General features: G+C 42.0%; 12 protein-coding genes across 14 annotated transcripts; 2 read left to right on the top strand and 10 right to left on the bottom strand.

Annotated features, from left to right (window-relative positions):
• Positions 1-3450: 3450 nt before the first annotated feature.
• On the bottom strand, positions 3451-8733 carry copz1 (COPI coat complex subunit zeta 1). The gene is made up of 9 exons (XM_079272823.1): positions 8647-8733; positions 8112-8180; positions 6901-6982; positions 6712-6803; positions 5917-5972; positions 5718-5795; positions 5553-5604; positions 5427-5465; positions 3451-4093 (listed from the first exon to the last, which is right to left on the bottom strand). The coding sequence occupies exons 1-9, from the start codon at positions 8719-8721 to the stop codon at positions 4046-4048; spliced, it is 591 nt and encodes a 196-aa protein (XP_079128949.1). The 5' UTR covers positions 8722-8733; the 3' UTR covers positions 3451-4045.
• A 6523-nt stretch (positions 8734-15256) lies between these two features.
• nfe2 (nuclear factor, erythroid 2) lies at positions 15257-17634 on the top strand. The gene is made up of 3 exons (XM_079274066.1): positions 15257-15501; positions 15594-15731; positions 16305-17634. The coding sequence occupies exons 1-3, from the start codon at positions 15454-15456 to the stop codon at positions 17589-17591; spliced, it is 1473 nt and encodes a 490-aa protein (XP_079130192.1). The 5' UTR covers positions 15257-15453; the 3' UTR covers positions 17592-17634.
• A 115-nt stretch (positions 17635-17749) lies between these two features.
• hnrnpa1b (heterogeneous nuclear ribonucleoprotein A1b) lies at positions 17750-21664 on the bottom strand. Of its 2 annotated transcripts, none has more exons than XM_079274067.1 (12): positions 21550-21664; positions 20909-21025; positions 20670-20816; positions 20367-20577; positions 20203-20286; positions 20051-20101; positions 19884-19964; positions 19598-19759; positions 19358-19510; positions 19156-19279; positions 17927-18985; positions 17750-17847 (listed from the first exon to the last, which is right to left on the bottom strand). In XM_079274067.1, the coding sequence occupies exons 1-10, from the start codon at positions 21559-21561 to the stop codon at positions 19167-19169; spliced, it is 1131 nt and encodes a 376-aa protein (XP_079130193.1). In that variant the 5' UTR covers positions 21562-21664; the 3' UTR covers positions 17750-17847; positions 17927-18985; positions 19156-19166. The 2 variants fall into 2 exon arrangements, with proteins under 2 accessions (XP_079130193.1, XP_079130194.1); XM_079274068.1 differs by having other exon boundaries at positions 17927-17979.
• Positions 21665-22215: 551 nt separating this feature from the next.
• Positions 22216-28290, top strand: cbx5 (chromobox homolog 5 (HP1 alpha homolog, Drosophila)). The gene is made up of 5 exons (XM_079273952.1): positions 22216-22350; positions 22780-22932; positions 23601-23853; positions 24942-25042; positions 26920-28290. Exons 2-5 carry the CDS (start codon positions 22802-22804, stop codon positions 27059-27061), a joined length of 627 nt encoding a protein of 208 aa, XP_079130078.1. The 5' UTR covers positions 22216-22350; positions 22780-22801; the 3' UTR covers positions 27062-28290.
• A 33827-nt stretch (positions 28291-62117) lies between these two features.
• On the bottom strand, positions 62118-67254 carry hoxc1a (homeobox C1a; the record flags this gene model as incomplete). The annotated part of the gene is made up of 2 exons (XM_079273995.1): positions 62118-63207; positions 66714-67254. The coding sequence occupies 2 exons, from the start codon at positions 67252-67254 to the stop codon at positions 62810-62812; spliced, it is 939 nt and encodes a 312-aa protein (XP_079130121.1). The 3' UTR covers positions 62118-62809.
• Positions 67255-80404: 13150 nt separating this feature from the next.
• LOC306781246 (homeobox protein Hox-C10a-like) lies at positions 80405-132771 on the bottom strand. The gene is made up of 3 exons (XM_079274002.1): positions 132057-132771; positions 128960-130265; positions 80405-80542 (listed from the first exon to the last, which is right to left on the bottom strand). The coding sequence occupies exons 1-2, from the start codon at positions 132754-132756 to the stop codon at positions 129988-129990; spliced, it is 978 nt and encodes a 325-aa protein (XP_079130128.1). The 5' UTR covers positions 132757-132771; the 3' UTR covers positions 80405-80542; positions 128960-129987.
• Positions 88328-90511, bottom strand: hoxc4a (homeobox C4a). Its single transcript, XM_079273996.1, has 2 exons — positions 89891-90511; positions 88328-89387 (listed from the first exon to the last, which is right to left on the bottom strand). Exons 1-2 carry the CDS (start codon positions 90324-90326, stop codon positions 89029-89031), a joined length of 795 nt encoding a protein of 264 aa, XP_079130122.1. The 5' UTR covers positions 90327-90511; the 3' UTR covers positions 88328-89028.
• hoxc5a (homeobox C5a) lies at positions 98999-101648 on the bottom strand (the record flags this gene model as incomplete). Its single annotated transcript, XM_079274001.1, has 2 exons — positions 98999-99976; positions 101171-101648. The coding sequence occupies 2 exons, from the start codon at positions 101646-101648 to the stop codon at positions 99768-99770; spliced, it is 687 nt and encodes a 228-aa protein (XP_079130127.1). The 3' UTR covers positions 98999-99767.
• hoxc6a (homeobox C6a) lies at positions 102637-104649 on the bottom strand. 2 transcript variants are annotated; one of them, XM_079273998.1, is made up of 2 exons: positions 104113-104649; positions 102637-103660 (listed from the first exon to the last, which is right to left on the bottom strand). In XM_079273998.1, the coding sequence occupies exons 1-2, from the start codon at positions 104507-104509 to the stop codon at positions 103350-103352; spliced, it is 708 nt and encodes a 235-aa protein (XP_079130124.1). In that variant the 5' UTR covers positions 104510-104649; the 3' UTR covers positions 102637-103349. The 2 variants fall into 2 exon arrangements, with proteins under 2 accessions (XP_079130124.1, XP_079130125.1); XM_079273999.1 differs by having other exon boundaries at positions 102637-103657.
• Positions 113194-116812, bottom strand: hoxc8a (homeobox C8a). The gene is made up of 2 exons (XM_079273997.1): positions 116112-116812; positions 113194-114739 (listed from the first exon to the last, which is right to left on the bottom strand). Exons 1-2 carry the CDS (start codon positions 116545-116547, stop codon positions 114405-114407), a joined length of 771 nt encoding a protein of 256 aa, XP_079130123.1. The 5' UTR covers positions 116548-116812; the 3' UTR covers positions 113194-114404.
• Positions 120330-123202, bottom strand: hoxc9a (homeobox C9a). The gene is made up of 2 exons (XM_079273668.1): positions 122158-123202; positions 120330-121122 (listed from the first exon to the last, which is right to left on the bottom strand). The coding sequence occupies exons 1-2, from the start codon at positions 122699-122701 to the stop codon at positions 120878-120880; spliced, it is 789 nt and encodes a 262-aa protein (XP_079129794.1). The 5' UTR covers positions 122702-123202; the 3' UTR covers positions 120330-120877.
• A 7194-nt stretch (positions 132772-139965) lies between the features above and the next one.
• On the bottom strand, positions 139966-143204 carry hoxc11a (homeobox C11a; the record flags this gene model as incomplete). Its single annotated transcript, XM_079274230.1, is given in 3 exon segments — positions 139966-140977; positions 142351-143068; positions 143070-143204. Coding segments are annotated over 3 exon segments (1086 nt in total). The 3' UTR covers positions 139966-140744.
• Between the last annotated feature and the right edge of the window lie 975 nt (positions 143205-144179).

Below are 144179 nucleotides of genomic sequence, written 5' to 3'. Positions count from 1 at the left end.
AACCAGATGTGCCCCAGTTGTGCAGCTTCAGAGGATGATGGAGTTGCCCCTACGGCAAAGCAACCCTGAGCAACTACACTATGGCCATCGAACCACAAAGCAACACAACATGGTACTGCTGCATCTAACCCCGACCACCTTTGACCACAGAGTATTTTCATATCCACGATCACACTTCTAAAGCATGCGTTCAGTAAAGAGTAACGCACTGCACTGGCACAAGAGAACTGTGTGGGGGGGAAACAGCAGAGGGAAAACACATCAGGTAGAATATTTCCTCGATTAACAATGCCCTTGGTGGTGCGCTTTCATTATCCTATCAAAGTTGAACATTTTCATGGAATAAATCTTACAGGTATCATAAAATAGCTGGTCGTGCAACGGCAATGCTACTCCAAACCAAAGGAAAAAAGCATTCCCTTAACAAAGCCCACACTTTTTTTTTCACCAACCTGTAACGACATCCAATAAACCAGCCACATTTGTGGTGACATTTTTATCTTACATCAACCACAAAAAAACTAAACATTAGCATCAGAATTTACAGTCATCTTATGTCATTACTATGAATACTTCTTTTTTTCTTCGGAAACATAAACAGCGCGTTGAGTTATTGCGAAGGCAGGCAGGAGTGCAATGGTGGAGGTGTTGTTTTTGGCTGGCTTTTCCTGTAGTGGCCATGATTCTCTGTTCATAAACAGACCCAGAGAGGGCAACTGGAGCCATAAACCACGTCAGCCCGCTGAGGTGCTGCTGAGGCAAAGGGGGCAGGACTGGGCTCATACCGCCTCTCTGCATGCACGCACGCACAGACACACACACTCTCACACACACACACACACACACACACACACACACACACACACACACACACACACAATTATATGCGCTTTGAGCAGCCTTTAATCATTATAAACATTTCAAATGTATATAATGATTCTGCGGGTATGAGGGTGGTTGACTTTATTTAGAAAAATGAGAAAATGCAGCTCAACAATAAACAACGAGCGGTCTGATCTGATGTCGTTTCTCCTGACATTATGTTAATATCATTATGTTAAATCTATGCATTATCTACTCGATGGAAATGTGAAAGCAGTAGAAGTAAAATGGCCTTGTTAATTTTAATACACTGGGTCATTAAACATCATGTGGGTCTTGGCCTCTGTCCTGCACGGACAATATAATGACACTTCCTTTAATATGTTTACTGTGCTGCATCCAACATGCTGTCATTGGTTGTCCCCAGTGTAGTTTCTCTTTAGCAGGGCAAGCCATTGGATGGGTGCTGAGGCCCATTGACTATGACATAAAGACTGTAAGCTTACTGATGATGATAATTTATTGACTCTAATGCACACAATCCACTCACACACACACACAAGAGCGAAAGAGAGCGACTCTTTCACTGTATGCATCGATCAATTACAAGGTTCGAGCCCACACGTCTCTGAAAATTTTACTGCATGTTATGTACAGCATGTCAAGCCATGGCGTTTCAAACGGTTATACTCGTGCCTGTATAATTAATATAAATGACCTCGCTGGTTTTTTTTATGGTGGTGCAACTGTAATTAGCGGATGAAAGCAAGTCACTGCGCCCCTGACGGTGCTGCAGGGCTATCGAGATGAAAAGTGAGGGTCTGGACAGCCACCTTGGGTGGGATCTGTTTTAACCCTCTCCCTCTCCCACCGGCCCTCGCTGGGATCTCATCTAATCACATTTATTGCCGTCTGCTTCTGCTAACCTCGTCCTCTTTAACCTTCATGTTTGCCTCTCCCTCACTATAACCACACACTGAGACAGAAGCTCCTCATTATACCAGCAAACTAGTGCGATAACAGTAAACGGGTGTGATAATGGAGTCCATTTAGAATGATTACCATTCCCTTTCTTGCTGCTCTCTCTCCAGTAAAACCCTTTGAAAGTAGCATCAACATGGCCCCCATCCATGCTATCTGTGCAGCAATAAAGAGACACAGATTCAGGGGCTGAATCAAACTGAAGCAAAGCCACGACAATAGGTCCACAGGTCAGAGTCAATAACCGTTTCATTGACTACACTCCCCTCTGTTGTGTGAAAACATCAACACACATGCATGCATCCAGGCGTGAACACACACACTCTGTTGCCTTTTTGGCATCAGCTGTTGTCTGCCAGCAGTTAACTGGTATATTGATATACAACATGCAGGTATTTCATGTGCAGTAATAACTAAATAACTGAAATCAAGTAAGCCATCTGCCCCAGAATAACTACAATGTAATTTCCTCATACAAATTTAAAAAACGGCTCCACAAACCCTCCAGAATGTACAGATTCAATTGCAGTATTTCTGTGCCTCAGACTGGTTTCCTTTGGGCTATTTTCTGCACTACAATGTTTGCCGAATTTTTGTGTGGTGCAATAATTGCAAGATTCAACTGATTATTTGGAAGAGAAATGTCCCAGTCTGGCAGACACACGGGTGAAATGCTCCGATTTACATTCCGCATTCTGAAAATTCCCACTCTGTGTGATCTTTTCCACAAACCGCTCCGGGGCCAAAGACATCTCTACATCAAGAGCTTTCACTCCGTCGGCTTCTCACTTTGATGCCTCGGCCAAGTGAATCATTTAGGTATGGAGAGAAAGAAGCAAGGCAAACTTGCTACAAACAGTATAGCTAAATGACCTTTTACTCAGTCTAACAGACATGTCGCTGCATGCCACTTGCAGTAGATGGTGGTGTCCGATTGTACAGACAAGGAAGGAAGGCGACGTGATCTGTAATACCGACCTAATGTGGTTCAAATTAAGCATGGTTGGATCTGTTGGTTGCACACCCAACACAAATCTCTCGCAGGAAAAATACCTTCAAGTGTTCATCATGAGAGCATATGGAGCTACCTGGCTGGAAGAATGCAGATAGATCATTTCTACTCCTGTAATAGGAATCAGGTACCAAGATGATGTAGTGCCCCGTCTCTCTGTAGTGTACCCTTCATTTGCATTACAATGAGAGTACGGGGTTAGTGTTTGAAGGTGGGTGTGCACACATCGAGGCACACAATTCATGTGGCTCTCCACAGAGCGGAAATTAATCAAGCATGACTCCATAAAACTTATCCGCATGTCACTGCAACATAGTACAGTGTAAGCTCCCGATCACAGCGGCATGAATGAGTCTCCTCCCCACTCTGCTCTCTTTGTCTTCAGTATTTATGTACCTCAGCCTGGCAGTTTGCTGCAGACGCCAGGAGATGGAGCACTTGCTCAAGCGTCTCTGGCTCTTGCGGAGAATCTTTGAAGAACAAAGAGCGCACAGCATGGCAGCTCTGAAAAAAAAAAAAACGCTTAAAAAACTGCTACATTTACAGATATAAAAAGTACGACGCGCTAAATTATAGAGTTCACGTCAATAACGCATTCCTAAAATGTATGGCAATTAATGGACATAACACAGCTGTTCACATTGGTGTCAACAAATATTTATTGTAAGTATCTGATGAATGGAGGATCCCCGGACAACACGTATTCACAACATACATACCGTTGAGATTGTTGGTATGACTACAGTACAAGTTGTACACCTTTTTTTTAAATCACAATATTCATGTAAATCATATAGTGCCTCAATACTTTGTACAGTAAGATGACGGTGCTGTCAAATGGGATACAATTATTGTTCAAGAATACTCGTGGAATGTTGCAACAGGCTATGATGAGGTTTACATGTACGAGCGACTCACTGGTTTAATTAACACCTAGATGCCTTCATGGAAAAACAAACTAACAAAACAGGCAGTACTGGAATGTACACCACATCTTATCCTCATGTTGATTAGGTCAAACAAATGCAAGTCTGTGCAAAAAATAAAGAAAAAGGTTGGAAAATTTAACTTTGTCGAGCAGTAATCCTGGGAGTGTGACTGGGTCAGCCAGTGGTACTCCTCACAGCGTCAATTGAAGGAGTGGAAATCAGAGGAAAAGGAGTATGCGGATCAGTGCCACTAAGGCTGGGCTCGACAGCGGCTCACTGGTGGACTGGTGCAGCGGGGACTTTACCGGAGAAGCGACCACTTGATCTGTTCTTTGGCAGACTGAAGAACCTGTGGATGAAAACCAGGTTTGAACCAAGCAGATCACTCAAATGACAAAACATCAGCAGCGGGAGAGAGGGGCTGTGTGAGAGCAGAGGAGCGCTCACATGCACTAGAAGACATGACCGGCCAGCCCGGCTTTATCAACAAAGCACAGAGAAGCTCAGATTACAACACACAACGATATTGACTTCATGCTCTGCTCAGGTTGACAGTACGCCACCATATCTGTACATAGAAAACAGTTGTTTGCTGCTATATAAATGCTCCGAATCCTGTGCAACCTCTTAATGTCCTGGCCAGTATAAGAATGGCTACAGTAAGAGATAAACCTTTAAGGAAAAAACCATGCGAAACAAGTGGCATCTTATGAAGGAGGCTATTGGGAACAATGGTAAAAACAAACATGCATATAATTGTTAAAATAAACGATCAAAAAGGGTATACGAGTAATGTAAATGCAAGATCTAATTAATCATCTTAATTCACTGAATGATAGGAGAATCATAACCATAAAGTATGGGGACTGGGGACAGCCATTAATCCTGGCTCGATGAGGGATGGTGGAAGCCAGTCTCAGGCCTCTTAAATGACAACATTAATCAAGAGGAGCTCACACACAGACACGACTCCTGTAAGAACTAAAAGATAGGAACCACTGTTGGCTATACCAACACCTTTACAATGGATAACTTTTAGTCATGTACACAGTTACTCATAGAAGATAATGCAATACATGCAAGGGCCTAATTAACTTGGGGGGGGGGGGGGGGGGCACCCAAACTACAGGAGATGGAGGACATAAGAACAAATTGTGATTTTTTTCAGATAATCTATATTAGGTTGTAAATTGAGACGTTATGTTATAAATATTTATTGTGTAATCATGTTGGAAAATCAATATGAATTTGAAAACATTATTTCAGCTGGAACAGCTTTGTATCTAAAAGTTTACCGAAATCCAAGCAATGGGTGAAAAATTACACGATATAAAGTAGGTCTGCAAAGTAGGTTTTATTCTGCACTTTGGGCAGCTGCAATATGGTGATCAATTTGATCACTTTTTGCTGTGTTTTTCTTCATAAAAGATTTTTGATTGATGACCATCCATCATGAAAAGGACATGTCATGTCAAAATTAGGAAAAATTATAGTTGTGTTTTGTTCCGCCCCTGCAGATATGACAGCTTAGACTTGCGTGATAAAGTAGGAGTAGAGGAGAATGATGCTATAACAATGCCCTTGTAGTCATAGTTTCTGAATTAATGAGCTTCAACAGTCAATAAACTAATGGAGCTTTAAAACCTTATAGCAGGGAGAGATACAAGGATTGTTTTCCTCACCTGGGTGACTGTCTGCTCTGTCAAAGGCACATCATCCCCCTACAGGAACAATTATGTTACGTTAATATCAGACATAACAAACATCAAACTGTGGAATATTTATGAAAGGGGAGTAGAGGAGCTTACTCTGAGAGCCACGCGGTGCACAACCTGTTGTGGGTCACTCTCCAGGATCACCCTGCAGTAGGCAGCAAAGAGACAGACCAACAATTATTAATCCCTGAGAAAAACATGCTGTGCTAACATCAGGCTCTTTTTTAATAAGACTTAAACAAGTTTCAAGCCGCTTACCCTCCATCTACAATTTCATCCACAGCCAGGAAGAGCCCCTCCATGTTCTCCAGCAAAGCCCTTCTCTCTACATTCTTCCTACAGAGTAAAACGACAACATACACGTCAAGCTTAACTTTCTAGACATGAGAAAAAGATTTGCACAAAAAAGAAAGTTTTGTTGAAGTTTTGCAGAAAAATAACAGCTGTCAAAACGTACCTCAACATCTGACTGAGCGAATCAAAAAGGCAGTTTAGAACAGCCATCAGCATTAGCTGGTGAGGATAAAAGAATATATTAGATTGTGTTCGTGTCTAATGAGCCCACATCGTCGTTCTATCATCTGGAGGAAATCATTCAGGAAATAACATGTGTGGAATCACTTGTTATGGTTTTTACAATATTTCCTTGGACCTCGAGGCACATCGTTTTCTAGCTAAGACGAACTTGTATCCGTCTGTGCAGACTCAACTGTTGTAGTTATAAATAAGGAACACATCGAGAGTATAAATAACACCCGATTTCATAATGGATGAAGTTAATTTTATTATTTGCAAAACATAGAAGAAATATCTCTTTAGACAGATAGACAAATAGACAGATGAGTTCACATTGACATTATCATTTAGTTTCTATAGCAACATGTACTGTATACCACAGTATTGGTTTCCCAAATAATCCCCAAAATTCTGAGCCAGTTAAGTGAAAACTTCTCTGATCAATTTAATTATGTTGTTGAGAATATTTTCATGAAAATAATCTGTATGATTATTCGATTATTTTATTTATTTATTTATGATACGAACATTTATCTATTGTCTACATAAAACCAATGGCATGCTGAATTGGAGAAAACTAAAAATAAATAAACATGTAGAAGTACCATGTAACAGTACTTCAATTTCAAATAGGTGCAAATGCATCATCACTTCAGACCGCAGACAACACAATCTATTTTAACACCAAGTCAAAATAAATGAAATTACTAAATGTAAAACCTAGAATTAGGCTTACCTCATTTTCATGGGAACTTCCAATCACATAAAAGAAGAGGTCTATGTTGCTCTTGTAGACGACAGTGAGGCCTTCGAGTAAAGCTATCTCACCTACGGACACACAGAAAGCAACCAAAGCGTGTTACGAGACGCACTGAGGCAGGAAAGTGTCTTCAATCTTTAATGTAATGTAGGAAAGATCTCTTACTGTCCGTCCTGTGTGTTTTGTTGAATATGTTCTTCTCAAACGCCTTCTGCTCTTTCGCTGTTGGGTACGTATCATCATAATACTGTCGATGAAAGTGAAGACGTTATTATAGGTTGCCATGTAAACCTATAACCCAATTTAAGTTGTTTGAATTTTGATTCTGGCGGTATTTCATATTTTCTTACAGTCAATCTCTAAATACTTTCCACATTCAGTCTGTGACACTGTGCAATTAAATCTATAACAAACAAACAAACAAAAAAAGTAAAAATGTCTAAATCAACGAGCGCTGTTGCTGCATGTGTCAGTATTTGCAGCGTCAGGACGGTGGATGGGGTGTTGACTGAAAACACACTGCAGTGCCCGTGACATGCTCAAGGTAATTAAAGAACATATCACCACAGTGTGGATCTTTGTGTGTGTAAAGTAGTTTTGAAGTAAAAACTGCGGTAAATGGCACAGAGGAATGCACTACATTAAGTTCTGGCATCAGAGACAGTACTTTACATTTGTTATTGGTTGCAAGTTCAGAGGTAGGGTTGTAAAATTACGGGAATATTCAAATAAATCCATTAATTTGTTCAATACATACAAGAGAAAGATGCCAAGTGGTGAGTCAGCGAGCTAGTAAGTTAACTAATGGGGTACTTTGACATTTTGTGCAGACATTAAATTGTTTTGCAACCAAGAATGAATGGAAATAAGTTGATCAAAAGTGTGATGGGAACATGCACAGCACATGCAGAGGATTGTAATTGTTCTGTATTCTTATTTAATGGGATGTTGGCAAATTATCTACATGTGACGGAAGAGCTCGCTGCTGAATTCACCACATGGTTACAATTCAATTAAATGGTCATACTTTTTAACCAAAGAATAAGCCCAATTTTACATTAAAAAAAAGTGTTTGTGTGCATTTGGGCCCCAACACACACATAAAACATACTGTATATACAACTATTTAGAAGAGCATAGAACACAATAAAATAAAGCTATATATATATATATATATTGTTACTTTATTTTGGTTTAGTGGGAATGAGGGTAGTGCAAAAGGTACTATGGTAATGTAAACCAGGGCTGGTTGTAGTGTGTGATTTGTTGATAAGAAAAATATAAAATATCACCAGGCGGACCCTGGACCAGGGCGATCTGTTGAGAAATGTTTAACTATTAATGGTAACGTCGTTGTACAGTTGTCTCAATCGTACCTTGGCATACAGCCTGTCTCCATCGTTGTCCAGAATCAGAACAGCTTTGACAGTGTACAAGGATGGTTCCTGTTGAGATAGAAGACGTTAAGCACCGACTCAATCTACACGAGTATCATTTAACAAACGTATCGAGAAGTCAACAATCGAAACATTACTGCTAACACATAACATCAAACTTTGGCAGGACGGCGGTGGATGCGCTAACAAGGGATGAATGAAAACACAATCCAATCAGAGTTACAAATATAATATAAATAGTAATAATGATTGCTCGTTCGCCATGACACATGAGACATGACACTTCCACATCACCAACAAACACACAACGTTACACACGACCAAGCTAACGTCTCTGAGGCCAAGTTAGCTGGTTAGCCAACAACCGTTTACTTTAGTTAGCTCCCTGTCGAGTTAACTCCAACTAGATTATGCAGTTTATAGAAACAACCACACATGTCAACGCAAATAAGTTATAATTAAAAGCCTGAATGACACATATACTGTGGCATATTAATTCATGCGCTAACATTACCAGTATTGGAGAATCCATCTTCTTTCTTGTTAGCAAACTAGCTAGCGGACTGCGGCTGCGCAGCGGACACGTCATGCGTACAGTAAATAAGGCTCTTTCCCATTGGCTGATACAGAGCCATGCGTACTGCGGACTAGGTCAAAGCGCTACTACACCGCGCGGAGCCAGGAAATAAAATACATGTATGCCATTCAGACTCACGAGCATCTGTAACACATGTGTCCCTTCCGTGGGGAAAGTTGCAACTTGATAATGTCTCGCAAGTAAAGTCAAACATTGTGTGTTGTACTCCACTAACTGTATCTCTGTGTTTTTTCTGTCTTCTGCGAGCCTACTGTAAATTAACATTACAGCCACCCCCCTAACCCTGTTCCTTCTATCGTGAAAGTAAAACATAAAGGTTATTTGTTCTGTAATTCCCAGATGTAGATCCCCAGCAATGGTGCCTGTATCAACTATTTTCCACATATTCTAATGAACTACAGTATGGGCACTGTAGTTAAACCAAATCATAATCATTATTGACTGAAAACTTTTTCCCATAGGTCTGCATGGTAACAACAAAAACAATCCTCTCATTTACAAGCATTGCTAGCTTGCTTGTACTCATCAACATCTTTTTTCAGGATCCTCCTACATTTAACCAACCCCAATTATCTCCGTTGCCACTTCTGGGAAGCATCTGGAAACACATGCTGATGGGGATTTCCCTGCATCTCACTCCATGAATTACATCACTGTTCGGCCTTACTGTAAGATATTCTTGGACTTGAGTTTGAAATAATACGGGAATTTGAAGGCCTACAGTTTTGAAAGCAAGTGGTGCACAGCTATTATTTAACTGCAAACAGTGTATGGTGAAAAGCTACAAACTATGCTGAGATGCATTCATAACCCCACCACTGCGGACAACCATGAAATGTTGCAATACTGCACTATGTTTACACAATTCAGCCACTAAGATTTCAAAACTTACCCAACCAGAGAGGAAACAGTATGCTGCCTTGAACTTGCTTACACTTATACTATAGATTAAAAGATTCTTAGATGCCATTGTAATGCCAACTCATTTTAAACATCATACACATTCATACCTATATGTGTTTGAAAATCATCCCTGTTACCATTATGCTGTGAGAGATGGTGATGGTGATGAATGAAAGTTGAATGATGAATCAACATTTGTGATAAATTAACATGCAAAATGACTGGCCTACTTCTAATGGTGCTGGCTTGAAAATGGAATTTCCCTAACTTTCTTTTAAATAGGTTGAGTGCACTTCATAGTTAAAGGACCTTGACGACTAAAGCATGAATGAAGCATAAATCCTCAAAGCATGAGGTGAGGAAACTGTTCAAGTGACTAATAATGCAGCTTAAAGTTCAGCAAATATTAACCATCTATTGCTGTATCTGTCAAATGCTCACGAAGATTAAAAAGTAGAAATGAATAGCAGCAATAGATAGAGAAATGAAGTAATGTGCTGCTCCCCTCTTCTCAGCTCTATGCCAGCAACCACAGCAGTTAGCAGTTCCCTTCCGAAGAACCAAGTGCTACTTTTATCAGCATTAAGCAGAGCTTCCGCCAACCAACATCCTCCTTTCCTTACCTTCCCTCTTTGTGTCTGTATTACCCACCAGACTTGACGTTCATTGAACACATTGCCTTATGCAATGACCTATATATACACACACATGCACACAAACAATTTCAATGTTCTTATTCTAATTTTCTTTTCCAACACCAGTAATATAATATGGAAATGGTTTAATAAAAAGCGTAAGGATACAAATAATCATAAAATATTGAAGTACTGTTGTTACAAAACATTATCTTAATCTTAACATCTTGAAATAAGCGCACATCTTATTGAGACATTCAGAAGAATGATGTGGCATCTTCAGGTTCCTCATTTGGTTTCAGGTGGCGATAACTATCATGACAGACGTTTTGAGAAACAACAATGGAAAAGTTATCTCTGATTCCCATCAACATCTATACAGTTGCTCTGATGAATGTGTCCAGTAAATCATTTTGCATCCTGCTCATTTGAAAAAGATGAGAAATGTACAAATTAAAATAAACATCTCAACATTGTCCACAATAGAATTAGGAAAGCACGTGAAATTGGGTATTAGCATCTGCATAGTGTTGGTGGACCGAAGTGAAAAACCCTTTCCAGTTGACTACCACGATAAACAATTGCACATATGACCATTTTTATGTCTTTTATTATTTTCAGTGTTGTTTTTATTGAAGCCGAATATTAACAATAGAAAAAAGTATAGTGTAACTATGTTTTACACTTCAGTAAATAAAGAAATAATACTCCATCTGCCCTCTCTTTTTTTTCCTTTCCCAGAAGCTGACTCCAAAAATATTCCCTCTTTGATACCACAACCCAAGGCACACATTCATGTTTAGTATGTGAGGTGGTTTTCCACTTTATGTCTATTACAGCCTTTTGAATGTTAAAACAAAACCAAAGGTGCCACATTTCTTCATCTTTAATGAACAAATAAGATGCTACCACCAGGACACATAGCGGAGGTGGGGAACAACCAAACGGACAAACATATTTAACCCTTATTCTCTCGTTTAATTTAACACACCCTAGTATAAAACTCAGTGGTCATTAAGAGCTAAGTGAGTCAACTGTGGGCAGTTCCCAGCTAACATATCCGGTCTATTTTTGACGTAGAGTTGTTCGTAGCATCGAGGTGCACAACAAAGAAAAGGCTGACAGCCCTGAGAGGTTCACGCAAGCTGGAAAGCAGAGATGTTAAAGACTAATTGGAGCAAACAAACACAAACAGGGAAAGTAGGCGTAGGTCTGGGAACTGTGTCCAGGTTCTAAACCATTGTGGTCGCAGTAATAACAGGGTGCTCTTTGGCATGCTGTGGCAGTGGTTGAGGCAGGGGCTGGGTGCTAGGAACTTGGGTTGGGAAGTCCCTTCTTTGATTCCTGGTAGACGTTCACCTTTCTTGACTCCGTCAGCCACCTACTTTTTCCATCTTAGAACAATGACAAAGAAAACATTGAGATTTATGTCTTTGTGGGATGTGATATTGTGTCGGGTCAGACAAAACCCTCCATGTTCTCATGGTTTTGTAATATACAGTGCCTTACTGAAACTCCATTTTGTGTTGTCACAAGCTCTATAAGGTACATTTATTCAACAGTAAAAAAGTCAAGTTTTCAGGCCAGTATTCAGAGGAAACATTCTCATCAAGTACCTTACATGTATTTGTCCCCACACACTTTGTGTTCCCGTGGAACAAAAATCCCAAAGTTACTTGAATTACCACTGTAAGTGTCGACAAAGACCTTAAGATCAGCTTTATCTGTCACGAATGCTTCTGTGACTCACAAAGATCAAAAGTGTTTTCATGAACCCACGATAAAAACTCTTCAACCCCCTGTACATTTTCCTTATAGAATACATTTAAACATATCACCTGTGTTATTAATAAAGAGGGTGAACCCTTTCAATTCACTATTTTGTACAAATAATTGATTGAAAATATTGTACATGTAGGAGATTTGTTTTGACTCTTATATTATTTTGTTTTCTGTTTAGCAGTGTAAAAAAGTTATTCACTAACTGCTATTCAAGGAAGAAAGTGATTGCGACATGTTTTCAGCTTTGCATTTCTGAGTAAAAGAAATGATATGCAGTCCGATGCGTATTAACATAAACTGCTTGCATTTGCTGCACACTGCAATTGTTTTACGGACCGGGGATCCCTTGTATATGCAAGTCATTCTACAAACATGCATTTGCATCCGCTTGTTTTACAAAGACAAAATATATACTGTGCAAGGCTGTAGCATATGTTGTAGTCACGCAGTCAGGCAGAATTATAGGACGCATATTTCAGTATGTCAGGTGATTTAATCAACAAATGCTTTTTAAAAATGAAATCTATCCACTATGCTGTACGCATTACACACAGCAGGGGGTATTTTACAAAGCATGGAATGTCTTGAATATTTTATGTGAAAAAAATCCTCATTGTCGCTGTGAGACAGGCTGCTGTCTATCACTGTGCATAAAGAAAAATTGCTCTATATGGAGCAATAACTACAGTAACATCTCCACTGTCAGTCATTGTGTGAAAGCTGTTGCACAATAGAGTACATAACACATAGTCTTTGTGAGTTCACTGCTCACAGCGCTTCAGATCTGGGCAATGAGGGGATTTTTTCGTGAGGGATTTTAATGGTCACTTGCTATGTAAGACACGCTCCCCTCCATTCTGCCCCTGCTCCTCTCTCTCCCTTGGCGGTTGCTCAGCCAGATAGAGGAACAATGTAGTCTTTCTTACCTGTCGGAGGGTGTACATTCCATCTCTGCTAAACTAAGTCTCAATCCTGCCTCCAACCCACTCCTGCTTGAACAGGGCCCTCACTGCAATGCCAGCTCCAGGTGCTCCACATCACACTCCTCATACCTTTCGTTTTGGAGGCTTTGAAAGGACACAGCTCCTGTACGGTTTGGCCTGGACAGAGACAACCATCCGGCTACTTTTTAATCACGTTCAGTTTTTTTTTTAAATCTGACTGTTTAATATGTATAGTCATTATATAATTTAAATCAAAATTGCATACAGTTTTTTTTTATTGTTTTTTGTAAACATCTGCCTACCTCAGTGTCGACAGACAATGATTGTCAGACTGTTGGTTTGTGGTTTGTCATGTGGGCAAAAGGGAAATTTGGAGGTTGGGGTGTAAGTGTGCTATTAAGGATACAAGAGTAGAAAAAAAAATGTGGTGTGGGTGCTTTACAGGAAGATTGCGTTTGTCTGCACAGAGCCATCCCATTTATGCCGGTGGCTGTATGAGTAGCTGAACAGAGAGAGAGACAGACAGACAGTTGAAGAAGAGAAAGAGCAGAAGGCCTTATTTGTTTTACTTTAGAAGTCAGAAACACCACATCTGTGAAAAAGAACAGATTCTCTTTTTGTTCATTTTTTCATTTTCTTACCACCAGGATTGTGCTTCACATCTGAAGCTTTTTTTTTGTTTTACCTCATCACCTGTTGAAGAAGCAGAGAATGTTGGCCAGGTATGTTCATTCACATCTTCCTTCTTCTGATTTGTCAGATCTGTTCTGTTGCAAAGCTACTGCATACTAAGAGATTACAATGTTCTGCACTTAAATTAAATCTGTATAGCGGTATAGTTAAGTCGATGTATCACTTCAGTGATGTGATATTACACATAATCATATAACAAAGTGAGCTGTTGAACGATGTAATTACATTGTGTCTGAAGCTTCCAAGCATTGCAGTTGTAAAAAATAGAGTTGAAGTAATAACACAAAGAAACATTTCATTTGAAGTTGTATCCTGCTGACTTAATTTAACTTGATTTTAGCAACTTCTTTTTAACTGACAGTGAAATTTGAGTGGTGATTATGATTCCTTACAGTAAAGGAAACGGCCATAAGAAACGTACCACAAACACAACGCAGGATATAATAGTTATGTTTCAGAACCTTTAAAAACTAGAAAATAATTCACACACGACAGATGATAGCAAATAGCCGTACAGGCGGATGCCATTGAAATAATACGCAATATTACAAATTGTACGCAGTTTGTTTTGAAGGTCAACAGGAAATTTGAAATCTTTGATTAAAAAAGATAAAACACATATTTGCGGATTCCACCATTACCAAGTAGAAATAATTACTTGTAAAATACATGTCTTAGACAGAAATATACCCCATTTTACAATAGTTTAACTCATTGAACCAGGTCTGTGATCTGTGACACCTCAGTGTGACAGCCTGTTGTGTGATATTCCACTACAATTAGCCTGACTTTGACGACTCATTTTTAATCAGCTTTTGAATTCTAGATAATTCTATCTTCAAAGGTACCTTCGACTGTGTCATAACCACAAAGCAGTTACGGCGTTATTGTCAGTGGAGAAGCTTAAGGCTGCCACCTGGGAGCTCCCAGCTATTGGAGAGAAGACTCCTGTTTGTTCAAACATATTGATTGGCTCAACTCAAAATAGGGAAAGCAATACAACAGGTACATAGCTGAAGCTAATTTGCAGCCCCATCCTTGGTTTCTCTTTGAAATGTAATTAATTCCATATAAACAAGCAGATTCAGGATAAAAAGCAACAAAATACATACAACTAAATGTGTGTGTGTGTGTGTGTGTGTATTGTGTATTTTAAAGTGCATCAATTCAAAAGTGAGTCAGTGTCCGCTTCTCTGTTGGTGTTTAGGCAGCTGTTTCAATTGTGTGTTGAACACTTTAAATTCTCATCGTGTTTTTAACTCAAGTGGAATATTTCCAAAATTCTGAAAATCAATGGAGATGCTAACACTTTAAACTACTACCAGGCTAGTTTAAAGATGACTGCTAACATGCAAGCCATACACCAAATGTCTCAAAGAGCAGCCATCAGGCCGCAGTGTGTCTTCAAGAGAGCGCTGTTTTCCCGCAGATTGTGTTATCAGGGGTCGGCATAGCTGCGCCCGGGACAGCTGTTGGGAGGAGTTAAATCAACTGAACCCTTCATGTGCTCCAAAGAACCTACAGAACACCCATTCTCATTTATGGGTCATTTATTGAGCAGCAGCGGGTCTACTCATATGTAATGTGCTGTATGGATTAGTAAAGTGTGTTTGAACGTATGATGTGATTTAGCGGCTCGCAGATACTACATTTTTGTTTTTTCTTTCTTCCTTCTGGTGTGTTAGAGTTTAGACGCTGGGTAGGGAATAATAACTGGTTTGTGTGTCTTTGCCAGGTTGATCTTTTGCAACAAAAGCTTGTCCTGAATGTGTTCCACGGCCAACTATGTTCTCCCTCTGAGGAGAACCTGTGAGGTAGGTTTGTCTATGAGCTGGGAAGACAGAAAAATAATCTGGATTCAAATAGATTTATGAATGAGGTTATAATTTGTCTTTTCTTACACAAGGTATTAGCCACTCCAGGCAGGCTGTGTGGGGGAGTGTCCATGTCAAATCCTTACCCTGGAGCCAGGTCTCATGGAGCTCCTCAGGACGCAGAGATGGATGTGGCTTGGCAGGAGCTGATGGCCATCACAGAGCTGCAGGTAACTCTTCAGCACTGACACACTGGAAACATTCATTTTTATTTATTGTGTCTGTTCCCTGAAAAATGCCAATGTTATCACAATATCTCATGCTGCGTTATCATGGAGGCAGCTTATTTTGTATTAAACAAATGACTAAATCCAACATGTTTCATTCTAGTGGAATAAATACTTCCTCTTTTCACGTGTTGCTAACTGTTGAAAAACTAATACGTAGCTGAGGAAGGCAACAATGGCCCATTTGAATGATGGCAGGATGAAGAGGTTGTGAGCGGAGGCAAGTGCTGCATGTTGCTCGCGGCCCCCTGCACCGCACAATAGCCATCTGTTTCCAGGTGAAACCTGATCACATCTATGAGAGCCCTTCATAGGCCATGGGTGGCATGCTGAAGTGGGGGCAAACTGTGTTCGTGAGCGAGATGAAATGTGGAAAATACACAGTTCCACTAATTAATTCAGAGTTCTTGCAAATTTGATTATTGCCGTCAATCTTTTTATTGCCATTAGTGTGACATGTACACCGATGTACCGGTCATTCATAACTGGCCGAGCCTCATTTCGTTTTTGTTGCAGGAGTTTGAAGACTCCAGTGCAGGCTCCTATCAAACGGCACAGTACCAAAACATGGAGCCCATGGTCCCGATGGGAGGATACGAGATGGCTCAGTCCCATTCCGAGACTCCACCTGCTGCCTGTGAGCTCAGCACTGGTGCTACTTACGATGGATGTTACTCTGAAGAGGTGCCCGTCTGTCATCGTCCAAGCAGCAACGCAGAGGCACTGTACGGACACCCTGATGGTCAGCACAATCAAAGAATGCTGCCCATGTCTTCTCACACACAGCCCTCACACATGGCTCTTAGGGAACAAACGAACATGTCCGGTACCAGCCAAGGGCACAGGAGGGCCAACGCTTGTCTTGCTCAGGATCTACGTCGGCACACACTGTGGACTACACACAGACAAAGTTCACACGCTCGCCCAGGTGATGATCTAGAGTCGGACTCTGGTCTGTCCCTGGGTTCCAGTCCACCTTTGGCCTCCCCAGATAATCCTGTTGGTGGTGCACCAGGTTACCAGAGTGTAGACATAGGCATGACTTATAGTGATGGAGAACCAGACAACATGGCTGAACACGCCAGAAGAGCACACGTCCATTACTCAATGGACTACCAGAGTCAGTCTCACTCAGGTGCACAGCCATGTTATTTTTCAACACAGACTTTATCTCATACTGAACCCAATGCTCTGACTCAATCAGTGAAACAGCAGGGTCAGACCTCTGCTCTGGGCAACCTACACATTGACTCTGGAGCGTCCAGCAGAGGGAGCTCACAATACAACATGTATGCAAAAGCACACGGAAGTAGCTCCACTCCAGGTCTACTAAGCAGAGATGAGCGGCGGGCCGTGTCTTTGAAGATCCCCTTCCCAATGCAGAAGATGATCAATCTACCTGTGGATGACTTCAATGAGCTCCTGACACAGTATACTCTGACAGAGACTCAACTAGCACTGGTGCGGGACATTAGACGGCGAGGGAAGAACAAGGTGGCAGCTCAGAACTGCAGGAAAAGGAAGCTTGAGAGCATATTTCATCTCGAAAGAGAGCTGAACCAGCTGCATGCCAAAAGAGAGCACCTGGCACAGGAAAGAGTCGAGTTCCAGCACAGCTTGGCTTTTATGAAATGTCGCCTTACAGACCTTTATTCAGAAGTATTTTCTCACTTGCGAGATGAGGATGGACAACCATACTCAATAGATGAATATGCCCTGCAACAAACACCCGATGGTAAAGTTTATTTGGTACCTCACGCAACTATGCAAGAGAGAGCAACGCTGATTAACGGAAGCTCATGATTTCACTCCTTCAGAATGAGGCATACTGCTGGATTGTGCCAATCGACAGTAGATTGACTGAAAGTTATTCAATGTTGTTATGACCCCCATGTCAAACTTGCCACACACGTCTCATTGGACACCTTCCCCCATCCTACAATTGACTGAAACCACACCAGTTACTTATAAAAATCACTTTATTAAAAAAATATATATAAATAGGACACTGCACAGCAGTCTTTAGATAAAAAAGCACCAGCATGATTGTTCAGGAAACCTGTAAAGACAAAAAAAGGAAAAAAAAAGTCAAATAAATGAAAACTTTGACCAAAATGTGAAGGTTTTAATGAATGTACCTGATTTAGCCAGTCACTGAAATGAAGTCAGGTTTTGAAGGCCAGGGAGTTTCCTGAAAAGCAGAAACACAAATTGAGTAAAGTAGTTCTTCCACAAAAACATCATTTTTTTCACAGCATGCAATATGTTATAGGGCCTCTATGCACAATTAGGAGGCCAATTTTACCAGTGAACATCAGTGTAAGTCATAATAAAACTTGTTTGCACAAATATGTCATGTCATTACTGGGCTACACGACTTACTACCAGCTACATGAAAAAGCAAGACATACTATCAGTAGTTGAGAAGTCTGGTCTTACCTACAGAAAGCATTTAAGCCTTTTGGAAGCTGCTGCCTGCTAGCCTCAGGCTTCTGTTCTCACTCTCCCCTGCTTCAATGATCCTGGCGACGGTTTTGCTACTTCTCTCCCTCAGCTGGCTTCCATGACTAGCCTCAAAGACTTTGCATGTAAGCTAGCATCCTCCAGTTGATCTTTGCAGAACTCAGGGCAGTCTGTACCAAGTGGTGGGCTCTTTATGGTGGAAGTATTTGTGCACCACTTCTCATTCCTCAACCAGCATTGTAAATGCACTTACTCATGATGTATATGGTGAATAGCGCAGGGCTTCTCACACATCACATGGATTCTTTGGCCGCTTGCATTATGTGAAATATTTCCCTCATCCCACAATGTGCAGCACCTGATAGTGAACCCTCCCTTTCCCAAACCACTCAAGAGGCTAACAACACTTTTGTAAAAAAACTGAAAGATCCTTTATTTCAGCTTGGATGCAGTTACAAATAAAAACCAGACTTTAAAGAAAAACAATCTACATAAAACCTCATTGGAATGCTTTCTTTCCCAAAAAACACATTCGATGAAAAAACACAACGTTTAAATGAAGACCCTCCATGATTTATCTACTGTACATCTCTTCTTGCAGCAGCTGTAACCTGCCACAACTGTTTGGCTGAGCAGATTTAGGAGGTAAACCTGCAGCTGCCCTGTCAATTCGCTTGCTCTCCTCTCCTTGCTCTCCTCTCCTCTCCTTGCTCTCCTCTCCTAAGTACTCAGTCCTGTTGAACAATACGGAACAACATTGTTAACTGTGTGCACTGACTTCATATGACCTGACATCCAGAGTGATTTGAAAAAATGTGTTATCTACACTTAACGAGTCCCTGCAACTACAAACTCTGGTTTTATGAAAAGATTAAAAAGGTCAGACGTGCCAGTGAACACTTACCACTTCACATTTCAAAAGCGTCCTGAACGGCCATATCCACCACCATTGTTTGAGCCCCCTCCATAGCCGCCGCCACCACCGCCGCTGCTGCTGCTGCTGCCGCCGCCGCCACCACCACTACCACCTGGGAACAAAGGAAAACTTAGCTTACAGAAACTATGCTAAATGTAAGCATCCTTGCATTGCCCTTCCGCCATCTTACCGAAGTTCCTGCCAACTCCGCTACCACCACCAAAGTTGTTCTTCATTGGGCCAAAGTTGGAGGCCTGGGGGTCGTAGTGGCCCATGTTGTTGTAGTTATTTCCACCGCCACCACCGCCGCTGCTCCCTCCTCCTCCACCACCACCACAGTTACCTGTGAGAATTTGCAAGCAGACCAACAGCTTTAATAAATCACATCTTGACCACAGAAACGTTCGTTACGGGGCGCTAAAGCACTTACCATAGCCGTTGCTGTCATAGCCATTTCCTCCATAGCCGCCGCCGCTGCCGCCACCTCCTCCACCACCACCACCACCACCACCACCCTGGTTGTAACCTTGGCTATATCCTCGGTTGCCACCATTGTTATATCCCCCAGGACCGCCGGGACCTCCTCCATAGCCTAAGACACAAATATTATTTTAGTGCTTTGCCATGCAGCAACTGTTGAAATAATTCAACCCACGCAGACAAGACTGCCAAAATTGTCAGGGGGAAGTGTGAGAAACTCAAAACTGCCTACTTACCACCACCACTGCCTCCGCCTCCATTACCACCATCACCTCCATTGCAATTGTAAGGACCGTCTCCATATCTACCCCTGCCCCCTGAAAGAGTAAATACCAAAGTTAGGCTTCAGACACATACATGTATAATGGAATAGTATGTGGCCCCATCAGAAAAGAAGTCTTACCCTGATTGAAGCCTCGGTCATATTCGTAGGGCCTTCCGCCGCTGCTGCGGCCTAAACCATAACACAATCATTACTTCTGGAATAGTGTCAAACTGCCAGGGTTTTAAAAACCACTGCCGAGAATATTGCATAAAAGAGTTAACTGCTCATACCCATTCCTGTAGTCTGCATCTCCTGCCTTGTAAGAGCCTTCCTCACCTCACAGTTGTGAGAGTTGATTGTGTGGTATTTCTGGACTGTGGGACGAAGAGACGGTTAGTGGCCAGTCGAGACAGGATGGTCAACCTGCAGGAGAACAGCGAGCATTTGTACTTACTGACAATCCTGTCGACTGAATCGTGATCATCAAAGGTCACGAAGGCAAAGCCCCTCTTCTTCCCAGTGTTACGGTCAGTCATGATATCAATGACCTCGATTTTGCCAAATTGTGAGAAGTAATCTCGCAAGTGGGACTCCTCGGTATCTTCCTTGATGCCCCCGACGAAGATCTTTTTCACGGTCACGTGGGCACCTGGCCGGTTTGAGTCCTGTGAGCGTAGATTTTTGTTACTACACACGCCTTTCCTTTACAAACGCATACTCAATATGGGTCAAATCAAAAATATTAAAGCCAACATACCTCTCTGGAAACTGCTCGTTTGGGTTCAACCACTCTTCCATCAACCTTGTGGGGGCGGGCAGACATGGCAGCATCAACTTCATCCACCGATGAGTATGTCACAAAGCCAAAGCCCCTTGATCTCTTTGTGTTGGGATCCCTCATGACCTGAAGGAGGAGAATTCAGTTATTCCCAGTGTTACCCACTAGCATGCCACAGTGTGTAACCGGGTCACGGGCGATTGTGAAACCCCACTTACCACACAGTCTGTAAGGCTCCCCCATTGCTCAAAATGAGCCCGCAGGCTTTCGTCGGTGGTCTCGAAGCTCAGACCTCCGATGAACAGCTTGCGGAGCTGCTCCGGTTCACGTGGGACCTGACGGGGCACAATGGACAGTGACATTAGAGTACAATCACCAGCACTGGCCGGAGCGCCGCGTGCCAAGTCGTGCACGACTACGTTAACAATGAACCGCTTCAGAACGAACAACGCGGTAACGTGAGGCCTAATCGTTTACGAAGCCAGTCTTGCGTCACATAGCAAAAAATCGGGACGTCGCCGCCATTACCGTCAGCGGGGCGGCCTGGTGCCAAGTAGCGCTTTTAGCAACAGCTAGACACAAACACGTAATGCATGAGTGTTAAATGTAGTGTATTTGCATTTAGAATAGTATTACTTAAGACAAGCATGGAGTGAAACGCCTGCATTTCGTACGTAGCTGGAGAGCAAGAACAAAGGGGCCACGAGGCCCAGCTGCTGTAAAATGGCGGATTTCCCAGGCTTGATATACAACACAATACAACGCCTCGCCTATTCGCAATGGCTTCAAATTAACGCATTTTGTATGCGCACAGTGTGCAGGGTAATGGCCTGAACCGGTTTCCAAATGCGATACTCACATCTTTCGACATATTTGCGGGCGAATCCTTGAAGACTCCTTATGGACTGACCGGAGAAAAGCGATCTGCGTCAGACGAGCCTGGATCCCAACAGTAGAACTAACAGCAAAGGAACCACCTCTTTCGCACAGCAATTGGCCCAGTTGTTCCCGCTGCAGTCTGTCGTCTGCACTGGTTGAATCTGGATTGGTCCAAATTCAATCAATCACTACCAACCACCAGTGACGTGGCGGTAGGCGGTGCTTTCCACAACCACGACGATGTAAGATGGATGTTGTTTGAAGCCTGAAGGGATCGGAAGACAAATGTGTGAGATTTCGAATGTTCTATGTGATGCAATACGAATGTACAGAGCAAAAGCCCCCAAAATCATCAAATCTTAAATTATTCAGATGTTTGACTTGTGGTTGCAGGTGTAGCTGCGCCTTTCTCCATAAAACAACGTCAACACACCTTTCACTGCTAAATACGTGTGTCTTACGTTAAGTTGATATCGTGACACACACATTTATATTACAATAAACACGTTCCAAACTATGTAAGAGTGAAGTTATACTCGTTGTAGGAGTATATTCGCTCGGTATATAAGTGGGTCATCAGCTGACCTAGGGGCGGGTACCTTCATTGTGCGTCTTTACCGCGCGCTTTTTACGCACAGGCAAGCGCGAAGCACCTTTATGTGATCCAGCAGGCTATATGCTAAAGTAGCTCCAGCGTTGGCCTCAAACACCGCAGTTCCACAAAAGACACGCGGTATCGACGAAGTTAACCGGTCTGACCGACGATCTACGCGTCCAAAGGGTAGGCATTCTCAACACAATGCGAAACGCTCCATGCTGCTGCATGTTGTCGTTCAACAATTTCCATTCTGTGTCACTGTTAGCTGGTAGCTAGTAGCCGCTGAGGCGTTAGCTTGCAGGCTAACGTAACATGCTTAAGCAAGTTTGCCCATTGGTTTGGTAGTTGCTCAGCAAACAACCTCAGTTCTTCATTTCTATGTGCACGTATTAACGTTTTCTGACAACGTTGTCTCATTTGAGCGAGTGGACAACCACGGAGATGTATTTATCCAGCCTGTTAGTTTAGCATGCCTGTTGCAGATTGGAGTAACGACAATGAAATGATGTTCGTTAACGTTAGCTAGCTAGAGCCCGATTCGTCTGTGTCGTCTGGAACATATCATCCATTATTCTCTTCAACGTTCGCTTCTCCATCGTTTTCCTTGTACAGGAAAGTGCCAACAAACTTTGCTATGGGCAAAAAGTCTCGCGAAGAAGACTCCTCATCATCTGATGAGGAAGAGTATGTTGTGGAGAAGGTGCTGGACAGGAGAGTGGTGAAAGGCAGGGTGGAGTTCTTCCTCAAGTGGAAAGGATATTCAGAGTAAGTTGTTTTCTTTGCCAGTATGCGACGCAGTCTTGCACTTACACCGCCACAGATTTTAAGCTTACGTTAACTAAACGCCATCAACGAGGTACTGGGAAGTAGTTGAAATTGTATATCACAATTATTTAATATGTTTGGAGTGTATATGTGTGCTTAATATCTGTTATTAATGTGGATATAATTAGCCAAGCCTGCAGGGCCAAATTCAACATTCACCCAGTAAATTACATCCGTTTACTCTAATGCTGCCCCGAAGTCTCGGACACAATAGATACTGAAGATTAAAAGATACACGACAGTGTCATGGACATTATGGCTTCTGTCATGATATAGGTCCTTTCATATCTTGACGACGATATATATCACAATATAGGATGTTTCTGGTAGTTTAATAAATAAAACGTCTGTGACATAACCACATGGTAAAGCCTATGTACAGAACAGTTTCAACTGAAATTATAGAGAAACAATACATACTTCCAGCCATATACTGACTTCATACATGCACCCAAATACAGAGTAATCAGATTAAGATAACCGTTTCAGTGTGCTTGTTATGATCAACAACGTGTATCCCGATATATGATTCAATCACCATACGATTCCATTGAAAGATGATGATGATATGTCAAGTATGTTACTAAAAATGATGTGATCCTCTTCAGAAAACACAACACCTGGGAGCCAGAGAAGAATCTGGGCTGTCCTGAACTTATTTCAGAATTCATGAAGACTTATAAGAAGAGCAGCAGCAGTGGTGGTGGAAGCTCCACGCCCAGCAAATCAGTCACAGGCTCCCCAGGTCGCACCAAAGACTCCAGTAGCTCGAAGAAGAGAAGCTCTGATGATGATGAGGATGAGGAAGATGAGGAGGAGGTGGAGGGTGGAAGTAAGCCCAAAAAGAAGAAGAAGAAGGAGGTATGTAATGTGTTGGTGCAGTAGTTTTATCATTGCAACACAAGTCTGCAGTGGATGGGGTATAATTTAGTTTTTATAGATACTTTGCACATGTGAAGTTGACTTAAAAAGTAGCTTTCCACTCTTGGAAGAAACAATAGCTTAGCTCTTGATTTAAAACCTCATTAAGACCCCTGTCACAGCTGATGGGGGTCTTATCTTAGAAGAGAGAGGAACACTTCAGCAGCTTGTCATTGATTCACCAAAGCCTCTGCTAGCAGACATGCAGCACACATCAGTGGGTTAGGAAGTGAGGGGACATTTCATATTTTCTCTGTTGAGCGATTCATTTTTAATGTAGCTTCAAAACCAGCACTTGTGTCATATAACAAAATGTAAGACCATTTCTAGTCTCATATCATGCTGTCGATATATCCCAAAGCCCTTCAATATTTACTATTTTAACAAAGATTTAAAAAAGTGTAACTCAGACACCTTTTTGTATTATATACAATTCAAATCGGTTGAACCCAAAGTGTTGCATGCCAGGGTAGAGGACGGTTGTCACCCTTTTTTGCGCTAATACTATAACAAATAAATTAGTTTTTCAGTCCAGAAAAGCGTAAGTGACCCTCGGTCATTATTGAACCAAAACGGTCTCTGCATTCGGGCTCTAAATATTGAGTTAGTCTGTTCTTTGGGCCAGTCCATAGTATAGATGAGCTGGTGTTCATATACTGCTAACTGTCTGTTTCTTCTGTCTGTTTCTGTCTGTTTGCTTGGGGGGGATCGTTGTCTCTTTCTTGTCAGTCTGGTTGAACCGTGTACAAAACACAACTGTTTTTTTGGCGAACTCCTCATCCAGAATAGCATCTCTTTGTGTGGGGGACTTTCTGCAACCTAAAAGCATGAAAGACAATTCAAAGACAAAGAGCAGTCCTTTCAGCCACCTGACTGTAACAAATTAAGGTTTTGTGGCCGGCGAGCCCAAACTTTTGAACGTCAATGTGTCTCAACGCAAGTAGTCTACAATCGAACGATTCTTTGTAACATACTCCAGTATTTTTGCATGCTGTATGAAATGTTTTTCTCTCTTTCTTGTCCTGCAGGAGGACATTCTAGTTGCACGTGGCTTCGAGAGAGGACTGGAGCCAGAGAAGATCATTGGAGCAACTGACTCATGTGGAGACCTAATGTTTCTTATGAAGTGGTAGGTTTCCTTTATCTGTTCATCTCCAAATTTGCATGTGGAACATAGTTTGTGCCCAATGTTGCTGTGTGAAATGTAATCACTACTCAAAAATACAGGAAGGTTGTCATTTAAAACGTGTACTAAGATGACTAACTATTAAATCAAGGGCCGTCCCCGAATCAGGATGTTTAGAGTGGGCACGTCAAACCGGTGCATTGACTTTTCTATATTCATTTATCACTCTTGTGGTTCACGCTTTCTTTCTTTTTTTTTTCTTTTTTTTTTTTCTTTTTTTTTTTTGTGCCCCTAGTTTTGTGGGAAGGTAATTTTAAGACTGCTAAAAAAATTGACCTATTTTTTTTAAGAAGTCCTTATTGAAGATATGCGGCTCCGTGGCCCGTGTCTGTACTCGGACACGCACACACGCTGCTTTTCAGAATGTTCAGGACTTCTCAAGTAGATGTGCACTCTTTCTGCAGCATTCTAATCAACTGCATCTACAAATACATGTTTCAGATACCACAAGAGATTTGTGACATGCACTTTCTCAACATCCTCCACATTTTTTCTTTCTTTAAACAAACGATACGGGTGATTAAAGAAGATTACGATTGTAACTTGTTACGGTAAGACTTTAGGTTTTAGGCGGCGAGGATAGTTTTCTGTATGAGGAAGTTTAATTTGTAGAAATTCTCATGGTTGTTTTCTCCTCAAATTCTATTCTTCTAATTACACATACTCATAAGTACTCTGCGTTGGTGTTTCCACTTAATCAGGTACTTGGTATTCATGTTTCCTCTGAAGAACCGGTACACCGCTGGTTTCTAAGTGTTGACCCTTTGGTGCTGCGGGTGTTGCCTGCAACACTTTCTATCTGTGCTGCTGCTGCTGCTTGTGACCTGTCGGGCATGATTCTTTTAAACGGCAGCTCTGAATGTGCCAGATTGCCACTGACAAATCACCCATTAGCAGCACTAATAGCCTAGCTGTCCATTCGTGTACAAACAGTAAGCCACACCATAAAATTTAATGTCATTACATATTAGCTAGATGGATATATGTGTAGTACCTCATCACTCATGCCCGACCAGGCAGCACTTCATGGTGAGGCAACAGTTTTACCTTAGCTGATTTGGTCATTAACGTTTTTTTAAATGAATGCTTAAAAAATCTATAGGAATATAAAAAGGAGAATAAATGTAATCACGGCGCATCCTAAACAGATTCACAAGCTCCATCTGCCTACTTTTCCTGTAAGCGCTATTTATAATGTGTTATCATGATTTGTAACCGTTTTTTGTTTTGAAACATTTTCCGACTCAAATTATGAAAGATACGCAAATACTAAATTGCACTGAAATACCCAAAACATAATTCTTTTTTTAGTATGACTGACATGTTGATGACAGTTTCATTTAAGTCTAATGGCCTTTTTGAGACACAACGCGACGGTGGCTTCCCTGCAGTCTGAAAACAATTATTTCCAGTGGCTTGTCCCGCGCCACTGCAGCTTTTCAGTCGTCCAGCAAAGCACAAGTGTGCTGAAGCCAGCGGCTAACGCAACTCCAACCATGTTCTGTCTGACAGAGCCTTAACGGGGGGGGGCTGTAAAAGCATTCACAAGGACCGCTCAATTATATATTCCCTGATAAAATAATAATTTGAAGTTAAAAAGTTTGTACGAAATGTCATCAATAGTGATAATTAAAATATGTGCAATGTAATTCCAAGAACATACAGTCGTGTGTAGGAGAGTGTGTTTCTGATGTGCACTTTTCTAACATATTCTAACGTATTATTAGTTGCCATCTTTGACAAGCTCCGAGCTCCGAGATAGTACATGTATGGAAAAATAGTGTGTTATCCAACTTCATCATGTCCTTCATCTCTTGCAGGAAAGACTCCGATGAGGCCGATCTTGTGCTCGCCAAGGAGGCCAATAATAAGTGCCCACAGATCGTCATAGCCTTCTATGAGGAACGTCTCACCTGGCATGAAGACAGTGACAAGAAGGAGAAGGACGCGGTCACAGCATGAGTGCATCACCTCAGGAGGAAGCCGCACCTCCTCCACTGCAGGGACAACCTTGAGTCACCCCCTTTTCACACCCCCAAACCTCCCATCTTTGCTCTTCACCATGTCCAACAAAGACAGCGAACACAGTCGTGTTCTCTCCATCCATGCCCCATTGGAGCACAAAGGCCCCACACTGCTGAGCGGGATCCATCAGACAGGAGGGGGAGCTGTAGCAGACATGGGTGACATGCTACTGGGGGGGGCGGTTTCTGCTGTTCTGTCTTTGTATTCTGTTCGTTCCCTTTTCAACAAATCATATCTCAGAAAACGGTTGTGTCAGTAAGGTATGTTGCATCTCTGACCACATGTGGCCATCTGTTAAAACTCAGAACATAGTCCAGAGATGGTGAAAGCTGTCAACTGTGAGCTTGTCCCATGGCAGGTGCACCCCCCCCCCCCCCCCCCCCGCATATCATTAGGTCTGTATAGGCAGTGCATCTCTTTGCTTTAAGAACCCTCTAACACCACTGAGGATAAAACGGTAGTATTAAATATTAAGGAAGCAACCACCCCAGCGCTTTCCTGGCTGCATAATCACTTCCTTTTTACAAACTTTTTATCTCTTGTCGATTTTTTTCATTTTGTCCTCTCTACCGGTACATAACTACTCAATTTGCAAACTTGCAGAAGACACCGGCCAAAATGTCTTTATAATGTTGTGATGATATCTTTGTTCGTTTTTTTATTTTTTATGAAATTGTCATTTTTATCTCTTATTTCCAAGTTTAAACATGTGAACGTTGTGCGGTGTTTTAATTGCTTTACCCGATCACCAGTTCAAGAAACGGACATAAATAAACAGGAAAATAACAATTTTGCTCACTTCTGAACCGTTTTGTTTGTTTTTAAAATTGCATTGTTATCTTTGGACCAGTCATGTTCACAGGTTAGGCAATCGTCACTGTATCCACATGAAATGAAACCAGCATCAATCATGCGTCATTGGGGGGGCTGCCACCTTGTGGCTAAAAGATGGAAATCTTTTTGACCAAGTGACCATTCTCTCTGATGACAAGCCTGCAGTTTTAATGGTGTTATGGATCTCGTTAGTTAGGTATAGTTATAGTTTCTTCTTTCTTTTTTTTTTTGCAGTGTAAGTGAATAAAAATCCACCTCGCAATTAGAGCATTTGTTGTTTATCATTGTATTGTTATTTTGAAACATTAAAACCAGTTTCTGATTGGATCATGCATATTCTGTTTGATTGGGATGAGTTATTTGATGTTTCTTTGCCATAAGTATTCAAGTTTTTAAGAAGGACGATGTTGCTACCTGACAAGCGGAGATCAATTCTTCTACAAGATGGATGTTTGTTTTGTAGTTTGAGCTGCTCCAACATGGAGTCTTTGGACCAAATCTTAGTGTCACAAGATCTATTTTTGTTTCCGTTTATTTTTACGAAGACCGTGACCTCCCCTTTCACACATACAACACATAAATAATGTCACTGGTTATGGTTTTGGTGTAATTTTCTCTCATTAAAAATATTTTGTCATTTCAGACCCTAAATCTCTGTCCTCAGTTTTTGCAGGTGCTGCATTTTTTTAAAGTAGACTATTTCTCATGTCAACTAAATGTTACAAATATCTGTACAGTAGCACCTTTAATAAACATTTTCACTGTTAAAAGTTTTTGTCGGTTGACTTTTGTTTCAATATGTGAAAGGAATTTCTGCAGCGAGATTAACTAAAAATTTAAATTAAATTCCTGGGTGCCGGTTAGTTAAAAGTCAAAAAAAGTCAAAATCACTTATTTAATGGAAATTCTTTTGGTTGAAATGAGTGTTAAATAAACTACTCTGATCCTCAGCCCAACATCAGGACTCAGGATCTTCTCATATAAGGAGTCAAAAATAACCATATGCCCTGGGTGATTAATAAAAACCTATATCTCACAAATATGACACCAAAGCTGTCAAAACAGACATTTTAATGTTTTCTTTGTTGAGGAAAATGTTTAAAGAGCATCAGATACTCTCACCCTGCCGATGGCGCTATTGGACAACACCAATGCAAAAGTCATAACTCAATTATTATCCCAAGTCATTCACAGTTCAAACTATGAAACACACAAACACCAACATCTCACAAATGAATCTTTTATAACCAGCCTTTATATGTTATTACGCATCTTTAAGAGGGGGCATGGATTCATGTTGTGTTTACAGACAAACAACCCAACTCTCTCCAGGACGACAATTGTTTTCTTCGTCACTATGGCTTTTCTTCTCATGTATGTCCACAAACTCGCCCTGTGCAGTGAGGCATGCAGTGTTCAAACTTACAGATTTATTGCAAACTCTAGTGGAGATTCTAGAGACACCAGGTACGGCATGGCTATTAAAATAGTGCGATGCAAGATATGGTGGTTACAGTGATACTTTTAAACGGCTTGATCGTTATTATTAATAGCCACTTAAAGCTTTTGTAATCATGGCCCCATAAAGGAGTTATATAGTACAAATGATCCTGTCAACAGCAAAAACAGTTTAATGTGTTTTCAGGCTGAAAAGGGCGATCAATATCTATATGCATGTTTTGAATTTTTTTGAATTTTGTTGGGGGGGTGGGGAGCATTCCATGTCTTTATTAGAAACAGATAGTAATCCATAGAAATGAGGGTAGAGAGAGAAAGAGATTGAGAAGGATATGCAACAAAGGTCCCGTGCAGGATGCGAATCAAGGACATATGGTCCGTGCATTGTCGGCACCTTATAGCCCCTGCAGGCCATTGAGGCACCCCTTTGTCTGATGTAATGCCGAAGCCATAACAAAAATGCAGTCATTGTAAGCACCGCATAGGTTGAATAACAAGCTCAATAAACAGAATATGTAATAATGTAATATGTAATGTAATATATATATTTTTCCCCCCCTCAATTAGAAAGTGACTCAAAATATAACAAGGAGGGAGCAAAAGCACTCAACATGTAAGGGAGTGCCTCCATTTTGTCACAGTCTGGCCACCATGCAAAAAACAGGAAATTAATTGTTTCTTATAAATAGAAAAGTTTCTCTGGAATGGGGACCAACTGCAGTATCAGTGATAAACTGCGGTAAAGGTTGAGTCTAATCCTTGTTCTTCTCTCACCACCCTCTTTTTCTTTCTTACTGCCTTTTGTAATGCTCTCTCTCTCTGACATGCACACACACACACACACACACACACACACACAAAGTGCGGCTCAGTAAAGTGATGGAATTTTCCTTGCAAAAAGGCTTTTACACTCCAAATGGAATGCAAAGGTCACTAGTAAATTCCCAGCCCCTGGGACCATTAAGCCGGGCAAAGGCAGCGAGCAGCAGCCTGTTTTATGGAGCCTGGAGCTGTCTGCTGACAAACCCAGGCCAGTAGCTTTGGTTGGGAAAGCCACAGTGGCACTCATGGGAGCTCTGCCTGTGATCTGTGTGGCAAATACCGACGTAGAGGTAATTCTGGTACGCAGTCAACTGACGTGCAGAGTGACGCTTCACCAAAACTAAAAATCTAAATTCGGAAATTCTGCTTCTAGCCTCGTGCAAATATAAGTGTAGTGTACTAGTGTGTACTTTATGTGTGGCAGAGTCAATAAGGAGCTGTCTGTTCTTTGTTTACCAAAGAAGAGCTTTTCTTTCTAAGTATACATTCATAGGCTTTGGACAGTGCACTAAATAATGAATAGATATTTAGAAACTATACCTAACACAGCAGTATTTATCTTAATTAGAGAGACAAATACTGCTTTTCTTTTAGCCAGGTGTGTTTGCTAAGTATGTTCTTTGTCCCAATAGGGATCATATGTTAAAATATAGCTACATTTTTGGTGTAAATATATTCATTCATTCATGCGCAGCCGCTTCGCTGTACTTCAAACCTAGTCCCTTCTGTACCAGTAACTTCTCGTGCAAATGAGTTCCTCGGGGCGCTGCCCCACGGCAGAGGTGGGTCGTCTCGCAGCACATTACACCAAATGAGTGTCGGGGGAGCTGTGGAGAGGGAAGGGACTGCTGAAGTGGGCCTCATCAGTGCTACACAGCTTGTTCAAGGATACCACTGAAACAGCAAACAAACACATGTGCGCTCACACAGATAACACAAAAGCACAGCGCAGAGTACTACTATCCGATATATGAAGGAAAAGAAGATTTGCATTCTTCAGTTAGTGTCCCAGGGAAACTGTGAAAAATGTCTGTAAAAGTGGTGTAAGTCATAAGTATCACAGAGGCCGATGTCATTTGACGTAGCCTTTCCTCGTGCTGTGATCATGGAGGCACAGCTGTTGGGCAGCTGTGCCTCCATTTTCTTGTTGCAACCAGATACAAAGTCTGCAGTGATGACTGGTGCATCATTTCTCCACACAGTGCACTGATCTGTGTGAAGGTGATTGCGATGTGATGCTCTAATTTGGGTGGCTATCACACTTAATGTGCAGTAAAGCCCCATAGACAAAGCTTCCTTGTTCTAAATACCCCCTCCACTGCACCACTGCTCTCCCCGCCAACCCTCTGCTGGCTGTTTCCCCTTCACCCCCCACTCCTCCCTTCATCTCCTCTCCCCACCAGGGGAAAGAGTTATAGCTGCCATAAAAGGCAGGTAATGCATTGTTAACTAATTCTGTCTGCTCAGAGCTGATATATCCTCTGCTCTAAATCTCTGTGCTTCCAATAAAATGCAAATGCTAATGCTTGCCCTCCATGAGCTGATATCATTTGTAACAGGCCAGAGGTAAATGCTAGAGGAGGGTGGGGTCCTGAGCCTTCATGGTACATTCTGATGGAAAGAAGACCTCCAGACCTGATCCACACACCACTGGCCAACAGCGTGCATGCATAAGTGTGTACATAAGGCTATGCACATGAGACTAAAGCAGTACATTTTTGATCATATATGGGGGTATGGGAGCGGTTATCCTGTGATAAAGCCAGTGTGGCATCTTTGTTATTGCGAAGCCAGCATTTCAGTCAGCACCCATTCACCATCAAATAACACCAATCTGCCTGTGGTTGTAATGCATCATATTTCCATGTTAATAGTATTGTCATACTTCATGTAACCTTGGGCTTCTAAATGTTGATCCACTTCTAGACTTTCAATTATCCTGTGCCGTTTTTCTGCCATCTGGTAAGGACCAGTGATTTGTGTTCCTTCATATCTGGAGGCCTGTCCTGTAATTAGACCATACATTAATTTGCAGAGAGGAGAGTGAGCAGGAAAGATTGAAGGCATTAAGTAAGTCCTCGATGTTTGGAGACGGGAAAGCATAGGAACCCACAGCGCCGTTTTTTATTCACTAGAATAAGATAATTGGATTACAAATTCCAACGCCATAACTTTTCTGCCTCTGCATGTGTCACTTGTTTTTCTTTCAAGTATTTAAAACCATGCTGCTGCTAATGATTGCTTGTAAGTCAGTTCCTCAATAAATGGCTAGAAATCATCCACTGACATAATTATACCTAATTACTTGCAGTGCAGCAGCGAAATGATTAGGAAAAATGGGGCATATTAGTGTGAAAATGTGTGTGAAACTTTGCAGTGAAATGTGCTGTGAATCCATCAGTGGATTTAAAATGACCCCCCATGCAGGCAGACAACAATTACACGCTTCGAACCTAGCTCTTATTTACAGCACAGCTAAAGTGGAGGTCCTAAAGAAACATCTTGATTGATTTTAAATTGGGAGTATATGCTCTCCTGCAAGATTAGCTCATTGTCCCCTGCTGCTAAATTACACATAGTGATTGGGGCTGTCGCTGCACAGTGTCTGAGCACTACAACTGCTGCTCTCTTTGCCATGTGGAAATTCACATTAGACAAGCCTAAGTTACTTGTTAAAGCAATTGAGAGAGATAATATGGAACTAAATGGAAATGCTAAATCAGCAGGATCTGAGTTTAAAACACTGTACTTAGACGACAAGATGTTGCAAAGGGAGGGAGGGTGAAGTCACAGTCAGCCTATGGAGAACAACAGCCAGTCGACGGAAAAGGCATTTGTGTACCTGCACTACATGATACCTTGGGTGTTATTTCGGCAAGGCCACAGCTGCCAGCACACTCTGATCATATCTTGTGCGGCTTGAGAGGCAAGGTCAGCCAACGCAGAGCCCACCTGCTCCCCCATTCTCCATCACGCAGTCCCTCAGCCCTGGCCTCCCGGAGGAAACACGCCTGACTGCTGCGCTACTACAGACAGCATGTGTCCCTGAATTTATGATGGCGACTTATTGTCGGCCTTTCACGTTAAAAGTCATCTTGAGTTTCCCAGTCTAGCAGTATGTGTGGTGAGCATTAATCCATTAACATTCAGAGCAGACACGTACAGAGCCTGGCTTGCTGCCAGCCCTGAGCCCTGACAGCCTTTGACCCACCGCTGACCACAGCGCTCTCCTGCCCCTGCTCCAAGCCGTAGCCAGCCTCGATATAATACAGCACCATAAAATATCTAATGTCTGTATATGAACACAACATATTATACGCTTGAGGTCCAATATGCAAGGCTTCTAGCAGAGTGAGAGGAGTCCAGCTGCCACAGCCTCTTTTTGTACAGAGTAGGGCGGGAAGAAAATCACATCTGTCTTCAGAACTCTGCACATCTTACATTGTAATCGTAGGATGTCAAATGAAGATAAAGTTTCAGTCCTTTCTATTTCCATCAAGGATTAGAGTTCAGAGAGGCCATGAAATCCCAAGGATTTTCTGTGGTGGTATTTATTCCAACAGGAGATGTTGAAGTTCATATTAAGTGATCCACAAGGAATAGCTCTGGCAGAACTGAAGATGCTGCAAGGCTTGCCCAGGCCACAGAATGGAGAGCTTTCAACAACATGGGCCGGTCTGCTGCTGGAGGTGGCTCCTGGACTGATTATAATATTAGTGGCTTATAAAGCCTTGATACGTACTTTATAACGCCACGTTGCATAACAAATCTTACACATAAAAGCAGGCATAGATGTTACTCAACACGGAATAAAGGGGCTCTTGACAGGTTCTTGAATAGGTTTTATAATTCAATATTACAACCACCATTCTTGTAAGGGCCCTGTCATCTCCCGAGGCCCTCAGGATATATACGTTAAACACACATTCAAGTGCTCACAGTCTAGTCCATTACACTGATTAGCAGTAAACACATTTGTAATAAAACTTAGTGAAATAGAGGAGGATGGTCTGTGCGCTGATTCATGGTAGAATCTTGGTGAAATATTAAGTGTCTTAGGTGTCATACTTCTGAGGGCGCGGGAGTGATACAGGACTTTACTTACAGGATCTGTAAGGCATACAAGACAATTGATCCAAACAGCTCACGTCTAAACATGGAGTCCTTCATCTCAAATGTTGGCCAGAAATAAACCCAGGCAAAGCAGTGTGACAGGGGTCCAGTAAACGTGAGAGAATCTGAAAGGCAGAGCAGACCAAACAGATGTCTTTTCAAAACATAGACATCTCCAACTTCTATTCCCTGCTCTCTGCTGTCTATCTCCTGCCTGACTGTCCATTCCTCTAACTCCCTCTGTCCTCCAATTTAGCTGCTCTTGTGTTGCCTGGTTTTAAATCTGTTCCCTATGAACCAAACCACAGATTACATAAGCATTGTTGGAAGGTTTAATGGTGCATTTTAGTTCAGTTCGGTTATTAGAGGAAGAAGAGCAGGATGAAGAAGAAAGGCTGGTTCATGTGTTTCCACTTTTGACCTCTCCACTGTGGCATGTACACACCTGGTTCAGTTTAGAATGCTGTTTCTTTGGAAAAGCTGACGGCAAAGCAGCTGGTAGTTGTATCTGCATGGAGGTTTACGTGTGTACACCACAGATCTCTCTCAGGTTATTCTGTGTGCGTTCTGAAATTTGTTGTCATGTCAGTCGTAGGCTACACTGAAATGCCGGTGCAAAGACTCATTGTCCGTGGTGATCCAAGCAACCAGTGAGTATCCAAGTTGAACCCTGAAGGCAACAATCGAGTTAAAAAAGAAAGTTTTATGACCAAGAAAAATAACCTTTGATATTTTTGGTAAGCAGGGCTGCATTACTTCAAAATGACATCTTTAAAAGGCATATTTTAGGCCCAACTATGTGAAAATGTATGTCAGACGTGTTGCCTTGATGACTTGCAGGGCAAAGCACGGCCACCTCAGACTTGGAGCTACTCATCTGTTTCTTATTGGAGGAAGTGATTCTGGCAGGAAGGCAGAGGCAGCAGATGAAGGCAGGCTGGGATAGAAGGACGGTAAAAAGAAAATAAAAAGGTGGAGGAACAGGAAATGGCAATGTACCCAACTGGGTCCACTTACCATCTTGCCAGAACCCCCTGGCCACAGCCCTGCTGAGCCAGCAGTTTCCATCACCTGCTGCTTCTGGTTCCCCCACATAAACCCAGCTGCTCCTGCAAAGCTCTCTTTCTCAAGGAGCAGCAGGGAGCCAAAGGGAAGGCTGCACGCTGGAGGGGCGGTGCTGCTATATCAGAAACTCTGCCTCCTTGTGAGACCATGTTCTGGAAAATACTGCTCCAAACAAGGCTAAGCAAAAGGGGGCAGGGAAATGGGGATTTCCATCAACCCCCTGCTCATTCAAAGCTCCATTCCTTCACTGTATTAATTCTGTCTTCTAATTAAAATAAGCTGGACCATTCAATATAAACTTGCTGCATCTTTTTATTACTGTTTTCTACCTGGGTGAGATTAGGCTAATATAAACCTTGTCCACAGGGAAGGCGACCTCCCCAGCTCCTCACTGCCCCCTGGCATCTTGAATAGAAGCTGCAGCAGGTGAGCTGATAAACCCTAGAAATCATTCCCGACTCCAGTCAGGGCTCTTTACAGTACCTTCAGCGCACCCTGGTGATGGATTAATGCACTGTTGTTGTCATTTTATTGCCATTTTATTGCCCTGGTGCAATTTACCAGGCTTTATGTGCCTCTGCTGTCCGATGGGAGCAACGCGCAAGCGCATGTGGCCAGCGTTCCTAGACAAAGGCGTTTGCTCACCCGAACACTGCGCATGCGCACCACACGGCCACCACTCAACACAAGACACGCACATACGATCTAAATCAAAAACCCGATTCATTCAAACACGAATGCGTCACTATTCAAGCGAGCGGATGAAAGTACAAGTAGTGAATCTTTTAGCTTGCTGATGGACTTCACATTCAATTCAGTCAGTTTCTACTCTCACCACCGGAGGGCAACATCACGCCGATGTCCTCAAGCTGCAGCCTCAAGCGTCAACGCACAGCTCTCAAACAATATTGTGGCAGAGTATAATCATGCATTCTCCCGGTTAGAATCTGGTAATGCCCGAGGTCTATAACATAAAGGTGGTTGCATTTGTGTGCAGATCTAGCAGAAGGGATATAGGCGACTGCAGTTCCACGAATTCTACTCAATGCATTTTACAGAGGCGAGGTCGGCTTTATTTTCATCACAAAATAGTCCAATTTATAGCAGCCGAGATAATCCCTGACATTTTAAATGTGCTGCACCGATAATAAAGCCACAAATATTTTTCAACGACCGTCACCTAACACTTACAAACCCAATAAAAGACATTTCTGGTGTTACTGCTACATAATAATTAAAGTGACCGAAACACACAAACAAACAAACAAACACCCACCCACCCACAGCACTGATGGTGGGTGGGTGGGTGATCTGCCGCTGATCTGAGGTCGTTGTTGTAACATGTAGAGCAGTTTGTCAAATCTCTTGCCAAACTATCTCTCTCATGCAGGAGAAACAACAGCGGTATACCCACAGCCAAGTCCCTTGGCTCGAAAAAAAGGCTTGGCTTGTTTTCAGGTCAGTCTTAATAGCGATATAATAGATGTCATTCTAACAGTAAACTATCATTTTAAATCGATGTCAATAACAACACACATCAATAATTGCCTACTTTGGTTATTTGAATTGCTGATGTGATATTACATGTATGATTGACACAGAAAGTTATCTCATGTTACATTTGGAATTATTGCTGTTCATTTTGAGACCAAATGAACACACAATTATAACAGGTCTTACTATGAGTAACATATCACGTGATCATGGTGGGGAGCAGCCACAAGAGGGAGCACAGATGCTGCTAAATCCAAGGGATGTAACTGACACTTAAGAACCACAAGGCTGCAACTATAAACATTAAAGAGATACATCATTGTACGTACCCATTCTACAAAGAATTACCATTGCAGATACATATCAGCTGCTATGAAATTATTCCAACATCAAATAACTTCAACAACTCCCATCCCTGCCTTGAAATTTATTTCATGTCTCATGTTGCGTGTTTGGTTTAGGGGCGTATGTGGAAGTATGCCTGTGTGTATATTTCTTTCACATTTGCAGTGTAAAGCACAATCTTTGCAAGGACCTGTAACCTCAGAGTCTCGTACGCCCAGAAAGGTGCTGATCCATCACTCTTAATGGAAGAGGATAAGTTTCAGCCAGTGAAAGAGAGAACAGACAAAGGCAGGACGATTTATGGCAGACGTAGAAGTGGAACTCTTGGCTGTGGGCCTTGATCTGAGCCGGGCTGTGGCTCGGCTACGCTCCGGGCCAGGGTCACTCACATGCACGCACCCACACCCACACACACACACACACACACACACACACACACACACACACACACACACACACACACACACACACACACACACACACACACACACACACACACAACGAACACAGGTCCAGAGAACTTCAATCCCTACAACACATCCCCAAATCCAGACCGTCCTCTTAAGCTTTTGAAGTTCCCCTGCCCCCTTCTATCTTTTCCAGTGAGCGGTGAGCTCTGAGTGGTGAAATATGGAGTGGAGACCTGTTACATGTTTGCTTTAAGAGATAGCCCATGGTGTAAATTATGTAGGAGTCGCTGGCCAGCCTTATTTATGAGAGGCCTGTCAGGTGTTTAGGTGTTGGAGTGAGATGTGCGGCTTAAGCCGTTTACTTCGCTGTAAATCAGGTCATACAGGCCACGTCTGTTTGGGTGGTGTGTGTTTACGCGTGTGTGTCTGCGTTTGAGGCCTTGTTTTTGCTGCGGGACTATGCAAGGCTGGACTGTGATAATGTCAAGGCATAGGTGTTACTGCGTTTTTCCAAATGTCAGGGCGCCCGCGTGGGTTTGTAGGTCTGTTTTGTCTGGAGGCCATCACGGTCGATACAGATGGGTTGAACCATTAGCTGTTGTTATAGTTATTATGCTGTCTGACTTGCAAAGTCATTTTTATAGATCCCCTCAAAACCTGCACCTGCCGAGACCATTCTACATTATGAGCTAACATGAAACCTACTCAAGACTTTTCCCATTTCTTTTGTAATGTCCCTGTCTGTCTTTATCTCAGACATATCATGTAGAGGTGGATAGCTGTGATGTAGCCCTTCTGAGGACATCAGATATCACTCAGCAGGTAGTTAGAGCTGTCACTGGATGATGGATACTGGCTCTTAGACATAAGAACTGCAGCAAACAGGTTGCGTAGACCCTGTATTTGTTACCATTATTCCCCCACAAGGTGCCGCCTATAGTGTGAGCCATATCTCCCCTTCTGTTTGCACTGTTGTGCATCCTCTAGTTCGGCCTAGTCTTGGCACAAAACAATGGCATGGGACTTGGCTGAAGCATTTTGTTACCCCCAAGTGGGAGAGCGTCAGTCCTTAAAGGGAGACCAAAGGGAAAAGGGAGTGGAGAGTGGAGGAGAGATGAGTCGAGTTAAGGTTGAAAGGGGTTAAGAACATGAGACAGAAAACTCTGGAGGGAGATCGAGAGGATAAAATGAAGGGGCGGAGAGGAGGAGAATGAGGGAGAGGAAGAGGGACAGAGGATGATGTGCTGGAGGCAGGTACATCTGCATTCTCTCCAAACACAGCATAGGCCTGTCTTAGGTGTCTCTATCCCAGCAGCACTCAGTGGCAGATTTATGGCCTCTCTTTGTGCATGTGTGTCTATGCATGTGTGTGTAGGGGCAGTAGGGATAAATTGAGAGTGGGAGACACAAGATACAAGAGAAAGAGTGTATGTGAGTAGGCGAAAGGCGGCAACCAAATAGCAGCCACGTTGCATTCCATCGATATCACAGTCCCCCCCTCCCCTCCAAATCTCTGCCATATTTAATCCGCCGTTTCTCCCTTTATCCTTCCCTTCTCTCCTCTCCTTCTCTGTCTCATCGCCCTGCTCTTCACTTGGCGCTCTTGGCCGTTCCATTGCTCTGCTGGGTCCCAGGCTGTAAAGCCCTCTCAGGGGGCAGGGTGTAAATCTGTCTCCGAGCCTCAGGAGATTTCCTGGAGCTCAGCAGACTCAACAAAGCCTAGCCGCACACAAACACCAAGAAATGTATAGACCGAGAAAAAACGTGTGCAGATTATACAAATACAAAAAAAGCCAGCATGTGTGCATACATCCACTCACATGCTTGGCCTTGTTTGGAAGCTCCTGTGAAAACAAACAGGTATGCTTCTTCCTTGTCTAGCCGAGTGCCTGGGAAACCAGTGTTTGTATTTGTGTGTGTGTGTGTGTCCACAGGAGACCCTGCCCCCAAACCTTTTGTCCAGAGGGGCTGTCCAGACAAGCTTGTTGTCTCTCTTTATTTTCTCTCATCCCCCCCTTCTTTTTTCTCCACCTCCCTCTCTGCTTTATTGCACTTGATTCTAAGCGCGTCCATTCCTGAGATGGCTCAGATAGCAGCTGAAGCTAAATTGCCCGTCATAAAGCATCTGCAATAGCAATGGAGCTCTCGGGGTGGGACTGCTGCAAGGGGGTACAAGGCGGTTAGGGCTCACTATGAAAATACAAGGTCCTCTTTTTAATCTTTAAATGTGGAATATGAACTCTGTTTCAACATCCACAAATCATAAGGCCCTTCCTTAAACATTAAACGATTCTGTTGCATGATCGATTTCCTGAGTGCCTCCTAAATCAGTTTTATGCATATAATATTCAGGAACATTTGGCGATTTGAGTGTGTGGGTTTTGGAGAAAAGTGAGTGAAAATCAAAAGTAAAATGATCTAATGATATTTCGGGACGCTGAAAATGCTTCTGCATGACACTACTAATTACTCACACAAGACGGGCTAGTTAGAGTGAGATGCTGTGGTTTATGAGGGAGTCATATATTTGGCTGTGCTATGTTTGACAGATGTCAAATGGTTGACAGATAGATGACTGCCGGGCTGTAATCGGCCTTCCTGTTTGTATCTTTTCTCATGTAACAACAAAGGCACTTCCCAGACTTGGCTGTAGAGGGTGCACATGTGAAAGTGAGGCCTTGGAAGTAATGGTTGTGTGAAGAAAGACACAAGGAAGGTGATTGGAGTGCAGCATGGGTAAGGCAAACTTGCAGGGAGAGAGAGAGAGAGAGAGAGAGAGCTGTTCAGATCAGTTGTGTTCCCTAAGGGCTCTGTATTGACTCATCTCTGAATCTGTGTGTGGCATTTGTGGTGAGAAATGTCTCATCATCGAGCCAAAATAATCCCCTCAACTGCAAAATGAATCCAAACAAAGATTGGGTGCAGTCAACACAGCAATGTGGCCAAAAGATCGAAAGATAGAGAGACAGAGCTGTAGTGTATTCAAGTGGGAAAATCCTTGTCTGCTTCATATGGTTGTCTACAGTGTGTTCGTTCAAAGCTGTTATGTTGTTGCCCTGGAACTGACAAAGACAAGAATTCCAAGGGCCAACAGGAGCAAGACAGGGCCAGCAGCCTGCTTGGCAGGAGCCGGTGGGATCATCATCTATGGAAGACGTGACGCCCCTGACTCCTGCCTCCCAGCTAGCCTGGCCCTATGACAGATGAACCCAATGACAGCAGGACGCAACAACCTGCAATTGAACATTCCCCTGTGATCCGTCAATGTCCGTGATGGTGTTTCACTCTCAGAAAAAACGCACAGGGACACGGGTACCTTCACACACACCCTCACGTTAAGTCATTCCCCAAGTATTAGAAGAATCATGGCCCGGAATGCCTTCTCGTACTTGTGAAAAAAGATACCTGTTGCAGATGTCCCTTGGGGCTTGCTCTTGTTCCACATGGGGTTCATTCTCTCAGTTTGAAATAGCTGATAATTGCAGGCTAGCTCTATGGTGGAAACAAGTTGCATTGTACAGTATGTCAGCTGGTCCACTCTTTGTGTTTGCTGGATGTCAGTCCTCTGCTTTGACCACAAGGTGTCACCTTGCTCACAAAGAGCAGATGGCTTCAGGCATGATAGGGGCTTTATTTTCCGCCTTGGTGGCAGTGCTATGGTGTATCACTGCAAAATGAAATAGGGAAAATCAAAATAGGACATAAATGTGTTTGCCACATACAGGGCTTAATGAAGTCCGCCTTGCCAGTACATTAGGAACAAAGGCAGCAGAGAGAAAGGCATTGAAGGACAACTCACAAACAGCTCCAAAATAAAAAGGGAGATAAAGTATGAATGGCGAGCCTCCTCAATGAAAAACAGTTCATCGGTTGTCCAAGGGGAGATTTATTTTCCAAGCAACTGGCTTTTTATGGTCAAGCCCCTCCACACTGGAGAACAGCAGTGCGTTGTAATATGGCATGTAAAGAATGGGATTCAATAGAAGCAGTCCTCCATTTGTCATATTTAAGGGGATAGAAAAATGACGATTGGCTGCCTTGTGCTTGAACCGCTCAAGCTGCCTTTTTGTGTGTGCAAAATGGAGGATGAAGATGAATGGACTTCATACATGACTTTGCACAGCCAAACTATCATGTCATGTCATATAACTTAAACCGATAGCTGGTAGCTTACCATTATCCCCAGCCTGGAGCAGTAGCTAGTGCTTTGCTATGTTTCAGTGGAAATTATAAAACAATACGGCTGTCTTCACTTGGTTGTTGCAAACTAATGATTGCTTGGCTTCATAGCCATAAAAGCATGGTGCAAAATTAATTGTTTCAATCAATCAATTGGTCAATTTCATAGCCATCAAGCTTTGCCCAAGATCATGTGCTTTCGCCATACCCCTCTCCTTCAGGATGAGCCTGGAGAATGCCAGATAATTGATGGCCTCTGTGTGTGCTGCATACATATACAAATACTTTACACACATGCTGACAAGCGTACACACTCAATAAGGAAACGCACACAAACATGCACATAGACATACACGTCAGCACACATTCCAAGTAGATGACACACAGCATGGGGCGGATCACGTGAGGAAGCAGGATGAGCAGAGGGAGCTCCTCGGTGTATGCTAAGCATGCCGGTGACACATGCAGCTAAACATAGCACATGAAACACGACCAGCAATGATAGCCTCTCTGCAACTGTGTCGTGTCCAGCTTTCTACATGCATGCGTTAAACGTGCAAATGTACAGGCAAGCTATCATGCTTACAAGCACACGCTCACGCGCGCACATGCATGCCCGTGCATACATGCACATATGTGCATGCACGCCGAGCGCCAAGTGCAGAGGCTTGTTGTTAGCGTGTTGTTCCTGTGCTGTGGCTTGTGGGCCTGTCTGCAGGGCTGATCGATGATCTTTTACTGCTTCCCCAGGATTATCGGTCGAGTTCACTGGGAGGGGAAGGCAATTCATCAGAGCACAGCGGAGAGAGAGAGAGAGCGCGCGAGCGGAGAGGGGACAGAGAGAAAGGGAGAGAGGGATGGAGGGAGAGAGAGGCGTGGGGGGGGGGCGTCGGTATGAAAATGGAAGGGAATGTAGAAGAAGGCAGGTGGGAGGAAAAACAGAGGGAGCGGAGAGAGGGAAGGAGATTGGGAGAATAAGGAGAGCAAGATGGAGACAGAGGGGAGAAGGAGGAGATGTACAGATGTGCTTGTGATATCGCTTCACCTGGAAATGTATGGAAAAGATAGAGGAGCCGACATAGATGAATATCACCAGATAAAACGATGGCGTGTCGGGGCAACCTCAGATTGAACCCTCCTTATACTGTATATTCAACATCAAACAAATGTATGCCAGTACATTGTGGAAATAGTTGGAGTAGTGCTGTTTTTATTGCAGTCAGATGTTGTGTTTTGCATTTAGATTCATTTATTTGACAGCTGAAGAAAATAAATGTCTGTCATTTGCAACCACACTCTTACAGATGGCAGGGTAGTATCTCCGGAATTATTGTTCTCTTGCTGCTTGGCATTAACTGTAGAAATCCTTAATAGTCTATAATCACAGATAATGTCACACTTTGAATTAAATCCTCAACATATAATATGTCAAACATGAATAATTGTCATAGCTCACAAGCAAAATACAGATGGAACCTCAAGGCAAATATCACACATTTCAGGTGTTTTTTTGTTTGATTAGCATGGTTCTGCAACAGAGAATCATCTCGCCAGACTGGAACACCTGCAGGAAAATTCGTTGAGCCAACAGTTAGCTCAGCTTCCAGAGGTCTCGACTATGTGCCCACGTTGTAACACAGTATTACAGGGGCCATAACACACGTGTTCCAGCTCATTCAGCTCACAGAACGGAAGGAGGAAAAAAGAAAGTGGAGGTGATTCAGCATCACCAGCTTCACCTTTAGTGAGGGACCGATGATGGAGGGTGGGGGGGGGGGGGGTAGAGACACAGATGAAGTCTGAAACTGTCTTTTCATTTTTTTTCCCTTTGTGTTTAGGACACCCTTTCCCAATTCTTCAATTCTCCTCGCGTCTGACTCAGATAGACAACCACTTCTTACTCCTTTTCTCTCTCCCTCTCTCTCTCTCTTCTCCCCCCTCTCTCTCTCTGTCTCCCCCCCCCCCTCTCTCTCTCTTCATTGATGGATGGACAGATCGTGTATATCCAATCTAGCAGTGCTCCTGATGCGGTTAGGGGCTGTGACAAGTCTCCGGGCGGGGGAACCGAGCGGAGCGCAGCGGAGGAACGGGGTGACGAAGAGGACACGACATCTGGAGAGCATGCAGAAAAAAAAGATGCTGCAGGAAGAGAGAGACTGTGTAAAGTGTCTATAGCGCCCTGAGCGTGTTTGTTTTTATGTGTAAACAAACATACACCCTCTGCCATGCCCTCTCGGCTACTGTGTGGGTCTCAAGTTTGCAGTCCTGACTGACTGGCTCGTGCACTCCTCAATATCCAATGATCATGACAAAGATGGACAGAGATTATGAGTCTGATTGCGCTGACATATTGTGTGTATCAGATGGAATCGGCAGTGTTGGAGTCTCTCCTCCATAGCTACTGTATGGACCACAGAGTGTTTGGGATGGAGATTGATTGTATGGTTGGATGTTGACATTCACTCATACCCATGAGTTTCAGGGTGCAGTGGCACACATTAGACACTAGGGGGTAATGTTATCCTCACAGTATTCCAAGGAGCCACTGTGCTCTCCAATGAAAATGTGGTGCTCGTCTCAGACAGTAGGGGGTGATATCCTGGTTCATATTGGCAGAAGGGTTGATGATAATGTATTATCATATAGGTTGCAACATTGCAGGTGGTGGTGGTGTGCGTCTGTAGTTGGGGGTCATCTCCTCCATCCCTCTTTCCTGGCTACGCTCCCTGCTGATGCTTGTTCTATCTCCGTTAAATATTTTACCGAACCTTTCATGCATGCTCAAATGGAATACTGTTTAAAAATAATTCAACACACACTTTAAGGGTAAACTAAATTAAAACCACATTTCACCTTTGAGTGGAAAAATGTAGAAGGATGTCAACTCTTTGCTTTGGGAAATTGCGGTTGACAAACGCTGAGGAACAACTGCATACTTTTGAAGGCCCCCAGGTATGAAAGCACACAAATCTTCAAGGTGAGGAAGTTGTGTTCTGAGCAAACCTAAGACTGTCTGACCTCTCAGAGTCAAATAGGTCAGGGGTCAACTCACTTGACCCCCCCCCCCCCTCCTCGACCATATCAATCCCTTTGACTACGTACTGAACACACAAATAACTCCCTTCACACATACCTTTACTCTCCCCAGACGGGTTGCGCACAGTCAAGGAGAGAAAGACTTTCTCATGTGGGCCCAACACACATTCACACAATCAATAAACAAAGAAGTAAAAGTGATTGCGAATTCACCTTCCCCCTGTTTGAGACAGAGGGGAAGATGTCTCCTTTCCTTGTCCGCTGCCCCTTCAACTCCTCAGCTCAGCATGCATTCACACAACTAAAAGACAGTAATAAAAACATATTAAAAATGATGCAACAAAAAAGTCAACACAATCAGCATTCCACCTCCATTTTAAAGACAACGGGCAGAACAGCAGCCATTTTCTAAAATGTGGACTCGCCACCCACACCCCCACCCCTTGATAGTAATCAAATTTGGTCTCATCTTTTCATTTTCTCGTCTCTCCTCCCCATCTGTGTGGTGTAACTCCTCTCTTTCTCATTCTCTCCCTCATCATTCCTCACTGTCGCTCGGCAGCTCTGAGCCATTGACCTCCGACCCCCAGGCAGGTTCACCAGCGGGTCAGGAGCCTGGCGGGGGGAGACGGGGAGAGAGGAGGGGTGGAAGGTCTGTTATTGGGGGACGCCAGCTTCCTCCTTTGGCCATGGATACAGCCTTCACTGCTGCTGCCATAGCAACTGGACGAGACGGCAGAGGGAGCAGACTGCCGTGAGCTGCTGGGATGGAGCTCTCTCTTCTGTGATCTGGCTGTAACCTCCATGGGCACTCGCACATGTCCACACACACAGTCACACTCACACGCACACATAATGACAAACTGGCAGACATACACACAATCCCATACGTGCTTGCGAAATCTAATCAAATTTCTTATTTGGACTGCCAGGCTGTGCTGGAAAATACTTTTTCAACTTACAAGATTGATGGGCATTCCATGTTGGCTGCGATTAATTGCTGCATAATTAGACTTACAAGTTATTTATTGAAGCAATTTGGAGAATACAAGAGCCAGGGGATATATAAAACCCATTTGATCACGAGCCACATAAACTTTCAAAATGTCTTCTTACAAGCATTATTTGGATAGAAATTAGCAATACAATCTCCCCCCAAAATCTTTCCCATGTTGATAAAATGATGAATGATAATAAATCTGGACTAAAGTGAGTGATGTGCTGGAAGCCTCACGAGGTCAAATAAAGGTGAGACTGAGCAATGCAGTCCATAAAAACAATACGATAGCGGTGGAGAGATCGTGTTTTGTGCACAGTTTTGGTGCATGCAGGTGTGTGCAGCTCTGAACCAGCATGCTTATCTTGGAAAGCCTCAGGGGTTAGGGCTCAGTCCAGGTGGCGTCCCACCTGATATTAATTATCTCTCATGACTCAATACACTTATTCAATCACACGCTGTCTAAATTTCTCTTTTCTGTTTTTGTGTCTCAGTTTCTCATCTTTCTGTTGTTTCACACATTACACTCTACACTCTACATTCATTTCATTTTCCTAATCTAACTTTTATTCACAGCGCTCTCTTCGGTCTCTTCCTCTCTCTTGCTAGTCTTGCCTCACCCAGTCTCTCATAGCTCAAAGAAATATGATAAATGAAGCTATTGGTGTCTGTCAAGAGTGAGCTGTGATCAGAGGGCCTTTGATGTTTGACAGCTGTAATGATGTATCTTGATGAATCGATGTACAGCAATTTTCACTTCTTGTGACACACTCTTTTGCTATTGAGCACATTCTTTTCTTGGTGCTGTGAATGACACTACTATTGAACTGCGTGTGTTTTCCGCCCCCCCATTTCTCTTGACTTTCATTCCTATGCCTTGCATGTTTTGTGACAATGTCAGTGCACTTAAGCCAGCGATTTATCTCAAGTGTTTCAAGAGGCTCTTATCAGTTCTCTTTGTAATAACGGGATAAACTACTTTTAGTGGCACATACACACTCACTAACACACAGGCTGGCTGTGGACACACGCATTTGCTCAGCCACACACCCAAATCTGCATGCAAGTCATTGTATGCGTATATCCATGCTCCCTCTCTCCCTCACACACAAATAATACATTCTTTTAAAACATTCGTCAGAAATGTTGTGATTATTGTATGATAATGCCACAAATGACAAAATTCTAAAACATTTAATTATTGATCCTCGCTCCTGGGGAGATTACCGTGTATCATTAATTGGTTTTAGGTGTGTGATTCAGCTGTGGCCTGGCTGGTTAGATATTATTGGATTTGGCCCTGTGGATGAATTCCAATCACAATGTGAGTCAGGCAACTCAGGCTCAGTCTGCTCTGTGTGCTGTTCTCTCACTTCACCAATAGGTGGAGCTATGTACATGAAACAGACGATGAGGTTGCTATGGTCAAATGCCCTCAAGCAGCAGGAAGAGCCAATCAAATTGCCAGTGTGTCTGTGTCAATTACAAAGGGTCAACTTCATAAGAGGAATAGGCCCAAATCATATTTGCACCTGTATTCCCTAGCTGTCCCTGAACCAGAAGCAGAGCAGATCCAGAGAGAAGCCTCTTAGTATGGCAGTCAGATATTCAGGCTGATAATGAAATGGAAATGAAGGTTTTCATAAGCACACAGTCTTATGAGATATTAGCCCTTCTTTAAATTCTATAGATAACGCCTCCGTGTGGCTGCTTTGAGGGATGAGCTTTGCCATTTGTAGATCTTGGTGAGATGAATAGCGGAGTGAGGCTGATCTTAGTGCCGAGCCACTATCGTATCACTTGCTTTTATCGGACTGATAAAGAAAATGACTTTGCTATAGGTGTGCAACTCTTAAAATTCATTATGAGCCTGCTCAGCCTGGTGACTATCGACATGGCTGGGAGTGTGTGATGAATGCAGGGCTGTCTGCCGAAATGCGTGTGTAGTCCATGGTCATGACACACTCCAATGGGAGACTGATAGGAGATGAAGATGTTATTGGAGGTGTGAAGTGGAACCGAGACTGGTGGCTGGAGGATCCATGAGCCTTCTCGAATTGAATGCAAATGTTAAAAGCTTGTTTGGTATATAATGCTCCGGGAAGCTGGGCCAGTCATTTACATGTTTTTAATCAAGGAACTTGGAGGAAAATGTGCATAAATAATCAACAAGACTTATTTGTGCAGCTTCTCACAAGGGAGCGCATCACTTGCAGTTTAAAGTTATCGGGAAAGAAAAGATTGCTTGCAGGCTCTCCAATTCTTTACTGTTAGAAGGCCTCATGAGGGTGTTTTACCAATGCCGAGGGAGTGGGAACTGTGGTCACCAGTTGGCACAGAAATGAATACCCCCCCCCCCCCCCACACACACACACACCCACACCCACACAACCCACCCCTTCAAGAGCACACACTCACCTCAGCCTTGTGTTCAAAGGTAGTTAGATCAGCAAAACAAATGAGTCAATGAAGGAGGTTTGGAATTGTCCCAGGAGGAGCATCCATCTCAGTGGTGAGTGGCAGCTCTGTCAATGAGCACCAGGGCAGTAATGCACTGGTATTTGGAGGGTGAACTGTGTGTGCGAGTGTGTCTGTGTGCTGTAATGGAAGATGTTGTTAAGTGTAGCTGAATGGGAGTGTGTTGCACCCCAATCAGAGCTCTGTCTCCTGTATTAACATTATATGGAGCCTGGTCACATTCCTCTTTCCTGCCCCTCCACTTTGCCTGCTCTGCATCTGGTAGAGACGGTATCTCTGTCTCTGTCTCCACTCTGCTCATAATGGGCCATAATCCCTACCGAGCCAACCCGGCGGTATTGCAGAATTTACAGTAATAATGAGGACTAATAGAGGCAATATCCATCCATTTGACCACTAAATCAGAAATGTTGCTGAGGTAGGTGATTAATGTAGTGTTCCCCCCCAATTTTCAGAATCATAAATGATGGAATAAGTCTCTTAGGTCCAGATTAAGCTCCACTGTGAGCTCAAAATCCATGTCCATGTGGAATCCCTTTTGAAATACGGTCTTGAGTCACTGAGTTTTCCACACCGTTTTGGTGTTTTGCTGATGCTGTTGAAGAGAGTAACTTGTAAGTGCTAAGATACCCTAAAACCTATAATCAAAGACAGTGAAGAAAGAATCATGATGATAAAAATGTGATACTTTTACTAACAGGGCAGAGCACACGAAACTGTACCTGGAGCTGGTGGGGATTCAGTGCCCTGCTCAAGGACACTGCAGTAGTGCTGATGCGTATTGACATGAACCTTGAACTCTCAATCGCACTCTGTTGTGTGCTCCTGTGGCGGAAAGTAACTCAAAAAATGTCCTCAAGGGTTATAACTTTTATTATTGATTCATCTGTTGATTATTTTCTTGATTTTTAGCTAATAGTTACGGTCATAAAACAGTGAAAAGGGGACAATTAATCAATTGTGAAAATAGTTGCCAAGTATCTACTCATTCATTATTTCAGCTCGACTGTTCTTGTACAATTCTAAGATCTTTGCACTTTACCAACCATTTCATGCCACTTCATATTTGTACTGCAGTAAATTTATTCGACAGCTTTTCTTACTTGGCAGATTCAGACGTTACATAAAAACATACAATCATCTTCTAAAATGTGATACCACACTGTAGAACAAACTAACGTCCATTCAATTAGACTGATACAAATATTAGCCCCACCTCGAGCAACAACATCCAAATACTGCTTACACGTTGAAGCATGATGACAAATAATGCAACAAAATGGATACAAATATACATTCAGACTGTCAGAGGTGTCATTCCACATGATCAGTACTTTTGTACATCAGTACAATTTATATGTAATACTTTGTCCTGCGGGATTTAGCATTCAGGACATTCAGAGCTTTTATTTGCATTGAGGGTACCTCAATAGATATTGGTAACTGTATGTAAAAGATCAGAATACCTCTAGCACTAGTGTGTTAGTGCAATTATGTCATCTTGCTGCCTAAGACAAGAGTCAACGAGTCCTGATTCAGATGAAGCCTGTTCTTGTAAAAACACACCATAAACGATGCTGAGGATACTTTTGTAAAACTCTGCAGGAATATGTCTCTTGCTAATTATTGTCTTGACCAGCACTCAGACAGCAAAAGCCCCATGCCTGCAGCAGAATGTGCCCTGCAGAGTGGAAGTCCTCGCCAGTCTCCTGCATTAGTGATGCCCCTCTGCCCTGCAGCTCCACTCAGGGACCGGCAGGAGACATACATGGCCGTGGCTTCTGAGCGGCTGTCTGCAGGCCGCAGCCACATGGTCGCACTGTAGACGCTGATGAGTGAGTGAGTAGGAGACATTAGTGCACAAGCAGACACATAAATGGCACCGAGATGAGATCAATTAGACAGAGAGTAAGGTTGTTAGGCCCCTGTATGGCCAGTGGTCAGAGTGCAATGCTTGTATGCTGTGTCGTGTCAGCTGTCAGTGTGAGAGCCTGTGTGTCTGTCTCTGAGTATTTGTGTCCATGTGCTGAAATGAATGTTGCTGTGCTCGCATGAGTATCTGCACATTTGAACACCACTCAGGTACAGTAAAGCAACATTTCCTGAGGTGAGTGTAAGCTCGGCAGGGTCAAACCTGCTACAATACCTTGTCGTGTTTGCAAGTAACGCAGGGTGGTGAGTAATCGTGCTGTGTCTGTGCATGCGTTGCCATTGATTTTGTCTCGGCTCCTAGCTCCCCCAATTACCTCCTACTCCAGGCTGCCAGTCCCTTTGCTGTCAGAGGGGAGGCAGGAGACTGGGGCCTCGGCGAGCTGTTTGTTTACACTGCTAATTGCTCCTGTTGTTTCCTTTCATTAGCCCAGGCTGAGCTATTGGACTGCCTCACACAACTAAGTGCTCTTAGCCTTCTGGTCCCCCAGCCTACAGTAAATATTGGCGATGTATACAGCGCCTCCTAACATATGGCTGCAGACTGGAAATGATGGGCTCTGCTGGTGCAGTAGAGTGTTATATACATGAAGCACTGTGCTGCTCCGGTTGTGAGTTACAGTGTGGTCTAAACTGGAGTAACATAGTTGGCTACATTGATACAAAGAGAAAGGGAAATCCGAAGCAGCTGCACTCTGGCTGACACTTACGCAACTTCAACTGAGTCTGCTGTTGATGTTTTTACTACAGTAAATGATGCAATGTCTCCATGTGTGTTGAGTGCATGCGTTTATACCCATGCTGTATGTGTGTTTGCATACGTGCATGTGTGTCTGGTTGTATGATCGTGTGCTTTAATATTTGCGTGGTTTATGTAAATTATGAATCAAAGGGTTGCATGCCAGAATGAGTCTCTGTGTCTGCAGTGCCCCCTCCCTATACCCCCCCCCCCCACACACACACACACACACACATGCAAACGCAAAACCATGCAGAGGTCCACAGCATCTCAGCACACACAGCCGTGGCTCCTTAATGACTGCCATCCCTCTCTGTGCCACATTATTAATTAGCTCAATGATCCTTGCCGATGGGACCTGCACCGCGGATTAGAGCCCTCAGCACCCGCACCCCTTGCTGCTGCTGCTGCTGCTGCGGGGCCAGAATAGGTGAAGCAGGACTGGGGTGGGGGTTGAGAAGTGTGTGTGCATATGTGTGTCTTTGAAGGTACAGTACAGTGTTTTACACTGAATATAAATGTAATTGCTTGCTTCTTTTTTTTTTATCTGTGTGTTCCCCACAGGGCCTCTTGTTTGCCTCTCTGTAATGTTTGTGTGTGTGTGTGTGTGTGTGTGTGAGCAGAAGGGGTCAGGAAAGGGAGCGCGTGGATAAATCATGTGACCATGGAGCAGGAAGAAGGGTGGGTGCCACCTGGCCCAGCGCAGTCTGCAGCATGTTCAGCTCCCCAGTGCACCACAACTCCAGGCACCACCATACTCAGCAGCATCACAAGATTCATGGACTGATGCAGGTTCCCAGTGCCACTGATCCTGGCTATGTTCTGAGTTACCACATACAGTGCAATCTATCTACAAACAGTAGAACCCATCGCACTCCTCAGTCTTCTTGCCATGTATAATTGCATGGGTGTTTTTCCTCTGCGTGTTCCCAAAAATCCAATAGTTCATCAAGGACTTAGTCACTGTGGCATGCAAATTTTCATTAATATTTTTGTCAGGAGAGAAAAAGGGAAAGAGGTGAAGGAGGAGAAAAAAGGGAAACAGCCTCTCCAGATGCCTCACAATTGCACTGAGCAAATGAACATAAATGTCACTGTCAAGCTTAAATGAAGAAAAAATGTGTCACGGCAGCAAACTGTGCTGGAGTTGGAGGACAGCAGGACATGTTTTGCATATGAAGAGGTGAATGCCCAAGGAGAGAGAGGGAGAGGCTGCACCTGTAACAAATGACTGTCGCCCCCCCTCCAAAACCTGTGTGGGAGCAAAGTGTAAATGTGATGTTGTGCGTATGACAGACTTATTCTCAAAGTGTTGAAAGAATAAATACTGTCAATCTTTTTGACATTGTAGGAGAGGAATAATCCAACTCAGTTTAATGGACCAGAGTCCCACATATTCAAAACATGCACATATTTGGATCACCAGTGGAGAAACATCAACACTTCCTCTGCTCTGCATGTCTCCTGTGGTGCAATTCTAACTCTGCCCATAGCGTCTGTGACCGTAACAAATGTGCACGGTGCTGGGTACTAAGCAGTAAAGTCAATGAGGAGCTCTGGCATGCGTGAGGATGTATATGCAGGGCATGCAGTCGCTCCAAGGTGACAGTGAGGTGTGTTGTGATTATTGACTGTATGACCTCGCGCTGACCCTGGCTGTGAGCGAGTAAAGGGCAGGGAGTTAGTGTGTGCCGCACCGCCTGTCATGCCCGTCAATACACTGATGAATGGAGCTGGCGGTTATTAAAGCAGAATTAGAGCGGGGAGGGGGGAGCGGGATAAATGATGGCGCAAATGGTTGTGCAGTGGAGACTGTGGAGCCGGATGGCACAGCATCACTGTCATCAGTCTTTATTACCCTCCAGGGAACAGAGGGGGAGAGACAGGGAGCGGTCTGCGCCACGCACCCCTCCACCCTCCACCCTCAGCCTCCACCAACACCTAGGTTGCACCTCCACATCCCTCTGCTGGCCAGACATCCAACTAATCCTGACACATTATAGCTGGACATACCTATGTCGACTCAGGGCATGCATAGACTGCAGCTTTTCTTCATTCCTATCAACATGAACACATTTTGGTATAAGAATACTCAATAAAAATAGGTGGAGACACATACATGTATGCAGACACATACATACACAAACACTGCCTCTATTTCATTTTACTCATCACAGACTCGCTCTCTCTCTCCAGGCTTCTCTGCGTTGCCCATTCCCCTCTCTCCTGTTTTCACTCCTCCATTTTCTCTCTCACTGAGGGAGTGGAGGACCCCCACCACAATCAATCATGGCGAAGTCACAGAGCACAGCGGCACACTCAGGGCACAGCGCTGATAAGCTGGTTAGAGAAGAGAAGAGAAGAGAAGAGAAGAGAAGAGAAGAGAAGAGGAGAGAAGAGACGAGACGAGAGGTGGAGAAAGTGGGGGGCTGCACTTGGATGGAGGCTTGGAAGAGGGGGAAGGGTGTGCTGGGTTCACTGCACAGTCAAAGAGTGGGCATGCTCTCTCCGCCAGGGCGGGTCATGAATGGATGGGTGAGCTACTACCATTGGTGAAGCCCCTATGAGGCCCAGCCCCTCACAAGAGAGCCGTGCCTGCATACAGATGTGAGAGTGCCATTGATATTCTCCACCTGTGCTGTTGCTCCTGCTCCGCTCTGATTCTTTTTTCCTAATTAGAGGTTTATTTATTGATACCCTAGTTAATGTCTCTCCTAATTTTGCTATAGTTCTGTCTCCATTACACAGGAGATTCATTTGCCGCAGTGTTCAGAGCAGTGCCTCTTCTAGTTTGTGGGCACCTCCTAGCTCACCTTCCTCCCAAATCTGGCCCCTGCCCCACCTCACCCCCAACCCTACCTTAGTATACAGCACCTGCCATGCCTAAAACCAGTGGCCGGATATTGTGAAGGAATCGTAAATGCAAGAAGCTCAAGTCAGAAGATGGTTTTACTCAGTATTATTTACCAACATCTCTATAGTGAGGAAATAGTCCTTCCAACAACTTCAAGGTTGGGTGGTCGGTCATTAATTTGCATTACTGAGCCTTACATGTTATGCATTCATTATGAATTCATTACCTTTTCCTCAAGAGTGATTCCTAGGGTGCAGCGTGATCTAGTTGTTTTGCTGTTTGGCCTGGTTGTGTATTTTGTTATTAAAGACATATTTTGGTTGAATTTATTACATCATCTGCTTGATAGCAGAGGAATTCAGCATTTTCAAAAATAAAAAAGCAATTTGACATCTTTTAGGTTGTCCTTACGAGAAACTCCTGTAGTTTACATGTTTATTGTTGAGGATTTGCTTTTTTATGTAAAGTCTCCGGGCTCTAGGCAACAGAACATCATCATCTGCAATATCCTTGCTGCAAAATAACAATCTGACAATCTGACTCTTTGATCTTTTAATATGCCCCACATGCTTTGTTTTGAGGTAAACTTTCTCACACATAGGATAAGTTATAGTTACAGCTTCAATATCATGATGGCTCACAAATGTCACGGTTTGGTGGATATAAATGTTTCTGTTTCCTGCAAGTCATTTTGAACATGAGTTATAATTTGTTACAACGTTACCAAATGTCAAAGCATGACAATAAAAGTGAAGTGAATTCTGGACTTCTTTGTAGTTGACGCACACATTGAATGACATCTTGGAATCTAACTGGATCATTAATCATCAGCCAATGTGGTTTTGGCAAGCTTAGCCATAATAAAGTGACACAAAGGGCTCTTACAATAGATCCATTATGTTTATTTCGTGATTGTGAAATCTCAAGTCAAAGACATGAAATATCTCCCAAATGATCCCCTAAACAAATTCAGATTCAGTTGACTTCAGGTTTTCACAACACAATTTTCTTATGGGGCTGAATCTGGCCTGACAAGATGTATGTAGAGTAGACGTTCCTACACCACCACCACCAACTGCACCCAACCAAGTATGTCAATATCAGCTGATTGGATCATCCCTCTCATTTTGAACCCACTCCGTGTCACCCTGCCCATCTCTCCCAGCTGCTACTCCAAGCCCAGGTGCTGCTGCCCTGACTAACTCATGGATCACAATCAGCCCCCTCGTTCAACCCGGCAACATCCCTGTCAGTCTCTTCTGTCTCCCCAGGGCTCAGTCTGATCCCATTCCAGCCATCACACTGACTACAGCTGCCCCTGGCGCCACACTGGAATTGGATGGTCTGATGACTATGTGAATGGTCGATAACTGTCCCTGCTATGTGCACAAGACAATGCAACTTACATCCTTGGATATCATTCTTTGGTTGCAGCGTATTGTTGGTTTTGCAAATGTTTCGAAAGATTAGGAAAAGATGCTAACAAGATACAAAAGCAGTTCATTTGGGAGTGTCTTGATCATAATGCTCTAATGCCCTTCAAATAGGGAGGATGAGCTTTTATGCAGCAGGCCTCGACACCAATGGGTTAACTAATGATGGCATTAGTGTGTGTGTGTGTGTGTGTGTGTGTGGGTGCGTGAATGAGTGTCTCTCCGTGCACATGTGCTTTTGTGCGTTAGTGTCTGTGTGCTATCATTTGTGTGTATGTGCCTTTCACAGGTGATCAGTCAAGGCTATCCACTCAGTCCTTCTCTTGCAGCCCCCTCATTACAGCCCACTATCTCCTCTAAACACCTGCAGTCCCACAGCCCACCTTCAGCTCCCAGGCCCACACGCTGCCTCTTTTTGTCCCAGTGTAGAAAGAGCCTGCCCATCACATCAATCTACTGCACTGTTTATATTTATGTACAGGAGAGAGGCTAAAAAAGGCCCCTCTTACTGTGGGCTTTATTGACTAAGCATTAAGCGGACATTATCAGACGATAGCCTAGTTATTTATGAGGCGGTGATAAAGGCTGCAGGACTGAGTTATGTGAGAACCAGGAGCAGGATGAAAGCTGCTCATACAGCAGCACTGATACCCGACACTTGCCTCTCTCTGTCTGTGTAGAGGGGCACGGCAAATGCGCCAAACGGAGCTGAAACATTCAAGGATTTATGGGCGGTAAATTTATGCTCTCCATAGGTCAAACGAGGGGCTGTTTATCTGGGTTTCATTGTGACTGTCCTCGTGGCGTGTGCCGCAGGTACTGAAATTTTCATATTTGCCATCGGCATGTAGCCAAAGAAGGAGGGGGGGGGGGGGGTTGGGGGGGGGGGGGGATGGTATTCCATTGACCTTTTGAACTTAGTTTTAAAATTTCAAAGCAACACAGTGCTTGTGCTTTTGAGATGTTTTCATAAATGATGCATGACTGAATACACTCCTCCTTGTGTGCATTATGTGGTATGCAGTAACCTTGCACAGGAGGTCTGAGGCTGTCTTTAACCTTAAGTGGGAGGGTTGCACGTCTCTATGTTTCCGGACTGACATTTTGCTGCACACCCCAACTACATGTACACTTTGATTTAGTTTGACATGGATTTGTAGTATAGAGCCTGAAGCAACTTTGCGTCTTGTGTCACTTGTTTCTCCCCTAACTGCACACACAACTGAGGTACACACTTTCTCGCTGACACTTTAGTAACTTACATGGATATCAAACAAACTGTCAACCGAATCTTTAGCAAACATCCATACATGGCACCATCTTACCCACCCAAAACCATCTTTCTCCTCAATAAACCAGGTCAACAAACAAAAAGCAATTATGTTGGGCAGCTGCCGCCTGGGAGTGGATAATTACAGCGTGGTGTGGACAGCTTCATTCTAAACAGGTACTAAAAGCATCATTAATCATCCTCCCTCTGACGCCTAGCCCTGGTCATGTGACACAGGCTGCTGATGAGCAGGGGTGGGGGATCCGCCTTAGGGAGGTAGGAACAAGATCTGATTGGCTCCTTCCAGACGTCCTTTTAGAGGTCAGCCAGTCAGCAGAGATGAACTGCCAATGACCTTGTATTACTTGACCCCTGAGGGCCCAAGGGTCACTCTCTCATATCAGTTGGGACGCAGGCAGAGGAGAGGCGGGAGGAAGACGAATGACACGGAGAGAGGGAAGAAGAGGAGAAGAATGGCACGAGGGGAAAGGGAAGGCACACAGAAGGTTTTTGCGGAGAAGGAAGGGTGAAGATGAGAAATAAAACAGTGGGCATGAGGTTTGATTGAGCACCTGGTCTTTCCTTTTGCATAAAATGGCTGACGAAAAAAAGTGTTTTTATAGCAGCAAGGCCAGTCCTGATGCCCCCTTCATCCCCCCTCCTCTCACTCTCTATTCCTTTCGCTCTCTTTTTCCTTCCTGTCCAATGCCAAGCTGTTGTCAGGTTGGCTGAAAGGTTAATTGTATTATCTGAATCTAATTTGTGAGGACCAAAAACATCTGTATGTTCGTTTCTCTAGTGTTGATTGGTCACAGTTTAAACAGCAAAATGGCCAGAGATTGCAAAATGTGAACACAACCTTCCAAATCAATTTAACAGTACACATTTTCACTGAACTATTTGCCCGTGGCGCCCCTGCACATACTGTGTTTTTTAGGTCGTGAAGCCGGCACAAGAATAAATCCTTTCCCTGATGAAATATAGCCAAGATGGCGGCTGACAGCGACTTGATTGAGAAAAGTTCATGAACTGTTCCCTCACTGAGCACAGACTGACACGGATGGCTGATTGACAGATGAAACACAAAGACACATCTGAAAAACAGAGCGCCAACGTCCTCAAACTGGTACCCATCCCCTTCCCCTCTGTCGCCCCCCTCCACCTCGCCCCCGTAGCCCCACCCCTTCAACTCGGCTCCCCTTCTCCTCTCTCTCCATATGTCTGTGAATCTGTCACTATGGCAACCTCACCCCAGTGGCGAAGGAGGAGGGGGTTGCCTTCGTTCAGACAAATAAGCATCGCAGGGCTCATTTAGGATGGTTTGTTTAGGGATTACAATACAATGATGAGAGGTCAAAATCTGTGTACTTGCACACATGTTCAGACATGAGAGTGTGTATGTTTGAGCGTATTCAGAAGACTGTGTGCCGCATGTCGCTGAGCATATGTGGTAAAGCTGTAAACATTTTGGAAGGAAAAATTATTGAAAAAAACATATATTTATTGAAGTCTTTTTTAGTATATTGCAATTTTTCCCCTGGACACAAACTGAAGAAAGCACATGCAGCATGCCGCCACCAGACTGGTGCCATTAAATCTGTGGATTATATTAATGGCGTCATTAGCATTGCTGGTCCTAGGTTATAGCTGATGTCTCAGATGCAGTATCAGCAAACTCTGTAAAGGCTCATTCTATTGTTTTCCCTTCACTTTATGCTTGTCTGCAACTTTTGAAAGGGCAATTCAAACTCGTGAGTAAACAGAGCTGCATGGGAGAGGTGCTCCACACAATCAGATATGTAGCAGGGCCACCTCGGTTGATTTTACTGATGCTGCATGATGCCACAGGAAGATACTATCTGCACTGTACATAATGATATCCCACACTGTGTGTGTACTCCGACACAGCACCAGACGTCTCAGGAAACAGGGGATTTTCCTATGCAACAGACTTGCAACCTTGACACAGTTTCACCTCTGCGTGCACCCCTTCTCACTCTTTTCTCCCTCACATCCCATCCTCATACCTTACATTGACTCAAAGCCCCCACCAAACACACACACACACATACACATACACACACTTTCAAGAGCAAATCTCCCTTTGCAGCCAGAAGTGCTGAGTGCTGCTGTTTGCTTTGTACACAGAAATTCGCTGAGGCTGTAAGCTGTCCCCAAACATCTGGTCCCTGGAGTGGAGCAGGAGAGCGGCAAGGACTGGATTGGTGCGCATCTCGTTCAGTGTAGCTCTGTCAGAATGTGTTATGAATGGATTTGTATGTGTGTGTGCATGCATGCGTGTGAGTGAACAATTATTCAAATAGGTGCTTTGTATCTTTTTGAGCGCTTTATTAGTAGCACCTTGGAAACAAAACACATATTTGTGTAATTGTACACAGGACATCCAAATATGCATAGGCACACACGCACACACACACACACACACACACACACACACACACATGCACACACACACAAACAGGTGCACTTCATTTAAACTTTCTTGATGCACAAATTGTTTGCTAGTCAAATATGTGAATGAGCCCAATCAAAAAGACTGATTGAGCATGAAAGTCTTTGCAAATAAAGGAAAACATTAAAAGCAGACGATCAGACAAACTAAAAGGGAGGAGGGCATTCAAATGATCTGTAATTACAACAACAACTGAGCTATTTATAAGTGCTTCACTTAGAGTTAGAAAGAGCTTCACTTGAACAATTGATTTTATTCCCCTGAGCACCGGTGAGGATATTACATGCATATTATGCATTAAGTTAATTTTAGGTCAACTCAGCATTAATTACAATGAGCTCAGAAGAACCCACTTACATGTGTTCATTTAAAACGTAGTGTAAGATATGCTGTAAGCTGCATATGTTCTCTCATTGCTCATGCCAAGTAGGGCTCCTCAGAATTTTAACAGCTCCGAACATCAGCTAACTAAGAGAAGACAGAAGACGGTCAATAGCCTCATTGGTGATGAATTAATGTCTTAGTTTAATATCTCAGTGTTTTATCGAAATAAAAATGAAACAGGTAACTTCATTTTGACAAATCATGTTTGATCTATTGTACTTTATTATGAATACGTTTCTTATTGATCTAAATGAACGAGTTGAATGAAGTAGATTTTGGAACAAATTTCATGACAATAGACTATTGCTGTACAGGAGAGGAAAAGAAAAATAAAGGTGAAGAAAATTCCAACTTGTTCAATGTCACCACTGTGCGGCAGTAATACATTTTCAGCTGAGTTATTTTGGTTTTATTTCCCTTCCATTTACCATGTGTTTGCTCATGTATAAGCACAGCACAGCTGTCAGTCTCGTGAACCAACCGTACATCTTCAGGAAGGAATTACAGAAGAGCACAAATTCATCAGAGTAGAGTCACACTCAAATGCTTTGGAACTAAATGTCAGGTCTGAACAAACAATGCAGTTTGCCTTTCATCAATTGAGAGGCAAATGTTGAAGCTGCCACAGAATGAAATTGAAGTGATAGTTCACCCAAAATAAATCAACTCTTCTTTTCACCTTCACATCATACATATAACTCACGTTAAGTTTTTTTCCTCCACACATTTGCTCTGCAATTTTAAATTGTTGTGCATTTCTAAGTGGATCTATTATACAGTAGAAAACTCTGATGAAGTACGTTTGGATTTTAAAAAGTCTGACTGCACACCTGCTGCAGACATCCTCTGTGCACATCAGCCCCTGTAACTTAATGCCCTGTGGCAAGGGAACATATCCGCACAAGGTGATGAAAGAGTTTCTGATGAGGTCAACTTAACACACTTATAGTAACATGCACACGAGGGGCCATTTTTATATTCACAAGCTTTATCATCACATTGTTTCATCAGCATTGTCCTCGTCCTCATAACCTTCACAAGTGCACACTTATTTGCATTAAAAGAAGACAGACGCATTCGATTGTTTTGTTAAGCCTTCCGCTTTGTGCTATTTTGTTTAGAGAAAGGCAACCTTAATGGCATGTATTTTGTTTAAATGCAAATGTAAAATAAATTGGGCTTAACACGTTTTAAGTCTAGCTTGCATGAAAAAATTATTTGTAATTACAAACAAAACTTTTAAATGTTTGCACTGTGAAAAGTTCCTCTGCAGACCTTTACGTTTGAACTTCTATTCCTTTCTAGCTTTCAGTTAAAATGAATGAGATGAACATTATAAAGGATATTGTTTAAGGGGATTAATGTCTATATTCTTCCAAAATTATTCAAGGCAGCATGAAATATAAAAGCAGCAAGGGTGTTATGAATAGTTGGCTCTAAATTTTGTTTATCCGGGCTCTGACATAGAATCCTATTAAGTGTTCAGTATGCTCAAGTAACTTTCATTTTTCAACTTTGCAATTAAAAATAGATTTGTGGTTTGTATCCAAAAACCTATTGGGTGAAAAGACTCTTTTATCCAGTTTATAAAGTGAGCCAGGAACATACTTTTGGGCTTATTAAAATAAGAGATAGGGCAAAAATTAGGTTAGCTCTCGGTGTAGCAAAAATGCATTATGTGGCTTGGAATTATAATATGAACAATTATCATATGGCCTAGTCGCCCCTCTATTCAGCTGGATGAAATATTACTGTGTGGACATAGAGACCCACCACCAGAACAAAAGCATTCAGAGTTGTTGAAAAAAAGAGAAAACGAAAGAAAGAATGAGAGAAAGAAAGAGAGAGGGAAAGCTCAGACTTCGAGGTCTTCCAAATGAATGGTGCATCTTTCTCTCTCTGAGCCGCTGACCGGGTCATCGCTGTCCCGAGGCAAGACAAAGGTCAAGAGGTGAGAGGTGAACGCCGGTGTAACTGCATATATTAGCGTGAAGGTGCAACCGTCTAATAATTATATTGTTATTTTACTTACACAAATCCCAAAGAAGAGGACACCTGTTAAATGTTTAAAACGGACCCAACTCATTCATTTTGATGATTGTATTTCTAAGCGACGCCCAGCTGCTTTAGGTTTATTTTCATTGCTGTTGTCATTAACATCCGCTTTGGTTACCTTCGCATCAAGTGCAAACACCGCTAATTGAAAGCGAAACAAAATATTCCCTTACATGGAATTAGTGTGGCTGATGGCCTCATATCTTGATTTTAGAATAAACATTAACATGACAGAAACCCATTGCGATACCGGGAACATAACAGCGTTTGTGGGCTGAGTTTACAATAATTTACTTTATATGAGATGAGATGTGAATCGCGAAGGAATATTTGGCATGCTGCTGCTGGGGCCACACAATTTATTGGTTGATCTGCAAAACAGCACAGACAGCGTTTTATTGTCTGCTTCTCCCGCATGAGTGTTCAAGCTAAATTATCATTTTCTGATGCATGTATCGGTAATAAAAGACGCAACAACTCCCGATCGTGATTTTTCTACATCCCATTAACATGCAGTTACAGATGCATGCAAATGCTCCCAGATTTGTGCCACAAATAGATGGATCACCACGGAGCAATACTCTTAATTAATGAGAACGATCAATAAATCTATCAGACAATTTTGGCATTTTAATCTTTCCGTGAAAGAAAACCTTAAAACCGGACAAATACACAACATTAAACAGCATTAACGCTCTGCTAAATTAGCCTGATAATTATCTGCTACCATGTTTAAGATGTTATTTGTTTACAACAGGTGCATCTGACTTTTTCCTCAAATATTCAGAAACAAACAAAAGCTTTTTAAAGAAATTAAAAAAATGAAATCTAATAATGCTGCAACTTGAATTGATTGAGGAAGCAAGTAAATCAATCCTGGTACAAATAGAATAAATATGATCAAATGTACATTAAATAAATTAAAATAATTATTATTTTAAACAAATGTAGGAAACACGTGTCCTGTTGAAAAAATATTCAAGTAAAGTCAGCTCCTGGTTAAATTGTAAAGAATAAATAAACAAATAGTCTGCCACAGTTTCTACGGACAATTAATATCATTTTGTTTCCTTGTTTTCATAGGAGCGCTGTGCAATGACTTGAATTTTAATATTCAAATCAGCACCAGTCTGAAGCCGAGGGAGGATGACAAATTGCTTTGATCCGTTCTTGCATGACGGAACCTGCCAATGCGCTTCTTGCGATACGACTCCATCGTGGTAAGCAAATGCAGGTGAAGCCTGATTGAACCCGATGCAAACGGGAATCAAAACATCTGCAGGCAGGCGCCCTTGCATGAGTGAAAGCAGCTCATGTTCAGGAGTTCAGTTGCAGGTGTTTTGACGAGGACGGTCCAGGAGAGGGGCGGGTGTCCAAAGTGTCAGCGTGAGAGTGCGGTGCCGCCGGCCCCGGGTCTGACAGCAGCCCGTCTCTCTGTAATTTCTTCTGCTTCATGCGTCTGTTCTGAAACCAAACTTTCACCTGCGTCTCGCTGAGCTGCAGGGCGCTGGCGACCTCCACCCGCCTGGCCCGCGTCAGGTACTTGTTGAAGTGGAACTCCTTCTCCAGCTCGGTCAGCTGCTTGGCGCTGAAGCTGGTCCTCGAGGCCCCGTTCACCGTGGGATGGTCACCCGTGCAGATGCTGCTGCTTCCAGCCTCGACAGCACTGAGGCCCGAGCCAGCAACACTGAACCCGCAGGTCATGTGCATCCTGCCTGGGAACAGAGGACATGAAAACAGTCGTCAGCTCGATCAATGAGGTTACAAAACCCTTCTGAACAAAAGCATCCACGTCCTTGTCCAGGAAATAAGATTAGATATTATTCCAGAGTTGAAACAGCAACAATTATTGTATAATAAACTTCAGTCAAGGTTACACATATAACTTTTGTATAAATCATCAGAAAATAAATAAAATATGAATTACAGCTCTATACTGGCCTGGTAATTTGTGTGCTAATGAGGAGTACAACAAAGAATTAATACAAATCACAGTTTTTTTTGATACTAAAGAAATGAGTTAAAAACATATTGAAACATTCAAATTATTATCGACAAGAAACTGACTTGTAGGAACTGGCCCTGTGCCAAATAGTTGATTTAAAGTCTTCACCCGGGAGCAATTCTTCTGTCTGTATAACAGAAGTGTTTCACTGAGGTATCAACTTCAGCAGTAGCCCAGAGGCACATTGTAAAATCGTTTGCAACTGTCAAACATGTGGATGGGAAATTATGTTTTATCTCATTGAACCGAACAGAAACACCTGAAAAGTACAACGCAATCTCATGCAACAACATTACAAACTACAGCCTGAAAAATGATTTCGACGAGATTTGAACATTTCACTTTCACTTTGTAAAAGTCTTGACTTTAAAGTCCAAGACAAGTTCACCAAATAGTAAAGCTAAATGTGTCGATGTGTATTGCAGATGTATGGAAAAGTTGTCAAAGAAATGTTTGGCGATTCAAAACAACTTTGTATCGTTACAGTCCATTAACTGTATTCATCAGAATCGTTAATAAGTTGCCTTTAGGCCTTTCTGTGTCAATGACAGTTTAACAGTTTACAAATCCTTTCGAACACTGCATTAATGACAAATGCCTCCATTTTTTCCTCTGAGGTTTCTGGGTCACACATTAAAGTATCATCTATGCTACTTATGTGCAATGAATGACAGGAACTGCAGCTATATCTTGATTTTTTCATTGCTGACATTGTGGGTAAGTCGTCAGTGTGTCTTTGCCTCTGAGAAAATGTGCTGCTGCTGCATAATGGAGTCAGTGTGCCAGGTGTAGAGCAATGCCTCCCACCACAATTCATGGAGAGGAAGGTTAACAGGCCTCTAGCCACTTGGAAAAGCATAGCAGATGGAAAGGTCAGTTATAGGATAAATGTCGACATCTATGTTTTAAGAAAATGAATGTCAAGGTAACCGAGCCTGAGAATTAGAGGGCAGTGAATATGAAGAACCAATACAGAGGAAGTACGTAATTAAGAACTTCAGCTTTCAGGAGTGCAAATCACATGCACGTTCTGATTAATGACACCAAAGATAATAGAATTGATGCCGGCCAGAAGGCATAAAAGAATCAAACTAAATATTTGAGAAATGACTTGCATGCTTAAAAATAGCCAGGCAGCAAAGGGAATGGAAGGGCCTTCCATGCCAAGGAGAGGGAAGAAGAAAAGAGATAGATCGATACACATTGCCTCAGTCATCTGGGCATCCAGCCCACAGTAATTCAGGTGCTGTCAAAGCATAATTGAAGAATGACGCACTGGGAGTATATACACTGAGCCAAGAGATCAGGTTACTGCAGGTCTGTGGAGGCCTTTCAACATGGACGAATATACGCAAGACTTTGTTTTGTGCCAAAGCCAATACAACCTCCAGAGGAAAGCATACTTTCACTAATGACTCTTTTACAAGTTACACCATAGCGCTAATGAGTTACTCCTACATGATCCCCTTCAGAGAGATGCAGAAGGAGGTTACAAAGACGCAAACGGTACTGCGAGGAGATGTGTGTGCGTGGGTGGGTGTGAGCAAATGACTTTCTCAACTGCACGGATTTGGTTCATGAGTGGCTAATGTGTTTTATGAATAAAACGACTCCTCGACCAGTGAAATGTGTTGTTGTCACCTTTTGCCTCCCTCATGGTGCACCATCAGAGAGATGTTTTCCCACTCATCTAGATACTGAAGTAGGAATTAAAAAGCTAGAAATTCTAGTTTTGTGTTTGTTGCATGTTAAAACATTGCAATATTTATGACAAATCAATCAAGTTGTTCATGTCACCTTTTCTTGTCATAGTAGCAACATTAGTAGACAATGTTTACATTGTCCACGAATCCGAATTTCTTTTTTTTGTCAGTTTATCCTTTCTGCAGGATAATCAAATGTAGTATTGTCATCCATGGCCTCTGTGATCGAGCCTGAATCCAAAGTGACGTGAATGCACATCATGAATGAACATGAGCGAGGTAATCAAAAGCTAGAAATGTTAGCTTAGTGCAGTCAAATCAAAGGCGTTGATGTTACATCTTGTGCGGAATCATCAGAAATAACGTGTCCACATCATGTCACAAACGTGAATGTTGCTGCAGCGTTTGGTTTGTCGTCCTTGCAGAGGAGCTCAGGCCTTTTCACCTCAAACAGTCTGCCTCTTTGGTCACTGAACATTTGGGTCAGCAGCACGCTTACAGCAGACAGAGATTGTGCTTTGGGGGGAAAAAAGGTTGGACCACCATTGTAGTCAATCTTCGTCCATGTAAAATGTATGAAACCCAATCCAACTCCACAGCCAGTCAGTCAACTGACATTATTGATCGAATGAAGGATCTATAAGATACTATCACTCACATAAAATTGAGGATTGATAGGCATTTTTCACATTAGTAGGCTATTGGTATTTTTTTTAAGCCTGGGATGTGTATTCTTCTGTGGGCTCTCTGCCCAGAACTCATCAGTCAGGGAAATGATGATCTGTGACAGCAATTATGTTAAAAAGGTGGACACATGTAAAGGTGCTGCAAACTGAAATCAATACACAAGGGCTTTCATTACAAAGAGACAACTAATCAATACTCAGGGAGCACTCCAGCTTACAAGAGTAAGTTTTACTCAACTTCCTGTGAGTCTCGACAGCCAGTGGTCTGTTGCATTATTCAACGGCTATACTGGTTAGTAAGGGCAAGGGTAAATAATTGATTATTTTCCAGTTGAATGTACAGTGAGGCTAAGCAGGCTTTTGACTGTTCTCCACCCGTATTGTGTGCAGTCTAGAGCCTGCTTGTAACAGTGGGAGGAGCGACAATGTTAAATAACCTAACAGACTTACAGTAACATGGAAACGTTAAGGAAATAGTAACCGAGTCCTTATGTGCATATTCAAATGTGGCGTCGCCTAAACAGCTTCCGTCTTCCAAACACTTTGATCTGCTTTAAAACATGGACAAGTTATTTCTTTTTAAATTCAACTTTATTGTTGGTGACGGAGGAAATGGTGCACGGTGACGCACAAAACACGTCAGCTATTTGTGTCCTCTTTTTGTTTCAGCTTGAAGAGAAAACTTCGACCAAACTTTCCCAACTATGAATGAAAGTTATCCAAAGCTGAAAGTTACACCAAGAACTCATGTATCCTGAATACGTTAATGTATCAAGGTTAATTTATCCCTCCTCTCGTGCGCAGTCTCCCTTGACAAAAAAGCTTACCCGCCCGGTGCTGACTCCTTCTTACTCTCATCCACTCAAAAGTTCTACTGCTTACATCCATATGAGCCACGTTACAGTCCGAGCCAGCTGAACTCCCCATGACGACGTGAATCTCGGGGCTATTACGAGAGTAGATTTGAATTTCCTCGGCTAGTGAGCCAAAACCGGATTGTAGCGTTTCGTTGTTATTTGACACGCAGTATCCAAGTCCTGGAGAGCCCTGCCCCTGCGCCCTGCACCGCCAGGGGACACGGGACGAGTGGGGGCAGGCCGGTGCCGAGAAGCCCTCGAGAGTCTGGCACGCTGGAGGAGGAGGGCTGTCCAAAAAGGTGCAACTGTTGGAGAGAGTTGAGTACCGGGGATGCGGAGTATTAATTCCTGAGGCGACTTTCGCCTCCAGTTTCCCCTCCTCATGACGACTGCCTAGTTCAGGATGCGTACTGCCATCCAGGTCCCGGTTTATGACCTCTTTTGCTCGGCGGCAGCCCGTGAACAGAGGGCTACTCTCCCCTTCATCCGTTAACTCTTGATAGGAAGTCATTATCACCTCTCCCCTGCATAATCATTGGACGGGGTTGCACTTCATGCCCGGCCTCTCATGCATCCAAGTAACGCATAGTCAGGCGGCCGGACGACCGTGGGGACATTCCTTAGAGGAGAAACAGCAGTCCCTGATTGATGGAGATGACGTGCCCTCCTGGTCTCGGCCAATAGCTGGACATCTCTGTCATCAGAGAGGACAGCACTGATTAAACAGAGTTTCTTTAGGTCAACATTTTAATGGTGTCTGAGCACAACGAGTTGCAACATGCAGGCCTGAGCAAAACCTAGTCACAACTTCAAAACCAGCGAGGAAGTCTATCATCATCAGCAGACACTGAGGGCCGTCATGGGCCTCTCACCTATGCAGACAGGTGGGCTACGCTGTCATAGGTTTTTGTATAATGCAGAGTTTTCTGACCCCAAGAGAAATATATTTTGGGTCAAACTCTGGTATTTTGATTATTTTTCATGACAACAATGAACACTTCTTTTTCCAAAGAATTAGCATAATATAGGCCTACATTGATGCAGCTAATGGGTTATGCAAATTTGGGAAGGCTTCTTGAAAACCCGAGGCCCTCTTTAGCAAAGGGCTTAGGTCATGTGAAAGGCACACTTAATGGGTTCAGAGGTCGTGACAGCTGGTATTTAGAAGTTCAGTGGCAGCAGATTTGTAATTAGCCTCGAACAAATACAAAAAATGTCTCTGAGCGGAGATCAAGAAGTTGTAACTGACAGAGAGGACGTGTTTATCTTTAGGTTAAACTAGCTCCTCTGCTGGATTAGCTGGCCAAAAACAACAAGGCGTGTTCATTTATAGAGTCCAAAAATCTGTTTTGGGTTTTTTTTCCCCCACATGGCTGTGTTTACTCAGTCATGAATCATTATGTTAAACTTTTCATGCATGTGCAAATAGCGCTGCATGCTGCTATTCAAACTGGATTGACATAAACAAAAACCAACAAACCTAAAACACTCCCAAACTACAGAGAAGAATAATACATCAAGTCCAGGACTTGCCTATGTACACTGACTTAAAACATGCAAATAGGCCTAATGCAGCTGGCATGTGTTTACAAGGGACACAGCAGCCAGTGTTTTCACTGAGCCCTCAAGTGAAAATGCAATGAGCTCCACAGTGCAGCAGAGGTTTTTTTTTCTTCCTGAAGACTGGTGACCTACTTTCAAATACGTCACTCGGTTTCTTCGCATATTGTAACGATAATTAATAAAGCTATAATATCATCCTAATTGTCCGATGTTAATTTAATCTCTAAACTGTTTAATTATTTTTGCTTTAAATCAAAAGTGAAAAGATGATGTCTTATATTTTCAAAGAAATCCAACAATTGTGAAATTCCAAAGAAAGTTAGCCAGTTTTATTATCAGTCATGTTTCATGTGATTGGCTAAGTCACTATTCAAATCATCACTCAAGCTGGAGCCCTGCTGTTGAAATTATTTTACTACTTTACATTATTTCTTGTTTATAAATCATTTAAATAGTATATTTTTGCTCTCCCTGTATGCTCAGATCAATCAATGAAAACAAATATATGTTAATTAAAGCCATATCATGCAGGTTATTTTTTTTAATCATTGTTATTATCATCAATATTGTTATATATTATCTTCCAGTTTCTCAGATAACTGTACAAAACTACAACTCTTAACATTGAATACCAACCTAAACTTAAAACCACGACATATTACCGTTCTTTTCGTACTATTTCAACAATATCTAATATGTATTAAGCCTGCAGTAATTACAAAATAATTCAGCGTAATGAACAACTTCAAACTGCATTTCTTACAACACAGAAATATGGTCCCAGCTGTTGGAGTTAATAGGATTCTACAGGCAGCGATGTGCTGAATGACTGAGTGCAATATATCCCTTCTCTCCATGCATTTGGAGGGTGCACTGATCCATCTTCATGTCAGCTCGGAGGTTACTCAGGGTTCACGCGCTAGCTTGTTTCTCTCCTCCACACTCAATAAATAAATCTCTGCAGCTTTCTGTTTACCGCCTGAATATAAATTTGTTTGCAGTCGATCGAAGACCTGTGCAGAGGTATTAGAAATTGTATTTCTGTAATGGCTTTCAGCACAGGGAGGGGGAGGTGGAAGGGGGTGCAGAGAGAAGAGGAAGAAGAAGAAGAAGACGACGAAGAAAAGCAGGTGTAATCCCTGCTTTCCCGTATGCAAACGATTTTTTAAACGCATGCCTCAGCCTTCGGACCTATTCAAGTTACATTTAAAACCAAGTAACCTTTTTATCACGTAGGACAAGAACATCAGTCCCTTGAAGTGCCATATGTTTGATTAGCATATTTGAAGTGTCGTTCCACATCACTGCCCAGCACCTTTTATACAACAGAAGTTATATTATCACATTTAGCACGGACAAAAAAACAAGACATCTACAGCTGAGGTTTCTTCCTCTGGACAGCTTGTATCCCCTAAACCACAAACTGCATGAGAAATAAGAAAGAGAATGAAACCGGCAATTTAGATGAAATGGATACGATTCTGAAATTGATTTCCCTCAAACCAAAATCTGCACACACAAACCAGAAATGTGAATATTTGGCCCCCAACGCTGTAAACATCCTCTTAAAACTCAGTGCGGGCATTTTCTATCATGATCACTATTGTCTCTATTGTTTTGACTGGAGGTGAGCAGCACTTGGGTGGCTGTGTCAGGATGCAGGAGGAGGGAGACAATATTGACTGATGCTAATTTGTTTTGCGTCCATGCTCTGATGTGTGTCAATAGGCAGTCGAGGCCCTGGGATCAGCGCAGCCGTGCTTGGATTACCTCCACGGTTTGAATCGAACCCTCATCCTGTCGCTGCTGACATGATGATACTGGCCGCCGTTGACACCAGACCCTTGTCTTGCCCTCCAACACTGTCAAGCCTAATTATATGTCAGGTCTTGACCCTGACAAGACTGGGAATTAACCAGCGCTGACAGACGACTGTCACCACCAGCCAGAGAGGTCACTGCCTTTAATGCAGTTCCAAGAGGGTAAGATGACAAGCCGTCTTTGCCATGTGTATGGAGCTTCGTGCTCAACGATGTGGCATCATGATAGAGCTGTAATATGGCAAAGAGAAATAGAGAGAGAGAGAGAGAGAGAGAGAGAGAGAGAGAGAGAGAGAGAGAGAGAGAGAGAGAGAGAGAGAGAGAGAGAGAGAGAGAGAGAGAGAGAGAGAGAGACAAAGGGTCACAAGAAGACAGATATTCAAGTTTGGCATTGACCGGTTGAAAGATGGCTATCTGTATGATTGATAGAGCATGTCTGTGTTGTTCAAATATTGACATTTTTGAAAGATAGTGATGTCAGAAGTGAGGTTTAGCTTATAGTGTATACCCGGCCCACACACAAACCAGGGAATACCTCTTGAAACAAAGAAGTCCATCCACTCAGGGTGTGGAATTCAAATAATTGTCCTTGCTTCGTCGTTGAATGGTATGAAATCTGTCACAGTGCATAAACCGTAATCATAAATCCAATGCAACTACAGTGCAAATGGCCAGGGACATTGCAGATAACTGCATTCTGCACAGGCTCAACAGTGTGACAATGAAGCAATACCTTGCTAATACCAGGGCTTTTCAACAATAGCCTGTAGTATGTACTGCAGTGCTTCACAGCTTCAGTGAGCCAAGAGGCTTGGAGTCGGCAGAATCCCAAACATCATGACAACAAGTCATCAGTCATCTCCCCCCCAAGCTGATGCGCACACTTGTGTGTTTCCGGAGTTCTTACTGTGGGAAATGAGCAGGGTTAAACATGAAGCAGAAGGAAATGTTCATCATTGCAGCACACTCTGTAATATTCAGTTTTTCGCTGCAGGGAAAGAGAAGCAGTGGTTTTTAATTTATTTATTTTTCTGCTTAAACATCCCCTGCTTGTTCACAATGCAGATCAGTAGTCTACTGCTAATTATGGTTAATAGCAAAATGCGGATAGAAAAATGACACTATTAATAAAGCACTAATCTTTTGTTGAGGCTCAGGAAGGTTTATTCCTGCAGTCTTAAAAGGAAAAATGTCAATCGTGTAAAAGTTTGAAAGTTGAAGTGTAGATGAATAAGGCGTTGGATATTTATAATATTCAAATATTAGTTTAATGTGTTTTAGTCCACATTAAGTAGCTTTAAGGTTGTTAAAATCATCTTATTTCACACTGTCTGACAGAATCATGTATTCTGTCTCAGCTTGACTGAAGCTATATTATGTTTACACTGAGTGAAATATTCAAACCCAGGACTCCATGAATTTTACGGCTGCACATTTCATTAATACTGGAAAGGGGAATAATCTAGAGGCCATTTTATACACATTTCCACAAAAAATCAGTCACAAATGTCCCAGATGTTACCCTTGTGTTTTGTTGACATTGACTTTACTTCCTCATTGTGCAGAGTCCCACTGACCCAACTGCTGCATGTGTAAAAACAACAATATTTGCAAGGAAAATTGTTTTCTTTCATAGCTTTTTTCTAAAGTTATAAAGGTACATGTAAAAAAGTATTGATGTAGTTTCAGTTGACACAAACTGAGCTTGGATGTGACAAAATATGGAAATTTCCATGAAGCATTATTACGACACACAAAATAATTAATATTTCATGTGTTGCATTAGCTATGCATGAGCGTACATGAATTCCTTTCTGTTTGTCAAAAAGTCCGTCGCAGACATAGAAATGTAAAATGTGTTATCCTACATTGTGACATTATTATGTTTTGTGGCAGTTTGGGGTTTGGAAGATGTCAACACCAATCACATAAATAGAGCAGATGAAAATCCATTACATTTAGCCTTATTCTACAGCGGTGTCTCTGAGAGCCCAAACAGAACAGTAAAATCTGATCAAATCTGAGGTGTAAAGCACATAAAACTAAGTTCAGTATGTTTTTGTTTTTCAGACAAAAAAAAACCACACACTGAATATTTACATCCAAACATCAGTATTCTGATGCATTCCCAAAATATGTATATGATGCAAATGTTTTTATCTGAAATATTTCCACGAGGATTTTTTCGAGAACAACCGTAAGAAAGTGTGCATTGATTAGATTCTGTGTGATAAAGCCGTTGGGTGTTAATTAATTCGCGGGTGATCAATAATGGTCAACATGTGACATTTAGCAAGGTGACTGTTGTGATTACAAGTTCATTCATTTAACCAGAGATCTTCAGAGCTCCATCCAGCAGGTGACTGTGTCACTGTGCACAGTGCCGCCCGCTCACCACAGCTGAGACAGTTTCATCACCAACTTACCTTTTTATTGTCACCGATCATCCTTAACTGGGAAGCATTTAAAATGTCATTGATCTTGATAATGCCGTGCTGTAATATGACAGTAACAGTTGTATGAGATTCAGGAAGTCAAATTTCCAAGATTGATGAGTCGTAGCAGTTGAGTTATAATCCATCTACCTGAGTAATGCTCAGGCTCTGTTCCACACCAAGGAGCAGACAAATAAATAAAACCCATAAAGGTGACACCGGAAATTGATACTTAACAATCATCTTGAGCAACAAGCACCCGAGAGACTGGTGGGCAGCAGTTACTGCTGTGGAGGGAAAAGGATGAGAAGGTTAATAGGTCATAAAAGAACAAAACCTCCTAAAGGCCAGGCATAAAAGTTCAGGTTTTGCTCAACAATGGACCAAAGTATTGCACGTAACAGTAATGCTATGGGATTCTATTCTTATTTTCATTGTACAAATCATTCAATTATAAAGCATAATTATTAAAAAGGAAAACTGAAAGAGTCCCAAATTGGTCATAATCTTAAATATTGTGTATTGTATTATGTAGATGTTGCAGTCCAGCCGATAAGGTTGTGTCATAACTGGGACATAAAACAGTGTTGTTCATAAACATACTCTTTCAAATCAGTTTTATTTTGTTCATATACATTTTCATGATAGAATAAACCCAAATGAAACCTCACCAGTGCTTTAAAGCGTACCAGGTTTTCGAAGAGGCAAATATGCAGTGAAGGCATGCAAAGTTGGGTTTCTCATTTGGTTTTGACTTGTGAATGTGGCTCTCCAACTTTGCCTTACATTCATTATGTTTAGGTTCATAAGTGAATGCGTTTGTACACGTAACTTGTTCCATGAGATACTGTTTTATGGTTTCAGGTTTGATGTCATAATGGTAACTTTTGTTTTCCTTTAGAAGGTTCTATATACAGGATTTAGAACATTAATGTCAGAGCAAACAACTATTTGCAAAGTAAAGATATAGTTGTGTAAAGTTTACCAGACAGGGCATGGGCATGAAGTCAGTCTCCTTCTGTGTGTGTTGTAATCAGAGCTTTTATGATTGGTTTACATAGCTGTGCCGGCCATGCGTGCCTTTTAGTGCACGTGAGTTTCTCTGTTGTGCCCCACTGGCTAGCTCATTGCCACCGCTCTGCAGTGTTCATATGCCGTTTACCGTCAATAACGCAGCCCCAAATGGTAGTGTAGCGCCGACCCTCCAAACAAATGATCAATCCCAACGTGTGAAATACGACATTTGGTCAATGGCCATAAGTTTCAAACTATGGCGCTGCAGGTAACCCTCTAGCCTCCGAAGTGGCAGGGACAATGTGGCAGTTTCCACTCATTACATGCATATTGTCTTTTCAAAATAAACTTCCGTCTTCACAGGAAGTTAGCTTTAGGCAACAAAACCACTTAGGTTTAGGAAAAGAGCGTGGTTGACGTTACCCTGACTATTGACTCACATCACTACCAAGTGACTAATGACTCACATGCTACTGTGACAAAATGTTGATGTTTACTTTAAGTGTCGCACGGGACACGGACAGATAGTCCCGTGTTTGACCCCCTCCCTTCCCAACTGACCTGTGTGCACTATCCCGTTTTTAAATAAGTCATTAGCTCTGACCATCTAATGATGCGGGTGGGTTCACATTGGAGTTAATTCAAAGCGTGGTTGGTCGGTATCAGACCGTCGGTATTTGACAACTTGTTAGTGAAACAGGGTTGACCCTGTGTGGACGCAATAGATGAACCATAAGCCATGAACTTATGTTTGGGAAAAGCTTGTTCACTTGAGACTATTCTTTCCGCTCACACATGTTTTCTCTAGGGCACTTCCTTAAAAAAGTATTTGTGGGTATTTTTCCTGCTGCTATAACAGCAACCATCCCACCACTGCCAACAAATGTACATGTGTGAAGAATGGATTCAGTAAGGCTACAAAAAAGGAGAAACATAAACATTTCATTAGGTTTATCAGTTGGGGTCTTCTGCAGAGATGTAATGAGAAAATAACTTCAGACACACAAAACACTGTCCTTCCATTTTCATGGAGAGTGAAAAGTAGAAAACCAGTTTGCTGTCTTCCATGACCTTATAAACCCAGTGACCTGCTCTCTGTGGTCCATCAGGGAGGATCTCTGGAATCTCCCCTCATTTGAAACTATTTGGGAGTCAAAAGCTTTTTGACAAAATGCATTAATCAAATGACCCTCTAAAGAGGCACAATCAAAACATACATGATGTTGTTGAAGGTGAGAAACAAGTCAACTTTTGAACTGACTAATGTGAAAAATTAGAGACAAGACATTTTAAAGGGGAAGTGTATTCATTCTTAAAGGGTCAAGCAGGACGGGAAAGTCCGCCCACAGAAAACCTGTGTCAACAGGAAGTTTAAACACAAGTGAACAAGCATTTCTCACACACAAGTTTATGGCTCATATAAATGTTGAACAGATGAGACAAAGGAATGTGCACCGTCCTCTCAGAATGAATACATTACCTCAAGTAAATTGCTTGCATGAAACGGTCGCGGTTATGTTTGGCCAACAAAATAGTGTAACTGAAGCATGAAAGACAGGTCACAAATATCACTTCAAAATAATGCTTTCAGGTAAAAGACAGGAAACTGGTTGGTCTGTGTTTCATTCTCCAGGAGAATGGAGGAAGGCCAGTGTTTTATTTCTCATCAGTTGTCTGCAGAAGACCCGATGTGATCAACGTCATGAAATGGTTCATGTTTCTCCTTTTTGTGGCCGGTTTGAATATATTTAGTTTACCTGTAAACTCAACGGCTGCATCCTGGTCAATTCATCCCACTCACACTACCGACCATCCTGAAGTCAAACAATCATTATCATTTCTTTCCTCTGATAGTGATCCCCATAAAACAAATAACATCAGACGCTTACTGTGATGGTAATATGATGAGCTTCAGGCTTTACTTTTGTTGAACACAGGGCCAAATGCTTTGAAAGATACTTAAAGCAGCATGTCTTTGTTAAGGACATGGCAGTCTTGTTTTCACGGCAGCTTAAGAAAAGTCTTGATGCATAGAGCATTTTTCAAATCTAACCCCAAAATCAGTTTTACAACAGCTGCAAATGGGACAGTGGAACATCAGTCACTGTATAAAGGACATGCACAATGCAGAAATTTCAAAATTAATGATGGACCGTAACCAAAGCTGGTTTCATGGCACTACGGCTGGCATCATTTATCACTTCAAAGATCCACTTAATGCATCGCTCCAGTCTGGTCAAAGCTCAGAGTTTAACAAAAAATACTTGTAAGGATTTTTGGCTTTGCAGATCTTCCCCCCTGAAAACAGATGAACTGAGGTTAAGTGAGTAAAAAGGAAATGATGACTTTAGTTGCTCACTAGGAGCCAACCAATGTGAGAACAACCGGCTAATTTAATATTGAAATGGAAGACTATTTTCCCTTGCAGTGGGGCCCTTAAGGGGGGGGGGCTTTCCATGACCCTTGGGGATCCCCCTTGACCCCATCTGCAGAATTATTGCACTCCAGTGTGTGGATCCTCGTGGCTTTCAGTGTCTGTAAGGAGAATGTAGTGAGGAACCAGAGGTAGAGGTTCCTATTGGGCCACGGCACCATTAACACCATAAATCACCCGGCATATACAAGAATCTCAGGAATTCAACACTGTCTGCTTCTTCTTCACAACCCCCTCTTTCTCTCTTTGTACACGAACATATTTGAAGAGAAGAGCTTTTTCTCTCACTTGCCTTTAAAGTTTTCCCTTAAATTACCTGGCTGTCACCACGTCTTTGTGGTGTGGTGGACCTCATTTTATTTTATTCAAAATGTCCACAGTTATAGCTGTTATAAAGCTCCCCTGACAACGACTAAGACCTGCTGAAATTGGTGTCAAATGTTTACCAAATGACAGCTGATCCACTGACTGATTAACTGATGAATTGGGGGCAGGAAGTCATTCCATCCAAGAGGACCAGGGGATCAGCTTCCTCATTTGAAAGCTGTCAGTAGTCCTCCGTGACAGCTCATTTACAGTACAGCCATTGATGTAAAACTGTCAGCATGTCCAAAGAAATGTATGAAGCTGTGTTAGGAACATTGATACCCCGGCTCACATTATCAAGTGTAAGAGGAGGTTCACTCCTTCGTCGTGAAAGTTGCTGTCTGTTTGATGTGTAAAACTGTGGAGACCCAAGAGAACCCGTGACCCACTTCTGTCAAATAACCGCAAAATTCCCTGTGGGAGTAATTTAGCTCAGTGAGAGGAATATTCTGAAATCAAAAATATCAAGAGGAAAACAATATTTCAATGACATAATTTACATTTGAGAACTTGTCACAATGGCACAGAGGATGCTGTTAAAAAAACAAAGTCTATTCATTTCTTTTTAAGATAATAAGTTGTCATTAGTGATTGAACCTCACTGGTCTGTTGTGGCCTATGTGCTGCTGGAAGGGCGTAGAAGCTACAACTAACATACCCTCTGAGAAGGAGGCCAGCCCCAACTTGCAGCACTACAATTTGGCTATTTAAAAGGCAAAGGCTGGGAAGGAGGAGGCAAGAGATCTTGTCATGGTGCCCAGTGGGTTCATAGCTTGTGGTTGGAGTGCTGGAAAAACTGCCGTGTCTCAGTGATTAATGGTGGGGAACTCGGAGGCAGGAGCGAGGGAGAGGCTTATGTGGCAAGATTGTGTAACTTGAATGCACAATACTGTCGCGTTTTCAATGAATCTAAAGCCTCAATTTGATTACTTTCCTGGGTTTTTTTTCCCCTTTGAGATTTGAATCCTTAATTATGAAATACTGGTGGAAAAAAATGGAACTCTAATCAGTGATGAATAAGGTAAACATTGCACAAGGACTATGGTTTTCTCGAATGCATTTATTAAGTGTGTACAGTATATGACATCTCAATTAATCAAGAACCGTATCAAAGACTTGCCGTATCCTTTAATGGATTTAACAAAAATATAACATCATTGGATATGAACATTATTCTGAGCATTTCACAGTTTAAACATTTTACACAAATTGCCTGTTATTTACAGTCGATAATGAAAAGGAGCCCAAATGTAACACTTAGAAAATATGATAACCACTTAGCTATTATTTGACAAGAGAGGAAAATAGAAAAAGCACTCATAACATGATTCCTACATGCATTAAACATGCAACGACATTATAAATGTAACAGTCACAAAATCACAGCAAAACATGTAAATGAATGGCTCACGCGGCATGCACAACACATTCAGTTGTGCATGCCGCGTGAGTACAATACGAGCAGCAAGTTTGACCTGCAGTCTGCAGTCACTGTGCCTGAGAAACACAAATGATATCGCTGTAGCTCTCCTTTAATTAAGATATGTTCATATAGTTTAATTAAAATGTTTCATGAATGGTGTGTTAAGGGGATTTCAACCCAGGGATGCTAATAAGACATCCACCAGTCTTTCATAAGTGAAAGTGGATGAATCATTGAGATTTTGATGAGCACAGGAGGGATGGCCATTATGGGGCCCTAGGGCCAGTTTGAAATGCCAGCATGGTGATGACTATCTGCACCCGTACAGGAGGGCGGAGGACCATTTGCAACAGATGGAAGTGTGCAGCTCAGATGGGGCAGGTCTGCGGGGTGATTACACTGACCACTGCTGGTATCACTGTGAGAGCCAAAGAAAGAGGAGGACATAGGAGCGTAATCCATGAAGTGCAGCTCTGAGGAGGAAGTTCTAACAGCACATTCACCCTGAAAGCTCAGCTGGTCCGCACATGAGCTCAAGCTGAGGGAAGGGTTATAGGGAGACCACTGGGAAGACCCTGCCACCTTTCCATGCCTCTGCTCTTTTTTGTACCTCATCCTGCGGTTCTGAAACCAAATCTTGACCTGGCGATCGGTGAGATGCAGCCCGGCTGCCATCTCCAGCCGCCGAGGACGACACAGGTAAGGGCTGAAGTGAAACTCCTTCTCCAGCTCCAGCAGCTGGCTTTTGGTGAAGGCCGTTCTCTCCCTCCTGACACAGAGCCTTCCTCTGCCTGACAGATCCGCCGCCACACCACCGCTGACTGATGCAGGAGGAAGCACATAAAGAAGAGAGGGTGTTAAGAGCAAGTGCCACATGTCTAACAGGTCTATCCTGAAATGTATACCCTCCATGGACTTCAAGTGCCAGTGAGAACCATGTTAATCCTCAGCCAATCAACCTGGGACAAACTAGGGCCCTCAGCTCTTCCTGTGTATTCAGTCATGCTTGAGACACGATACAAGACTGGCTGTCTACTGTGTCATGTGTTCAGGGAAAGTTACCTCCCGAAGAAACAGTCTGGGGGAAACATCTGACGCCACTACGGCTGCCTGACAGGCCACATTAATCACAGCTACGCACGGAAGCAGACCTGTCAAATCCCCATCTCAGTCACTTAAAAGGTACCTTGGGACCACCACTGAAAATAACCACCATTAGAGATTCAATTTGACATGTATATGAACGATACCCGGGCCCTGTTGACAACAACATAACACACAGGGGTTAATGGATGCCTAATAGGCCTAATAATAGTGACCTGAGAGAGATATGTGCTCTCCTCAGCACCAGACTGGCAGACTAAAGCTTCCTTGTTGATTGTCGTGTCAAGATCGTGATGTTTATCTATTTTTGTAAAAAAATACATTTTTAAAGCATGTTGGTAAATAATATAAACAATACAAATGTGCATTTGTTGTTTGAACATTTACTCCAGTTTTATATATTTAATATTATCATTTTCTATTTCTGTAATTCTCTTTTTTTGCAAAACGTACTGAGACAATGTGATTTACACTCAAAACAAAGGTACTTAATGATTGTTGTAAGAAACAACGGATCATAAAGTGATGATCTTTGCTGATTAGGATGCATTTATTGAAAAGAAGATCCTTCGTTACAAATGTGTGCTTCTGTGCCACCTACTCACTATCGCTTTTGAACATTATTGCCAACAGCAACCCAGAAGAGCAAAGAAATATGAGCAAGACAATGACATTTAAAAATGAAGCAGGTGACACAGTATTATAGTGCTATACTAGTATTATAGTGAGACTTTTGCTTGCACTGTTTGTAAATTTGTAAAAGATTAGGGGGCTGACTGTGTCTTTAGTTGCAACATGTGTCTGAAAAAATTATAACAGTTTAACAGCTATAAGCTCAGATATCAGTTCTATATTTAATGCACAAATGAGGGAAATGCTTCTTAAATTTGGATTCAAGGAATCACCCCATCACTGCACCTACTGAAGATTGTACACTCACTTATAGCTTTTAAGCATTAAAAAGTAACGACAATAAACAAAACCAGTTACCAGATTGCTCAGAGTCAGTTGTCCGTGGATTCATCCAGGGAAAAATTACTCCTGAGCGGCAGATGGTGAGTAGACTGCAGCTCCTGCTCTTGATGTCCATCTTGCCCTTGGCATGGCAGTGAACCAGAGGCTCCAGTGGGCACTGAAGCGGTTCACCTGGGTTCAACCTGGAACTGACATGAGCAGAGGAGGTCATGTTTTGCTGATTGACTTCAGCTTCTTGGCCTCCACCTCCTCCTTCTTCATTGTATCCCGCGCTTAGTTTTGGCACTTGTCCAGAGCTCATAGCAAAACTGTTGCCATGCAGCTGCAGTGTGAGGGCAGACTGTTGGGGGTCCATGGACCCAGCTCATCAAACTGTCTCAAATAAAACCAGGAATCCCTCAACAGTAGTAAAGATAGGACTTCTGTCTGTCTAATATCCGATCACAATTAACCTGACTATAGAAGCCATGCAGGGAAGAGCACTTGAAATAACCATGTGGAACATTTGAATAATATTTACCAGAAGGGTGCCGTAGTCACGTGTGGTCGTCCTCCAATAGCAGAGCCCTGGAGTTGCAAAGTAATCCGCTGGCAACTTGCGAGCGAAGAAGCTTCTGTGATATTTCTTCAAACAACATTTCTATGAGCATCCTGCGTTCCTTTATCTATAAAAACACAAAACGGAATATGAGTAGACGCTAACAACTGTGTCATAAGTGTGAGAGCGAAAGAGGGAGATGTGTTTATGCGGTGAGAGAGAAACAATGGCAGAGAGGGGGGAGACTACACTGTGTGGAGAGGAACGTCTCGTCACAAACGGAGTGTTGATTTCTTGTAATATTGTCAATCTTTTGACAGGACGCGATTGTTAGAAGGACCCGCCCATTGCAGCTGCACATCCTGATCTGTTTGACCAGATACAACGTGAGGACTTCCTGTTCAATGATGTCTATGAGATAGAATAATATACTGGATAACAACGCATCATCGCCCACAACTCATTATTGCGCTTCAGCTGTTTTTTTTTTTAGATGTAAAACGCCTAAAAATAAATGGTTTTCGGGGTGTATTTTTCTACAATTAAACATAATGAGAAATATGTTTCCCCCTTATTTCCATGCCATTAGCTGCTCTATATGGGCACTCTGCAATAAGCCTGTTTGTTGCTTGTAAAATAAATTATTCCGATTATTTTGGATAATTTGATTTGCAACTCATTTAACTGGCCAGTATACATCGGCGGGCTTTTCCTTTAAATAACAGCATATGCTTATAACTGCAGGAGTGGAAGTATAGCTTTGGCTTAATAGGATTCACGGGGAGTGGTCAAACAAAGGCTTGACAGTCATTGCCACACAAAGACAAAGGAGGCAATCATTAGAGATTTTTTTTCAGTGCATTTGCATTAAGCAGGCGTCACTGTACAGTATCAAGTGCCCCTGTATGGGCTCTGTAAGGCAACGGACAAACACTGCGGACGTTTTGGATGGTGGACACAGAGATGGACAAAAGAGTAGGGGGAGATGATCTGCAGAGCCCTTATCAACGCCTGTTTAGAGTGACAACAAAGAGCATACAAAACGCAAGGAACATGGAAATGTAGTTATGAAGGTGCAAGGCACTGAAACAAAATGTAAATTTTGCAACTTCATTTAAAAAACCCATAATAAATAACTTGGGGGAAATTATTTGGGCTAAATGCTACATCAAGTGTGGCCAAACTGAGTTACCTTTTGGAAGAAAAGAAAACTCATAAAACATGATTGCTTAATTTCAACAAGGCACAATGTAAAGTGGATAAATAACTAGAATAATAATGCCATCACAATTATTAAATAAAAATAGTGCACACAAAAGCATCTTCCAAAACGAGAGTTTTCCGCATATTTTGTGTATCAATCTAAGTTGAAGCAGGCTTTAGATATAAGTTCCTTCTGGTGTTTCACCACAACAAAGCTGTCGAGAAAACCCTCTTTAGATGTCTCTCAGCGGTGATGGATTATGCACTCAGGGTTGCATAGCTTGGAAGAAGAGGAGCCTTCCCCTTTTCTGTTTCACCCCTTTGGCTGCCACCATCACTGAGGTTTTACCTGCTTACGTCCTTGGATTCTTTTGTTTTTCTTTTGAATTTCCAAGGAAACAATACATCGTCCCATACACTATGGCTTATTATTGGTAACCATGATCCACATCAAAACGACTGTTACACGATCATAATTCAATTTTAACTAAAATGATACAACATTTAGCTTGGATACTGACTGTAATTTTCAACTGAAAACGGCGTTAATCTTCTCAGCCTGTCCATTAAAATGGCAGTTAAGGGCTAAATGTCTCCTCAGTTAATCTCAGTATTGGCTGAAGTAGCCCATCAGAGCAAAAATAAATATAAATTTAAATATATTGGCATCTGCTTGTATCTCGTTAAATCCACCAATAATACAATAACAATAGTAATAGGTATTATCATTATTATTATTATTTAGTTGTAGTATTATGAGGCGAATTAAGCAGCATACATCAGCACTGAGTGAAATGGGGGAAAGTAATTAAATTCGTTTTGTTTTCCTTACCTCACACCCTTGAACATACTCTCTGCATTGGAGATAGGATCTATGATATACTAGCTCAGCAATACCATAATTTAGCTCCTCCGCGCCTCCACCACAATTCTCCGTGAACTCTGTTTGAACCGCCTCAGTGGCAATAAATCATTTTTCTCTCTCACACAAAAGCGCGCCGGTCGCTCTGGGTGTCAACCCTTTTACAATTCCTCCTTACCTTCTGCGCTCTCTCGCCTGCTGACACAAACAACCGAGCAAATCGTCGATACACTTTTATTTTTCAAACCAATAACTTACAACGGTATTGCGCGCACACGGGGGAATCTGCAGAATACAATTCTTGTATTTATTTTATTTTATTTTCCACATAGATTATATTTTCCTTGCACTCAAAAAACATAATTGTTTTTCAGAGCTCAACAAATGCACGGATAAGTTAATGTATTTCAAGGGGACAGAGCTGGGCAGATAAGAGGAGACTGCGAGAGAGAGAGAGAGAGAGAGAGAGAGAGAGAGAGAGAGAGAGAGAGAGAGAGAGAGAGAGAGAGAGAGAGAGAGAGAGAGAGAGAGAGAGAGAGAGAGAGAGAGAGAGAGAGAGAGAGAGAGAGCTGGGGAGAATACGTTAATGGGCAGAGGATGCTGTCGGTTAAAACGGTGCATACAAATGGCGCTGTCTTGGCAGAGCAAGGAGAAGATTTATGGGCCCGGTGCCCTATATTGCTGTAAACAATGCAGAGTGAAATGAAAGGACTAGAGTTTGCAGACTGCACTTCATACGTGGGGAAAAGACACACATTGTCAATTTCCAAAACAAGTCCTGACTTTTGCATAAGCATGTGCATTAACATGGAGTATTAATTTGGGCCTGTTAAAGCACAGCTCATTGTAAATTCTGTCTGTGGAGAGTGCCCATAAATCCAGTCGCTCTGAGCCAATGGATATCTGATAGTGTCACATTTGGGAATTACTTTATTTCACTCTGGGGAAATATGCGTCTTCATCAGAATATCTTTAAAAGTAGAAAAAACAAATATGCTTGCTGTATTTTCCTGTGAAATCTGATAAGTGTTAACAGCTTGTGTGTATTAACAATTAAAGTCATTTAGTTTTTCTTTGCAACTTGTGCCAATTGGCCTGTTTTACTGTTTAAAGCAAAAACTTTGACATCATCATAATAGGCTTCAATTAATAACAATACATTTTTTTCATCAAATCGATTAATCTGGACGTGACGGCAGGTTTTATATTTTGGTAGTGAGGTGACCCTTTTGTACATCCAGATGATGTACTTTGCCTTTAACATTCAATTGCGCGTAACATTCCAAATGCTGCAGCTGTCCTCAAAGTATGAGACTACTGCAGTAGAAAAGGCAACTAGTGGCCCCACAAATACACCAGAGAATCATTTTCACAGAGCAAATCAAAAAAAGCACATTTGCACTTAACCTATACATAATTGTGGATCTATAGTCTCAGGATCCCAAATTCAGATCAGTTTTGCTAATGAAAAGTGAATAACATCATAAAGCATCATAACTCAATCTAGTGACTGTCTGGGCCCCCGGTGACACCTTGAACTGAGGGATATTACTGTAATTTCTAAGGTCTTCAACGATGCAGCAAATAGGCTAATGAAAATATTCTCAGCGAGGCATTACGATGACATAAAGTGTTACTGGCAAGTTTACCCATGGCCATCATGTCCTGTGTGATGTGATGTTGGAGTCGACAGCGTGATATCAGTGTTGATCCAAGCTGCTTTGTCGTCCCCCTGCTTGAAATGTTTGCCAGCACTGACAGTAAATCATTGAACATGTCTGATGGGGTTTTTAAATCTAGTTTTATGTAAATGTATTTAACTCAACATACACACACACACACACACACACACACACACACACAGGGACAAAAAAAAGAAAGAAAAAAAGACATGCTGCATCTGCTCCCAGGAGTGAACGGATAGGCGAGAGATTTACGGATTTATGACACACCCACTGCTGGTCACTGCGAGAGAGCCTCTCTGTCCCTGGAAAATAGCAGCATGACCCCTGTTTCAACTCTCAGCTTTTATGCAACTGCCATGGCCGCCGTTTAAACACGCTACGCCATAACAATACACCTTTCATCACAAACCAAAGTGGTTGAAGAAGACACACCTGCATGAGACGAGTGGTAAAAAAAAAACGTTTTGCAGATTAGACAATGAAAACATGGTAATAAACCACTACACCGACACAACAGCTGATCATTTTGGTTTCGTATTTGCCTCTTGTTAGAACACTTCGATGGCTGTTTATGTAAAGTTTGTATCCACCGAGAGAGCGAGAGAGAGAGAGAGAGAGAGAGAGAGAGAGAGAGAGAGAGAGAGAGAGAGAGAGAGAGAGAGACGCCTGAAGTGCTCATAAATCACATGGAGCCTGCAGCGGTGCAATGTGAGCTGAAAATCATGTGTGATTCAACAGTTTCGAGTCAGAAAAGAAACCAGTTAGGGCTGAGTAAGTGTTGGGGAATTTAAACACTGAAAATACATGAAATAATAACTATGTTGTTTTAGTTTTTTTTTTTTAAAGATTCAACTGAGAGCAAAGGACTGCTTTAAAATAATTCGCTGGAGGAAGATGAAAATCAATGAGCCATTGTTTTAAACTTTAATAGTTGCTCTTATTCATGAAAAGGACAACAGATGAAGCTAACTCACGGATATTAAGTTGTTTTTTAGTCTTGTTGATCTTTTAAAAGGTTTGAAGTTAACAGATGTAAGGAATGATTTGCTTGCTTATCATGTGTAAAGTATAATATAAAATGATGACAAATATCTGTGTCAATATTAAAAAAGTAATGTTGATGTCATTGCCCATTAGTCCAAAGTTTAATAACAAAACGCCAGGAAAGACTTATTTATGACTGATAAACGACACGAGTCATTCTAAACACCACATTGTTTGTTCTCTTAATAAATCTAGCAGGGCCCTATACGGCTGTGTTAATTGTTTTTTTGGCACAGCTCATTCAACGAAAAGTCCAGACAGAAAATCTCAGCGAATTATACTTCATGTTCTATTTACACACATCTTCAATTACAAGAGCTCAAACAAAAAGCGACATCCCGTCATTGTTCAGGTTGTGGGTTGACCTCCACCTGTAGCCTCAGACACAGGAGGAGGAGGAGCATGCTGAATTATCACACAGGCTATAAATTATAGGCACTCTGATTAGTTGCTTGGGTTTCAGTGTCAGCTGTTTATCTTAGAAGGCATGCTGTTGAATATGTTTCCCTGAGCGCTGAATATTTGGTCCTGGCCACACAAGAAAGACCAGACATGTATTGCTCAATGCATCCAAATAATAATATTGTGATATAATTGAGGCTGCTTGTTGCAAGCAGTCAGATTTTCCAAATAAAGTAAACAGAAAACAATTAAAATATCTAAAATAGCTCACATTTAACGTTTTTGTTTTGATCATTTTGCGGCGTCCCAGAGCAGAACTTTATGTATCATCAATAAGCTTTATAAGTTACTTTCTGTCTCATTTGCGAAAAAGAATTAGCATTTTGAATAAAAATACATTTTAGGAAAGAGTGGCGTGTCAGTGGAAACTGTCCTAGTCCTGTCAGAGACACCAAGCTATAATTGGCAGCTTGTTTTTGAGCGGAATACTGACCTGAGGCGAGTTATTCTCTTAAGTCACACAGAAGTCACATGACCGCATAGACTATTTTTACTGCCTCCTATCTTTGAGACTTTATGGAATGCAATTCATCTCTGGAAAATGGGGCATTTTTAATTATTGGTGCTCATTTTAATTTGATCAGTTTAATAATAAGGGTGTATAACGGGAAATATGCCCGTGTAATAAATGTACAAAATGCTTCTTCTTTTTTTTACATGCAGGCTCGTAAAAACTCGAAATACAGATATTTTGAATCAAGCATTTCTCCTAATCTCTCAGAATATTGCTTTCATGTGTACTTCTGTAAACTCTGGTGAAAGTATAACCACAAATTGTTAGAAGCTCGGTTTCAGATGCTCCAAGAAAGACGTAAGTTTGGAGGTCCTAGATCTGTTGGATACAGAGAAGAGGACTTGTCCGAGAGTTCAAAACTGTCCTGGGTCACTCTGATTAACAAAAGGAGCAACACATTCAGTGATGCCCCGCCACAGGCCTCTCTCTAGGCACAACGCAGAAATATCCACAAAGAAAGACGAGGCCAAGGGGGACCAGCGAGGGCGCACACAGAAGGTACACGTATAGAGAGTGAGTCAGGTCACAGGGTTGGGGAGGTCGGCCATCCAGACTGAAATGAGCTTAATGGGACAGAAAATGTGTCCTCGAGGTGAACTCGGCCTTCTCCCACTTCACCCCCAAACTTCAATAAAGTAGCTTTTCAGCCTCACGACATGGAGGCGACAGGGCCTAGAAAGGAATTGGAGGGATGCTGCGATTGTGGCGAGCACATTCATTTCTCTAATCTGTCCAGCAACATAAAGGCTTGTGGATTCATTTTTCAGCGCCGTCTCACCATTCTAGTGCCTCTCCAAAAGCCACGTCCAAAAAGCAGATGGTAACCGCTGTGGTCCAGTCAAAGTACTTTATTTTAAAGTATGTTCAAACTCTAACGTTTGGGGATAATGGTAGAAGATATGGCCTGGTAGATAATATTTAGTAAGATCAAAACTGGCTGTTGCCAGAGCTGTTTTCCAGAACATAACACAAAGCTCTGTAGTGAAAGATTGATGATGGAGAATACCTCTTCCCTTTGTGCTCCCTTGCCCCCCACTACGTCAGGCATTTTATAAGGCCTATTCATGTCACAATTTAATAATCTATCAAATTATTGCGCATCTTTGGGTTTAAATCATGTCTAAACTGAAAATCCTTCTGCACAGATCTATCCCACAAAAAAACTACAAAAAAATGAATACATCTTTGTGGAAAAAAAGAGCGATCTCAAGACACAGTTGAGAGGTGCCGTTTGAGTGATATTTTGTTCAATAGTTGTATGAGTCCAGCAGATCTACAGTCTTTAACAGTCCTGTGGTGTGTCGGTCCTCCGGTGTGGACGATGACGTTACAGTAAGACGCGCCGTTTTTTTTGAAATTGTAGTTGTGGTGTTTCTTGAATTCTCGCGAGCTGCTGCACACTCTGGAGGCAAAGCACCCACTGGGGAGACAGCAGGTAAATGTGGCAAAGTGTTTATACAAGCAAAAGCCGAGAGTGAACAGACAAGAAGACACCAGCATTGTTTTCTTTTTGCTAGGGCACTGCTACAGAGTCTGATAACAAAGGTCAACTACTCCATCACCACATGACGCGTCATAGAATATATCTGCATCTCAAGACTTTATTGTATTTATTTTTATTTCTGTACATTTGAAAACTCAGCCGCATGGCGCAATGGACTGCAGAAAAAAAGCAGGGAAAATAGTAGGTTACAAAATGAATAAGAATATTTTCACAACAATGTGTAATCTAACAAATGTCCTCTTAAATTGAACGCATGCTTTGTGTTCAAGTCAGGACGAAGGAGCACTGGCCGACTCAGTGCAGAGTGAAGGGCCTCAGTACTTCTCTTCAGCATTAATTCAATGCCCTTCAGACTGATGAGGTTGCACATAATGCACAGCGCAAACTATTTCATTTTCAGATTTTAGAAATAACTTCAGTCCATTATAAATTAGGTTTTAAAACACATACACACACTCTATCTCTTACACACACACACACACACACACACACACACACACACACACACACACACACACACACACACACACACACACACACAGTCTGTGCATGTTGCTAAAGATGCAAGAATGAGCTGCAGGATTTACAATCACAATTTAAAAACACAGTGATTCTTGTTTCCCTCATGAAATGTTCAAGTATTCACACATCTGTACACTTTTTAAGGTGATCCCTCCGAAAAAGCCATAACACAATAGCAGACCTCATCTTGCCTAAAATGAAGTTCGACCAAATATAAAACTAGTAATGTTTTATTGACCAATATGATTAGCACAAGTACACTACACTCCGTTCATTGCATTTCACAATAATCTGCTTTTTAACGGTCTAAACACAACATCAACACCACAAAACTAAATTGTAAATCAAAATCCTGTTTCTGAAATACACGAGGTAATTCACACATTGTTATTGTCAAAAACAATACAAGTTCAAGATCAATGGTGTGTTCCAGCTTTTTTATACCAAAAATAACTATTATTATATTGATTTTCTTCCAGTGTTGTTTGAAATAAATAGATTGTGCATTTCACCTTGGTCACCTGGGCAAAAGAATGGCCCACAATAACATTTTAATAAAATGTATATTTTTTCTACTATTTTTTTCCTTCATTCAAAACATTTTTTAATAAAAAACATCATCTTAATTGAGCATCAAATAAATTAAACCCTGTGTCACGTAAAAATAATTAATCGGTATTCGCAATAATCCATGCTATATAACATGCATTTTATATAACTTTGGACTTAAAGGAAACCGCACAAGATAGCTACGAAAACAAAATATATAATTGTTCTATAAATAACCAGTCCTTTTTCTACCCCGTGGTTCGTGGTTTTATAACCTGGTAATATCCTCTCCATGCTGTGCTCCGGTGAGTTCGTCGGGGGCCCCAGTGTTAGTGGCCGAAGCAGCGGCAACAGCGCCGGCTGCCGAGCTTGTGTTGGACCCGGAGGAGGAAGAGGATCTCACTTTGGTGTTCGGGAGCCTGTGATCCTTTTTCCATTTCATCCTGCGGTTTTGAAACCAGATTTTAATCTGTCGCTCGGAGAGAACCAGGGTGTGGGCAATCTCGATGCGCCTCCGCCGAGTTAAATACCGGTTATAGTGGAATTCCTTCTCCAATTCTAAGACTTGCTGCCGCGTGTAGGCTGTCCTAGACCGCTTCGAGTCCGCTCCATTGTAACCCGGGTTCGCTGGAAATAGGATAAGTGGAGAGAAAGGGAGACGGAGAAGGGAGGAAAGGAGGGGTAAACAAGAATGGCCTCTGAGATATGGCTGGAAAGATTTATTGGATATGAATGTTTAGCTGTTTGAGAAATTTAAATGGGAAGTTAAGAACTTCTCAGGGTAATGAGAGGACACTCACATCCAACTATGAGCTAAATTATTAATGCAAGATTACAAAGCTCAATTTTTTTCTTATTCATTTCGCCCCCTCTCTCTATCGCGCAATACATAACAGCAGAAGCCACATGGTGATACGGCTGCCCTGAGTATACCTCGGCTATAAAATTTATGGTGGGTGTAATTACCAATGCCGAGTCGTAAATCCGCCTCAATTGTGCCATTTCAAAGGCTTCCCTGCTATCGGAGCAGGGGCTGGCAACGAGATGGGAGTCAGAGGGACTGATAAAGGGAGGGAAAGGGAGAGAGGAGCACGAGGAGTGCAGGGAACATGAACACACAAGTTGCCTACCAGTGCTGACGTGAATTTTCTTCATCCATGGGTACACCACGGGCTGCTTGGAGGAGGCTGTGCTGTTTGGATGCTCCGGGGTAGCTTGGTTGCAGGCGGAGGTTGCGGCTGGTGGGGTGGCGGGGGACATGGACAACTGTGGGGTTTCACATGAAGCAGGTTGCCCTTTCCCTGTCAGCAGGTGCGCAGAATGGGGTACTCCATGTCCCCTTGGCGTGTCAGGTTCAGGGATGCTTGCACAGTTATACTGGCGCTCTTGGTAGCTCGCCCGCGGAGGATATAACTCCTGATGGTGATTCTGGAAGCCAGTCTCCCTTGCGCGGCTGTAATATTCTGGACTATGCTCAGGGATGTAGTTATTTTGCGAATATTCCTCGCATGGAGGGAATTTCGGATCAATGTAGTTAGACTCCATCAAATACGAGCTCATGATCATTAATTTCTGGAGTGGAAAATAATTTTTCTAGCTTTGTCGTTTTTCTGCTCCATAAAGCCCTCCTACTTGCGAGCAGCCCTGTAAAGTTACTTTTACCACGTGACCCAATGGCCCAATAGCAGAGTAAGAGGTAGTTCCCGGATAAGGAACCAGAGGTATTTAGCATACCTACAGTCGCCATTGTGTGCACAAATCTCTCTCTCTCTCTCTCTCTCTCTCTCTCTCTCTCTCTCTCTCTCTCTCTCTCTCTCTCTCTCTCTCGCGCACCCCCCCCCCCCCTCTCTGGGTGTGTTACCTAGGCAATTGATCTTGGGGACAAAACTAGTAGCTAGTTGCTGACCAAGGAAAAAATAAAACAGGCAAAATCCTCTGGTCTCGATTATTCAATGGGACAATAGGTGATTTGCCAAGAATAAGATAGGAAAGCAATCATTTTGTTAGCCTACACGCCTTATATAAAGGTTATCTGCTAATTAATGAAGGCATAGTCTTTACTAACAGCACTTCAGCTGTAAAACTGATTACACTCTATTAATACACTTAATAATTGGAGCTTTATCCGTTTTGTAAGATGATATTGCTGAAAGCATTTTAGCACAACTATTTAATAGGTTTGTTGTGAATCTAAATGTCAGAGAAGACTGGAGTGGTGAGAAGATCAGGGGGTGTGGTTGATTTTTGAAAGTAGGCCTGATAATTTATCATGTTGGAGAAAAGGTGGACAGCCTGCTTAAACAAAAGCCTTCATTCAATGATGAGATATTTGTCTATTTTAAAATGATATCCCTTTTCTTTCCCAGACTGTTCATTAAAAGGCTCAGCCTTCAACTTTTAATTAGAAATTGGTGAGGATAACATCCAAACCGGGCCTGATTGAAGCTGTCATGAAGAAGCTGCTTTGGAAATCTGCTGGAACGAAGGTGTAGGGTGCTTTACAATGAAGCAAATAAGATAAGATGACAAGAATAAAAAAGTTATGGTGTTCCTATGTCTACAGTATAAAACAGTAAAGTAAAAAATGCCAACACATGCCTTTAACTTTTGACAATAACCTATAATTCTGAAATATACAATAAGCATTTAACAAAAGCCTTTGAAATACATTGAAATAGAGAAAAGTCATATACTACAAGTAGGAAACAGACAACAGTGCAGCCAACAGACCAAACTATCTCAATACTGGGAAATCTGTGAAGTCACAAACCTGACAACTGCAGCAGAGCAGCATCATCATGTCACAAACCAGACAGCATGAACACAACCCGCATGATGTCACAGAGGACCAACACTGGCATGATGTCACAGACCAGAGCGACTCAGAAAAGTCTGGTCTGCTGAGTTTACTGCAGAGCAGTCCTATTGTGTCACAGAGAAGTTCAATCTGGTCGAGCATGTTGGAGCAGTTGTACATGCAGGGCAGTCCTGCTTAGAGATGCATTCACACAATAAGTGCAACTGAATTCATCAAATTCTTCAAAGGCTTTTTTCTGACAAAATGCTGCTCTTAAGTGTATATTTCCATCTCCTCATGACTCTCTGCTTCACCAATATTAAGAAAACAGTATCTTATACTTGCAAGACACTTTGTGACCTTTGTTACACTTTAATTAATGAAGGCATAGTGGTAACTTTGTGACCTTTGTCACCACGTGACCACACTATAAATCTGCGAAATCTGTACAACCCATATTTCTGTACAATCCATATTTCATGAAAGGAAATGCTGAGGACGATTTTGAAGAATGCAGTATTGCTTTATATTTACACAAATACATGCAACAGATATATAAACATACATGTTTACAATACTATGTGTATATTTATTTTTCCTTTAAACTATCGTGCAACTCATTGCCAAAACAATAACAACACGACAATAATATGTCAGTCTGGCTGCCTCCAAATGTTACATGCTATTCTTGACTTAAGCACTGACCATCAGCCACATCACTGGAGGTCTGCTGTGATATTGTAACCTGATATTGTAAACTGACACTGCCTGGCTGTGTAAACTTGTCATGTGCTGTATGCTTCCCATTCTTATCTCAGAGTCAGCTGGTCAAAGAGAGACAGGCTTAACTCCCGAATAGCTCAGCAGCATCCAGAATGTATACATCTTTTCTTTTTTTATTGTTATGATAGCCTAGCTATGGAGTCATCTACAGCCAAAATTACAACCTATAATAATAATAATAATAACAATAATAATAAACGTCAGAGGCTCCCACTTGAAGAAACATTAAGCCTGAACAAAAGTAGCACACAAGTCAATCTCTGGGTCAAAGCAGCAAATTGCACGGCAACTGATGAATATATTTTCACAGCAATAATTACATAATATGGTTAAAAATGAGACATGAAATGGCATTTCTGGCTGTCCTGTTTGTACAGAATGCGCACGACATTTCTATTACCCCTTGCGAGAATGTTAGAGGCGTTTTATAGAGCAATAAAAGCCGTAAATCAGTCACTTTTAAACGACCCCTGCTTCCTAACGTGTTTTACAGGGTCTGACACTAGTAGCCGCACACTGTCTGCACACATGGGTTTGCTCTCTGTGGCCTACCTACACAATCTACTGTCTGGACTATGAATACACTTTGTGACAACGTTATTGCATTGCTAGTGCCTGGATGTAGGCTGTGTATATCACTGATGCTTGAATGTTCAATAGCATTGAGGGAAAAAGCCAGAGAGACGTGAAGACGGGCAGAAGCAGAAGAATCCATTGGCGTGGTATTTCAGTTACCCATGTATTCCTGTAGAGACGTATTTGCGACTGTTTGCATTTCACACAAATTCGGTTCTACAGGGTACATATAGACAACTAATCATTGTTAGACACTGCAGAGGTGATCTCTCAGCCAAACCTCTATGCAGGCAGGTTATCATGTCTGAAGAAGTAGTACAGCATTTGTCACGAATATTCAGGATGCAATAGAGTAGAAAAACTGCACAAAGCGTGGCGCTGTTTATCACAAATACAAATCAATTCTGCTCTTAAGAGAATGTCTTTAACATATTTTCTCCAATAAAATGAAATTCGCGTCTATAAATACGCCTTCGCGCGCACACACCAACGCGTCGTGTGCAAAGAACAAGAGGGTCCCTTTTCTTTACGTTCAACCTCTGCCTTTGAGGTGGCTCTTATATGAATATTCAGTCACAAACACGGCAGATACAAAGGGACGGCGTGACAGCACAGATGAAAAATAAGTTTCTATTGTTCCCAACCATTTCTTCTTCTTGCTATTACCATACTGACCGCTCAGTAACCTTTCTTCCTGCCACTCTGGAAGCTAATGAGAAAAGCCTCGGATGAAAAATGAAATATCAGACATGTGACCTGTTTCGGGGTTATTAAAAACAGCAAACATGCTCAGGTTGTGAATCGATGGAATTGATTACAGTGGAAATGCACAAGGGTATTCAAACACTGTCAAAAAACATCTCAATCTACATATTTCCCCGAGTGCACTATGTGTATCAATTTATTCATTATTTTTTATTGGAGAACAAAGCATCCTGAGCAAACAAACGGTGCGCTAAAGAGGAAATAGTCCGAAAAAGAAATCTAACTCACGTTCATTTGGCTTTGTATGCTCATCTAAATAAAAGCAGTTTGTTGTGCACTCAGTCAGTGTGAACGAGCTGCACGCACACTCCATATTCCCCTCTCGCCCCATGCGCTCTGGCGGACGCATTTTAATATTAGTTAGACAGCCTGACCCGCGTTTCACCCCTCGCGTTTGACTGGATCCAATAGTTCACTGCCAAGGATTATTGATGGAGGGACAGCAATGAATTCTTTCTCCCCACAAATGGCTTTCAGATCGTGCACCTAGTTCAATAACTAGTTATAATGTAGAAGTACAAAAAATGAGGCCCTCGGGCGGACTAATTTGATGTTTCATTTGTTCATTTGAGAAATTGTTTAGCGCCCCCCCCCCCCCCCACCCGGCCCTGCAAAATAACAACGGTACAAGCGTGTTCACACATGTACATGTAAACAAAATAAATCTGTGCGAAACTATGTGGAGGGTGTGGTTGTGTCCATGCATGGCATGTTTTTTTAATTTGGTGGCCCAGCAGCACCTGACCTGGATGCAGACAGTGCAGTAATATTCCGCTCACTGATGAAAATGGTTACGATGCGCTTTTAATCAAACCCTTAACCTAATAGCCTTTACACGTTTACTCTCCCCAGGTGTAATAACGTTAAGCCGGATCGTCCAGTTAAAATAAAAAGTTTTAATGAAGTGCAGACAGACTGGAGACCAGTTGGACATGAATACCCTCTAACAGCAGCAGCCGGGGGAGCAGAGGTGCTTTCAGATACTATATGCCCCACAGAAACCATTGGTTGGTTTGCAGATCATTATGGCTGTATGTTGTGGCTCGTTGGACTCTTACTGCAGCGTTAAATCCAGTTCACCTGTGCAGCAAGAGAGCAAGTGTTCTGGCTATTAACTCGACCCAAGTAGATTGCAGGACAGTAATACGAGTAGTAGTTTTTTGATGAAGTAATGTTTGAAATTGAAAAATCAAAATACAAGTAAAAACAGTGTGATTGCTAAACCGCAGAACAGCAGTTGGTTAAGACTGCAGGCATCAGTAGCCTATGATGCCAGTGGAGCCAGCTGTTTGCCTACAGCCGAATAACAAGCTCCACGAAGTGTCACATCTCTTGACCAAAGCCAGGTGGAAAGGCGTGAGGGCGATGGATAACACTTACTGATAGATCCACGGTCCCACTCATTTTGACCCGATGAACTGTCTGAAAAAAAGAGAGACAACGAAAATTAGATCAAGGACAGTCTATTTTTGAGTTAAGACAATTCCGTTTTTCATCGAAACTGGAAAATTTGAATTCTTGATGAAGAAGAAGCTAAAATGCTACACCTTGTTCAATTAATATTTACGTTTCAATGAAAGATATATTAGATCAATAAATTGACCACTTGCCGAATCAACAGATCAACTATTTGTTAAGTCCTATTATCAGGCGTATAAATTAATGGATGCATTGTGTGTAACATATTTCGTTTTTGCTCCATTTAAAATTGCCACAATATCATACAAATAATACAAATAAATTCAAAATATTTAAATTCAAATATGAGCAATACATTCAATTTGAAAGCTATCGAAAAGCCACATCTTTTATTCGAGCCAAAAACATTTTTCCTACAAGTGTACAGTTAATCTTTGTGTTCAAACAGAAAATCACCGTTTGATAAGCTGCGTTATTATTTCATCCCAATGATGCTTCAGTTTGTCCCTCTGCGTCTGATCTCCTCTGTTATCTAGCCTAATTGAAGGGAGGCTGCCCTAGAAAAACGTTGACATGTGTGTGCTCCTGCAGAACTGGGGCCGAGGACAGAGGAATTTTAGGACTGGTCATTTCCAGACAGTAAAAAATTAATTTACAAGCATTATTATATTTCATTGGGCATATGTTCTATGAATAGAAATCACTTCAGCGCGGCTGAATTATGGCGAACAGTGAGTAAAAGAATCACGACGTTGTCTTGACATTGTAAATACATTCTGGCTGTGCTCGAAAACGACCTAATGGGACTTTATGGTTCTTATTTGGGCGAAGACATGGAAGTCTGTGCTCACCCGGAAATGACCTCGGTGGATTGAATGATGACAGTGTCAGCTCCACAGGTCAAAGAAAGGAATACAACAGCACAGAACATGGCAGTGAAAACGGATGTTTAGACTGTTCCACTTTTACTGAGTCATATCAGAATGTTTTAAGCTGGAGTAACTTTGATATCAACAGCATAATTCAAACTTCCTCTAAAGATGCAATGACTGAAACAAAAAAATACTTTCGATTGTAATAAGGGCACTGCATCCTCTGTAAAGATGCCTTATCACACATCAAATTAGTTTTTAAAGTATTGTGGATGATACAATGTTTTATTTTTAACTTTCTACTTTGGATTCTTTTTTTATTTTAGTGTGAGAGCTTATGTTGATAATTTCTCCCTCTGATAACAGTAAACATGACAATACAACTGCTCAAAAACAGCACGAGATGAAATAAATTCATAGGATATAAAGAGCACTAATCCATGTCCTTACGTGGACACATTGCCCCCACAGTGAATCACACAGGAGCGTGTTACACAGTGCCCCCTATTGGAAGTGTATAATTGATCATCCACCTGAAAACAAAAAGAAAAAGGGATGCTGGTGGGTTGAAAACAACACAGCCATGACTGCGTCATCAATACATACATGGACGTGCACATATTGATATCTGAACGTGATCCATTAAAACTCATAATTTGGATGAGAGTAGATGCATCCATTTCTATCATATTGAATTACATTGTAGCCTTTGATGCTGCATCATGCACACCCCTGCTGCACCTTCACCCCAAAATAGACTTCATATCAAAATGAGCCCTTTGCAATCCCACACATTGATTAGGAAAGACCAGTATTTCTAGACTGCTTTCTAAGACATATGGGCAATTAAATGATGTGCCCTATAGAGCAACAGAAAATGATTGAGCTAATAAGATCACATTGCCTCATCAGTCTCCAAACTGATCAAGTCAGTACAATTCTGCCCCTGCAATGAGGACAAGTCTGCAGGGGAAAGAGGGTGGAAAACAAACATTCCTCTATTGCAACAAAGGTGCGTTTTTGTAAAACATGCAACAGCTCTATAGCTCCAGCTCACAGCCACACTGATTTTCTCAGGCTTTGGGTTTGGACACGCCATAATTACACTGCAAAGTGCCTTTGAATCAAACCTGTCTGTTGGCACAGACGTGACCCTATAACAACAGGAGCTCACGAGGACAAACACTAACCTCATGTCAAGGTGACACAGTGAGATGAAGCATTTTAATCAGGTTTTGTATTTTATAGCTTGTATGGTGCAGTATTTCAAACTACAAGACAACATTTTAACATCACACCGAACAATATTATATTTTCAACACATTGTTTCAGCTGAATCAAACTACGAGCATTTACTAAGAATTAAACAACAACAAAAATAGATCGATAAAGGGAAAAGAAAGAGTCAGTATGTGTATGTTTGAGAGAAAGAGGGCGAGAGTGTGGAGGGTGCCAAATTATTTCTGATAGTTCTGGCTGACTTTTAATTATTTTTCTAATTTCTTTGATCGTTTTACTGACATGATTAAGCGAAGCAAACTGTTGAATCAAACAGGATGCCACTGTCTGTGTTGAGATACAATACACATATAGATATATATATTATTTATTTAGCTTTTAATTGTGAGATTGAAATCTGGTACAAATACAAAGATTATTCTGCGGAAAAACAATAACTGCCCTGACAACCAAATAACCATGAGCGGTATAATCCCGTTTCTGTCGGACTAAATATGCAACTCCAGCTGTCCTTTAAAAAATGTCAAAAACAACATTTTCCCGGTGACTCAAAAAGCATAATTCTGTGATTATAAAAACGCATATTAACCATCAATTAATATCGTTCATTTTAAAGTGCATCAATTCAACATCCACGCATTCAAAGTCACGCTAATATAAAACAGAAACAATCTATTTTTTTCACGGTGAAATAACGTTACAGTCACACAGGCCTGTAAAGGCAAAGTTAAAAGCAACTTACTGCAGCAGCTCTCAGTCCTCCGCACCACCGACTACACAGTCCGGAGAAAGGTACTGCATCCTCACTGCCACAAAGCCCTTTCTTCCTCAGATAAGGGGAAACCAGCAGCTGCGATTCCGGACAGTTAAGATTATATATGATGTGTATATATCGAAGGTTTGTCAGCTCTTCCAGGCCATAAAACCCACTTAAATGACACCACGTGCTTCCTGTGCACCATTCACAGGCCCTGCTTGGGGCAATTGGCATATGTAACCTTGTAAACTTTAAAATAGCCTAAAAGAAAGACATTCAAACAGGGATTCAATACATTGTCCACGTATATGTTAGGCCTAACAGAGCGCAGAGAAAGTGGACGCTGTGCTGACCGGTTCTCATAACCGTCAAGGAAGTTGAATAGGAAGCTATTAGTTTGAGAGGTGAGTTGATTTCTATTTTCTTTAATAGAGAAATTAGCTCATAACCTTGGGCTATGCCGTGTCCGACTTCTACAAAAGCTGCTGCTGGACGCAGACACCCAGCATGTGGCGTGGTTTTATGTCCTTTATAGCAGGTCGTGTTGTTTTAACTACAGTGCAATGATACCAGGATTAAAGAGCAGGGCGATATCATAAAGTTACCATATGGCCTTTAACAGTGATGGCGCATCAGTCTGCGGCCACAACAAACCAAAGTTTTCCATGTTGTGTTGAAGGCGAGCGTTATCGCAGGCTATTGTGTCCCTTCCTTCCCTGACAAAACAGGAAACGGGAGTCTGCCAGTAGCGTAGTGCTGGAAAAGGGGCAATAAAGTTTTATGAGGGCCTTAAACTTCCAAGCGCGTTTGTCAGTCAATGAAATTCTGTGGATTCCGAAACATCCTCCAAAAAACGTGATCAGTAGAATAAAACAAAAGAATTAAAATAGACAACAATGTCCATATTAGTTTAATGAACGTAACCCTGATATGAGAAAAAATAACAGAAATGTACATACCGACCAAATACTGTTAATGATGAGACTTTATTGGTTACAATCGACAATTAAGCCATCTATCAGTTCTTCTGGGCCTCGTGTAAACCATGGCACCTTAGGTTTACAGAGGGCGAGAGAAATGGCTTCATTGCACAGCACAATATTATCACATACAGTCGCTGAATTATACATAACGATTTAGATTCACAATTATATGACAGACAACAGCCTTCACGCTCACGGAGATATCAGCTCACTGAACATACCACACATTCACTGCAACATCTTAGACAGTGGATTTAAAAAGAAAAGGAAAGAGGTGGGAAAGTGTTTGTTACTGGTGGGAAAATATCTCACTGTTGCTTATAGGACAACTCATAAACAGCCAGACATAGTTTGTGTCTTTATTTTGATTTGTTGACGATACATTTTTGAGCACATGATGGTGAGACAGAGCTGGAAACGATGCAGGCTATCACCCAGCCTCCACTACTTTTATCCTAATTCAAAACATAATTAGTAGCGTTGTGCAGGTTTTCAGTGCACCGCAGACCTAAAGCCTTGCAGCTCGAAGGGCCAAGCTCCTCTCAACCTCTTGTCCCCTTCGTGCAGCAAAGGGAGGTTATCATCGCATGGGCAGCAAATTAATTTAGAAATGTAAACCGATTGATCAATGTGAGTGATATTCAATACATTAGGTCCCAAACTGCAGCAAATGACACATAATTAGTGATGAAGCACACAGCGCGGTGTCATGATGTCATTGCTCCTAGCAGTTCATCCGGAGGTCAGGCGGCACTCCAGCACTGTGCAGTGAGGGGCTGAAAAACGTGCTGCATGCACCCGCTCTCTGGTGCTTTTTTATTCCTTCACTTTGATCTTTGAGTCCTTCTTCCACTTCATTCGTCTGTTCTGGAACCAGATTTTGATCTGCCTCTCGTTTAGACACAGGGTGTGGGCGATCTCTACGCGCCTGCGGCGGCTCAGGTACCGGTTGAAGTGAAACTCTTTCTCCAGCTCCAGAGTCTGGTAGCGGGTGTAACTGGTCCTGGACCGCTTACCCTCCGATTCTGAAGTGGCATTAAAATCAGTTAGCTTTCAGCAGCATTATAGTGGTGAATAAATATAATAGTATAGGCTAATAGTATTATTACATTAAAATAAAGATTGGTCAACCATAAAAATAAGAATTACAAGCACACATCTATTCATTTAAATCCCCATCCACCCTCAATTGAAAGGTCAAATATCTTTATACAACCCAATTGAACCTGATCCTTACTATGGCTTTGTGTAATGAAAATCATGTCAGGCTGATAAGGATGGTTAACTAGATCCAATAAATATACTTAGCTTAAAGGAAGGAGGGCCCTCTACATTCTTTCGCATTAAAACATATAAAATACACGAGACTATTAAGAAACTCTTCTTATTGTAATATGTAAAACTGGATAATAATGTGTTGGCCTTCGTGTAAACACTGACCTCGGCCTACCGCTGCAGTGGAACACCGTGGGAGGAAAAACAGATGTGTAAAATCTAAATAAGTGGGATTAGAACATTGATTCTGATGTTTCCCAGATATGTTTTCCTATTTGCAGATTTACAGACTGCTCATACGCAGGAGTGCTTAGAAACAGGCCTTTTGCTGCTCTTGGACTTGAATATTTTAATGTCCCTGTGTGCTCCAGGATGTTTGCAAATGGAGGAACACAAAACAGAAGTAGCTTCTTTTTTTTCCAGAAAATGTGCTCACCGTCCATCTGCAGCCTAAATAGTCAACCAGTGGTTTTAAGGCAAGGAGAAGGAGCACGCCTATTCAATTATTTTAGAGGTGAAAAGTTCACGATTGGGTCAGGGCATTGGTGTTTCCCAGAGTTCAATTTAAGGCTAAAGCTTCTCCCACACAGCGAGTTTGATCATGTAAAACATTAACTACGACTATAAAGGAAACAAGGCAAAAACGAATACTTCGAGCTGAATTTATGAATATTATTTCATAGTTTTATCACAATTTTGTTCTCTTATCCAATTATACCACCATAAATCACCCCGCAGATCACCTCTTCACCGTAACAGAGCAGCTTTACGAGCAATGGATGCCTTTGTCATAAAATTTATGACCACGAGTTTTTATTATTTCCTGCGTTTGGCCTATAAAACTCAAGAGGGAAACTGGAACGGACGAAAAGAAGTGTTGCAGCGTAAAGAGAGAATAAGGGAAAGCATCTTTAGTCGCACTTTAGAAAATAGGCAAACTTTACCGTGGCTCATGTGCAGTTTTGTCATCCATGGATAAATCTGTGGCTGCTGCTCGCTGTCCTGACGCTGGCTCACATTTGTGTGTCGTTTCACCGTTTGCGTGTTCTCCGCGTTTCTCTCGCTCTCTTGGCTCTTGTTGCCGCCGGATTTTGCGCTCCTCTCCGGGTCTCTTTCTGCCCCTCGTCCCAGCAGCGCGCTGCTGCCGTAGTTGAGACCGCTTGCGTTCACAGACGAGCTACTGGAGACCATGGTTATCTGTGGTCCTGACGGGAGAGGAGTTTCCGTATTGCCACGCAGGCTAGTTTTCATCCCCTCTCGTTCAACAGAGGTCGTGGGGACGGGACAAGTGAATATCCCGTTCACATTAACACCCTCATAGCGGCTGGACGCGCGCCCAGAAAGATCGAAACTAAACATAGTGTTAGGAGAAGTTGTCTCGCTTGTTTGCCTGAGATTGCAGCTGTCAACATAAGAGCTCATTTTGAACAATCAGCGATACTTTCTTTTTAAACCAGAGAGGGCTGCGGGATGTTTGTGGCGGTTATTTCCTTGTTTTTGTTGATCATTGCTTTTCTTTGTAGCCGCTTTTGGAAAATTCAGAGCTGTCTGCCTTAAAAAAATAATCCAGGATTTATAGGTGGAGTAGGCTTTGGTATCTTTTTTTTAATTCTTGATCCGACGTGCGCTGCCCAAATATGGGGTATTTGTATGGGATCACGTGCACATGTTGGCCAGTCATAAATTGGCTTTGATACTCAATGGGGATATTGATGAATAGGAGAAACGTGTCCGGTAAACTTTGAGCTGTTGGTTGTTGAGGACCAGGCAGGGATCTTTAGCGCAAAAAGGGCAGGACAGTAAGACAAGAGCGTCATCTGGTGTCTGGTATGGGGCAGGACGGTCAGAATCGGCCAGAGCTCTCTGCCCCTGACACACCGCGAGTCCACCAACAGCCCCATATAATAAAATAATAATAATAATGAAAACAATCATAATAATAAAAATAAATACTAATGACATTGTAAACTGCTCACTTGGTTTCAATATATTTACACATATGGACGTCAAGTTAAAATACAGCTACGGGAATGTTATTGTTTAACCACATATTGAACAATAGCTCATTCCCATGCTTTTATGAATCATGCCAAGTTGAATATTGAATCAATAAAAGGCCAAAATTTGTTTTAAAAAATCCTTTAATTGGCTTGTTTGTTACTTGCCGTTACAGCCTCCCTTGACCATAACGGTCACGATAAAGATAACATGTCAAACAAGTATCCACAATCACGCACTGAGTTTGGTGCCTATTTCATGAAATCTTTCTTTATCTGACTCAGAAAGATGCTCCCAAAAACACAGGACGATGGTGACCTTTTTGCAAATATTTTATTCCACGACACACAATTATGACAAAACATGAATTCGTAACTCCCAAACAGAAGTGAAGAATTACTAGTGTACAAACCTGTTTCACAATGAAAGCCTATTGTGTCAAATTATAAACAAAAAAGGGGACTACGCGCAATTGTATGTTATGCAGCGTCTATCAAAGCGGCTAAATGCACATAAGTGCTGACAGGATTTACATAGCATGTTGTTACTTTGATTATATACAGGCATTTCAGTTGTTTGTGTGTGGACTGGTCTATGTCCGTGCAAGTTTCATGTTTGTGCAGGACACTTTTCGGCGGATGATCCAAGTGGGCCTATATAATACTGTGATCAAATGAAGTGTCCGCCCGGTCCTTTCCTTCCCTCCGTGGAATGTGCATGTACAACATTGAGTTACATCTGACCAACACTGTATTCTGTGAGGTGATTTAAAGAGTTCACAGTGATGGATGGGGTGTGGGGGGATATATACACAGATTTTACTGGCATGAGAAATAACGTAGAAATGAACACTTCTTTTTATTTTCACAATACAAGTGTGACATTGCAATAAAACAGAATCAGCAGCCCAAGTGTCACAGGGGGACAAACTGTGGCTGAAATAATCTGGATTTCTAAGGCTCAACACTCCTGTGGTCAACATGGGATATAAGTGGGAGAGCTGCGGTAGCCATCATGCAGTGACGTCGCTCTCAAGTCCATATAGATTTTTTTAGGTAGTTATGTTGGGTTTAACTGGTCATCAGGTGTTTCCCCCTCTTGTTTTTTTTAGTTTTAAAAAAAAAACTATTCTTTCTTCTTGTCCTCATCCTTCTGTTCTTCAATTGCGCCATTGCGTTCCTCCTCCGGAGAGGCTCCTGTCTGTTCACTTCCAGTCACCGTGGAGGTCAGGTTGCTCTCTTTCTTCCATTTCATACGTCGGTTCTGAAACCAGATTTTGATCTGCCGCTCCGTTAAACAAAGCGCATTGGCGATTTCGATGCGTCTGCGCCTGGTCAGGTAGCGGTTGAAATGAAACTCCTTCTCCAGCTCAAGTGTTTGGTACCGAGAGTATATTTGACGTCCTCTGCGTCTGTCTGTCCCGTAGCCCACTCCTGCTGAAATACAAAGTGAAGTCACTAATTGAATCGCAGAAGGCGAAGTCACATTTGACATTGAAAAACACACGCCTCTGTCTGTGCTCTAATAATACTTTGAAGCAGTTGAGCACAAGTTTTACCTCATTGTTAGAATCACAAATGTAATAGAAATCCACGAAGAAAAATAAAGTAATTTTAACTGAAAGACAAATCCTTCATCAAAGGGCATCTTAGCTGTGTTATTTAAAATAATAAAAGCATCGTAATGCATTCTCTGTGTCTCTCGCTGCAGGTTATGGCTACTATATCTTTCTTAATATGAAAGCTTGTTTGCACATGTAAAGGCCCATCTACAAGTCGAGGGGATACAGTCATGTTTTATGGGGCCATAAAAAGTAACTTACTCTCTTGGTAAGACATATCGTAAAACTGGCCCATTTCCTTAATTTATTTGTCGTAGTAAAACTCACCGTTGTGTGAGTTCATTCGCTGCATCCACGGGTAGATCGGGATGTTGGTTTTCTGATCCTGCGCTCCTGCTCTTCCTTGGTCCAAACTGTACTCTTGAGCAATGTGGCTTTGTGTATTGAGTCCCATGCTTGTTTGTCTGCAACTGGGGAGCACGTCCTTGTCTTGAAGAAACACGTTTGATCCGTATTCATACGGTGCCCTGCCAGACCCAAAAACGACATTGTCTTGAGGAGAGTAGAAAGGTGCATATATCCGATTCTGGGTCACAGCAGCGCCGTACGACGAAAAATGTCTGACTGTGTCATAGGTGGTGGAGTTTAGGGGTACGTTAGGCAAAACATCTTGACCACCGGATAAATGGCAGGAGAGCGACGGGTTTGCGAAATAAGAATTCATACCTTGCCTGTAACCCTCTCTCCAACTCTCCCCACTTCTTTATCGGTCTCTCTTCAATCTCCTTCTCAGTAAATCTCCTTCCCGTCTGTGTCAACCAACCACACCTTTCTCCAAGGTCTTCTTTTTTTCTCTCGACTTTCTGCTTCTCTAACTGGACGTGGGCTACTTTGAGGATTCAATATTATTAATTTCCAATCTCCGGTTAAGACGCACAAACCCGAGTGTTATAGCCGAGGCTTGGCTCGGTGAGAGACAATATGACAACGTCAGCTGACCAGTCTCCACCAATTGAGAGGCAGGAGTTGAGGAGAAACTGTAGCTTTTAGCTCAGCGCTTGAACATTAGTGCTAAATGCCGATAAACACACCGTGGAGTTGGAGTGGCACACTATAAGCTTGGCTGAATGAGACATTTTTGACGTGAAGTTTAACAATATGCGGTGTTTGGGGAGGAAGTATGTTGCGAAATGTGGGTAATGGCATTCAGTACAGTGATCACACTCAAAGCAAAGCGGAACATTTGCATAAAAATACATATGAACACAACTCCAAAGGTGGTAGAGAGTGCAGGACATCAGCTATCAAATTAATTTACTGAATACAGAAAGAAAAACCATTTTCTGTGATCTTGAGTGCTTGTGTGTGTATGTCTGTGTGTATGTGTGTTTTTCCAAAACACAGTTTTATTTTCACAACACCACTGCAGCGATGGGCTACACTATCTGCATGCTCTCATCCCGCAAGACGCAGCACCTTTGTATTAAGACTAAAATGAATATTGGCATTGTTTCTGTTTATCTCAGCCATATCGACAAGTTTCCAGCATACTGTTAATGTTGCCATTGTGTATGCATTATCTGGCATGTGAGCAATTTCAATGATTTTTGCAGTGAACTGGGGGAGGGTGTAGGTGGTAAGAATGCGTTTATGGTCTCTCTTCTGTGAGGGCAATAAAACAAGTGACGTTCCCCAGCACACCAACAACTATCTCTGCAGCAAAGCCCTGCAACGCGAGCAGCAATCTCCCAGGCTCGGAAATGAAAGCACTGCACAGCACGTGGAGGCATAAAGTATATGGAAACAGCGCGTATAGATCAGACTGGCGAGCGCAGAACTGCGTCCAACTGCGGCCACTCTCTATGAAAATCTAATCAGTTATGCGACTGTCCAGAACACGTCAGACAAACTCCTCCGCAGGCCAACAGTGTCCGGTGTTCCCTTTGAGCCGATAGCAGGTACAGTCTCTTTAAATCACAACTATAAACGATATGCTTTCAGATTTATGCACAGAAGTTAGTCTTTTCCTCCTGTTCTGATCATACTTAGACATTCCTCGAGCACACAGGGGAAAGGGGAACCGATAATTATCTCAGCAGCAAATTATGGGTTTGGAAATTACTTCAGACTTGTTCTGCAAAAATCTAGCAAGCCTTGAGCGCCTGTCAGGGCGAAATGTTCTGGAACTAAATGCGTAAAATTCTACAATAATGACATAAAAGAGACCAGCTTTACTCGCTCTCAGTTGTCTGTGATTAATATAATTTAATTACTTTGCGTACAGCTGATAAGAGCGCAGTTTTACACCGCCTGCATTTTCTCTTATTTAAAAAAGGACGTTTAAAAAGAATAGAAATAAAACTTCACACATTCATTTGAAACAATATAATTCACATTGTCTTTGCTGTTCGCAACAGGCCATAATAGATACCAAGAAAATAATCAATATAGTTGTTGAAAATGTCTGTTCAACCGCAGCAGCCTATCCACCTCATTGATTACTTCAGTGGGGTGAATACTCGCAGCCTGAACGTGCAACACTGTTTGGTCTGTTGTTTGGGATCCTGAATAGCCCATAAAAGAGACAAGAACAAAGAGAAGGAAGTAGCTGGTGCAATAAAAGTTCCCCTTCACCTTATTCGTGGCCATATGTGATATTCGCGTGGCACGAATTTTAGGAAAATAAAGCGCAAAAGTTGGAGGCTGCAATGACCCACTCCTGCTGTCCTTGGATTTTTTTCCTTTTCACTTTGATATCAAGTAATGCATCAGTTGATGGACAGAACAAACATATATAGCATTGTTAAAATACTGGGAGCCCCAATTCAGCCTCTATATCTGTGTTTTTAACCCACGCAGGGGCCAAACGTAAAAAATACGGAAACATATCAAGTGTATTCACCATTTTAACAGCAAAAATAAATTTAGATTTGAACAAAAGGAGTCCCAAAGCCCAAAATGTGACACATTTGGTGATTGGCATGGCGTCTACATTACTTTGTCATGCTCACGGTGTCAGATACAGCGTGTGTACTGGATTTGTGAAAGTATTTGTTTCAATAACAACTTCTGTGACTGTCATGCTGTTGTTAGTATTTACTCAGTATTAAAAAAATTTAAATAACTTTTTTAATATTTATTTAAACTAAATATGTTTCAAATTATTTGGGTTTTTGAAAGGCACATTTTCTTCAATTGTTATTCACAGCCACCCGCAACTAAAAAAACACGCTGCTCCATAACGTGTAGGTTGTAAATAAAGGCTGAACACTAAAGCCAATGTGTGGACTGGAAAGGCAGGAATGCAGCAGAGGTTGTGCCAGTGTGCAGAATTAGAAAGGTCATTCTTTCCCTCGTGTTTTAGTGTTTTATTGCGGCCCGTGAGGCAAATCACGTGCACGGCTTTTGATGCAGGAAGGAAAGGAGCCGTTTGGTCCACGTTTCCGCGTTCTTTTAAAGGATATTATAACGATGAACGAAAGAACCAAGAAGGTCTTAGATGAAAAATTATAAATGATCAGCCTATTACTATAGGCTACCAACCATGGATATTAATAATTAGCATGAATAATGCATGAATGAATACTATATGCTCTTGATTTGTTAGTTATCATCAGTGAATGCGCAATGAAGGGTGAGACACAATGGTAATAGATCATGAGTAACAGGGCTTCTTCCTGTTATTTATATTATTATCATTATTATTTTATTTGTCGGGGTTATAGAGTTAGTCACTATCATGTTGGATCGGTTTTAAATGTGCACTATAATTGGCTCTTCTGCTGAAGGCCTAACTTTAACAGCCTGCGCCCCTGCAACACAACAGGGCCCATCCACGTCCATTAACCTATAACTTCTCCTTTGCATTCTTTTACATCAATATCCAACGGCACAACATCACTCACAATTAGCTATAGGGGACCTGTAAAATGTCGACCTTATCAGCCATGATTAAAAACACAACGAGGGAGGCAAAGTCTGGTCTGCCCCTGATGCTTTTTTCCTCTCCCCCGCTTCTAACCTTACTAATAAGGAGTAATTCACATACTAACAATGTAAAGCCCTCTATAAGCACTTTACCATAGCTGGCTAGCCCAATTAATGTCCGGAAGTGTTCGACTTTATGCTCGTTAAGCACTCAGGAAGCTGTTGCCCAATGAGCGCATGTTGATCCACACATCATAAATTATGACCATTAGTAGGCAAAATTTTTGCCCTGTCGGGATTTGTAAGTGAGGTTCTAAATGTGGTGATGCAGACAGATTCATGACTTCATGGAGTTTTATGCGAACCTATCTGTGCTTTTAAAAACACTGCAGGGCAAAACAATAGACTGTGGTTTTCCCTTCTTATTTTAAACCAAGATTTACCAACAACCCCAAACGTCATGGATTAAATGGACTCTCTCTCTCTCCTTCCCTTTCTTTCTTTCTCTCCCTCTCTCTGCAGGCAAAGTATTGGGCAGCAGCGGTGACGAGCCATTGCAACAGCAATGTGTCATAAGGGAAAAACAAACAACGTGTGCAACAGTAGGTTAAAATACTTTAAAGGCTTCCAGAGCGAGGCTTTGCCAATAATTGCGTTTGACAAGATTGAAACTCAAGACTGGTGAGCTTCAGCAGGGGACAGGAACACATGAAATCACTTGATGGGTTCTCTATTTTGTTTTGGGGTGCAGGGCCGATTTAGTATCATGAACCAGTTTTACAGTTGTATCACGTTTTCACTCACACACACACACACACACACACACACACTTGTATAAATATGGTTTCAGTCCCATCTGAGCCATATGCTGAGAATATTTAGAAATGAATCTCGGTTGATTTTGTATTTTGGTCAAAATGTTGAACTGCAGGTATTTCATATCTACTGCACGATGTACACGCAGTTTAAGTGCAACTGTAGCCCTGTTAAATAACTGTTGATATTACTGGTGGTTTTCTTGATAATGAGGATATTTGTGATGTTTTTTTGCTGATGGTGTGAATAAAATCTCGTGTTGCTCATCACAATGTCGTCAGTGATTATGTCACAATATCTGATAACAAATCACCATCTTATTACATCGGTAGAAAACAATAAAACAGACCAATCCCTCGTTCTCCGAGGTGACAACAACAAATCAGACACTCAGAAACACTCCTCGGTGTCAAGCTCGTGCGGTTACTCGCTGGCAGCCGTGTATCAGCAGGGTCAGCTGACATCCGCAGTGAACCGCCGCCGAAAACCAGCAGCCATAAACAACAAGCCTCAACACCCGCCCACTTCCACATGCAACACGTCTGGTCGCTAGGGGGCACTGCAGGGATCTACACGGTGTGACTGGGTGTTTGCGTGTGCATGCGTGTGCATGCGTGTGCATGCGTGTGTGTGTGTGTGTGTGTGTGTGTGTGTGTGTGTGTGTGTGTGTGTGTGTGCGTGTGGGTGTGCATGTGCGTGAATAAAACAAGTGACAGCAAGTATGGAAGCAAGAAATAATTACAGCACATGGATGTAATTTGTCACTGCCTGGTCAGTAGGGCCTGTGAGTGATGACAAAGTTTACTATCAGTATGCAATTTATTACAACAGATTGGCACAGCATCTGTGAAATGCTCCGCTAATGTAGGCCAAAGCGGCCAGTGGCACACACGCAGGTGCTGCTACACCAGCCAGTGAGGTACAATGCCAGTTGCCCTGGGCATCAGCAGCCTCCCAGGCTACAGGTCAGGTCACACAGAATAGACGACTCGCTCGCTCGCATCATTTCAACCCAGCAAACATTGGGCTGATTATCAAAGACAACATGAAAACATGAATAAAGAGTGATAGAGAGATGTGTAATCTTACCACAGCAGGCTCTCCGTAGTTTTTTGTAGCTTCACTGTGGTCCAACATTGCAGCTGAGGGGTCACGATGGCGAGTGGGAAATATCAACAGAAGGCACATCTGCCGTGTACCGTCTTCACATCCCGGCGATAAGGAGCTCGTGGAGGCAGGCTGTCGGCTTGCCGAGAAAAGTCTTTTCTAGCAGTGCTGGCTGGCTCCTTTTCCCTTCCCAGTCGCGGTTTTATTGTCTCCGGGGGGGATAAACGCAGCGGCTGGTAGAGGCGGCGACTGTCCCGAAGATCCCTGTGTCAGGGAGTCGGAGATCGGATGAATATCACACGAAGCAGCGTCAACATGTCTGTGCAGTGTTTTTAAATTAGAATAAAGGAAAAGAAGTTTCTACGCCCAGCGTCTGCTGCTGATACAAGGGAAGGACCAGAGAATAGACAACAGCATAAAGTTCATGTTCATAGAGCGTGTGCCACGTGGCTCGCCACAGCCAATCGCAGAAAGGATTCAGTCGTAAACTTTTATTACTCAGCTGTAAATTTCTCCCTTTAACAACCAGGAATGTTTGCACCCATCTTTTCCCCTTTCCTTTTTTCGACTGCACAAAACTAAAAATGGCCACACGATATGGAGTGCGATGCTGAGATTTCCCATTTGTTACAACATAGACGTGCGTCAAAAGAATATGACAGTTCCCCTGGTGGACAAGCTTATGCCATGATGTACGCAAGCCAGCGCGGAATTGGAATTAAAAGTGTGAGTGAGAAATAGAGGGAGGGGAGACAGAGAGACATGACGAGAGAGACGTCTAATTAAACTTCCATTAGCTAAACACTTCCATATTAGGGCCTCTCTCTCTCTCTCTGACTGATTCTTGGGATGGATTATATGACAGCAAGCAGATATCATGTTCCACTGTTTACATCAAACATCAACTGCTCCAGGTACATGCGTATGAAGAAAGATGATGTAAAATTCAACTGAGTGGCTGGAGGGTATATCGTCATACTTTAAACTTGAAAAGCAGGACAGGTGGAGCCTGCAGAGAACACACGCGCAACAGAAGCTACCCAACCTGACTAGCACAAAATACACCCTCTAAAGCTGGTTCAAACTTTCAACACAATCGATGAGTAACACACGCAGAGAAGGAGAAAATTGCGATTTTGAAAATACGGACGTATCATATCTTAGAAATAAGAATCACGCGAAGCGGTGACTTGGTTTACAAGAAAATAAATGTCTTCGTCTTCAACAAATAGATTGCATTGAAACATATATAAAAGAGAGTAAGATGATATGAGAGTAATATGAAATAAATCACTGATCTTGAGCCTAACACACACGTTTTATCTCATAAATTCCACTTGAGCAATGCCTCTCGCTTTTTTACTTTTAAAGAAAATGATGGCATGTAATCTTAGTAACGAATAAAATAAATTCCCTACAGCAAATGAATAAAAGAAAAGTGAGTTACATACTGAGTGGTGCATCTTGTCCTTGCAGGCCGTGATCTCCAAACTGAGCCTCGGCACAGACAGACAAAAGATGCAGACCCATCCGAGCCGTGCCTTTACACCACCAATAAAGTTTACAGCAGGTATACTAAACTTTATTGGTTATGTCAACCCTGTGGTAAAAGTGCACACACATAATGGGCCCATCCGTGGACCCATCCGTAGCTGTGACTTGGGGACACATCCGGAATTTTCTAAAGACTACACGCACGTAAATAGAAGAATAAACACCCTGGATGGACATTGTTTCATTTAGAAAAATATAAGACACAATTGAGGGGAAACCCTAAACTGACAATCTACAATACCCTATTTTCATTTATGGCAGCAGCTTGGACTTGCAATGAGGAAAAGTACTGAAGTTAAAAAGCAGCAATCTGCCTTTTCACACAGATAAAAAGCCTGCATGCAAAACTGTGCTTTCGTTTCGATTCCATTCGTTAGCCTATATTAACTTCAACAAGCGCGCAGAATAAATGTTGCGCCTATATGTCCATATGTAAGTTGGTTGTACTAAAAATGAAAAAATATAATATTTTCAGAAACAACTCATTTCAAAAAAATGTGCAGCTTTGTTAATTTTGTGTCTAAAAAACTATTCACGTAAGGCCTTGATTTTCCAAATCTCTACCTTCAAGATAAACCAGAATTCAACATTTTGAATTAGAGTTAAAGACATATTAACTAAATAAGCACTCGCACCTTACAGCCGTCTTTACGCTAAACTATTTGCATCCACAAGGTCTCATATACAAATGGATCACTTCAGTTTATTCAAAATAGTCTAACTGAGCAGATACAACGCAGACAGGCTACGAGCCACGAGTTTTGAATAATTTAGCTGCATGACACTGAAACAACCACACGGATAGACGGCATTATTAATTATTAGAGAGATGTAGTTATAATAATACATTACAGTTGTACAAAAATAATGATAAATAAATGTCAGTTATTTCCCTTCAAATAAAAAATACAGCTCGTCGTTCAGTGAAATTATCTTGCAAACAGTAGATGGAAGAAGAGATCAAATGATGTGATTTAAAAGAGAAGGATCAGGTTTATATTAATATAATCTAGCGAGTGGCTATATTATAACAACCCTTCAAGTGACCTACATTGCCGCACCGTTTTAGACATATTGAAGTGTCTGTACTGCTTCAATGATACTCTGGAATAAACGAAGGTAATGAGCGGTCAACTTAAAATCAAACAGTTATCATAAAAGCAGCAGCTGCGAGAGAAGACACAAGGTGTTACCTGCACTTGGCCTCTTTTCCGCTTTGATTTCAACGCTCTGAGGCTTTCCGGAGGTTTGTCTGGACACCAAGTTTCACACAACACCTTGCATGGTATAGGCAGATAAAGCCTCCCTCATGCTTTGCCATTATTTAGTCTGATTATTAACTTCACGCCAGATGTTTGTTCATGTCATCTCAAACAGCCATTATTCATCCCAAGATTCATTAAGGAAAGCTTGGTGTCCTCCCTGATGAGAGGAAGTTTCTTATTAAGAGGATGAATCAAACACGACTCAGGCTTTGGAGAGTACGCATGCTGTGAATGGGACTCGCAATATTTCCTTAAAAGGTGCAGGGATCCGTCTGCAAACGCACTTCTGGCGTTTTTTTTAATCGAATTGAGTTGGAAAGTTTAAATTAAGCAAACTTCATTCAAGAAGCTGTTCAATATGCCATCGCCTATATTCTTCCCTCCTAGCGCCGCCAGTAAACGTTTTGAGCGCATCATCAAAGCATCAACACTGTTGCACGTTCAGCCATTTCCTCATTGACTTACGTTGATTGTGTGTATAAAATTACTCCTGTATATCACAACAGAGTCTCTACAGCGGCCAAACGTGCGTAACTCGTTCGAAGGAAAAGCAGAGAAGGTGCAACAAGGTAACATAATATGTACTAAACATATTAGAGTGAGTGTGTCTTCACGTTTGTTCCACTCCACGTATATTTATGCGACTCATTGTTATGTGTGTGAGGGAGGAGGGGAGGAAATCATTTCAGTAACCGAGGCTGTAAAATCAATAACAAACAGAAATGATTGTGAGCCATCTTGTTTATTTGTGATTTTACATCAACAATGGCGGGGACACACAATTCCGTCTTTCACAGGAGAAACACCAGGAAACGAGCATATTGTTAACATCAATATATAACAAGACGTACATAAAGATTATATTCAGTGCAAAACAACTACGCTATGTCAACAGCACATTAAAATAACAATTCCCTTACTTTAAAATCCTTGTAATTGTAGCAGGTAATATACACAGTAAATGTGCGTTATAGGCAGTTTTAGTTGTTGGGGAAATAGCTTGCAATCGAATCAGAGCGATGCCAGAAGTGAGGAATATAAATTCAGCAAAGGCAAGGCTCTGAGTTTAGGTAGTGCCATGGTACAATCTCAGAATTGTTTGCTTGGCTTTGAGCTAATTGTCTTCCCAAGACTCACAAATTGTCTTCAACAAGTGTATATTGTATATTGGGTAAATGCTACATACATAACTTAATAATATAAGGTTGATACAGAACACTTTTAAAATTAAAACCATATGAAATCTCTATATTCAGAAATCTCTATTGCAATTCCCCCAGGTTTAGGTAGCATCAAAGGATTTCAAACGATTGCATTTCCCTGGTAATCCTAGAAAAAGATGTCTGAGGAGCTAATGGCTATCTTTGTCTCGGCCATTCACATGAAAACGAGTAAAACAGTAACAGTAACAATTAGAATAATACAACTTGTGGTTTATACACAGGCCGTTAGCCAATGTAACTGCTGCGATGATGTTTGAACACTTACTACTAAGTTATAGGCCTACACTCTGAAATGACGTCCATGTTCTTTTAAATGTAGGCTATAATCTATTTACAACACAGGTCGGCGTTGGTCATGTTTTGATCTTATTTGGCTATGCTTTTGATACAGGTATTATTAAAAGCAAATTTGTAAAACATTGCTATGCCATTTTCCATCTAACATGCGTTTTTAGTTTTCTGCAAGGGCGACTGTTCTATCAAAGAAAGTGTGCTACAAGCGTGTGTAGCTTCTACAGAAAAACACAAATGCAAATCATGTTAGGATGATGGTGAGACAGGAGAATTTTGTCTATTTGTGATATGAGAGGGATTCCTGTTCCCTCTTGACGAAATGAAAGGATGGTCATAAAGTTGACGCTCTCTGCCTCCGTGTGACTCTTCCTCTGTTTATGGGACCTCTTTTTTCTCTTTTTTCAGCCATATAACCATAAAAAGGACCATAAAATCACTCCTTGGTCTCTTCTTTCTCTTCCGCTTCTTTCTCGTCTGCTTCTTCCACTTCACCGTCCTCGTTTCCTTCTTCCTCGGCCTCGGCCTCGGCCTCGGCCTCGGCTTCAGCCTCTCCTCTCTGACCCGGAAACTTGTCTTTGTTGTTCTCTTTTTTCCATTTCATCCTCCTGTTCTGAAACCAAATCTTCACCTGCCGCTCGGTGAGGCTCAGGGCGTGGGACACCTCGATCCTTCTCTTGCGGGTCAGGTAAGGGTTGAAGAGAAACTCCTTCTCCAGTTCAAGAGTTTGGTAACGACTGTAGGTTTGCCTCCCATTCCGTCTTCCTGGGGCTTGAATGAAATAAAGCCAGAGGTTAGCTGGACTGACCACGGTCCCCCATAAAAAAAAATCATGGCGATGACTTATAATTAATTCAGCATTTGCTTCTTTCCCCTCAGCATGAATACTAATCGTCCTGCTCCTTCATTTAGCTTCCATCCTTTTTCACATTTACTAATAATGAGTGGGGGATGTCCAAATCTGAAGTTTGAGATGGATACATCTATTAGTCTAGAGTTTATAAGGTGTGGAATTTCTAAAAGTAATTATGTTGTTCCACGTATGTTTGTACTATTTACAGATATGTCTGCAGGAGCTGGGACTTTTACACACCACACTAAAGAGTTACTGGGTGAGTGTGAAAATATACTATATTTATACATTTATATAGAAAAATAAATGATGAATTAATATGCCTGTGCATTAAGGCAAAGGGCCTAAAGTGGCATCAGTTTATTGATTCAGAACCCTCACAAACATATCAATATCGTATTTTAGATTAGTATTTAAACTAGAAGCAGAGAAAAAAAGCATGCATGGTTTTCCTCACTAGCAGCAGGGCCTATACAAGCTTGGTTCCGATTTTCAATCACACACACTCCCACACACACTGAGCGGCACACACATGAGGCAAATAAGACGAGGGGGGAAAGTATGAGAAAATAGAGGTGAGATTAAACTGCCCTGTAACAACAGAAGGGGACAGACTATTGATACATCTCTCTGTGGGCAGATCAAAATGAGCTTACACCTGTGTGAAGTTAACAACCTGATATCCTGAACAGATTGATCCATGAATGGAGGGGGTTATATCTACAAAGCCCTCATGATTATGGCTGTATGAGTCTGAGCCACGTTAGGCCTGTGGTTCAAATTACCCCCAAACCCTTAAAACCCGGATTCTGGATAATCGGGGCATGTTGTGTTTCAGCTAACCCTCCTTTCACTCTGCACGCCACTGGTGTGTGCCACCGTCATATTTTAAACTATGCCATATCCCTCCCACCGCCTTGTGCATTCAGAGTTTGTGAAATATCTTATGACAACGATAATTGACTTGAAAGAGCTGGTGTCCTGAGCTGTGATCAGCAATTCGGTGTCTACAGGAACGGTTGAAAGCAAAAAATTCAGCCCTGTATAGACATGTGCTGCAGAGGAACAGCTGCCTGCAGTACAGGTTGTATCTGCCCCATCATGTTCACTGACTTAATTCGTTTTATAGTTAAGAGACACACTCGTGTATACTCAGGCATATTTAGCACACATGCACATGCACACAAACGCATACACACAAGCAGACACATACACGCACACACAAACAGACTCACACACGCGCACACAGGGTAACATAGAAAGAATAGGAAATAATTGTACGATTCTGACCGTGGGGTCTCATCCAAGGAAACATAAGACTGGGAGAGGTGTTTTGATTTAAGTGGCCTTGTCCGTCTCCGGGGTTAGAGCTGCTCGACGATTTACAGTCTGGGTATTGCGCTAGGCTTGCGTCTTGCTGGGTACCATAAAGCGTTTGCCTCGGAAGGGCTTCATATCCATAAAATTTCGTAGCGTCTCCGTGGCAAGCCAAAGCGCAGGGGTTTTGCTGGTATCCGGGGTTGGAGATCCCCGTGGTCCCGTGGTGGAAAAAGTCCTGCACATGATGGGATGGGTGCTGAAAGCCCGGTGCGGCTGCTCCGGGTCCGTACACCAGCGTGTGGCTGCGGGCGACGCTTTGTGGAAACCTGCAGTCGTAGTAAGTTGGCTCCAGTGACTCGCTGCCTTTGTACTTAGAAAAAAGAGGGTTAACAAAATAGGAGCTCATGTTTAGTTAGCATCAAGCAGATGGGCTCTCCCGCTGTAGAATATCTCCTTTAGGATGATGGCAGCCTTTTGTTTAGGGTCCCAACTCGCACAGCGCGCACAGGCAGACAAACCGGAACTAGGAGAAACGCTGCCCCTTTGGACAATCTACGGCAGCTCACTCTCTCCGAGCCGTTCCTCTCATCGGATTTCTCTTGCAGTCGTGAGTGGTGTTTTTTTCTCCAGGTTTCGCAGGCTCAAACCCGGCTCATGGCATGTGCTTTGGATGTGCGATTGCTAAGGTTAAAGCTGGCTTGCTCCGCAGGCACAGTCACAGACGCTGCTCTTTTCTTTCTTTTCTATTTTTTTAGCTTCCCACCGAACCACCCCCACCACAAGCGCCCCCACCCTCCTCCACCCCCACCCCTTCATCTTCCTACGACCGGTCAGACGTGGGCCCTACGTATATCCACCTTGAGAGGATCTGCACTAATCATAACCAACAACCCGAGAGGCTTTAAATATGATCAATGTTATGTTTATCGCAAAAAGATTTGTTATAAGCTGATCAATGAAGTCGTGGACTTGTTAAAATATAAAGAATATGACACATGGTACATTTCCACTGTATAGACAGATTTTATAGTTCAGCTTGTTGTCTTTGGATGGGGGTTGTGAGGTATATAAAGCAGAGAAAGCTCCCTCTTTAAAAACGGATAAAGCTGTTATGAGTGTCCGTTTGCCCTGTCATGCTCTATTGAAGCTTGAACACTAATTTCCAGAAAATAGTTGAGCTTTTATGGGCTCCAGGAGGTCAACATATACCATTTGTGAAGTTCATGAAAACCGAAATGCTACATAAAACACGAGAACTACAAAAGCAATACAACATAGCTACGACATCAAATAAAAAAGAATGTATGGGAATAAGACAAAACATCGTCTTCGTGTAATCGAGTGAAGGCCAGGGAGAAACACTTGCACTATGCGCAGTAAAATACCGACACACGCAAATATAAACACGACCTGTGAATACTGGCTGCCACTTACTGACCCTGTAAAACCGACGAGGATAAGCAGTAAATCTCCCACGTGGAGGAGTTCATAAAATTTGATATCGGATGTTTAGCTACTATGAGCGCGAGCACAATTCCCAGCCCAATATGCATGGTCTCTCGCTCCAAATATACCAGTGTGGTTTTTGTGGGGTTACTGACGTTTTATACACATCATCGTAAAATATGAATGGCGCATTGAGCGAATTTATAGACCTTTCACACTCTATAAATATGCAGATTGCTAATCATTGTCGCACACTTCTTGGGGACTTTGAGCTACAGACGTCACAACCGACACATTAGGGACATAAATGAGCAGGTAGCTGTTTGTTTAACACACTGTGCCAACACGTTCTGGCAATTGGTGTGTATAATTATATTTTATTATCAGTATTTTATTATTACTGTATTGTAATGAATATTGTTATTATTATTATTGTTGTTATTATTATTCCCATATTATTGTGTGATGAATATTATACAGATTGATGTTGTTTCTGCTGTCAGTGTAGTTATTTGGGGTATTGATGTTGCTGATGCAATTGTTATTAAATTCTATATATATTTAAAATTGCTTCTGTTTGTTCATCAATTATGTTATTGCTATTAAGTTGATGTATGTATTTGTTTTTCCACTTAGGTAGCCTATTTTAATTGAGTTATTATTTTTAATTTACAACACGAAAAATAAAACCAACAAAAACAAAATATAAAAAAATCCAGACAGAGAATCCGAACACATAATGCCGTAATAACCCATCTAAATGCAGATATTTTTGCCCTTTGTCAAAACTTAAACCTGTGTGGGAGAAATTATCGTATTTAGGAACACAATGGGCATAGTAAAAAAAAATCCCGCAACATCTTAATTAACTCATAAATTTAAGGATATTGTGCTTTCATCAAAAAGGTGACATAAACTGAAATAAAAATGTAAAGTCATCAGACAGAAACAATTTAAAATTAAAACAATTCAATAAAAAATAGAAGAAAAAAAACTGTTCATGCAAACACTCTATTCCTAACACAACAACCAGCTCGCTGCATTCCAGAGTGCTGCTGTGTGGCCTATTACACAAAATGCGGTGGCTGACCAGATCTGTCATTTTGTCATCGATAGGTTCCTCTTCATTTTCAGCCAAGGCACAGAGCTGAAAAGAAGCCCTTCAACACACGGACTCTGCTCAAAACATGGACCAACAGCGTCATCTAGTGTTCACATGTGTCCCTAAACCTGAAAGAATACACCAATAAAAAACAACTGTGATGCAAACGGAAAGGGTCTCCCCATTTGTCCAAACCTGTATCACATGTATCATGTCTTTTTTCCTCAAATAAAGCAGAGGGAAAGAAGCCGTTTACCGACACATCTGTAACTACATGCCAGTCTCCTCTGTTGTACAGCAGGCGTGGCATTGTTGTGGTACTGTATCTGTTTCCTGTCATGGCCGCTACCTGCTCTCAAAGATAGCAGTGCCCCGCAGCACTCATATTCATGCACAATGACTATTGACGTTTTCCCATCTAAATGTAGGCTAATAGAACACTCATGTGATGAAGTGCAGGGGGGTTGAGGCTGGCCCATCAGGAAAAGTCCCCTGAACGGTGCACAAGACTCTCCTTTGAAGGAGTCCACCACCACCGTCCATTAAAACCATAAAGTAATTTAGCCCAGACGTCTAGCCAGTTAGTCGAGTTTGCTTTGTTCGTCTGCATTTGAGACAAACAGCCGAGCTCACAGGCTGTAAAACTGGCATTTTTGTCCGAGCTGGGCGGAAATGCACTGGATTAGGCTTTGAAATTACAGCATCCTGTCCGTATTGTTTGCCACTACAAAAAGGCAATTTAGGCCTCTCCCAGGAAACAAATGCGAGACTTGGGAAATCGTTTCTCACCTTCACACTCAAATGTTTAAATTTAGTCTCAGATTCTCTGATCGCCTGCTTGGCGAACGTAGAAAGACTACCAATCTATAAAATGGTTTAGAAGTTAATTCATTTAGAAAAATAGCTCATAGCAGTGGTTAATATTTAGAAACGAATACGTTCTCGGAATTGTGACAACTGCACAAATCTTGGGTACTTTCAAAACATATGGACCATGGAGCGATAAAACAAATACCACCTCATTTTATAAGAATGTATTGTGTACAATATAAGTGAACGACATCAGTGAACTATATTGCTGCAGACCACCCATATTAGTAAAACCGTAAACAACAGAGCAGAAGATTTGCAAAACAAACGGTGCATACTTTTATCCGCTTTAAAATACGGGCGTTTGTGTGTGTATTTTGCTGAGTGTGCACATGCACAACTGTACATGTACGTGGCTGAGGTTTAAGAGTAAGCTAATTAAGACGCTGATTGAAAGCAATGCATTGCTAAATTAAAACAATGTTGTCTTGCTAGCTGTGCTGCCAACGTTAACTTTTCGACCTCGCCATTATTTGCGGTGGCAGAGCTCATTTAGGCCTTAGCTGTATTGGAGGAATGTTAGTTAATTATTACTATTAGTACTTCATAAGGGGGCATACTTACTTAGCTAACTTCCATCTGTTTGCAACACAACCAATGATGATTTGGTAAGACCACTTTCCTGCAGTTTTTAAATCCGTTACATTTAGGATATTATTGAAGTAGACCCGGTTTATTAGGCCCTCATCAGCCACGTGTGCCAATATGCGTTTGGACGCCAACATGAGATCCACAATGAATACAGCATACAAGCACTTAGTGATTATGTTTATATTTGAAGAGGTCTATATCTACAGTCTATAATTAAACTATAGTTACAATCGAAAAAAGAGATGCACAAATACAGCAACAACTGTCACGAAAATACAAGACAGACAAATCCGATAGCAGATGTTCTGTTTCTGTAGAAAATACTACACCTGCACGACAACGTATACAAAAGGAATAAACATGAAAGAACACATTCACATCATAAATTATGGGTTTGTGAAATTCAAAAGAATTCAAGTATTCTCTTTCTTCAGACCGTCTTAAACGTGTCCAATCTGCACTTGTATCATTTTTCTTACAAAAAAACATCAAGATATTTCGAAGTGAAAGCAGAATGTAATTGTCTCTTTTGTTCTTACATGGCGGACACTTCAATGTGCACTGGAAAGTAACAATCAGCATCAAACTGTCTCGAAGTTAAGGTTAATACAAAATCCAACAAAGTGAGAAATATGAAGAGGAGAGGGAGATCATCGTGTGTTTTGGTACATCTGTGCTGTCCATTTGACCAGTGGTTATTATGGGTGTTGTGTGACTGCAGTCCACTTTATTGTTCTTTTCTGTCGTTCCTTTCTTTGTTCATTTTCTTCATCTTCATTCGCCGGTTCTGAAACCAGATTTTGACTTGCCTTTCGGTCAGATTCAGGACCCTCGCGACCTCGAATCGGCGGTCTCTAGTAAGGTACATATTGAACAAAAACTCCTTTTCCAATTCGAGAGTCTGGTACTTTGTGTACGGACATCGCTTCTTCCTCGTGGAGCGAGCGTGTATCCAATTTGCCACAGGGTTATCTGCAAGTAAAAAGCATATAATAATAAAGACATAACATATAGGGGCAACACATTTTTAAAAACTGAAATAATGGCTGATGACTCCCACATTAGCGTTAAGCATTTAGAAAACGTGCCTCTGGATTTAAAGCTATTCTATCACAAGGTGCTACAATTTAAATGGAGGTTCAAAGCAAAAACAAGTTTGGTGCTCAAGCTAAGCTGAAAGTAAACATTTTGAGGAGAGAGCCTCAGCCTCAGACTATCCAACCCTACACTGATTTGCTTCCTTGTCCCCTTGACTTGTGAGTAACACCGTCGTAAAATACTCAATGCGCTTATTCACTTTATTGGCCCATAAAATGGCCCGTGGTTCAAGCCTTTACAGGTCCGTGGTGAAAGTCCTCCAGTGTGTCCCTACATTCCTCAAGTTGTCTCGAAGAGTCATGTAAATTTGCTTTGGACCCAGAGAGGAGAGCAACTTTTCATATGTGGATGCATTGTATCTCAATATGATATGTGTGAATAAAAGCTTAGGGATCAAATAGAGCCTAAATGTAGCTTTTCCACATCAGCCAGGCCATGAGAAAAAAGAAAAACAGGACTAAAAGTCGGTTTATAGGGCTGCATGAGCCGTGTGTAATGGCACGGGGTCAAAATATGGTCGTAAAAATGCACCATAAAGCATTTACTGATGAATAGGATTATTTCATAAATCGGTTAAAGTTATTTGCTTGAATACATGCTCATTGGCTGTTTTAACATGATGCAACAGACTTCCAAATTCAACGTCTTCCTGTAGTTTTGAGTCCATGTTTACAACCCCGTCTGGTTTTATAGCCCCAATATTAGCCTAGTAGCGTTTGTCTTTTATAGTTCCTAAAGCTTTCCCCTTAGCAGAGGCGATTCTGGGCTGGCCAGAAATGGGAAGATGAAACGGCTTATCATTTCCCTTTATACAGGACGTTAAAATGCCTTCAAGCAAAAAGTAGTTTTACACAGTCCCCAAAGAAAACTCCCACCCGGTTGTAAAAGACTGCAGGAGCTTGAACTTACTCGGATCTAGCTCCGGCTTCTCGTCTTTATGTTTCCCTGTAGCCAGGAGCTCCGACTCGGGCGAGGGGATATTCTGCGGCGTCTTGTCTCGCATGTCAGTGGATGAGCAGTACAGATAATCCGTGTAGGTCCGTCCGCTGGAGCCAAGGCACTCGGCGGCTCTGTGCTCCTGAAAGGCGTCGGGCTTCAGCCCATAGTGCCTGCTGTTCCCCGGATAGCCATGGAAAGGCACGGCGCCTGATATCGGCTCCAGCCATGACCGCACATACCTCGAGTCTGTGCTTAAGTGAGGTTGGTGACTGTATGGATGGTAAACCACTGATGACTGGGAGTGTACAGGGGTCCAGGATGTGGAGAAGACGGGTGGCTTGGGTGCGAAGCTGCAGGAAGGATAGTCAGCACACTCCGGTACTAGGGACGACGGACGAGGGCCGGCTGGGTGCGAACCGGGAGCCGAAAACCGAGCTGCAGCAAGGACATCTTCGTTTTCATGGTTGATCAAAGAGTTCACATAATAATTACTTATGGGACCCGTGGTCGACATGTCGAAGCCTCCCTGACTCTTTTACATGCATCCGATTATTATATGGACTGTATGTGTACTTTTTTGTCGAGCCATAGAACAATCAAGGCAGGTAATTATTTCTCGACGCTTCCCTGGCTGCTATTGGCTGACTCACGGACACGTGATTATATTTACCCCCACAAAAATTGTACAGTGGATCAATGCGCCACTTACCCTGGGATCTCAATGCACATAAATCGGATTAAAGAATGTGCTATTTTGATCTTTCTCTGGGACGTATTAGAGGTAACTTCATCAAATATGTTTCTTTATACAGAAAACGTGTCTTTGTAATAGTGGCTCTTTCTGTAGACGCAGTACAGACCTGCGCACATTACAGCTAAAACCGAGCAGGGCACTATTTGATGGTGTAATTAATCTCTGTCTGGCGAAATCCGTAGCCCCGTGTCATTGCAAAGGGTAGTATTGCAGCATTAAAGTGTTTATTGAATCTTTTACGTCTTGTATCTTTATCAAAGCAGCAGCAGCACGTTTGACGTGTAGGGTTTATAACGTTCTGAAGATTTCTGTTTATTTGTTGATAGACAGAGAAGCCATCACAGTAGCTAGACTAGACCGACGAGAGAGGGACTCAAAATACATCAACAATTAACTTTTAACCGTTTTAACGAGGGCGCAACAGACCAACCATATCCTACAGCATTTACGGAGATAAGAGAGGAGGGGATTCAAATTCTTGACAAGCAGCCCACTACAGCGGGTTATATTCGGCTAGTGACCGTCCATGTTTTTATGCCCATCTATAAATTTTAACGAGGACCATTTGATTGTTCATAAACGTGTCGTTAATAAGACTGCATCAGAGGTCCTCGCTCAACATAAAACCACCACCACTTTATGCATGCGCAACAATTCCAAACATAAAAGGCTGAAGCCAAGAAAGACAAGACTGCAGAGGGCAGAAAAGGTTCTTTAAAGGGCTAACCAAATGAAAGATTTCATTACAGGGATAATGTTACCGTTGCATCTCATGGCAGAAGTTTACCGTTTGCTCTGCGATGTATGTGTCAGTTAGCAGGCTGTGAAACAAGTCTGAACTCATCTACATTGTTGCAGCGACAGAGCAAATAATACACTAATATGAGGAATCATGTAACTGAAGAAGTCAACACAAATTAGACTAACTATGACATAATTACTGAAACTTGAATGCACATGTGCAGACTGGATACTGCCGATAACAACATGGCTGATGCATCAGTAAATCTTTAAAGCTGCACCATTTGTGACGTGGTGACTTTGGTGCAGGAGTGCATTGGTACATTTTTGAGAAAAAAGGTGATGCGTGTAGGACTTTTCATAATATGTGGATGCATGCATGTATTTGACGTGCTGTGGGCTATTTATTTAGCGACATGTATGAGGATGTGCGTAATTTCTGTTTTGAATTAACTTCCTTTTCGACAGTTAATTGAACTATTGCAAACTTTAACACGGGGGAGCTAAATATAAGGATGTTTAGGCCTGCAAAAGTGGAATTAGTGCTGCCGAACAAACCGCACTTTATTCTGCTGGAATTAACTCAACTACACTGTGTTCCATAACAAATGTTTACGCAGATGACTACATCAGAGGGCACATTTTCAAATGAATGCTAACTGATGACTGATAACGTCGCCTGCAGTGCATGAACATATAAATGAATGTTGGATTTTAAAACAAGTCTTCCCTTTGTCATCTTCAAGCTACAAGGATCCAATGACGTCACTTATTCGTCTAGACTGAAATAAATGATTACGCTTTGAAATGTATCTACTGATATAATACTCAATATTTAGACTCCATGGCGCATAACTGAAATCAGTACGCCTTGGGAAGTGCGATATTTGTCATGGTCGCTGAGTTCAGATTCAACCATGAAATTTAAAAGGCCAGACGCCAGACCTTAACCCGGATAACGCCGAACGGCGTCCTGGTGAGCGCTGATGAATGCACAAGTCTGCGGCGAGTCAAACATTTCCCCACATGTATGCAGCAATACAGCCGTTTAGTAAAATGACCGTATCTGAAATAGAATTTGTCAGCAGGTTGAATGTCTAATTCCACATATTCTTCTGCTGCCATTAAAGCAGAATTTAAAAAAGTTCTTGGTTGCCATTTATTACCATAACGTATGGTCATATAAATACATTATATAGCTGGTATCTGTGCAGAGTAATCCAATGAATAATCCCTTGTATTGTATTGTGGGTGTGCGCTCGTTTGTGTGTACGTGTCTGCGTGTGTACTGTGTGTGCTATGAGTGTGGGTCCATTAATGACAAGTGAAGATTCTTTTAAACAATGTATCTAATCCATGTTTGTTGTGCTATAATAAAAAGGATTGCATCATTCAATATTCATTTGTTGTTGTTTCTTATTTCAGGCATTTTTGTCTTTACCGTTGTCCTTCCTGAACACAAGTGGAGTTGCAAATAGACCATTCAAGATTAAGATCATACCGTCTAACAAATGCATCTTTGTTGCGTCGCCAAGCCTTTTCGTATTTAAAACCTTTTCACATATTTCTTAACGTTTTGAAAACAAAGCCTACTATGGTAAACAAAAACAAGAAGTTGTGGTTTGTCAGTTTCGTTTTGATGATCTCGTATCACCATAAATGAAAATAAAGATGATACATTGATAAGTAACACACGATTAGAAGGATACAATTGATGGGCTCTATGTTCGTCAAGTCCGTTTTATTCAGGGTATAGTCCAAAATCACAAATTTGCCTCTGAAGGCTTTTCGCGCGGCGAGATTATGGAGCATATACTTTGTGTTTCCATCTAAAAGGGATGTACTCGATAAGTCCTAAATCTCTTGCAAATATTTTTAACAACTTAATGATGCTAACAATGCTTGAACGTCATTCCGCCACAGTATAAACCTGACCCTGACATTTCTCAGTCACACGGTTCAGTTTTCTGTTCATTAAAATCTAAAATATGCATCAGAAAACTCAGACGTAGGCCTTTCGAGCTAATGTTCGCAAGGCCACATCTTTACTGAGGAGGACAATGTTTCTGCTTTAGATTTACGTTATTTATACACAGCTTTGAGCCGCAATACTTCAAGTGGACGCTAACAGACAAAGACATTACACTGATAGACAGTCTGAGTACATCACGCCGCCGCAGTGCAGTGAGGCTTCATATTCATTTGAACAGTCCGCCAGTTCAAGAACAATCATGACAGGCTGCAGATTACTCTTTGTTTGTACAGGCTAATTATCAAGATCAAATAACTTCCTTTGCATGTAAGCTAAAGATGATCCATCTTCATAGCCAATGTTTTCACTTCAATCACCACATCCAGTTTGTGTCATTTCTGGGTGGATGACTCACAGACGAACGATTCAAGGTATGCGTTGAAACACTGCTGTCTTTTATCAGACACGTACGATCACATGCGCTGGCTATGGGATAAAAGGACGAAGGCACATTATGTTTTCTCAATCATGACAATATACTAAATTAATTTTCCTCCCAGAAAACGTCACCGCACACAAGAAGAGTACCTTGAACAAACAAGCGTTCCCCCCTCATAAACAGTGGTTGATCTCGTAAACATTTGGACCATATTGTATGCACTTAAAGTCAACATATGAGAATTTCAAATTGCATGTTATATTATCTTCATAACGACCCATGTGCAGAACAGAAGGTAGCTATACTCCACAGCCAAAAGTTACTGTGTGATCAGAAAAGCCACAAAATGATCCGCATTACACTGTGCAGTGGACAGTCGGACAATAGATAACTGCTGCATGGTTTCGTTCAAACATGCCTATTCATTATAAAATAGTCTTTATGAGTGTCCCATAAACATTCTTAAATCAAAATTCGTGATAAAAATCCATCCGTTTTCAACAGACCATGTTCTGTGACATTTCGCAGATCAATATATATTGATTTGGCCCGGTGCACTCAACACAGTTAGACCACATCTCGTATTCTCGTCCTGTAAAAGATGTATTGGTTATGAATGCGAAGTAATTAATATGGAACAATGAGCATGATCCCATGATTTCAAAGAAAGAAAGAAAAACACCTTTGTGATATTTTTGTAGGCTAAATGTTGTTTCTCCATAATACAACTGAGTTCATTCAAACCACGCAATGCTGATACAAAATGTTCCCAATTAATTCTCATTAGAAATAATTAAAAACCGAGTTTTATGTCATGAACAATATTCAAAATAATAAAACAGCTGAAAATGTTCCAGTAAAGGAAGTCCATCGTCTTCTGAATTTAATCTTCAAATAACTTTATAACGCGTTATAAATAAAGCACGAGGAGCACATTTTCGTATACCTCACAAGAAAAACTTAAAAATATACGTCAGGAAGGAGGAAAAAAGAGAAGGGAAATCCTTTAGCATATTTGGTTCTTGTCTGATCATGCCAGTGGTAGTAACACATCTTGAGCTGCAAGGAAGTTGCTGACGAAAGCCTTCACTTCCTGTGCGCCACTACAAAGTGCAATGAATTGCTTTATGTGTATATGGTTTTAGGGTGAATCTGTGCAGCTCTCGGGGCTGTTTCCAGCGCTGTAAAGTCTTTGTCAGTGATGCATTCCAAGGGAGACGCTCATTCACTGAGCTGAATGAAAATGACTTTGGATTCCAGACTGTCTCTTCCAGTTGCACTACCGCCAAAGAGAGAGGGGGGGGGGGGGGGGGGGGGGATCGCTGAGAAAGCAAGGGGAAATAGTGACCAGATAAACACTGGACTGGCTTACGGACAAGATGCTGACCCTTCCATAAATAAGTTATGGTGTTTCTCTTGGATCATTTCTTTCTTGAATACCTAGTTTCCTGAAAGGCCCTATGATTCGCACTTATAAATCAATGATTAAATTGATGACTGGTATCAGTCAACACATCAATAAAGTTAGACGTAATAAGTAAAATAATTAGGTGCTATTGAAGCTTAGCTTCTCCAAACTGTAAACTGTAAAACAACAATAAGAGCAGGTAAAGTATGAAATGGACAAGTGAGGTTATTTAATGCTCAAAAATAATGTCACTTAACAAAATGTGACTTCTCGGGAGACTGCTGTTATCATTGTCAGTGTTCTTATGTGTGTTCAAGTTTGTGGAAAACATTTACTTCCAAGGTAAGAATTATACGAGACCATATGTATCTTTTAATGTTAGGCCAACGCAGAATTTCAAGAAGCCATGTGTTAGCATTTACAAGAGGAAGACTTGTTATCCTCATGTCAAATGTCAATACGCATCCATTCCCTGTCATAGACCCAGCTTCATTCGTCAGATATATCAATGAGTCAAATATGTCTATCTATCAACTGCATCTATCCATCCGTCTGCATTTAGATGATAATAAAGCAGCTGAAACCACTAAACCGAAGCAGCCAGTCAGTGATGACAGATGCAGTATAACGCAGTCTAAAACTTTACCCCACGTTGTTTATAACCCATTCTCCTCCTGAGAGCCTCAGGAGGTTTTACAGCCCACCACAAAATAACAGCAAAGAAAGAAAACGTCTCTGTCCAAGGTATTGCAGCTCAGTTCATTTACAATGCCATTTGCGGGGACCTGGGTGACTATTGGTGGTAATTCAGCGGAAATTGTGCCCTTGATGAAGACGAACTGACGTAATCAAGACAGTTTCTTGTTGCCGAGCCAGGAAGCCAACCCCAACAACATGAAACTACCTAAACCACGCTTCAGCTTCGCGCAAAAGGGGTTAAAATCCATGGAAAGGACAATGCATGCAAAAGCCAACAGAGGATTAATACTATTCAGCACAAAGAGAAAAAGGCGAGTACCAACACAATAAAACACAACATGGTGTAGGGCTGAAATCAAGCTACTTTCTAATAACTGCCTGTAAACAACGTATACAGCCAGATGCCCATGGCTTTACTTGTTTGCTCATGAAAAAATGTGTCCGCCTTAAAATGGTATTGTTCTAATTCCATAAATAGCATTTTAGCAGCAGCACAGCAATTTATGCATCCGTTCCAAAGAAGCAAAACTTCAGAAAAAAGTGAGGAACTAGAAAAAAAAATAATAATAATCAGCAAACAGCATTTTGATTACAGTGAGCAAGCAAACAGCGAAACGCAGACTGATCCACAACATATAAACTATCGACGTGTCCAGACGTGCACAATGCGCGCCACAAGAGCTGTCAAGCTCCCCCTGACAGATGTTGCATACTCTCCAAAACAGGAAATAAAAATATTACGTAACATTTGAGTCCTACCTTCACTTGCCTCCTGCAGTCGCCTTCCGGTGCGTTCAGTTATCCACGTGTTTGCCGTGATGCCTGTTGTTATTATTGTTCCTGCAGCCGTCGCGGCCGCTGTCCCTTTCATCCACCATCTTTCTTATCTCCTACTCCCATGAAGCTCCATTATCCCGGGCGGAGGCGGCTGCTCCTTCCAGCCCAGCGCCTCGGCCGGATCCTGCACATTGCAGTCTCTGCTATGGATTAGCCGTCCTCCACACACACCTTTACGCATCTTTACTGCTGCAGCACATTATATTTGCAGATCATAAAATCCACCCCCAACGCTTTCCAGGGCGAACCTGACATTAGAATTTTATGACCTTGACTTACTGTGGTCACCTGGATAATATTTAAATCAACGTTATGGTCTCTCACTTCTATTAAAACTGCCATGATCTACTTCTCTCATCTGCAGTGTGTCTCCCTCCCTCTCATTTGCACCACTATGCCAGAGGAAGGACAAAGTTGGTAATACCTTTCCATTTACCCCTCCTTTTACTGTTTAGGAATCGTTTGCGATGGCATGGCTTAATATTGTCATGTGCATGCACATCATACTGTACGGATATGCCACAGCAACAGACACCAGCGAAAAAGCTGCAAAAGGGGCTAAACATCCACTCCAGCTCAGCAAAGTGAAACTAAATGCCACGAGTTATTTATAGACCGCTTTATATTGCCTCCTCCTTTCGGTTGCTTCATGTTGGATTATAATTATCAGTTCAAGGTAATATCTCAATGTCCCAATGCTCCTGCAAGTGTTCACCTGGAACCAAAGTCTGCAGGTATAGCAGCGTTTTATAGTTCATAGCGGAAGGCACGACGTGTGTGCATGTGAATCTGTGTAGCGTGCACAAAGACAAATTTTATAAATGATAATTCAATGCATTAAAAGACGACACGTGCATGTCTGTCTATCTGTCATGTCCATGCATGTGTGTGAGTGCGTGTATGTGCATGTGTATGAGTGCATGTGTGAATGTGAACGTATAGAAATATCTTCAGGAATAGTTATATACTGCACTGTGCTCCCTTCCTCGGCTCTCCCTGTTGAACTTCTTGAGCTTCATGCGTCTGTTTTGGAACCAGATCTTGACCTGTCTGTCAGTCAGGTTGATACTCCGACTGATCTCCAGGCGGCGCTCCCGAGACAGATACATGTTGAACAAGAACTCCTTCTCCAGCTCCAGCGTCTGGTACTTTGTGTAGGGACACCGTTTCTTCCTTCCACTTTTGGCTTTTAACCAGCTTCCCGTAGTCTTTTCCGCGGATAAATCAGCTACCGGAGCAAGAGAAAGACAACAATGAGCAACTGTGGCCACATCCGGATCCATTTTGTACAGAGATCATTATGCAGCTTCATAACCTCTATCAATACACTCGATGCTATATACACGCCCATATCGCACATTCATAGCCTATATATAGCGATCATCTATATCAAACAGAGTAGCTTAGAAAAAAGCAGATTTACCTGGGTATGGACTCTCCGTGATTCACTTGAACAAATGAACAACGCTGAACATCCCACCTTTGGCCACATTCTCCTTCTGCTTGCAAATTTCTTTTGTGTGGTGTACAGCGATAATTAGATCAACTCAAAGTAGGGTGTGCAAGCACTTCTTTTGTCTGTGGGACCTCAGACTCCCATAAAATGTTATTAGCTTTGCACACCGGAGCCAAATCATGTATTCGGAGGTCCACCCCAAAACAAAAGGAGCATAAAACCACATTTTTTAAAATAAATAAATATATATGTCTAGAAATAAATAAATAAAGACAAAGAAACACGGCATGTCAGTGATAGGGGAAATCACACTGCTGCACATTCAGTTAATTTCTTGATTAGGTTGCAGACTCTTGGGAATAACGCCTCTTTTACGCGCACGCAAACACACGTATACACACACACAATGTAAGTTACAGTAATAATTACCCTAATGTGAACAGTCGGGGCCCACATTTAATCATTACCCAAAACATTGAATTCAGTCATATGGGATTAACAGGGCACACACACACACACACACACACCACAAGTATGTATATCCTCCAATTAAATTAAAATAAAACGAGCTTGTTGGTCGACATGTATGAAGCTAACTCCATAAATAACGCCGAAAACTGAAACAAATTTAAAATAACAGCTAAAGACAAAAGGCAGAGGAATGTACAATAACATCAGTTGGAGCTATAACACTCATTTATTAGGAGTGTTATATTATAAACAACAACAATAATACTATGTGTGTGTATTTAACACACTATTAACTGAACGTTACCGTTTATTTTTTTTAAATCGTTTAAACTGTTAATTTACTAATCATACATATTCGTGCATGGTTTTGTCAAACGGGGGAAAAACTAATTCGGTTAATTATTGTCAAGCTGCCGCTGTTAGCATGAAGGAGATGAAGGATAATACTCAGACGTGGATTTTCACTTTAAATTAAATAATTTAGTTGTCAAAAAACTGGAATGAATTATCCAGAGTTATCGTTACATCGAATAATTGTATGTTGGCTAAATACCACCATTTTGGTGCGTAAAATGGTGCTGTTAAAATGGTTATGTCTCACAATGTGAATGGCCCGTGAGAGAGAGAGATAGAAAGTGAAGTAGTGATTTGTGTGTGTGTGTGTGTGTGTGTGTGTGTGTGTGTGTGTGTGTGTGTGTGTGTGTGTGTGTGTGTGTGTGTGTGTGTGTGTGTGTGTGTGAGAGAGTGTTTATTTCAATGATAACGTGCCCATCTCATATTCTCACATTAATGGAAAGGTGTTAAATGCCTCAGGCACCATAACCCCATGCGAGGCTGTCAAATGTCCACACAGCGTTTGATACAGCCCATATGACTGCGATCAAACACAAGTCAGCAGTAATGGGTTATGACACAACACAGCGTGCACACACTGATAGAATAAATGCACGTGTGGTAGTCTGCAAGTTTTCTGTGTATGCGTTTACATGCGTCAATGTGTACGCGCGTGTGTGTGTGTGCGTGTGTGCGTGTCAGGGAGGAGGAGGAGGAGGAGGAGGAGGGGGGGGGGGGGGGTTTAAAGTAGTCGTCTACCTTTTAATTGCCCATCCGAGTTATCTGAACAGCTGTCACTCTTGGCCTTCTCTTCCTTCCTGTTCTGACTCTCATCTGTCTTTGAAACCTCCCTCGCTGTCTCCTGCGCCGATTTATTGCAATTTGTTGTCGATTCTGATGCTGATTCAACAGATGTCGCCAAGTGGGTCAGAGAGAAGCCGGAGGGGAACTGCTGGTCGTCCTGCTGCGGCCTCTCTCCGTTGTACACCTGGAAACAGCCGCTGGACGAGGCGGTTTGCTCAGGCCGGCAGCTATTGTCCCCAAGACGGATGTAAGTGGCCGACTCTGTTGTCTGCTTCCCCTTATTGCTGTCATCCTGATAGAGGCAACAAAACGCCTCCTCTTTGACGTTGCCCACTGGAAATGAGCAGGGTTGTAAACACTGGGCAACAGGTTGTTCCCTGCTGGTTTTGGAGCCCGGGGTCCATGTGGCCGGCAGGTAGGGCGCATCCTGGAAGCCGCTGAGCGGAACTCCGCCCGGAGAAACCTCGTCTCTTTTGGAGAGTGAAGCTGGTCCTACCTTGCCAATGTTTCTCATCACTGAATATCCGTACTCTGCAGCTGAGTGGATGTACATCCCGGGGTTGCTGGAATAACCCTCACCCCTGAAGGAAGATGAGCCTCCCATTAAAGAATCCATCAGGAATTTACCGGGCGCTATATTATTCGGACATGACATTTTTTTGCATTTGGCAACACAGTAGTCGATTGGTGAGTTGCACTGCTCTGAACTACGGGATTCCTCCAGGAGAATAACGAGAGTATGATGCTGACATCTTTTGGAGGAGGTGCAAAAATATCAGTAACATAATTATGGATGCTGGGAGACATGTCATGTGATTTTCAGACCAATAGCGGCGTGGAAGTGGCCTTGACGCTCCAGACTGACGTGACGTCAGCGCGGTCAAGTTGGGGAACCTGGGGGCTTTTTGGTGGAGCAAGACTGCCACCTAGCGATCGAACCCTGGTTAGGACAGCAGGCCCGCATCAGGGGGAACAAAGGGCGGCGGCTGCAGCAGGATTTTTTTGGGCACGACGTGGCTTTTGAGTATTTCGAATCGGTTTCAGTCCAGAACTTCAGACGTTTGAAAGAAAATGAATTTAGTCAAAGTGTGATTTCCTTTCGTCCTGGCGCCAGTGCTGTGGATAAGAAGCAATCGAGGAGTTGTCATAAGACAGAGTTCATTTTGTGTGTGTTCTTTTTAGATGGATAGATAGATAAACTATCTATCTATCTTTCTAAATAGAACACACAACACGTCCTGGCGCCAGCGCTGTGGATAAGAAGCAATCGAGGAGTTGTCATAAGACAGAGTTCATATTGTGTGTGTTCTTTTTGTTTGCTTTCGTCGATTTGCTTTGTTGTTGCCACCGATTCGGCGAGGTAAGCTGTACGCAGGTGTGTTATCCAAAAGAAAATCTGAAGAGAGATGCAAACTTCTTTAAGAATTTTAAACTGGAAAAAAAAGTACAAAACTAAATTGTAGACAAGGATTTACCCCTTGACCTTGTGAAGTATAGGCTAACAATTAAAACAGTCACTTGTGCATTTGACCTACTAAACTTAAGATTGTGTGATATCTTCCGAAATGCAGATTTACAGTCACACATTTCATACAGTAATTACGAAAACCGTATGCCCCGGAAACCGCAGATTATTCATTTGCATTTTTATAGAAATTACTTTACCACTCCGACTGAATTACACCACACTTCTTCCAAAAGCAAACGTATTAGATATTCTTAGACCAATTAGCCGAGTTCACTTGGGCCAACTCATAAAGCCGCGTGTGACAGTTAAACTAGTTCTCTTCTTGAAATTAGCAACTTAAATATTAACTTGACGATGGAATTTGTTCGCTAGTGGATGGTGGGCCTACAAGGAGATGTATTTTATTGGGGTGTAAATGGTAACCCATACAGAAAGACGTCAAGCATGTTTCTTTCATCTTTTGACACAAAACATCGTACAGCCTAATCAATAATTCATTGCAGACCTGAGCTATTGTGACACACAATCCTGTTTTCGGGATGTTTCTTCTTGATTCACAGGTGCTTTCGATATGTTATCTGAAATTAACAGTCTTGGCGTTTTCGTTTTTGGTAATGTTTTTATTCTAAGCCTGTGTGTCAGAAGAGCTGGTGGGTGAATTAAGTGCGTCTCTCTCAACAAAAGGACTATTCATGCAGAGAGACGTTATTTTATGAAAACAAATGTTGATTAGTCTCAATTCGCCTCTCCTCAAAACCATTCAGATGTCGTGATTTGTTTAAATATGTCTTGATCAGGTGAAAACTTAAAAATTGTACATATTAATCAGTAGCATACTCTGCTGCAGCCGAAACCAACAATTATATTTAAAAGGAAACACGAATAACACAAAATTAGTAGGTTAAACTCGTCATAGTTACAAAACCTATTTAAAACTTCTCAATTTAAACACATGAGAACACTAACGTCATTGTAATGTCTCATACCAACTATAAAATGCACAACAGTTTGTCTGCAGACAGGGTATATTGATAATCTGTTTCAGTGTGTGAAAACTTTGTAAATTAAACTTAGTTTCCAACCAAATTCAGCCCACATTTTCTCATTCCGTAAATCAAGTGAAAATGCACGGTTGTCTTCGTTCCGTGTTGTTTCGTATCAAGTGTTTTCTGTGCTTCAGTCAGTAGGCTAAACCTTCGGACATCAGTTCCTAACAAACCCGCAGTTCTCACAAATACTGACACGTTGCTCCAGAAAGCTCACATTCTCATTCTCGCTTCATTTAAAAAAAACGATGGGTTTCAAAGTTTAAAAAAACAGCATGAAGCTTGTAAAATTAATTTAATATTTTCTAGATGTATAATTTCTATAATTGCCCATTTAATAAAATGGCCACAAAATGTTCAGCGATGCTGCGGTAATGCACAAATGCGTATATGCTATAGGCCTACAAAACCTATGGCTTTAGAGCTGCTATATGTCTCATCCGCATTTCAGATTGGATTACTAACAGATCTCTATAAACAAATGAATCGGTGAAATTCTTCGCCACAGCTATGCGGTCCTTGCGTCCTCTTTGGTTCGTGCTAGATGTGCACGCACGCCTGTCCGTCTGTGTTTTCAGTTCAAAGGCAAGGGCAAGAAAGGCTCTATTAGAAAGGTGTGTATTTGAATATTTGTCTGCATTTGCATGTGTTCAGTGATGTGTCAAGACGAGACAGGACAGTTATTTGCACGTGATACACTGAATGAAATAAATATTCAAAATAACCAATACAGCGTCTTTGTGGTCACTCCACATTCCCAACATTCCCTGAAAGAAATAGGACCAATCATAGCTACCGATGAAAGACTTGCCTCTTTAGTTTTTGTGATTTTTATATTAATTGATGATACAGGGAAGGATAACTGGTCTTACGAGTGTGGAGAACATCTTGGGCTCATGAAATCCTTATAAAGCTCATAATATAAACTATAAACTGTGAGCCGTAAGGTAAAAGTTGTATAGTTCTTGATCATTTTACATCCTGAATGACGTTTTTCACCCAAGAACAGGAAAATCCTGGAATAAGGAATTATTAAGGATAGTCTTACCCCACTCCATCTTTCTGTGACCCACACACCGTCTGCCTCATGCGGACACATTAATAACCACACCTAATGAAGCCCACCTCACAAACTCACAACGCTGACACACAAAAAAACGGCTTCATGACACATTCACACCAGCCTGCAGGCTTCAACTCAGACCAGCACAAAAAAAGTCATGCACATAAAAACAAATTACAACTTATCAAGGAGAACTGAGCTCTAAAGAGTGATTCCTTTTCAAATTAGTGTAAATTTGCATTATGACGCCACAGACATGAGTTTGTGATTCGAAAGCACTGCCGGTATTGTATTGAATGGACATTATCATCGCACAAATGAAAAAAGCAGTTGTGTATTGGGTTTACACCGTGCACGCAACGTGCCCACATACAATGGTTCATATCTCAGAAGTGAGAGAAGTAAACAGTTTGTGAGGAAATAGAATGATATGATGCGATCCCCAAGAGTAGGAATTACAGAATATATAATAGAGTTGAGGAGTCGTATTTGTGGTGAGAATTAAGAAAAAAACGGCGATTCAAAAATGAAGAAAAGCCTCGAGCATGCAACTTTCTGCTCGCATAACCAATTGTGCACTCTGCTGCTCTTTGATGTTTATTTCACTCATGGAAACACGAACGCAACCTTGTTTTCCACAAGGATATTGCTACACATTTAATCATGTCATTTCTGCTTTGGTCCGTTTCAAGTGACGCTAAGCTTGCAGTGAGGACGGTTTTACATGCATCATTTGAGTTGTTTTTTTAATCACTTTTTAAAAAACGTGTAACGGCTACATGCTGTAAACTGTGTTGGAGACCATTAAACTTTCAATAATATTCTCCCACACATACACACAGTGCCGTGTAAACTACCCTGGGCTTTACACAAATACACCCCCCCCCCCCACACACACACACACACACACACACACACGAAGTGTACTCCAACTGTACACGGTCTATACACTTGTCTAAACTAAAGTCAGCACTTTCGCCACTAAATTGTCGTCCAATTGCTTTCAAACCTATAGGGGCTGTTATTATGTTGCAAACAGGTAGGGGTGTTGAATGCTGTGGGACAGAATGCAAAGTAACTGGTTTCCTTATTGGACTAATCAGGAGCCACTGGGGCGACACAACTAATTTGCTTCTGGCAGCCTTTGAAATATCTTTCCAGTTGGACGTGAAGAGGTCCTGCTTTGTGTCCTCTTTCATGCTGCTGTCAACTCCGTGCGCAACAGCAAATGTATGGTGCCAGAATCATGTAAGTTCTTAATTAAAAACCAGAGTGGTAACTGGCATCAAAGTACAGCGGTAGAACTATTACATTATTGCCACTGACGAGCACTCCAAATATACACCACCGCCATATCTGACTTCAAACTTTCTATAAATAACTGTCACACCAAACTTGGGGGCGACGATAAATTAATAGCACCGTACAAATACGCTAATGTAAATTTAAGCGTGTTGAGAGTTATTTGGTTGCAGCAATAGCAGGAGTTCGTTTTACAGCGTCGAACTGTTTTATGGCCCAATATAGAACAGGAAAGGTGCTGAGATGTGAGTGGTACACTGTAGTATAACACCATTCAATAGCCTATAGCCCCGTGATTAGTATGTGCAGAGAACTCCCATATTTACATCAGTTAAAACCACGAACATTTTTACAAATGATTTCCTTATATCCGCAACAAAACATTTGTAAAAGCTACAAACACAGTATCGACCTTTGCAGATTTATATTTTCTGAATATACTGCGGTTTGTATTTTTTCCATCTTATTTTTGTAGATTTACAGTATAATACACTCACACGTCCATATATACACTCTCCTCTGGATTATTTGTTTATAGCCTAGTTGTATTTCAAAATAAAATCAAGTATTATTGATAGTTTGTAGCATCAGATCGAAAAATTAGATTCTTTAAAACAATTCCTCAGATTTTATGGAGCTGAATGAATCAATTTTCCTTTTTACATTATTATGGCACTGGTCTATATCTTCTCCCTCCTGGATTGCCTCATCTACATAAAACACACCGCCATTTTCCTTCACCACAACACCCAAGCCAAGCTGACACATGGCAGGAGCTGCATTCCAGCACAGTGGACTGTACTTCTGTCCCACAGCACATCACAAAAGAGAATGCAGCCCATACGACTCATAATAGGCTACTACTCTGATGTCACCGAGGCATCCATCTCAGGAAACGTTTTCAAGATCCCGTTGAGGAAACAAAATAGTGCAGAGGCCGGGAGACTCCTGGCCCCCGTGTGGTTGATAGACAACATTTACAGAAGCCTCTGCAGCGCGGCTCTCTCCGTTAGTGACGTTGTGTGTTGGAAACCTACAAATTACACACGTCACCGTCCCAGGGCCAAGGTTGGTGGGTGTGGCGAGAGAGGGGCTCCTATAGCCTTGATCTCCGGTAGTGTGTTTCGCCTTTCTTTTGTCAGATATTACACTGACATATGCAGATTGAGCCTGATTTAAATTCCTGTAAAGAAAATAACTTCATGCGTATCATGCGAATACAACCTATAAGCGTGTTCCGTTCCCTTTCTTTCTTTACATTCAAATAATATAACCCGGAACAAAACCTTAATCCGAACTCAAAAGAAACCAAACTGGACCTAACAACAAATAAACACTCAGGAGTAAATACAGAACCCAGCACTAAACTGCACTGTCAAATCTATTTCAACCATGCACAGCAGCCTGAGCAGGAGTCAAATCAAAAGTCAGGAATCAAAGGCTGCACTGACTGAACTCGACACACCCACACAAACCGTCATGTTTGCACTTACGGATCCACCTATTACGAGATGCACACTGCAACAGCCACACGCCAACATGCTATTTTTTTACTTTCGAGAATACAAATATAGTTCTACAGTTCATACCAACATGGTTTAAAACGTCTCATGCGTGACCATGTATACATTTAACAAGGACCATAAAGTCTATTTACTGGCCGTGCTTAAGCTGGTAAAGTTACCTGCTGTAGTTTAATGCGAGGGGTCAACGTTGGTCTCTTTACACATTCCATTTTCTGTTCCCACTCACTCTTATTGGCCCATTCCGCAGCTACACACATTTCCGGGCTAAAGTGTCTCCTTGATTCCACTTTATTGCAGCAGGTTAAAGGTGAAGGCCTTGACTTTATTGAAGTTCAAAGACTACATTTAATTACAAATTGTAGTTAATGCACACGTGCAATCATCATGCACATATGTTCGGGAACACACATTCGAAATACACGTGCAGGCCTATGCTCAATACACACACGCACACACACACATTTAAATAAAGAAATGTGAATTATAATTTATTTTCCCCTAGCTATCGCTTGCTATAACTCATGTGGGCCATAAGTCAAAAAGTAATTTATGAATAACTGATGTGTTGAAATAGGCTGAGGTTTGGGGTCAGCTCAGACAAATAAGACTATTAATTAAAACGCTTGGGTGAATCTGAGCAGCTACACGTTAGCAGTTTACGAGGTCTTTCACAGGCCAGATCTTCAGAAAATAAAAAGCTAAAAGTAACTAAAATGTCTTCAAAAATCTCTGGAAAATAACTGGATTTGAGGAGGTTTTCCAACAGGGTATTCAGATTAGAAGAGAGGCGGACATTGCGGTTGTAGGCAGAGGGGGAGGGGGTTTGGTTTGACGTTACATACAGACCGAGTTCATGTCGAAATCTCTTGGTGAGTTTGTTTCGCCCCTTTCGGACATCCAGTCTTGCTTGTTTACTATTTACTGCGGAAGTGAACGCCATTCCCCCTGAACAGACGGTGCAATTAAGAGAAAGAAATAGCCATTTAGTGCCTCTGTCTTTATGGCAGTGTCTAGACTACAAGAGTGCGATTCCATTTAGTGGGCACTAAACGAGGTTATCATTCTACTCTCTTTCTCTACATTTATAATATCTGGGCTCTATCTTCGTTTAACACGCTTGCTGAAATGTAAACATGATCTTTCAGAGGAACCTGAAAATAGACGAAAATCTGGCAAGCGTAGGCCCGCCGACATCCTTACTTTCACAACCGCTACCAAATCCGCAACGTGTGTATCAGCATGAACTGGCCATTAACTAGTTAAAAGTGGGCGCATGTTAGTCGGCCAATAGTTCTAAGTTATACACACATTTTTAGGCAGTTGCTATTTCCATAACGCTCCGACTCACAACCCAGCAAAAGCAGCAAACAGTGCAGCTGTCAAGAATAGATGCATATCAGTAATGGTAATTGTGATAATGGTAGCAGAAAAAGCACAAAGTCGTTGAGGTTTGCCTATACGTTTGTGTTTATTTCATATGTATTATATTAACGATATACAGGCCAACAATCTGTTCATACTCTCTGGAATCCAAAGCACCAATGTTTTAAGCAAATAATTGAACGAGAGTTGGCGTTAAAGCTGTTTAATTTGTATGGGCAGTGTACTGAAAGATAGCAGCAGGGATGGGGTAAAGGAAATTCAACATATACACCTATTTACAGTCACGAATGCACATTGCATAGGCTGGCGGATATACTTTCACAGATTGGACGTCACAGTTCTCCATGGCGAAAAATGTAGCCAATAGATTTGCCTTACTTTGTCCATTCTCTGGTCGAGAAATAATTAGATCATGATATACTATATACATAGACCAGAGGGACGGGAAAGAGCTAAACGTTGTCTGCGCAATAAGGATTCAAACTGTTTTTGTTTTGTTTTTTACATTTGATAGCCTATTTTAACAACAAATATGTCTATATGAACAATATAATAAACACAATGGAGAATCGTGATAAATAGAGACATATTCAAGAACAGCATAGTATAAATGATTATTTTAACCATGTAGGCCTTACTGGGGACCAGCTAGAAATTCACCGCCGCCCGTGGGGCAATAAGAAAATGGCGACATTATCCCATGCAGGCCTATCATTCCCACTGTCCACTTTAACATTGCACCGTTGGTGAGATGGGCTCCTTTAGAAAATGGTTATGCCCACGATTACAACTCAATGAGATAAGAGTATAGGCCTTAATGTCACTGACCAAGGTGGTGACACTTTCTGCTCCTGCTCACAATAGAGGGTTCCCAGAGAAGTACTGGAGGCGATCTCTGCTCAGCTTCTTCTCTTTCATTCTTCTATTCTGAAACCAAATTTTAACCTGGCGGTCGGTGAGGTTTAACATTCGCGAAAGCTGAAGCCTTTTCTCTTTGTTGATATAAACATTGAAGAAGAATTCCCGCTCCAGCTCCCGAATCTGAAACTTGGAATATGGGCACCTCTTCTTCCGTGTGCGAGGAGTGGCTGAAGAAAAAATAAATAAAATAAAATTCAAATAAATTCAGTTTCACGGGAAAGAGAAACAACCTCACGAGTATTGACAACAATAATAATATCTACAAAAAAAGAGACAAAAAAAGCGTAGTGCTGTGGTGACCATAGGACCAGATGCTAAGAATTCAGTGTCAGTGGCATTAGTAATGATAACATTTCAATCAACATTCATCAAGCAAAGTGGCCGAGGCTATCAGTTCAAACATCCATAAAGCGTGTTAAATATTCGAATCACTTGGAGGAAATAATATCAACTTACAGGCTATAAGTACGTGTTTATCTGTTATAAATATACAACAACAAAAGTATCTAACCGCATTATGTGCGTCACATTCCTCTGGAGCTGAACTAACAATTTACACAATCTTTTTGGCAGTGAGTTGCAATGCATCGCTCATGTTTGCAGCGTCCTGCAGACCTCTGTGGCCCTATAACTTCTTATCAAACAGGTGACTGGGGAAATAGATTTATTTTATTGTTTTCTGGGAGGAAGAGGGGTAGCCTCAGTTAGCTTGTATCTACAGCCTGGCTGGGCTAATGCAATGTACATGAGGCTAAACACCAAAGGGGCATGTATGCAATAACATCAATTTAGGTACTTTAAATCAAGCATCAATTTACTTAATGCTGGTCATTCAAGTTATCAGTAATGCCAGTTTGCATTAAAATGACATCTATAGAGAGGTGATGCAAAAGGAAAAGGAGTTAGACTTCACCTTTCTTTCAGTAGCTACTGAGGAAATAGCATAAATTGCAGACGTATGCATTCTCCTCATTAGACTGGACGATGCAAAACACTCGATTCTCTGCCGCCGATTAATTTACTGCCTATTTGTTAATGGAGGAAACGGTTCTAATCTCTCATTAGATGGATATATATATCTATAATCTGGACTTCCTCGTATCTAGAGAGATAGGAACGCATTTAACCGTAAAGTGTGTAATAATCTGTGCAGCATGTCCTTTGCGGGCAAACCTGGTGCTAAAAGAAAATTCACAAGACGCCAAAAGCAATGTTCTGCCCAATTGGTTTTTACTCTCGACTGCCCGACGAGAAAATCCCTTAAAATGCCCAACGCAAGTTCATGATCAAAGTTAACATTTGTCACAATAGCTCTCTCTTAAACATTTCACAGACTCTCACCATAGAGGCGTCTGTGTATAACATTCCCTTTTTTTTCAAAGCGCTTTCCCATCGTAAAAAATCTTCTCGTTGCAAGAAAGAGCTTTGTAGGGTTATAATAAAATCCTTTGAATGCTTATAAAACTCCACATAAAATCTGACCGACAAAACACCGGGCTAGCCTTAACCTTCCCCCATTTTACTGCTTCGGTATACCTACTCGAGTGGCTGCTCTTGTTGGCGGTCCCGTCCTTGGTTGTTGCGGAGGAAGAAGTGCACGAGCCTGAATTTGTATGCTCCCCCTCATCTTCTGGGTCTTTTTCCTGCTCCGGAGCTCCGGGTACAGAGGCTATGGGCTGCTGCTGCTGGGCGTCGCTTTCCAGCTTTCCCCCCTCGCCCTTTTGTAAACAACTGTCTGACTGATTGTCCGTGCTGCTGCAGTATGCAGTCTCGAAAAAGCGGTCGAAACCTTGCGGAAGGACGCTGTTTTTCCCCACGCCGGAGTAAAAACCTGTGGAGGGGTGATTGGAGCCCGGATGAGTGTGATGGTGATGGTGGTGGCTGTACACACTCTCGTTTTTCATAAGCATTTCTGTCATGGTGGATGGGGGAAGACAGTCCCTATGCATCAGATCCTCTCCCGAGTAGCACGATGCATAATTGCTTCTGTGGTGCCATTTACTAGCAGGGTCCAAGCCGTATGAAACTTCCCGTACCGGCTGTACTTGAGACAGATTTGTGGAATAAGGGTAGCTGATTTGCCGGGACGGGGCCTGTGGAAGAAACGAGGAGACGGCAGAAAACTCGGGGACGTAGTAGGTGCAGCTGGGGAGGTAGATGTTGGACGCGCAGCCTGTCCTGTCCCCAAACTCGGATGTCCGGTCTTTGCGCGTCTGGGAGCAGAAGTTGCCCAGATTCACCGAGTTAAACATCTTTCCCTCTCTCGTACTCCGAACTATAGATAGATGTTTTGGATACGAGCTGCAGCAGAAGGAAAAAATTTGGGAAGGCGAGATGACGCGCAATCCGTCTAAGTCGCCCCGCAGACACGTGATCGAAAGTAGATATTGTCATATATCAATTTGGAAGAGTTGGATGTGTAGGAGTGGTTGGCTTCAGGTAACATCGAGCAGGTTCAAACGAATAATTGTCACCACAGGCGCACTCAGAAAACCAGTAACAGATTCCTGCTTGGTGACTGATGACAATTAGAGAGATATGTACTGTATGTGTTTCTGTTTATGGGTTCTGGTGGTAGGCTACACAGCTACAGCTCCTTAAACCGGTATAGCACAAACTACAGAGCACACTTAGAGACATGTATTTCATAGTGGTCTTGAATTGAACAGGCAAGATTTGTATGATTACAATTATTAAATTATTATTCTTATTATAATCAAATGAGAATTAATACATACACATATCAGAAACGGTTTAACTACTGGTCATTTTGATATGTTAATCATAGCATGAGGAATTATTATGAATAACACTGTTACACACTAAATCTGGATGAAGAAAGTAGGAATGGTCAGTAGACGATGTCAATGTAGCCCAAAAAAGTTGTAAAACTGTTAAAAAGCAATCCAACGAGTCTAATAATCGTTTTACTATTTTCAAAAAGTTGAAAACTTCACAGTGAATGGCTTGTGCCATTCTACAAATCTCTGAGGCTCCCCAGGACATTTTACACTGTGGTCTGCGAATATGCAGGAGATCTTTTCATAAGGATTGTATCATCTTTTTAAATCTCCTTTTATTATTTAATAGTGGCTCGACGAGTCTGCTGCAAACATGATTATTAAACAGAGGCGTAGATGGTCCGCTAAAATTGTGCAACACATTAATTTGTCATCCATTTTATTGAGGTTTTCATGAAAAGAAAAACCTTGCTACACTAGATGGTGTACGACTATAATAATGTTGTGAAATGACGTTGAACCAACGGTTAGGCAATGTAGGATACACAGCATGCACTTTGGCAAGCTAAATGAATCGTCCCACTCTCATTCATCCCTTATGACTTTGGATCAGAGTCCATGGAGGACA

This window comes from Melanostigma gelatinosum (assembly GCF_949748355.1).
Source record: "Melanostigma gelatinosum genome assembly, chromosome: 8".
NCBI classification, from domain to species: domain Eukaryota; kingdom Metazoa; phylum Chordata; class Actinopteri; order Perciformes; family Zoarcidae; genus Melanostigma; species Melanostigma gelatinosum.
Note: the sequence above shows the minus strand (reverse complement) of the source record. Positions and strands in the feature narration are given on the sequence as shown.

Coding starts and splice junctions, on each gene's coding strand:
- copz1 (XM_079272823.1), bottom strand. CDS start 8,721: ATGACGTGTCCGCTGCGCAGCCGCAGTCCGCTAGCTAGTTTGCTAACA. Junction 5,466..5,552: donor TGCACCGCGTGGCTCTCAGA/GTAAGCTCCTCT, acceptor TTGTTCCTGTAG/GGGGATGATGTGCCTTTGAC. Junction 4,094..5,426: donor CAGAGCAGACAGTCACCCAG/GTGAGGAAAACA, acceptor TTTCATCCACAG/GTTCTTCAGTCTGCCAAAGA.
- nfe2 (XM_079274066.1), top strand. CDS start 15,454: ATGTGTTCCACGGCCAACTATGTTCTCCCTCTGAGGAGAACCTGTGAG. Junction 15,502..15,593: donor CTCTGAGGAGAACCTGTGAG/GTAGGTTTGTCT, acceptor TTCTTACACAAG/GTATTAGCCACTCCAGGCAG. Junction 15,732..16,304: donor TGGCCATCACAGAGCTGCAG/GTAACTCTTCAG, acceptor TTTTTGTTGCAG/GAGTTTGAAGACTCCAGTGC.
- hnrnpa1b (XM_079274067.1), bottom strand. Junction 19,965..20,050: donor TGACCGAGGCTTCAATCAGG/GTAAGACTTCTT, acceptor TTACTCTTTCAG/GGGGCAGGGGTAGATATGGA. Junction 19,760..19,883: donor AGGCGGAGGCAGTGGTGGTG/GTAAGTAGGCAG, acceptor TTTGTGTCTTAG/GCTATGGAGGAGGTCCCGGC.
- cbx5 (XM_079273952.1), top strand. CDS start 22,802: ATGGGCAAAAAGTCTCGCGAAGAAGACTCCTCATCATCTGATGAGGAA. Junction 22,933..23,600: donor AAGTGGAAAGGATATTCAGA/GTAAGTTGTTTT, acceptor GATCCTCTTCAG/AAAACACAACACCTGGGAGC. Junction 23,854..24,941: donor AAAAGAAGAAGAAGAAGGAG/GTATGTAATGTG, acceptor CTTGTCCTGCAG/GAGGACATTCTAGTTGCACG.
- hoxc4a (XM_079273996.1), bottom strand. CDS start 90,326: ATGATCATGAGCTCGTATTTGATGGAGTCTAACTACATTGATCCGAAA. Junction 89,388..89,890: donor GAAAATTCACGTCAGCACTG/GTAGGCAACTTG, acceptor TCCTATTTCCAG/CGAACCCGGGTTACAATGGA.
- hoxc6a (XM_079273998.1), bottom strand. CDS start 104,509: ATGAATTCTTATTTCGCAAACCCGTCGCTCTCCTGCCATTTATCCGGT. Junction 103,661..104,112: donor GCGAATGAACTCACACAACG/GTGAGTTTTACT, acceptor TTTGTATTTCAG/CAGGAGTGGGCTACGGGACA.
- hoxc8a (XM_079273997.1), bottom strand. CDS start 116,547: ATGAGCTCCTATTTTGTTAACCCTCTTTTTTCTAAGTACAAAGGCAGC. Junction 114,740..116,111: donor TCCTTGGATGAGACCCCACG/GTCAGAATCGTA, acceptor ATTTCATTCAAG/CCCCAGGAAGACGGAATGGG.
- hoxc9a (XM_079273668.1), bottom strand. CDS start 122,701: ATGTCGACCACGGGTCCCATAAGTAATTATTATGTGAACTCTTTGATC. Junction 121,123..122,157: donor GAAGCCGGAGCTAGATCCGA/GTAAGTTCAAGC, acceptor TTTTACTTGCAG/ATAACCCTGTGGCAAATTGG.
- LOC306781246 (XM_079274002.1), bottom strand. CDS start 132,756: ATGTCATGTCCGAATAATATAGCGCCCGGTAAATTCCTGATGGATTCT. Junction 130,266..132,056: donor CTCGGATGGGCAATTAAAAG/GTAGACGACTAC, acceptor TTGCTCCGGTAG/CTGATTTATCCGCGGAAAAG.